A 114,181-nucleotide genomic window follows, 5' to 3' on the forward strand; every position below is an offset into this window, starting at 1 on the left:
TGTATTTTCAGTGTAATTCTAAGCAGATGAGTACAATTTAGCTTCTCAGTATTCAGTCTGTCTGTGACAGGACAGACAGTGGAGGATCTACAGTCTGTACAAACAATTAATTAGGGGGAAACGATTAACAAAATGAAAATAATAATACCATCTAATAATACAGTATGCTCTCGGTAGACCTAGGTTCCGGAACACTTACGGTCACCTGACACGCAGGTGCACACTCTGGTTCTGATTTTGAAACTTCCAAACCTCAGGGACAGAGCTATCTGAACATGAGAGAGGAAGAAAGGACCAGCAGGTAGGCTATGACAGTCTGATGAGCAAAAGATCCTATCTTACACCTGCACGCAAACACGAGATGTTGCAAACATTATATAAAGCAACACTGCGGTGAGACTGTAAGGCAAGACATTTGTTTTACTTTACTCATGGCCCTGTCAAATGTGTCCACGGAGATAAGACAACACATCCTTTCTTATTTCTTCATGCTTCATATTTCCCCCATTAATTTTAAATTGATCATTAAAAGCAAAAGCAAAAAAGTTTGGTATAAAGAGCTGCTATTCAATAAAATTAATTGCTTAAAAAAAGTGATCTAAATGGCCATTTAGGGTGAAATTTTACTGTTAATGAAAAATTATACATTCTATTGCATTTTGTACACCCCATTAAAGCATAAAAAAGCTCAGTGTGCTAAACCGTTGAACTGGAGAAATAAATCTTCAAGACACTGTCAGTCCAGTTCCGCATCAGACAGTGAGACAAATATGACAATTAAAAGCAAACTCTGTCGCAACAGATGACTTGCTCTAGCCAAAGATATGAAGTCTTCTCTATCCACTTTCATCAGTTATTTCATCATAATGATATGGCTTTAAAACTCTGCTGCCACACCACACAAGTTATGTAAGGTTCTACTGTCCTTTTGCAACTTTACAGATGACTCAGTCCTACATATTCATTTTGATTGTCATCCCATTAAGTTTCTCTCAGACAAGGAAGATTGCATCATTTACATCAATTATTACTGATACCTTATTTATCCAAGTACTGTGTCCAAAATATTGTTATAGAGAATTATTTAGCATTTAATTCCCTGTGATTCGTTCATCACAGTCTGCGTCAGGGATATAACGTGTGTGTGATCTAAAGAAATTAGATCCTCCGTTTCCTAAAGACGACAAAATGACAAAAGTAGAGACCAGCTCTTTTAAATGCACTGGGAACATCACTTCAGAAAAGTTATATACAGTATATATATATATATATATATATATATATATATATATATACAGTTTTATTTCAGTAATATCAGTTTTTCCTGCACTGCTTGTTACTGCGACACGAATACATGGCAGTGGCTGCTGAATATACAGTAGAGCCATATTATAAAAGATGTTACACTTCAGACCAACTTGCTATAGAAGTTGAACGTGATGAAATAAGAAGAGTGTGTTTCACAAATAATGGCTTTTGAGTTTTTCTTTTGTGTTTTCAGAACGCTGTGGTTTGGGTCAAATGGTCAAATGACCTAGAACGTATTCCATCACACAATAAGGCACCCCCTACCCTTATGGTGCTTGGGGTCGAGATGCAAATCCTGCTCCAGGAGACGAGTACAAGTGCTGGCTGTTGGTGCTGACAAGTAGTAGCGTATATGGCCACTATGTCCGCCAGTACAACACCTTGAGTACTCTTTTATTAGGTTTAGGACCAACAGATACATACATATCAAGTTCCAATCCCACAACAAACACAATTCAGGGGCCAAACGTGGTCATGTACGCCAATGCGCTCTACTATAACTGTTACAACACATACTCTGTCTGTAAGTTCAACATGACGACTCGTGCTGTCAGTACTGTGGCTTTACCAAGTGATACAGGTTACAACAACAAGTTTCCTTTTGCAAATCATGATGAATCTGCCATCTGTTATTCATCTGACTACAAGCTACTCCGGAAATGTGATTATCAGTAAAGTCGAGACTAGTAACCCACCAGTTTTCAACCAAACATGGTTCACTTCCTGTCTTACAGTAATTTCAAAGGTACTTTCCCGTCACTAGTGATGCTTTGTGGAGGAAAGGCATGTGTTTTTATGTAAAGCACAATTTGGTTAATCAAATCCGAATTAAATTAAATGTAAGTGCTGGAAAACAGACTCAAACACATAATGGCTGATTTAAAAATACATATGCAGATTTCAAATATTAAATGCACACACAAACATGGGTTACTGTATGTAATATTTAAAAAAAACTTTTCATATATTAGCCTTATTTTATTGCAGTTCACAAATATGTGAAAACATATTTTCATTGTATTGTAGATCATATTGGGTCCTGACGGTGCACCCATGTTGTTTGTATGCAGTGCTGTCATTTTGGTTCAAAGTTGTCTAGGCTACATGTGTAGGTCGTCAAATAATGCAGAGTGAAATTTCCCAAGCAACACGTAGCCACTTGAAATTAGCTTTTCAATGCTCAGTCAGTTGCATGACTGCAATTACTATGTAAAATGCAGGATGTTACCATTATGCATAATGTTTCTTAATGTCCAGTATTTTATAACATTATTTTTTGTGTTTAATATTATCACTTTAAAATGATCTTTTAATTACCATATGCAATAAATAATAGCATGGAGCTCTGAACTTTTCTTCTTTTCTGCACACTCTGTTGGGTTCACTTCCCAACGTTTTTTATGCACAAATCAAAACTCTACAGGTCGTTAGTTTGTAATAAAACTATTACCTCATAAATAGGAAACCAAAATAATCAGTGATATGTAAAGGATAATAACTTTTGAGTGCTGTATAGTGTTATGACGTTGCATTTTGGCTCTTAAGTATCTGTTATTGTTAATCTGATAACTGTAATGTTACAGTACTGAAAGAAATTGTGGAGTTTGCAGTACAGTAATTAGTAAAGTTGTAGAAAAGGGAAGAGTTTAAAAGAAGAGACTGAGAGAAATGCAGAATAAGCACATTTATTGTAATGGCAAAAGTAGACAAATTGGTTCATTTGACTTTGAGCACTTCAAACGTCTCACAATCACATGATGATATAGCGTAAAGCTTTAGTTTAACCATGCATGCTGTGAAATTTGGACTTCTGGGTTACATTTTTTGTATTAGCTGCGTATGAAAGACCCTCAGTTGAAGGTGTTATATGCTAAAAGATAGCCATCATTATACATGTAAAGCCTCCTGTCTACAGGATTGTAGTTCAGATTGGCTATTCCAGCAGCAACCTTCTCAAAAGGCAAAGAAAGAGTGTTTATCTCTTGACCAGTGAGTGTATCAAAAGCATAAAACACCTCTTCTCGGTAAGTATTAACAAAGCGTGTAGCATACAGGACCCCGCACACCATAAACGTGTTGGTGACGGACCTCTTGAAGAGACGCGTCTTCCAGGTATGAGTGGTATTGAGTGACAGCGGATCTAAGCGTCTCACAACAATGTTTCCGTGGTTCTCCTCGGTGGCGTATATCACCCACACGGCGTCCTGATCAGCCTCCAGGTCGAAGTCTGTCCAATCACGGCAGCTGTAGTAGCAGAAGGGGAACTTGTTGATTTCAGCACCGTCCAGTTTCATACGCTTGGTTGCTTTTGTGGTAATGTTGAAGCTGCAGATCTCAATGCTGTTGTAGCATTGGTAAAATACAGTGTTGTCGTAAAATATTGTCCCAGAGCCCTGAACAGCATTTTTGTCACCGTATGATGGTGCTATCGTTTCGTCCTTGTAGTTCTTGCTGGCTATGAAATCTTCGTAAGAGTTGTAGATCCTGATTGTGATGCCAAGCTGGTTTCCGCTCATCAGACAGTGTTCAAAGTAGCGTTCCTTGTTGTCCTGCTTCGCATCGCGACCCCAAGCACCTGAGATATAGGACTTGCTCATGGAATTGAGTTTGGTAACGACTGGAGAACTTATGCTGGACATGATACGCTGATGACAAGTGCCTGCAAGTGGAATCGTATGGATTGGTCATACATTAAGGTAAGCATTTTACTGCCTATTTCATGAAAATCCATCACACCAGTCTTCACAAGGCTGCTGAAGAGCACCAATGAGACCACAACGTAAATGTCAAAATGTTTCTCCACTCACTGGAAGTCCTGTACTTACTGCTGAAGTCTTCAGGTATAGTTTTACAGGTCTGCACTCGGTTGTTGAGGTCAAGTAGCTTCGATTTCATTGTCTCTAGATTGAAGAAATTATCTTTGTACATGTCCTGGGCTTCCTTCTTTGCATTAGTCAACTGAGAGGAACACATATGATATAATGGTCAACATATATTTAAATACATTTTTGCTTTTCTTTTTTTTTTGGGGGGGGGGGGGGGTTTGTTTGTTGTCATCTTCAGTTCATCTTCATATGTACATATAACTTAAATGATGAGTAAACCATAATCAAAAATATATTTTCTGTCACTTGAATTTTTTTATATGAATTCAAAACAGCACACTGTAAAAAAAAAGTCCTGTAAAAAAAAAAAAAAGTTACAGCTGCCAAACAGAAACCATAAAATTAAAGTAAAATCTTATAATTAAAAAAAGGCAAAATCTGTTAAATCATGGGAATGGTGTTTCCAGTCATTTACCTCAAGGTTTTTTTTGTTGTTGTTTTTTTTTACAGTGCAATTATACTGAATAATGACTTAAATTTCAGTGTTTCTTACACTGAAAACAAAACTTTCATTTTATGGCTTTTCAGAAGACTTGTTATTGTTAACTCAAACTACTAAAATAGTTTTCATTTATTGAAATGAAGCGCAATAAAAAAAATAAATATAACATGAAAAACTTTAAACAAGAAATGAACTGAGATAAATAAATAATAAAAATTATAAATAAAAAACCTAAATAGAAATATTTTTTAAAAATATTGTAAGACAAAACATGTAACAAAATTACAAAATTAAAACAAAAACCCAAAACATAAAAATAAAAGCTAATTCAAAATAAATGCTATTATATAAATAATACCAATATTTTTTCAAGAAGGTTTTTGTTTTTTGATGAAGGATTATGAGAAAGATTTACCTCCTTGAGAAGGCCTTCTATCTCTTTGCTGGAGGTTTTCTTATGAATATCACTGGCAGTAGAATACATTTGGTCAAGTTCCTGTACCAGCTGTTGCAGGTGAAGAGCGTTGTACAGGCCGTTTGTGTCCAGATACTCGAACGGTTTCAGCCGGGTTTTGATGTTCTTAAGACTGAGCTCTAACTTAGGCATTTGTACATTACTGGCCTGTATCTGAAAGTCCCACAGCAAATGAGGTCATTACCATTCATTTCTTTTAGAAATGAATCTAACACCAGTTTGAAGAATCTCACCTTCTTACGAAACTCAATAAGGTTTTCCTCACAGGTCTGGAGTTTGTTTTGAGCTGCCTCAAACTTCGCCGTAGGAAAACCCCAGATAGAGCTGCTTAATTTACACACGCAGGAATCATCCTTCTGTTCCCCTTTAATTATCTGAGCATCCACAGTCACCTGATTTACACACACAAACACATTTACTACACCTAATTACAGTGGACACAATTCTGCCATTTACTGAATAACTGTTTTTAATTACATTGAAACAATAGTATGATGACTTGTAATGCACGAGTTACATTTTTAATACATTATTACTACCTCATTGTATCATAGTAGATAAATTATATCGATGACTGTTACCTTTATTTATGCTTTCGGGAGAAAAAAAAAGTGATCTATTATATGACCACAGCAATATCTACAATCATTACATTCAATTAAACATAATAAACATATAGAAATGTAATTGAACAATAACAATTCTGCATATATATTGTAGAAAAATAATGTAAATAACTATAAATGCAAAGTAATTTAATTCCAATTAAAAAACTAAATTTAAGACATTAAAGAAATCCAGAATAGGTCAAAGATGGGACTAACTAGGACTGCGAGGACCAGCAGGTACGACAGCATGATGAGCAAATGACCCAAAAGCCTAAATGTTCTGCTTTAGCAAACACTATATAAAGTATAACAAAAGAAAAAACTAATAATAATTGTGGTCAGACAGTGAGGCAAAACTAATGTCGAAAACGCAGCTAATAAGCAATACAATTTTCCATTGCTCATGGACCATCCAAAGGTGTCTACAGAGATAAGGCGAAGATTGCAAAGAGTCACCCAAAAGAAATTAAGAAATCTGTCTCGGTTTTTATCAGATATTTCACCATAATGATTTAGCTTTAAAACTCGGTTTCTGTCGCACAAAGTAGTTTGTTCTGAGGATACAGGCACCCCTCTCTGCCTTCAGACATGAGTCGGTCTAATATATTCATTTTGATGGCCACCATCCCTCTCGTTTTCTTTCAGGTAGGAAAAATTAAATCCTTTTACAATGAATAATTAGTGACACTTTATTTCTGTCCGGGCACAGGCTGTATACAATTTAATTTCCCATGATTTGTTCTTCACAGTCAGTGAGAGGGAAAGACTGTGTGTGCGATCTAAAAAATTCAGATCCTGCTTTCCCAGAGGCCAAACTAACAAAAGTAGAGACCACTTCTGCCCAATGCATTGAGACCATCACTTCAGAAAAGGTTTATTTATTTTTTTCTTCTAATTTAAATTTCATTTTTTTTTAAATTACATTATTTACATTTGAAATCAAATTAGATTAATAATGTTAATGTAAATATCTGTAGATTACAGAATTAGACAGACTTCTGTTGGGTCTACAACAACGTATCAAGCAACTAGAGGAGACCGTGGTCTTGCTGGAAAAGGAGGATGACAAGAATCTGTATGCGGCTGTGTCTTTTCGCATCATTGAGTTAGAGTTTGCCGAAATTCAGGACCTCCTCAACAAACTTAACAAGTCCACCGGTGATTACCATCAACTAGGTGCACAGACTGCAGTTCAGGTGAGTTGCTGTACAAAACAGAACTTACAGTATTATTGTAATTAGTAAATATATTTAATATGATAAGTATAAGTGTTCATGTGGCTTAAGTGGTAGGGCATTGCATTGGCGGGGAAGGTTGTGGGTTCGATTCCCATTGAACTCGTTAGGTAATAATTTTTATCCTGAATGTACTGTAAGTCGCTTTGGATAAGAGTGTCTGCTAAATGCATAAAGGAAAAATTTAAGTGATATTTGTATTAAAGCTGGACGATATGAAGAACACAATGGTGGAGCTGGAGAAGTTTGACAGCATGCAGGTGATAAAGAAAGATCGGGAGAACAAGCGCGTTAAGAGGGACCTGGAACAGTGCAAAAATGAACTCAAGGCTACACCACAACCTCCTACAGTTCCCCCAAGTAAGCTAAAGACCTCAACAGTCGTTTAACTCAAGCTAACTGGGCATTTTCATTATTTATCAGAATAAATACTTTTCTTCTGTATTTTCAGAACGCTGTGGTCTGGGTCAAATAGCAAATGTGGTGGGACCTAGAACGTATTCCCTCACAGTACACAGCACGTCTTACACTTATGGTGCTTGGGGTCGAGATGCAAATCCTGCTCCAGGAGACGAGAACAAATACTGGCTGGTGGTGCTAACAAGTAGTAACGTATATGGCAACTATGTCAAACAGTTCGGCACCTTGAGTACTCTTTTATTAGGTATAGGAGCAACAGATACATTAATATCAAACTCCAATCCCACAACAAACACAATTCAGGGGCCAAACATGGTCATGTACGCCAATGCGCTCTACTATAACTGTTACAACACATACTCTGTCTGTAAGTTCAACATGACGACTCGTGCTGTCAGTACTGTGGCTTTACCAAGTGATACAGGTTACAACAACAAGAATCCATTCGGATACTTCAGCACAGCATACATCTATACTGATATGGATTTTGCCACAGATGAATCTGGTGTTTATGTTATATATGCAACTACAAGCAACTACGGAAATGTGGTTATCAGTAAAATCGAGACCAGTAATCCACCAGTTGTGGGCCAAACTTGGAAAACCACTTTGTACAAATTGAGTGCTTCAAACACCTTCATGGTGTGCGGCGTGCTTTATGCTACTCGTTACGTGGATAAAGAAACAGAACAGATCTTTTACTCCTATGACACCCAAACAAAAGAAGAGCGCTATGATTTGAAAATAAATATCAAGAAGATGCAGACTAATTTTCAGTCTGTTAACTATGACCCCAGAGATAATTTGCTGTATGTCTTCAGTGACGCCTATATTTTAAGTTATGAGCTCAACTTTCAGTAAGTCTTAATTCGATACATGAAAATATGGCTGCTTCCTCTTTCACATACTGTCTGTACTGTATAGTATGCAAGATTAGAATTATTTGTCTTATGGCAAAAAAATAAATAAAATAAAACCCAGACAGTAACAGTAGATAGCATTTAAGTGTGTATTCTACTAGTTGCTAATGTATTGTTGTTGTTTATAAAATTTACAAGACACAATTTTATAAAATGTTTATAGAAGTATGTGAATTGAAATGCAGCCTTTTCATTTTTCTCACTTTGGATACGTCTTTAAATGCTTAGCTTTGTTATGTGAGGTGAAGAAATTCACAAATCTATCGCAAACTTCATTTCTTGAAATAAATTACAGCAAGTTTGAAAAATGAGTGGGCTGGATTACTACTATACATATTGTTTTACTTTCATTTATGCATTTAACAGGTAAAAAAAAAAAAAATTATTCTAATTTTAACTTTTTTCCCTCATGGCTTAAACAATTTTGACTTTTATCTCAATTTCAGTTTTATTCTTTCATAATTATGTTTTGTCATAATTTATGACTATGCTTTGACATGATTTATAACCTAACTATGATAACCTCAATTTGAGCTTTTTATCTCATAATGATTTTTTATATCATATGACTATGTCAAAAATGTGGTCATAGTTATGATTTACCAAAGCATTATTTTTATTCTTATGTGGCAAAAAGGGGCTCCATAAAAACAACTTTCAATTATACATTATATATATATATATATATATATATATATATATATATATATATATATATATATATATATATATTATGTTTTCAGTGGGTGTTGATGCCAATTAATCTGCAAGAAAACAAAACAAAGGTCCTTTATGTTTTGTATATCCATTTTTATTTGTTGCACATTCAGTTTTTTTAGTACACAGACTGTGACAGCTTGTAAATAGATAGTACATATTCATAAACACATTTGTTCTAATAGTTTTCTTATGGTAAAGCAGGTTAAGAGTGACTCTTACTGTATCTTTAGACAGATTTGGAACAACCAGCCCCCATCCAAAAAAATAAACACGAAACAACTTATTGCTTAATATAAAACAATGGCTAATCGTAACAATTGTAATCATATTCAGAATAACAATACTCATTGAATCCTCACAAGAATAGATGCAACACATGGTTAAATAAGAACTACAGTATTATAAAAAGAGGAACTCATGGGAAATCCAAAGTATAACAGTTCCACATAACAAGGCTAGTGGTACGGACCTATTTTTAGATTTATGCCCTAAAAACAGCAAATATCTACAGCAGAGAACATAGACTGAGAAGGGAAAGGGTGCAAGGAAAGGCAGGTGTGGCAGGTCAAACTGGTGTGAGCCCTGATTTAAGAAAAGGTGATATGGGGCCACATTGACAATACTCTACAGCACTTCCAAAGGACATAATACATTCAGGGCCCCCAGGCAGAAATCAGGGATCAGGTGGACAAGGGTGGGCATGCTCTTGATCTTTTAATAAGAGCTGACGACTGCATACTTCCGACAGGAAATCAAGGAAAACGACACAAACACAAAGTTGCATTATCAAAACTCATGCAAATCAAAACTGGGGAAGAACGTGTCTTTGTCCATTCAGTCTTTAGAAGGAAACCCATTGATATTTTGCATTTGACTTTCACCCACCCGCTTTAAACACCCACCACGTGTCCTTTTGTTCCTCCTCTCCCTCTCTTCTCTTTCACATTCACCGTTTATTCCGTATCACACATTCTTCTTTCTCTTTTTACAGTATCTACAGTACTGCGCCCAGCTTTGCACGGAGTGAGGTTGATCACGATGCGTTGCCTGGGTCGATAGCCCTTTAGGGGCGACTGGAAGTGTCTGTGAGGGGAGGGGCACCTTGTGTTTTGGGGGTTGGGTTTGTTTGGGGGTGGGATTTGCCCTACATTCCGAGCTTGGAACATCATGCTCCAGAAAGCCCCGCCCCTTACAGACAAACACAAAGGAAACACCCCCGAGATGCCGTAATTATGCACTTCCTGTTCTAGGAAGCAGCAGAAAAACGGACATTCAGTAAGACAGAAAAACGTGAGTGTGGAATTGAAAGCCAACGGTAGCTCCGCCCTCGTAAGTTCCATGTTTGCTGCGTCGGCCAATCAGATCTCAGCTCATCTCACTTGATTCAAATCATTTGTGCATTCGTTCATTAATTTGCTCAGTCGTTTGTTTTTTTTTGCTCATTTGTTCATTCACTACTTTCATGTGTGCAATTGTTTAGGTTGGGGTTTTCTCCAATAATTTTGGGCAGTTTGTGCACATAAATCAACAATAATTAACATTGCAAATCTAGCAATTTTTTTCATAACACTACACTTTTTGTTATATTACCGTGGCTGCTGCTATGCATTTCTAATAAAACGGAAAGTGAATGTGAGAACAAAAATATACGTTTGTTGTATTTGTCATTTAGCACTTCAGAAATTGACCAAACGATGGAGAAAATGTGGAAATTTGACATGAGTCCATTAAAAAAAAATAATAACTAAATGCGAATCCACAGATCTACATTAAATTATCAAATAAGCATGCACTGAATATGATTCTAATGCATATTACTCTTTCAGTATCATTTTTTATGCAAGTTGCATGTGAGTACATGAATTGTGTGTGTGTGTGTGTGTGTGTGTGTGTGTGTGTGTGTGTGTGTGTACATACAAAAGCTCTGTTACCTTGCAGAGCCCAGCCCTCATTGGGAAATGTAATGTGTGCATTTTTTTAATCAGTAGCTTTGGTATATTCTTGGTGCGGGGCTGGGTGCTGTAAGGGAAGTGAGGCCTTGAGGGCAAACTCTATCACACAGGCTCCGCCTCAGTCTACGGTTCCGCTTTGGTTTGGGTCAGATGCTGATTGTCTATAAAATGGAGACCGTACAGAACCGATCCCAGACAAAGCCACTTTCATATGACAGCGAGAGCACACTAAAAGGGTCCTAGGCATGTAGTATTTAATGAAACAAGACTTGATTTGAAAGTGTGGTCGATCATATTAGTGCTTAATATGAAAAGACTGGCAAAATTAAGCATTCTAACATGACAAAATACTATTTAAGGCAAGTCAGCGGTCCAACTCTAATGGAGGAAAACATTTTTTTAATGTTTTTCGTGCTTTAAATGACATTTAAAATTAGAAAACCAATAATGGTATCAAATAATAATAACAAAAAAAACGTTAAAAAAAATAAATTAAAAAGTGATTTATTTATTTTTTACAGTTTGTGGCGAAAAATACACTTCAAGTGACTAAATGAGCTGAGATGATTAGCCGAGAGCGACTGTTTACTGGAGATTTCTGCCCTTTTCGACTATACAGTGGCTTTGTAAATTGAGAGGGAGAGCTATAAATGTTACTTATAACTTGCTCTCTGGTTTCAGAATTCTTTCTTTTGCTTTGTTTCATGCTGTTTCTCAAGACCAATCCCTTTTACCTGCGACCCAATCCATCAGTTTCTCCTCAAAGACTGTCACAGGACAGGAATGAGTGAGAGCAGGGGCCTATGGGACGTGTAGTTTTGTCTTAGGAGGTGAAGGCCAGAGACAGCAAGCAAAGGGTGCAGGAATACTGACATGTAGAGCGATAAGTAACCATGTTACAAAGTTGTGGGGAAACCAAACACTGTCTTGAAGGGTGAAAAGGACAGCAAGTCTTCATTTTAATGGTTAAAGGAATAGTTCAGCTCAAAAATGAAACCTCAAACTGAGGTTATTCTCAACCTGTATGGCTTTATTTCTTCTGTGGACCACAAAAGCATATGTTCAGCAGAAGGTTCAAGCTGCTCTCTTCCATACAGTGGAAGTGAATGGGCTTCTGAAGCCAGTACACAGAAAAAAAGGTTGTTATGCAATGAAATTTAGTTGTGGTCACCATTCACTTTCATTATATGGAAAATAGCTCCTTGGACTATCTCATTTTGTGTTCTGCAAAAGAAATTAAGTCATACAGGTTTCTAAAGACATCTAGACGAGATAGTTATGTTTTTATTTTAAAAAAATAATTTTTGAGTCAACTGTTCCTTTAAGATGGCTAACACTGAAAAAAAGGAGAGAAAAGGACATAGAAAATGGCTAAGAAAGAAAGAATGAAAGCAGTATGAGACCTCCATTCTTCTCACGCCCTCCTTTCATGCCACGTCTCTCTAAATGTTTGCATGTGAGACAGTGCACATGGGTTCAGCAGGACACTTCCATGGTGTGGCTGACCTGCCCGACGCCCTCAGTGCTATCTGAGTGCGTGCACGCGCGGCTGCGAGAACCATCCACGGAGCCGCCGCTGGTCAGAGAGGCCGTTCGCGAGCGAGCAAGACGAGTCATACTAGCCGAGGGCACTGAGGAAAAAAGGGAGAAAGAGAGACGGAGATGAATAGTCGTTCCACGTCCACAGGGAAATTCGTCCGGGCTGCATGATGTGTTGCAGAGGAGGCAGGGATGACATGCTTGAACGTTTTGTCGAAAAAAAAAAAAATTCGGCCTGAAGCTGATAACGTTCCACTTCAAATACAGAATTCTCTCAATCAGTATTTTCTTGTTTCATAGTATAAAAAAAAATCTAAACATACTTAAATACGAAAGATGTAAGTAAAATTAAGTTTAAGTATGTAGAAATAAGAATTATTTTCCCTTACTCCATTAGATTTTTTCCTCTTGTTAAGCACAAAAAAGTTAAAAAAAGAAAAAAGAAAAACATCGTACTTACAGTACACAAATAAAAAATACTGTCATTGAATTGACAATTGTTCTAATGATACTTAGTTTTTTTTAAAACAACAAAATATCGTATGAAAATATATAACTATTATAGATATTTAAATAAGTAAAATATATAAATATTTATTTAAAAACCAATATTTCAAATAAAAAAGACCTTCCAGCCTACAAGTGCTGTCTTAAATGTGAAGCTTCTGAAAAAAGTGCATAAAACCGCAAGTTTTAAAATAATTCTAAGCTAGAAAGAAAAATAAAATTGCATTTCATGCCATGTTTTTTAATGGTTCAACTTCGAATGACTGCCATGCAGAGAACACGAGAGCACATTCAAAGCACATTTTTCCTTCAGAGGTAAATAATGAATGGATGGGAATATCAGTCTGGGAAGGATCAATACAGAAATTAAACAAGGCCGAAAAAGGGATTAGAAAACTAAATGTAGAATTTAAATGAGGAAGAGGGCAGGCGTGAACAGGAAGCAGGAAGTACCTGGCCCCCCACTCATTCTCCGATCCTTCATATAAGCAACTGAGAAGGGGCAGGAAAATACACATAGAGTACAGATTATACCAAATACATCACCTCCACACACACACTTATTTGCTTGCAAACACTCACAACTATCTCATCATGGGAAACAGACACGCATGGGAGAAAGGACAGACTGATCATACTCGATCAGTTTACAATGGCAGAGAAAGAATCTTCCATTTAACTGATCTGGGGTTCTGTTTTACCCAGAAACATTTCTAATTGTTAATAAATACACTGATGTTCAAAATAATATGAAATAAATTAGACTTACTGTAACCCATCCCCTGCAGGAAGTATTTGAAAGCCTCGGAGAGTTTTCCAGGCTGCAGGATTCAAAACATTTAGCATAGTTTAATTGAGAGAAAAAAAAGAAAGAGAAAGAAATGATGATCAAGACTTTTTAAATCAAATTGTTTTTAGTATTTACAAATCAAACACTGAAACAAGCGTTTGACAAGCTTTAACTTCAGTTCTTGGATATTACTAATTATTAATTATTTTTATTAGTAGTAGTAGAGTTCAGGTGGTAGAGCATTGCATTAGCAGCGCAAGGTTGTGGGTTTGATTCCCAGGGAACACATGTTAGGTAAAAAATGTTAGCCTGAATGCACTGTAAGTTGCTTTGGATAAAAGAGTCTGCTAAATGCATAAATGTATCCATTCACAAATTAAAATATTTTATTATAAGGACATTTGGATCTAATTTGTACAATATGCAATTTTGGTATTGTGTATCCGAACACAATACCAAAATTGCATTTTGTACAAATGAGATCCAAATGTCCTTAAAATCAAATATTTTAATTTTATTTACCACTGTAATACTATCACAGACTGATTTGAGATCAGACACGTCAAGCACTCTCACCTGTGTAATTTGAGGCATTCCACCTGAATCAGCCATCTGAAACAAATCAAATATGAGTTTTTCTGAAATTTTATGTGCCAAAATGGTCTAGGTTTGGCCTGTATTTCTTCAGTATGTCTGTTCACTTGCCTTTAGGAATGTGGTGTTGGTTGGATCCAGTTTGGAGTTGCACTCAACCTAGGAGTAGAAAACATTTATGCTGTATTTGACACATTTACATATCTGTCAGGGCATTTACAGAGCAGAACAATGGAGAAAATGGAGAAGATTAAACAAGTTCTTCAGTAGGGATTGAATGAAGGGCGGTAAGATGGGTGGTGTGATGGAGGGAGGAGAGTGTGTGTGTGTCTGTGTGTGCGTGTGTTTGAGGTCTGACCCAGTTACTGCAGTACTGCAGAGATGAGTCATATTCCAGTGCTAAAGAAAGACAGCTGCACAGACGCATTCGCCTGCAGGCTCTGTTTGGACTACCACAGACACTTTCAGAATGGGACAGGTTCCCTCTTTCTAACATGTTCACAATTCTAATGAAAACTCTCACTACAAGTGTCTGCATTAGTCAATGGATGTGATGCTGATGCTGAGAACACATATTTCCCCATATATACTGTGTATATATATATATATGTTCAGTATTGAAGGAAAGCAGTCAAATAATGTTACTTTTGTTAATATTATTCTAAAAAGGGGAATATATTGTAATAATCTAGAATTAGTAGGTTTCACTAGAGTCATATTTTCTAATTTCTAATCTCTCCTTCTGTTCAAAATCACTTAATTTTCCATGATTTTGCTTCATTTATTTTTATTTTTCACACTAATCTCTACCTCATCCTTCTGTTATTTCCTCTGCTCCCCCCTTTTTCATCTTCCTCCTCTTGCCCTAAATTACTCAAATCCATCTCTTGCTCTTTTCTATCTCTTACTCTCCTTCGTCATGTCAATCTTTCTCCTCATCTCTCGCCCTGTGTGTCTGATTAGATGTGATGGGGCACTGACCCAGCTTTCATATGTTAGATTAAAGGGCCGTGATCAACCCCAGGGCCAGTGCCATCTGCTCCCGTGAGACAACCCGGAGGAAGGAAGAAAAAGAACAAAATTCAGAGCAGACAGACCTGTCTCTGAATGACAAAAAACATTCAAGTGTGGGATATATTAGATAGAAAGATAAGTTTATGACAGAAAGAAGAGAAAAGTTTGGTAAGAGGAATAAAAAATGAGAAGGGTAGGGAAAAACATGATCAAATAAGTCTCTTATTAAAAACTCACCACGCCTTCCTCGGCCGGAGCATTGTCTCCAACGACCAGCATGACCGGGCACCTGCAAGATTGAGCTTTTAGAATTCAGTATTATTTCACAGGCATATGTGAATGAATCTAATTAACTTAGTTCTCACCTCAGGGTCTTAGCATTTAGCACAGATCCACTGCGGTTCATTTCCAAATCCCTGCGGCTGTAGAAAAAAATGTTAATCCTTATTATTTTATTTTTTTTACAGAATATTCTACTCATACATTATGCACGACTCTTTATATATTAATGAGGTAGTGGGTGGTTACCTGTTATACATGTTCCAGAAGAGCTGTAGGTTGAACTGGTTGATGGTGTTGTTGATCTGTTGACGGTAAGTCTGAACCACTTCTGTGTTGCTCATAAGCTCTTCCTATAATGCAGCGAATGTTATATTAGCTAAATATTTTGCTTGAGAATTCAATTTCAATTGAAATCACTTTTTTATTATTATTTTTAAAAGAAAAAAGTAGCTACCGTATTTTTCGGACTATAAGTCGCACCTGAGTATAAGTCGCATCAGTCCAAAAATACGTCATGACGAGGAAAAAAACATATATAAGTCGCACTGGACTATAAGTCGCATTTATTTAGAACCGAGAGAAAACATTACCGTCTACAGCCACGAGAGGGAGCTCTATGATTTCTGTGTAGACTACGGAAGCACTGAGCAGCATAGAGCGCCCTCTCGCGGCGGTAGAAGGTAATGTTTTCTCTTGGTTCATTTCTCTCTGTTCATTTCTCTTGGTTCATGTCAAATTAATTGTGATAAATAAGTCGCACCTGACTATAAGTCGCAGGACCAGCCAAACTATGAAAAAAAAGTGTGACTTATAGTTCGGAAAATACGGTAAATAAATATTTTTTACATTAAACAACATTTTAAGCCTTGAAATATATGTTTAAAGGGGGCTGTATACTGTATCCGCAGTGAAACATTAGAAATGTAGATTAATATTGCACCTGGCTGAAGAGATGGGCCAGGACAGTGTCTGGTAAAGTACTGGTGAGTCCTGACAATTTTGTTGTGGCCCAGTCGATCCATCCCTTCCCATTGGGATCAATGTTGAGTAGAACCAGACCCTCCACAAGATCAGGGAAAATCAGCTACAAGTGGAGAGCACAACTGAATTGTATTGAATGCAACCTAAAAAAAACATGACCAAGATACAGTAAAAAGCTGAGTTTTACTAACCGCAAATTTGGCGAGGATGTAGGCACCAGCCCCGACTCCAATTCCAACAATGCTCTTGAAGCTAGGAAAGGAATGGATTATCATCTCATTACATTATTATTAGAGCTCATAATTTTTATTATAATCTGACCACACTCACCCAAAGTGTTGCACCACACTCGGAAGCATCCCAGCTAGCTGGTCCATGGTTGGATACTGATATCTAGGAACAACAAGATCAGAAAATATTATAAATTTAAATGTATAAATAAGTTTTTACATGGCTCTCTGCAATACTTTATTCGGATTGGTCAATCACGGCGTTCAACGTTTAAATATTCGCCATCTAGTAGTTATTACACAGAAATGTTTATATCAGTCCGCTCTTCTGTAACTGAAACCGGTGCTACTTTCATCAGACCCACGCGCATTTGTTTAATCCAAACACATCTAGCGGCTTCTAGTGTTTCAGTAATCGGCTGTAGTAAAAATCCACTCAGAGGACTTCATTATTAATTTTACTGTAATATGCAGCGCTCGTTTGTACATTGAAATGTACTATTTCTTCTTAGCGGAAGCTTTAAGATGATATACAGGGAAGATTACAAAATAATCCCAATATTTTATATATAGCAACGTAATAATTTATTTGGTGAATAGCCATAAGTGCATAAGTGCAGTACATTATTATGCTACATCACAATACAGTTGTAGCTATAAAATTGTGCTATAATGATCGACTGACTCTACATACATACCCTGCTGAAAAAACAAACATATCATGGAAAATGGCAAATACTCATGTGTGCATTAATCATACCCTTGAGGCATCTGGGGGGCACCAATGTGCTGGCCCGGGGCATCCACGTGGCACACCACAAAATGTTTAGTGATCTCCTGCATGTCTTCATTGTGGAAGAACGTGTTGAAGCACAGCTTGTCTGCTCAGAGAAAGAGCGCAAGACATTGTAAAAATGAAAACATATTGTGCTATTCCATTGGTAAAATGATATCATATAGTAAAGGATGATGTTTTATACTGTGTAAAGGATGATGTTTTATACTGTGTTAGTGGTATTTACATGGTGCTTTTCTAACAACCATATATAATACATTGTTATCCCAGATTCTACTGGATCACATTTCGTAATATCATGCATTATATAACCTTTCTGATTATAAAAGAATACTTCAAATATGGGCCACTTCTGTAAATCGTGTTCTCTGTCCTCTCATCTCTCATTCCCGAATCATTGGCCTACTTAGAGCATGAAATGAAGAAGCAAAACAACTTCAGTGTTCTAGCTAACTACCCAAGCGGCACTAATAACTCGTTTTAGATCGTGCCATCTCCATAATCAGCATCAAATGGTGTTTTGGCAGGTCTTCAAGTTATTTAAAGAAAAAGATCGCCCCAAAACGCCGACTCGTCCTTATGCCGCTCCAAACCCATATGCTGTTACCTATTCTGTGGAGCAGAAAAGTAGAAATTTTGGAAGTCGCCCATATAACTTGTGCGCTGTATTATAAGTCTGCAGAAAATCAAATCAAATAAAAAATGACTTTTCTCATGGCCTTGTACCAAAAAGACTTGTAGTTTTAAAGGTGCTGCATTTTTGCATGAATCATATCCAAGCTTCTTTACCATAATGACCCAATTTTTTCACATTTCCCCTCGGCTGTATTGCTCACTTTAAATTTTTTATATAGGCCAGTGTTTCCTATGTCACTCTCTCTCTCTCTCTCTCTCACTGAGTCATGTTTTGTGATAGAGGATGGCCATGCATACTAATAGATTTATCCGCAGCGGAGAGAAGAGTTAGAGTTACTCTATGCCGCAGTGCTGACCTTGCTCGCTCCCCTCCCCATTACTGCATGATGGGTATGTTTTTGTGACCTATATTTCTCTCTCATGCATGAGCATGCACTGCATAGGAATAAGAACAGATAGACAATAATACACCACAGGACTAGATAACAAATAATGGATAGAGAGAGGGATGAGGAGAGACTGGAGAAAAGAGGAGCAGGAAAAGCATGCTGTGAGTGATGAGAAGAATATATGCAGTTTATTTAAATATATATATATATATAAATAATGAGATTAAGCTCAAGATCAAACTAGTATGTACTACTACTCACCATGTTTGTAAATAAAGTATTATAAATCTATATAATATAAATACATACATACATACATATTACTGTAAAATACAAAAATGTAAGCTAGTTTGTACTACTAATCTCCAAGCCATAATTGTGTTTCTCTTTTATGATAACTAGTATTTTTGTATACTTTAAAAAAACAGGTGCTTAAGCTTTCCCACATATGTGGCGCTGAGATCACCTGCCACCTGAGATCAGCTTGGTCTCACACTGCATGTAATCTGTTATCAGAACTGATGAACCGCAGTCAGCTGGCATCCAAATTACAGCTCTGATCGCAGCCCACGCTCATCCCTTCCAGAGGGCATTTGAACATGCACACATGCAAAAGTACACGCACTTACACACAACCATTTCTTGTTGGTGGTGAAGATGGGGAAATTAACTCCAGGTCATTGCTTGGAGACAGATGGTCTATCAAGATTGAAATCGTGCGATTTGGGTTGCTTAGGGTATTGGAGAGCAGCGTGGGTGTAGTTCACCTTGGTACACAAACACACATAGACACACACACACACACAACTCTGTTTACTTACGGTTGAGCCCAACATCATGGTAGGTCAGGATAGCTGGCTTGTTGCCCTTGGGAGCCCCACGGATCACTACGTGCAGCATCCCATAAGGGGTTTCAATGTCATGTTCCTACAAAAAAAAAAAAAGGAAAAAAAAAGAGGTTTCAGATAAGTCTCTAAAGATCCAAGCTGGTCTAGTCCTAATAACGACTGACCTGAAATATATATATATATATATATACTTTCATATTACCATTTTATTTGTTCTTATTTTCATCCATTACTAGGATGCATTCAAGTAAACTGGGCTACTTTTTGTCAGTGGGATAAGACTGCCCACTTCACCAGAACCTGTATGTTTTATCTAAACACAAGCTAAAACTATACCTAATAGTAATATAACATATTAAGGTACTAATTAGCTATAAGGTACCTAATACATAACACATGTGAGAATAAATTTTAAATTTTTACATGATCTTTTACATTTAATTACACCTTAATTAATTATTGATTTAGAATAAACGACTGCTTTCACTGGGTTAAGAAAAAATCTATTTAATCAAGAGCGGCAAGAGTTAAAAACCAGTCATGTAACACTCTTTTAATTGCCAGTTCCAAAGGCATCTTAATCTGACCTGACCCACATTTAGTCTCAGACTTTATTCCAAGCGGAGAAGCGATGGATGTATGTGTGCACGTTGTTTGTCTTGTCCTGAGGATTATTTCAGCATCTCTAGCTTTCCAGCGTTATGCACAAATCGTAGCAAACACCTCGCAGGCAGCCCACTTCAGAGCTGAAGGCAGATCCACAGAGAGACGGGAAATAAGTCTTCTTTAAGCCCCTGTCAGTTGGTGTTTTTGATGCTGGAAAAATCGTGCAGGGTCAGAGCAGATTTGACGGTTTTTGTGTGTTTGTGTGTGAGTTTAGGACAATTGTTTGTGTCTCTCTGTGTTTTGATAGAGATAAAATCTTATGGCAGCTGACACTGTTTTATAGGGAGATAATATGCCACACACACTGACAGGATAAACAGGAAATTTGACCTAGATTCCAATATTATATAACAATATATAACAATATTATACAAATATGGGGCAGAAAATAGTAAAGCTGTTCACCATAATCTGTCAAAAAAATTCTCTTCTGCTCATTTTTAATTCTCAATGTCACACAACTGACCTTGAATGCCGATATTTATTATTAGATTGCAGACATAAGCCTCGCCATCAGCACCACATGAGCAAACAGACATTTCTGAACACACTGCAGGTTACTGCAGAGATACATCAGACGTGTCAGTGTGTTAGTGTGTCACCTCACACATGACTGGACACTTCTGCACAACACACAATTCTAGCACCACAAGCACACTTGTAAAATATATGAAATATTTATTATTTATTTATTTTGGTAGAAATACATTTTTATTTTTTACTTGTTATATTGTTAATATTTTTTTTTTTTTTTTACTTAAGTTTTTTGTTTTTGACATTTTAGTACAACAATTAGCCATTGTAAATGCAAATAATCATAGATTAACATAAAATATTTATAAAATGTGCAATGTAATTAGTCCACAATTACCAGATCAGTAGGTCACGCTCATTAGCTCTGTAGAATTTTGTTTTATGAAATTATTTTTTATTAATTACATATTTATTAAATATTATGACCATTTTATACATTTACAGAGGATGCTGTTTTATTTCTGATGTTTTCAGTATAATAATTAGCCATTAATAAATAAATAAAAATGTTATTATTATAGAACGATTAGCCATAAGGAACAAATAATGTAAATGAGCAATGGAAGTGTTCCACATGTACCAGTTCAAGTCTAGTCAATTCTGACCACAAGACAAATCAATAGCAATTTATTTAACCAGCCAAAACAATTAAGAATTATAATATAGCATACATATTGTTATAAAACACCCTTTTAGCTGTTTATTTGTAGCAGAACAAAAGCACTGTCTCTCGCACTCGCTATTTGCATTCTGTAAATCACAGATATCCCACTCACCCCGTCCCAGCACTCCGGCATGGCTGCTTGCAGATTGTGTACGCTTACTTAAAGGTGTATACGAGCAGGGAGAAGACACTAAGCTAGACTCAGATGCAGGCAACAGGAGAGATGCTGCGGTTGCTACGGCGTCTCTTTGTCTCTTCTCGTTCTGGTCAGGGGAGTTCTGCAGTGCTGCTGCCCCTCCCCCGGAACCTCTCATAACCCACCCCTGTCCCCTCATTGGCTGACTGCAAAAAAGGCTCCCTGTTATTGGCTGGGCTTTATGTCACTCTTTATGTTCTGTCTGTTTTTGTCCCATATTTGCTATCTTTATCTTCCGCATGTTCATGAAGTTCTTTAATATAGATCATCTATAATTCTGCTGCAATTTAGCAGTGATACAGTACTCAATTTGCTATGAATAATTGTGTAATTATTTACAATTTAATTACTTTTAAATTCTTCTGCACATGCAATTATTTATCCAAATATTATTATTAGACAAACACACAACACCGATGGAAATTGGGCCATGTCAAAGGTCAGAGGAGATTTCATAGTTCTACCATCACAGTCAACATGGCATGAGTTTGTGACAGTGTCTGTGTACGTGCGCACCGACATGAGCACATGATGGAGTGCTGAGACATGGACACAAGGCACATGGCCCACTTTTGAGATGAGGATGTATTTGCATGTGCTGTATTCTGTAGTAAACTACCTCTATTTGAACATTTTCTGTCTAACAGGACCATGCTGACTCAAATGCATCCTTTAAGTTTTTGATTTTTTCTTTGAGGACGTGGAAGACTAATCCCTTTGTGGCTGACTTGACTTTTGCTGTCTCGCTTAACAAGCACAACCTCGATCTCCCTCTCGCAATTGCATGGGTGTAAATGTAGTTGCATTGTTATTTTCATAAAAGGATGGACACCACCCACTACATCATACCATTAAATTATAATTATAAACGTATATAATAGTATTTTAATTGTAATCTTTAAGAAAAAGTTACAAAAATGTGTTTTAGACATATTTACAAGATTTTTGTTCAGCCTTGAGTGCTGCATTACTACTATAAAATAGTTACGGCCCATCTCAACACAAATAAACAGTACTCACATATTATTATATATTATTTTATTTAAAATGTATTTAGTGAATTTATAAGTTGCATGTTGAAAAGAATCAGAATATGTTTGGCTTATTAACTTTAACTATCATCTTTATAGTGTAAAAAATTTGCCTTTGAATGAATGAAGCTGAATTTTTTACGATGCCATTACAGCGATTTATTCCTAGAACAACATATTTCGGGTTCTGCAAAAATATATATATTTTTTAATATGGCACAAGCAGAAAACCTATTTAATTATCTGTTCTCCATCACAATTAAAAGCTTTCACTCGATGAGCGTGTGGCTTTCATCTTCAGCCCCCTTCGCTATTTGGATTTCTCACTTTTTTTATTCAAAATCGTCTCTCTGTGATTTAGTCCTTTTTCTGTCAGAGGTGTAAGAGAGGATGCAAACCGTGAGACAGCAACACAACTGAGGTGATAAAGTTCTTTTACCTCAACTTTTATCTCAGTAGTTTGACTTCAATTGCAATTTGATCTCTGAAATACAATGTAACTCTTATTGCACACTAAAAGCATTATATTATATTATATTGGTGTACTTTAAGATTAAAAACATGTATTACAAATGTAAATAGGGTCGATTTTAATGCCATGTTGACTTTAAAGAGATTTATGTGAATAGATATTTAAAATTCACAGGTGTAATAAAAGAAATGTCTTATAACTAGCTCCAAACCGTTAAACTACCATTTCCAACAAACAGGCTGGTACTACATATTGCTGTTAGTGCTCTGAAAGGGATATTGATTGTTTTTCGTTCTCTCTTTCGTGCTCTTTAATCATCAAACGCCAAAAAATTAAGGTCACACTTTATTTTAGGGTCCAATTCTCACTATTAACTAACCATTAACTATGACTTTTGCCTCAATTAACTCCTTATTTGCTGCTTATTAATAGTTTATAAGGTAGTTGTTAAGTTTAGGGTATTGGGTAGGATTATGGATGTCATGCATTATATGTATTTTATATGCACTAATAAACAGCCAATATGTTAATAATATACATGCTAATAAGCAACTAGTTACTAGTGTGAATTGGACCCTATACTAAAGTGTTACCAAAATTAATAATGAGGCTTTGTCAGACATGACATTTTAAATCTGACAGGACTTGATAGTTCTTCAAGGACTGGCTGTTTAATTGTAAATATTAAGTCAGTATCAAAAATGCACAAGGAAGAATCACCGTACCTTCCAATCTCCCTCAGCCACAAAGGTCTCACAGTTTTCCTGCAGGAACACAAAAGGTCAAATTCATCAAAGACAAAACACATTTGTTTTAATATGCTATCAGAATAAAATAAGCAGTGATTGGAGAAACGCTCTGCAAGGTTCGGCCAGCGAGGAAAGAGTTTCTGTGATGGAAACATTTACTTGAGCTGTTGTTTCTAGAACATTGTGAGTTAAGCTAAAGTACAGATACTCTGCCAACATTATACTCAAACGTCTAAATTTCCAGCCAAAACCATTTTTAGAGTGAAAGCAAACCATTTCCTAAATGTAATTGTTCAATTCAGAAGCAACATTTGAAATTAAATCTGAAATTGACTGGATTTTCAAGAAGAAAACTGTGATGTGGAATCTAGATTTACATAATCATGAGCTGATATATTCTGTAAAGGTCTGAATAGAATTTTAAGCAGTTCAAAAGAAAAGGTGCGGCTATTCATTTTAAACTGAATAAAGCAAACATGCCCCAAAATAATTCCAAATACACTAATAAAGTAGAATTATTCAAGTACTTTACACCCTGTTTGTCGTTCACTAGGCACGGTTGGTTAGTATGTGGGTGGCTTAGCTGGCTTCAAATCAGTAGCTATTTGTGGAAATAAAAAACGTGAGCTTGCTTCAGTGCTGATATGAGGCCTGTTTAACTCCATTATGTACTTAAGTATAATGGTTAGCATTTTGATGGCCTGAGCTGGTCCAACCGCAGTATTAATGAGGAAAGACACTGTTAAGAACACACTGTGCTATGGAGAAAAGGTGAAATGAGTACAAAACACAGTTGTTAAAGAACAGCTTGAGAACAGGACAACATCTCCTTGCCAAATAATTGTATCATAATACAATCACCACAGGAACAACATAAAAATCCATCTTACTCTTCTGAAAAGGCAAGGAAACATGAGTTAGCACAATCTAAATAAGATAAAAACAAAACCTCCATTCTGGCAAAGCAACTATCACTTATAATGTGATTCTTGTGCAGACTGAGAGAAGCAGGAATACACCGATGAAGAAAGAGGTTAGTGCATGCAGTTTAAGCTGTTGGCAGCAGAAAAGCAAAAGCAGTTTTAATGTCGGACCAGCAGGTGTCACTCCTTACTCTTTTTCAGGGTTAAAATGATAATGCAGTACCTCAGAAGTGCAAAAGGGGGCAGTCTTACGAGTAAACAACAATGTCTTGTTTTCTTCTCCATTGTAGTATATAAAGCTTTGTTCACATAGCACATAAAGCTGATTTTTTTTTTTCAAATCCTATCTTAAGCAAAGGCATTTTGCAAGTGATACATATTCAGAATCCAGCATATCGACATAGGTTCCCATTGAAATGATAAAGGTGTTAGCACAATGCTCCAGAGAACTGAATTTTGTCTGTGCTCATTTCCATCATGATATCTTGCTATCACAACAACATATTCAAAGCCATTACTGTACTATTTACACATCTAAGCATGTTTTGTCCAAAATCGCTCTCTCGTTCTTGATCACGCATTCACTTTACAGCGAATTGCATATGTTAGACATAAATGATTGAATTCAGACACAGCTATTGACATTTTTTAAAGCATTACATCTGACGTTACAGTCATGTTACAATAAATATGCAACAAAAGCCTTAATGAATCAGTGAAGATCCGTTGAATTAATCTGTAAAAATCAGATTTCGTGTGGTGTTGTGCAGTCCTGATTACTAAGTACACTGATCTGTCTTTCATTGATTAGACTCGTTGCTTTTTGTTTTTATATACTATTATCATGTACAAAGAAATTAGCCCAGGCACTTAATAATACTATTAATATGCAAATAATATAAAATTAAAAACAGACACAGGTTAAAATGGTGTTAATGTTAATTAGCAGTGTGTTTAAAAATAAACATTGTGCCAAAAAGAACATTTTTATGCTGCACACATCACAATTTCAAATCTGTAACTTTCCCCGAATTAGACTGTAGGTGAATATGTGGAACTGAATAAGATTTTAGGAAGAGACTTGGGAAGAGAGCAAATATTCGACATTGTCTGACATTGTCTTTTCTTATAGAGCTAAGGTTACAAAGGAATTGAGAAAAATGACTATCTTTTAGTTGGAGGCGTGGACATGCTCTGTGCGGTAATCAGCCTACCGGGAAGTACCCGCTGGTCCGACGGCGCGTCAGGCCGAGCCAGTGTCGGGCGATGGCATGCCAGCGTTTTGGGGGACGAGCCGTAGGGGGGGAGGGCGTAGCACAGGGCAGCGCGTGCACACACTGTCCTTTAGCCTGCCACGTTACACAAAGACACAAACACTATTACAGCAAACTACAGCAGACAGTGTCCTCTACAGGACTGGAGGACAATACTTTGGTGGTGGAAGTGAGAAGCTGAAGAAAGAAATTATGATATGCATGAATGGTCCTGTGTGATATGTAGGAAAATGAGCAGCGGACACAATATCCACACAACAAGCTTTGATGACTTCCAAAAATTAGTTAGTGCAAATTTTTATTTTATTTTTCTATAGAGATTACACTGCAGTTTGACAAAAAGACAAAATGTTCTAGAATTGTGCATGAATAGAAAAATATTAATTTGTTATAGAAATTCCTAGATTTTTTTTTTCAGGGGTTTCGTATGCTGTAAAAATACACATTTGAATTTCTAGTTCATGACACCTTATCAGCTAATGTGAGCATATATAACTTTATTGTTACATGTTACTAAGAGTTAAAAAAAATCCTGGCCTGGAAAAAAAAAAAATCACAATTTTAGCACTTAAAAACTTACAACCCAGTGCATTTGATTGATTCTCTACATTGATTTAATCAAATGAGGGATAGGAATTACAGCAGACTGCATCATTAAGCAATGGATTTCAGATATACTAGTATCACTCAAATGCAATTTTTAATTGTGCTCTTATTAATTATTTTAAATTCTAAAGAAAAGCATAAAAGTAGTACATCACTTATTTTTTTTACGGGATGTTTTTTCTTTCAATTCACATTAGCTTAATACAGATGTGTGGATTAAGATGAAATGTGGTGTTTGGTGATCATAGATAAATCCTTTATCATACACATACACACACACATACCTAAAAACAGGGGTCCATTTTTAACTGGTCTACTATATTTAGCAATTCACACACACACAAACATACTCGCTTACACGCACACACACTCACACACATACTCACCATCTCCGTTTCCTGTCCCCCAGATTCTGGCAGTAGGGGTTTCTCTTCAGTGAACTGCTGATCCTTTATGCCCGCCATCCTGGAGAGCAACCTGCAATCACCATGGCAACATACACACCTGAGATTAACAAGGCTATTCGAGAGCAAACCAAAATCTAATCAAATTCGTCTGGTGCTCCAAAATTGTAATATTACCTACACCACTCAAACCTTGTACACAGTCCCTGCTGAAAAAAATAAATACATAAATAAACCGGATCATACCAGCTTATAGACCCCATCATGATATCGAAATGGTAGTTCGTCATGAAATCAAAATTGTAGTTTTGTAGCTTTTAGCTCATGTCTTCTAACTTTGAGATCATCTAATATTGTAGAGTACTCCTAAAAGTTGACTAAATTAATTTTAATCAGATGTACACATTTCAAATGGACAGAATTTCTCTTTCTGAAAAACAAATGTTTTCGACTAATCCTGCACTACATATTTGTGTCTAATAATATGTTCTCTAGAATCCAAATGTCCCCTTATACCACCTGTAACCAATTCACAAATGCATAGGTTTACGGCTGAGATGTAACCTCTTCAGTATGCCTTGACTTCCAAACTTGTTTGACGTCATATTTCAATAGGAAATATGTACAGCACTTGTTAAACAATTTCCAAGGGGTCTTTAAAATGATAAAGCTGGTCAAGCTGTGTTTTGGAATATTTAGTAGCTAAGCTGTTGGGGACAAGGTTGATCTCAGCCCCACTGCATACCTGTCAAGTTTTGAATTTGAAAATAAGGGAAATTTTCCGGCGCCCACCGCAAGCAGTCCCACCACCCCAACAAAGCTCCAGTATCCCTTACATTTTAAGACAGGTGTTATAGCCCAAATGAAAACACAAAAGGGTATATATGAAGAGCATTTTTTTAAAGGCTTATTTGCATATTTTCTGTTAATTTAACATTGCTTGTCTTTACATTTACATTTTATTTTCATTCCACACATTCTTTTCATTTCATATTGCTTTTCTTTTACAGTTTTTCTTTTTATTTCACATAACTTTTCTTTTACTCTTTTAGTGAGTTGTTGTACAAATTTGTTGCAGACTTTGCATTCTTTAAAAAAGTAAATTCGCTGTCCCATTTATCCTGGTATTTACACATGGGTTTTGGTTCTTTGGCAGGTGTGCCTTCACTCTCTATCGTAGCATCCATCATCCGTCTCGGTTTTTTCTTTTGTTGTTGTTGTTTTTCCCGCGTTATAACTCATGTCACCTGACCTCACACACCCCTCGCCTCGCGACAGGCTACTACAGGTGGCAGTTATCGCGAGACTAGTGACAGAGCTCAGATTGGGAATGTTTTTATTATTATTATTTTATTAATAACGCAGGTTAAAATAAAAAAAATAAATACTTGAGATTTACGGGAAAATACTAATACGGGAGGACGGCGGGAAAGAAGGGTAAAATACGTGACTTTCCCGGCCAAAACGGGATACTTGACAGGTATGCCCCACTGGGTGGCAGGACAACTAAACAGTTAAACAGATTAATGTGAGACACACTCCATGTAAAACAAGCTAGCATCATGCTAATCTGACTGGATCCAAACCATTTAAAACTACATGTGGTTATGGACATTTGTGGACTTAAATGAAGTGGCACTGTGAACATGGCTTGAATGTCGTTTGGTGGTTAGATTCACGATGACACAAAAAGACACAGACTTGTCAATCTCCAGGAACACATGGCCAATTGTGACATTAGCACACAGGTTTTCTGTTGATGGAAGAGACATTGTGCCTTCCATTTTATACATGTTAAAATCCGGCTGTCCAGCTGAAGGTAGTGAGCTCATGGGAGCTCGTCATTGTCAACTGATATATCCATAACACAATGCTAAGCTAACAAATACCTCCACAGCATCATGCTAACTTTATTGGTCTCTAATAGTTCTGCAAACATATGCATATGTAGATGAGGATTATGAAGCATGCCTCTTTTTTTTATTTTTTTTACAACATTAATGGAAGTATTGCTAGCATAATCATTTAGGCTAAGAGATAGCCGTTAGCATCTCTTAGGAGCATTTCTGAACCTCTAACATTTCTTAAAATTAGCAAACAAAAACATGAATGAAAAATAAAAAAGGGAAGAAAAAAAACTCTCCTAAGAAACTAACAAATATTAGTGCAGATATATGCCACCTTTTCTCGAGAGATGACAGAACACTTTGATATTTCTTGGAAGAGTTGCATAATAACTGGGTTTAATTCAAAACAATTCAAGTCAACAGAAAAGTCATTCCACTCTTATTTCCTGTCAGTGCCAAGAACTGCATGAATCTGGGCTCATGAGCAGTGCAAATCGAACCCCTCGGATGTGAACGGATAGAATGATTCAGAGCCCTGCAGGAAATGATTATTTTGGTTGCATAACACCTCCTATGAGGTGATTATAACAAGGTCTAGACATTACCACAATACTCTCAATTGCCTCAGTTTCTCCCACCCTTTCTCTCTGTCACAAGCTCTCCGTTAATCTCTCGCCTTCCCGCCTCCACCACATGTACAGACCTTTCTCTGATCATTATTATAATCATTACTGCTCTGTTTTGCTATACCATAGAGCAACATTTTTACTCTTTCTAAACAGAATGTGAGTGATACTTGCCAGCGCCTCCATGCAACCACCATTGCTATTTGGTTTCTAAGGTGTTTTGGGTGTTTTTTAGCTTGTTGCATGTGGTTGGTGACTAGCCTAAGTCAACAGAGTCCAGCCCGAGTCACTAGATAAGTCCAATAGCTTTTGAAAGAAACACCACATCTCTCCACAACAAGCTTGACAATTTAAAGCACCAAATGAGGAGTTACATGTAAAAGTTAATACTGAGGATTACTAAACCCAAGTATGAGCAATAGTAATAGCAACCATGGTATGCAACAATAACTAAACTCTGAATAGTTTTTCGTTTGTGTTGCTAAAGATATCATATTGGGATCTTTTTTTTTTTTTTTTAAGTCAGTTTACCTGTGGGTTAAATATTGCACTTGATGTTTAACTAATTCCTGATCAACTATATTAATATCATCCTATACTAAATTACAGTATAAAGGAACATAACTACATTCATTACAAAATCAATTTGTTTGCAGAGATTTATTTTATTGTTGGTTCTGTAGCCCATCAGTGTTGCCATGGTAACCTCTAATTCCAGTACATTCCCCTGCAATCTTCAGGGAGTTGGATAACCTTTATCTTTCCCTCTTTGTCCCTTTTTGACGGCATCACTGCTAGTCTTAACTGCAGCACTAGAAAAGTTTGGAGTTTGGAGTCACCAAGATAATGTGGTCACTCTCAGACATGTTTAGAGCATACTTGATTTAGATAGAGAGTTCTTGTATTGAGAGACGTTCAACAGATGACATTAGCCAGAGCTGCCATATGACTCTGTTCAGAGACAAAAAGAAGTGTGCATAAGAGAATATGAGAATAGAAAGACCATTGGAAGAGTATTCTGTCAGACACCAAATCAATAAATACACTCAAAGGGGTCAGACCTTATATACAAAATCCCAATCAGTACTTGGAAACTGGGTTAGGACAATGTGTGTTTATGCTGTGCACAAAAAAAAAAAAAAAAAAAAAACTATTACGACTAAATCTATGTCAGACAGATATTTAAAATCTGTAGCAGAGCAGTACAGTCTCCTTGGCATTGCTACTAGGATACAAGTGACCGAAGTTTTAATGAACCATTTGGATGCTAACATAATCAAGGTAAATTGAAAAAAACATGGCTGTATAACCAAGGTGCAGAGAGTGCTAAATACCACCCTCATGCTGGCTGAATCAAATATACCAGGAAATAAATAAATTATTATTTATTTATTGTGGAAGTGTGAAAAAAAAAAATCAGTGGAAGAAGTGAGATTTTGCCGTTTTTAAAAAGCAATTGTTGCTGCCTGGAAAAATTCAAACATCAAGGCAACATCTTTCTTTTACAGCCACTAAAAACTGGCTTCATTGGTGAGTTCATTTTCACTGTGTTTTTATAGAGTTAATCATCTTCTTGTTCTTCTAATGTGTATATATCACTCATGCCTAAGATACTTATAAGGATCCACTTTATAAGGTCAAATGTTTAGGGTGATGGAAGACAAAACATAACTACCACAACTAAAAACCTAACTCACTTACATAAACCTCACACCAAATAGACTTTTCCAGGATCTTCACTGTCATTTATTAATGCACACCCCATTAGACTTGTGTTTCTCACCTACAATCCAGAGGACCCACCTACTAGAAAGTTTTACTTGATTCAACTCATCAGATTCTTAGTGTATTAGATATGAAGGCATCCAAAACATTCTAGGAGGTTACTTAGGACTGGACTGGAGGACTGGAGTTGACACACATTCTTGACACAGAATATATTTTAAAATAAAACTGAGTTCAAAAAGCAGCTGTGGAACTCACAAAAACTAGTTGCAACCTCGACCCCTCAGATAGCCTACGTCACACCTCCATTGGAATTCTGGGTAACATCTGAAGGACCTATTATGGCTATCTGGCTGTTAAAGACACTCTGATAGTGTTTTACCACCAGAATCAACCATGTTTCCAACCCTTCACGCTGCCTCTTGTCAAGAGCCGCCTAGTGCTGTAAGCCAGGCATACAGAAGGTGAGCTGGTATGTGGTCCTCAATAACGCCATTTTATCCTTGCCAAAAGTACAGTAACCTGGCCAATACTTTCCTTAAAAAAAACGTTTCTACTGTATGGATCAGTAGGAAACCAATCCAAGGATGTTAGGTGTGGTTTTCTCCAAATATTACTGGTTCCATTTTGATAAATAGCCTGTTTCTAAAAGCTTTCATGAAGGGATCTTTCACCCCAGTTTGAGCATTTATCACAGCTGCACACCTATTTGGGTCAGAACAGAATACAATTAAGGCCATATTAGCCTCCTCACTTATGTACACTCAAACTATTCATGGAGATTTTTCATTTATTGTTGTTCATTAACATGAAATTGGTCTCACGTGGCTCAGTTGATTATAAGCTAGACTGTGGGCACTGGAGGTCAAGAACTGCAGAAGGCAGTTCAAGTTTTGAAACAGAAAAGCATCCAAAGCACAAAAGCCACAATACAGAACAATGGACACCAAGATTGATATGCATCTTTGCATATGAACATTTTCATTATCAAATAACACGTAGCTCAGGCCACAAATGATTGAAAGACATTCAAGACTACATCATTCAGATACCTATATAGTGGACATGAGATTTACAATAAAGTATCAAATAATCTTTTTACATGAATTCAGCTTGAACACATAAACCTACATTAATGGATTGGTCAGCGACTGAAGGCTGGAACAATCAACAGCTATTGGGCAATGAATTATGAAAAATGATCTACGGTAGAGTAATAATGGTTACTAACACTTGATCTTGTTTGGCCACTGCCCAGTGATTGGTCAACAATCAAGGTGTGATCATTATGTGGTCAGACACAGCAACGGTCCATGGAATTCACAAGCAAAGAGACAAACAAAAAATGAAGGAATGGATGCTACAAAACGGAAAAGAAAGGCTACAACCTTGGTTACAGGCAGAACTACGTACATTGTCTGCAGCAGGCTCTGTGGAACCGTGCAGCTAGTCTTGGATGGGAAGATCCAGAACAATCCAGGCCCCATCTATCAGTACAAAACAAGATCCATTTGTAATTCAGCTATACACAATATTCTTTATTCAGAGAACTCTCACAGTAAGTATGTTAACCTGGGCAAGATATTGAGGAAGCCCCCTCCGAATTTAGCTTCTGTATACTAAAAAGCTAAAAAACTTGTCCCAGGGCATGAGATATTTTATGAAAAGGTTCCAGGCAATTTACAAAATCCTTTATAAATGACTATTTTTATATATATCTCAAGCCAGGAGAGTTTCTATTAAAGTAAAGCCAAGATGCAGTTTATTGAAGAATACTTTCCCATGCTCAGTGAAGAGTTCTAACAGGGAAGACTTCCAGGAGGTAAGGGTTTTCAATGTGTGAGACAGAAAAGTTTCCAAGGCGTCTGTTGCATTGTTATATAATGCAGAATTGGGAGATTTAGCCAGAAAAAAAAAAAAAACGTTATTAATCACAGCCTTCTTTTTTACAAGGATGAATGTATCTGAAATAAATCCATTGTTTTCTTATGTTCAAAACCATGCCACATATTATCATCTTTACCACTGTAATCATCCCACGCATTAGTAATTGAAGTAGATGCTTGAACTTCCACCAACATTTCAGTTACATAAACAAAATGTATTTTAACTGCATGCTTTGTTGTCAACCAAGTGTGACAAAGGTATGGCAGTTGTCATTAGCTGTAGCATGAAACAGTTTTATTTTAAACTCAACAAATGTTCTCATCTTAAGGCACATGCTAACAACATCATCCATCACCCCCGTTAAAACTGAATGTGTCAAGCCTTACGATAAGTCACAGTCTATCCACCCTGAAAAGTTCCACGGCCCTCCTGGCCTCCTATGCAAGCTGGCCCCCAGCCAGAAACACTGGCGTCAGATATTCTGTGAAGAGTTATTGAGATTAGGAAAACAAAAGCTCTGCTTATCTGTTATTACACAGACATGAATACTTCTCAGCACCACAGCAGATAGCATTACTCCAGTGAACAGGAAAGGACACCTGTTAGTAGACTTACCCTGAATTTAAGGGGTGGTCTGGACAGACTGTGACTGGCTTGCTGTTTTTGGCAAAGCTTCCCTGTCTGACGCAGTTTTTTTGCGGGGTTAATAAATTTAACCTGTCGACCACCCATTTATGCCAATGCAGAGGCTGGAATTATGAAGCTTAGCTTATGACACAAGCACTGTAATACTCGCAGCAGGGACTCTAATGCTTCTCTTGAGATGGAGTCCCTCAAGGGCCTGTGTTGAAGCACTTTTTGTTCTGATGTGTCTATATAATCATACAGTACACCTTGCACCAAAACAAGCAAGTATTCAACATGACCTATCAACAGATGTCTTAGAGTTCTCTTGAATGATCATTCCAATTTGTGCCTCTTTACAGCAATGACCATAGTAAGTAAAGAGATATTTCTTACCTCTGCTGAAGGACTTGTGTTCTGTTGTCTTCGTGAAAGGATTCTGATGTGTTTAGCCTCTTTTTTGTTTGCTCGTGAGTGCGTTTCGGAAGGATGCTGTCTACCCAGTGATGGCTATGCTGTGTGAATCTCTCTACCCCTTTTCCACCCTCCCTTATTCGCTCACTCTTCCCCTCCCTTCTTTTGCTCTGTAATAAACAGAGAACACGTGTCCTCTTGGATGATGCAGCCTGAGCTATACCGACAGATGAGAGTGAGATAGCGGGAGGGAGAGAGAAAGAGCAATCACCGAGAGGGACAGAAAAGAGGGACACAAAAGGAGAGAGACAGAGAGATAAGACATTGGATACAGGAGAGGAATGAAAGCGAAGGGCAGACAGGAAGGAAGAAACCAAGGAGACGGAGAGGAGAAAGAATTGTGAGACAGGGATACTGAGTAAAGCCTGGAGGCTTAGAATGAAAGGCTTTCCAATTAGACCACAAGTGGCAGCTCTGTACAAACGATTCTTACACTTCAGGGAGAAATGCACACATTTGGCAGCATGAGCTTTTATCAAGTCTGTTTTTACTACAAACGGTTCTCCCAAGATTATAAGTACATACTCATATACACAACCAAACACTGCTATAACAAACCCGCAAATTTATTTATCACAGCGTGATTTGAAGATACTGACACATATAACCAAGCAAATGTTTGTATTCTTTTATAGCAATCTGCACTTTTCCCTGAAGACTTCTTCTTATGTTAGCCAAGGAATCTTGTAATAAACAGTTGTAATAATAAGTATATTTTCACCCTCTCCCTAACTCCTGGAATTAGTCAGTTTTTCCTAGTAGACCTTCCTACAGGTAACTTGGCTTGCCTCAATGCACTGAGCCGTATAAGGGTTCAAGGCTGGTTAACGTGGTCCAATTAGCCAGTCATGTTGCTAGATACTGTAAATACACCAATACATTTTTCAGTTAAAGTCTATCTAAAGGCAATTCAGAGAATTGTTTTCTAAACACTGAAACAAAAAACACGTTACAAAGACTGTGAACTATGTAGTACTGAATTGTGGAGTTAGACCGTTTTTGTGTTCAGGATTTTTTTGGGCGGGCCTGAAATCATGTCTCAATTATGTATTGGAGCCACTCAGCATGGCCCCTTCCCTAATGAATGAATAATCATGAGGGGTCTCTCCTCAACCACCATTAATGTGCAGCATCTAGATAATGAGACAGCAGCCACAGTACTGTACATCGGTGCCAGTACGCTCACCACACACCAGCTATAGTTGGAGAGGAGAGAAATATTTCTTCAAGTTTTGATAACTTTTTAATATTTAAATTTTGCTGGGTGGTTAACTCATTTTCTGGGGGGTGACAAACTCAGAACACATATTTAATATTGCTTTACACAAACTTTAATGGTCATTCAAAAATAGCTGCATGCTCGACTTTTTTTTTCAGTGTTTTGTTGCAAATTAAAGGCTCACAATCTTGCAAGCTAATTGACCCCTATTTGTCCCTGTGTTAGCTCTGCGATAAGAAGAAATCAGGTCAGTCACCTTTTTGGGAGAGGTCTAGAACAGAAGATGGACTCTATCCAGGTTTTAAGTGGTGAATAAGAAAAAACCTGGCAGCGGAGTGGACCACAGTTGACAGGCTAAGCATGTTTTGATTCCTTGTTTATCTGAGGTTTGGTTGTCTGTACATGTGCCAATGTGACAACCTTAAACTGCTCACTGGTAAGCAAGACATACCCAAGACAAGTGCTATCACAGAGACAACACAGCTGACTCACTGCAATTTGGGGAGTGTCAATATTATACATCTTTGTCCAGAATACTGATGGTCAGAAAAAGGAGTGTCAGAGCAAAATAAATGGAAATAAATTGAAATTATAATCCTGGTGTGGATTTCAGTATTACATTTAGGTCTAAAATTGTTAATCCAAATTTACAGCTTGTTCTTTGCATTGAAGTTGGAGAATCGACATTGCTTCGAGTGTGATTTGAGTTGCTTTTATAGCACTGATACTTCCTGTGCCTTCAATAACCACCTTGTTGTTGAATCCCATGCAGACTGAAGTTACCCCATACATGCTTCAATGCAGAACAGGATCACAAAAATGCTCATTTTATTTAACATACTACATGATTGGCAAAAAAAAAAAAACTTTAAGAAATGCACTTACAGGTTAGGCCTTGCTCAAGGACAAAATGACAGCTCATGGCTGGCCACCATGCCACACTACCCCAAAAAAAGAAGTAGACTGTAATTTTTTTTAAGACAATGTGTGGCAATGTGTTGGCACAAACTGCAGGTTGTTTTCTATTCGGTTACTAAGATGTATCAGCACATAAGTTGTCTCAGCAAATGCTTGAGTACAAATTGGATTCTGTCTGAAGCACTTCTTATATGTGGTGATGTGCCACTCGAATGAAAAGGAACACGAGAGATGGACAGCTGAGCTATGACTCATCTCTCCATTATAGCAGGAACGAAGGACAACAGGTCACTCGGCTGTGATATTTATGGATGTTTTTTTTCCTCATCAGCATGAAAGCATTTGTCCGTCAAACTGGCATCAACTGACATTGATAGAGAGAATGGAAAACAAGGTGAGGAGAGAGGTGGTGAGACAAAGAGACATACAAAAGCACAAGAAAAGCCACCATTTAGGCACATAAAACACGCACCGTATTTATAAAGGTCACTGAAATACTGCAAACAAAACAGATGAATGAGGTATTTTAAGTGCACCTCAGAAAGAAGAGAGCAATGTCTTCCAACACCCTATCCTTTCCGACATATCCAACATCAGCAGAGTTTCCACAAGGGTTGTTTTTTCCAAAAAGGCAGCGAAGGCATTGCCTAGTCAAAAAAAAAACTAAACGTATATGCCATATTTTAATGACCACTCACTCAATAAATTAGAATGTCATGGAAAAGTTCATTTATTTCAGTTATTCAACTCAAATTGTGAAACTTGTTGTATTAAATAAATTCAGTGAATACAGACTGAAGTAGTTTAAGTCTTTGGTTCTTTTACTTGTGATGATTTTGGCTCACATTTAACAAAAACCCACCAATTAACTATCTCAACAATTTGGAATATGGTGACATGCCAATCAGCTAAACAACTCAAAACCCTGCAAAGGTTTCATGAGGCTTCAAAATGGTCTCTTAGTTTGGTTCCCTAGGATACACAATCATGGGGAAGACTGCTGATCTGACACTTGTCCAGAAGACAATCATTGACACCAAAAGGGTAAGCCACAAACATTCATTGCCAAAGAAGTTGGTTGTTCACAGAGTGCTGTATCCAAGCATGTTAAAAGAAAGTTGAGTAGAAGGAAAAAGTGTGGAAGAAAAAGTTGAACAACCAACTAAGAGAACTGCAGTCTTATGAGGATTGTCAAGCAAATTAGATTCAAGAATTTGAGTGAACTTCACAAGGAATGGACAGAGGCTGGGGTCAAGACATTAAGGGCCACCACACACAGATGTGTCAAGGAATTTGCTGAACCACAGACAACATCAGAGGCATCTTACCTGGGCTAAGGAATAGAAGAACTGGACTGTTGATCAGTGGTCCAAAGTCCTCTTTTCAGATGAGAGCAAGTTTTGTATTTCATTTGGAAACCAAGGTCCTAGAGTTTGGAGGAAGGCTGGAGAAGCTCATAGCTCAAGTTGCTTGAAGTCCAATGTTAAGTTTCCACAGTCTGTGATGATTTGGGGTGCAATGTCATCTGCTAGTGTTGGTCCATTGTGTTTTTTGAAAATCAAAGTCACTGCACCCGTTTACCAAGAAATTTTGGAGCACTTCATGCTTCCTTCTGCTGACCAGCTTATTGAAGATGCTGATTTTATTTTCCAGCAGGATTTGGCACCTGCCCACACTGCCAAAAGCACCAAAAGTTGGTTAAATGACCACGGTGTTGGTGTGCTTGACTGGCCAGCAAACTCACCAGACTTGAACCCCATAGAGAATATACAGGGTATTGTCAAGAGGAAGATGAGAAACAAGAGACCAAAAAATGCAGATGAGCTGAAGGCCACTGTCAAAGAAACCTGGGCTTCCATACCACCTCAGCAGTGCCACAAACTGTTCACCTCCATGCCACGCCGAATTGAAACAATGGAGACCCTACCAAGTATTGAGTACATGTACGGTAAATGACCATACTTTCCAGAAGGCCAACAATTCACTAAAAAAAATTGTTTAATTGGTCTTCTGAAGTGAATTGGTTAGTTTTTGTTGAATCTGAACCAAACTCATCACAATTAAAATAACCAAAGACTTCAATTACTTCAGTCTGTGTGCAAAAAGTTTCCTAATTTGAGTAGAATTACAGAAATTTAATTTTCTACGACATTCTAATTCATTGATATCCACCTTGTTGTGTTTACAAAAGATCTGATGACTAATAGTTTGAAAATAAGGTAATTATTAATAATAATCTAGCAAAACCAAGTGGTACGAATATAAAAATTTCTTTAAGCCATTAACTTAGATACATTTCTGGAAAACAAAAGAAAAGAAAAAACATAGGGGGGACTTCGCATCCTCATTTTAGAAGTCCACCACAGGTTCCACCATCAGAAATAATTAAAAAGTATGTGCGTGTATGTGGGTGGGGGGGTTAAAACACTGTTCTCAACCTCCCACCTGCTATAGTGCACAGGCTTGTTTGAACCAGTGTTCAGACCAAATGCAAACCCAGTTGGGGAGAGATTAGCCACATCTGAAGAGTGGCGCGGGGGCGTTAGCTTAGATACAGCTAATCCTGACACCTCTTTTTCTCTCTCCATCTCTCACTCTTTTGCCTCTAATGCCTCCAAGTCCTGTCTGTTCTTTTCAAATGGGAAAGTCTGAAAATCAGCTCACAAAAGAACCTCGAATATAGACAAGGGAACAGTCCTGGATACTTTTCCTCCGGCTCTTTAAAAAGAGATGCAACACAGTCAGCTGAGGACAGATGGGATCTCAAAATTGTTTGCAGGATTCTCACAGTCAAAAACATGAATAATTCTACAATGAATTAGAGGTCTAGTGAGAGAAAGGGATCGTGGAAAGACGTCAGTGCTTTTTTTTTTTTACATATTTTAACTTTTTGAGTTAACATCAGACTATTTTCTGTGTGTTATTCAAATGAAATGCAATCTTAAAGAACAATGAAATGTTCTAGCATAGTCTACACAAAATATGCAGCCTTGCTTTGTGCTTGCATACAATTTTTGTGATAGCCTTGGTTTGGTAATGAACCGTCACTGCACATTAAAAGCCACAGTCACAAATTCTTTAAGAGAAACAGACTATTAACAGGGTTGTTTGGCAGTAGTTGGCTTAGCTCCATGTTCATGACTCTTAAGAGGAGTAGTATGTCTCCAGCTCATGCCAGAAAAGCCACAATGTGAATCCAGGTCAGGAGTGATTCAGTGAGCAACAACAAGAAATGTTGTTAAAAAGTAATGTTCTAGGAGACCCAGCATGGGTGATGGTAAAACACTTGACACCATTCAATAAGAAGTTAAGGAACGCCAACCTAAATAAAATGAAGGGGGGGAAAAAACAATGACATTTAACTTATATAGGTAGTGTTGCCATGTGGTTTCTAAGATGATCGAATAATGTTTTTGTGCTATGCGGTTTTTTAGTATGTTGGGTGGTTGCTGGGAAGCCAGAGAAAAAAATAAGTCTTGTGCAACTATCAAAGTACCTTGATCAACGGCACAATTCATGCCCTTCACCTTGTGGAATTGAATCAACCTTCTGGTTACTGTAGCCCTCAACCACTGTGCAAAACTATCCTAAAAACAGAGAGAGAGAGAGAGAGAGAGAGAGAGAGAGAGAGAGAGAGAGAGAGAGACTCTTTGCAAACATTAGCACTTTTATTTTCCTGTCTGAATATGTATGCTTATTCAGATAAATCATTGCCTCGTTTGTAATCAAGCCACCAAATGATGTAACTTCAAGGTAACTGTAGGGCAATGAGTTATTTTTCTTTAGTTTAGACCTTTCAGAAAGTCAATAAATCCCTCCTGCCCTACCCAAGCCAACTCAACTGAGGCTGCAGAGAAATAACAAGGTCGATATGACCATCCCAGAGGGACATATCAATAACTTCCATTCCGAAATCATGGATGAGCCTGTCCACATCAGCTGACCCACATTTTACACTTGAACAAGCAGCTAGGATTCTGTATTCATAAAGATGCTCATTAAAACGAAGAAGCCTAAGACATTTGAAATCTAATCCTGCAGAAAAGAGATATCCGATTCAAATATACATAAGATCTGAAGGATAAGTCTTTGTTTTTAGAGGTGAGAGGAGAGAGATAGGGGAAATGAATTGTGGGGACATGCAGTGATTTGATTTGTTCTTGTGTTGACTGATGCAAATAAGTCTCGCTCGCACACACATAGTCACAAGCAACCTGATGACGCATACAAATGTCACCTCCAGTATTCTAAATATAAGAGCACATGGATTATCAGAAACCGGGAGTTTTTAAATTAAAATTACCTCATGGTTTACTCACTCTCATGCCATCTTAAGTGTATATGACTTTCTCCTTCAGGCGAATCAGAGTTATATAAAAAAAAAAAAAATGCAGTGAATGGGTGTTATTTTTCATTAGGCCAGCGTAAGTACTGTACAATAAACTATGCCAATCCATCTAATAAAAAAAAGTGCTCCACACTACTCTGGGGGTTAATCGATGCATTTATGTAAGAAAAAATATCCATATAAATATCCATAAATGGTCATCTCTATCTTCCAACAACTGTTACGTAGCATAAGCTCCGGCGAGAAGAACGCAGAGGAGAGAGCAAAACATAACAACGATCATGAATTAGACGTACAAAATGAGGATTTATAAAGAAAACATTTGGAGGATTTGTATATAAACCAAGAGGAGACTGGTTTTCCTTTTCTAAGCAAAACATGGTATTCCCACTGGTGCCTACGCCATCCGCTGGAGCGCCACTTTCTCATGTACGTGCATACCAGTTAGTAGAAGCGAGATTACTGTTTATTAAGTTTTACATATTAATATTTTTCTTATAAAAACACATCAGTTCACTTCAGGGATACTTTTTATGATGGATGGACGCAGTTTATTGGACTTCTATTGGACTATTGAATATCACCCATTCACTGCCATTGATAGTTTTCAGTCACATGACTGGTTCGAAGACCCAGCAGGAAAAACATCCATAGAACTGCAGCACAAGCCTGATGATTTTCTATCTGTTCCAATCTACACAAAAAAAAATAGATAATCTCTCAAAAGAATAAAAGAAAAAGTGTGAACAAAAAACAAGTTCTGGCCATTATAAATCCATATAAATCACCCACCACAATATTTTAACAACTAAAAACAGAGGGGCATTCTAAAATATTTAATGTGAAAACACTTCAAATGCTTTTAAAACAGTTACATTAAAATATCAAATTCAGTACACACCTTATTGATGATGCGTGCTTTATACAGGCAAACAGATGAGCTCGGAATATGAGTGCAATGTGATAAATGGTTAAGCGTCTTCTTTATAATGGTTTTCTACGGGAAAACAAACTTTAAAAATGTAACTTTGCACATTGTGTTTATATTCTTGGTTCATCTGCTTGCCTGTACAAAGTATGCATCATCGGTAAGGTGTGTACTGAATTTGGCCTTTAAATATCACTGTCTTACTACATTACTACTTAATGCAAACCTCATAAAAACAACTGGTGCTCAGTGGAGGAAAGCCTTGTTTTAATCTCCATCTGGGCTTTCCTGTAAGGGTCATGTGAAAACTATTAATTATAAAGCTCGGAAGAGCCAGGACATGTTTTAATAGAACTCAGTTGTATTCATCTGAAAGTAAGTCATATACATCTAGGATGGCTTAAGGGTGAGTAAATTATGGGGCAATTTTCATTTTTGGGTGAACGATCCCTTTAATGTTAATTAATGTATTTACGTTCCAGTCTGAACACCAGAAATACTCTTTGTTAAAATGTTTTAGTTATTGACATATATGATGTGCAAATTCATAACTCCACAGGCTTTAAGAAAAAAACAAAAAAACAGATGAAACATGTTCAACCCTCTTTAGGATGATTAAATGGAAGAATCTGAAACTGCTTTATAAAAGCATCCCTGGGAAAAAATACATAATTATAAAGATAAAAAGAACTAATGACCTTTATGAACTTTCAAGGAAGAAACAAAGAGTGAAAACAACGGATCAAATTGGTTTTTGCCCATACCAAATTGAAATATTGTTTATACTCAAAACGTAAACAAGTCTCTCAATAACACAAACATACTCATGTGTGTGACCCACTTTAAACCACTCACAAGAAACTCTTCTTAGTCCTTCTTTGTAATCTTTTGGTCTTTCAGGCCTGCAGGTCTGCAATTTTCCTTTTTCTGTAGTTGATAACTAGACTAAAGGTTGTGAGGTGAGAAGACCGGCTCTTTTCCCACAGCTGGAAACTGTTTAGTGCACTCTGCCCTGCTTTAAACAAACTCCTCTCTAAGCAGTCTAAGCGCCCCACCAGCGCTGATGTGTCTTCCTTGTAGGCATTTTGGGACGAATCCATGGTCCGACGGAAATGACCATAGAAAGTGTGATAAAGTCTGTTTAGCTGAAAAATATATCTCATAAATTTGAACTAAAACAAAAAGACAAAAAAAAAACATTTTGTATTTGCAATTTTATTGAAATAATAGAAGAATTTAGTCATGTTCTTACTCAAAGTTCTGTTTGTTGTTTTGTAGTAATCAATATGCAGTGCCAGCCATAATAACTCGGCAGCAGACATTTAAAGCCCTGAATATTCCCCAAACTTCACATGGAGCTTTAATTGTGTTCACTGATTTAACGCTACAGAACTGTACGTCCTGTTCAACCTGGCATATCAACAGCCCAGCAACTGGTCAGTACTAGTAAAGATTTTAAACATACTGCTCCCTCTACTGGTTGAGATAAGAAATAACAGATGGATTACAGGACATAAGATCCCAGTCTCATGAAAACACGTAAATAGTATGCCAAATAAAAACTAAAACTTGTGGTATTGATACGCAAAAATGGACTTTGGCATGCATATTATATGCAGTTTTTGCATCCATATGATACAAAATTTGTTGGCCGTTTGCATAATGATACACAGGTTTCGCATACAAATATGATAGACATCTACCCCACAACCCTAAACCTACCCATCGCATAGCATATGAACGCCAAAGTCCATTTTTGCTTATCAATACCACAAGTTTTCGTTTTTATTTGGCGTACTATTTATAAGTAATTTCATGAGATCGGGGTTAGAAATAAACAGACATGATTTCAGCTTGTGAACCTTAAGGCCAAGCTTTCTTCTAACCACCCATTACTAACAGGTTAAGGTAATGTCTTGTATGGTCATTATTTACATATGATTCAGCATGATTTTTACAGACATTATTGTGAATTGACTATCTATCTAGAGATGCTCACCTGTAATGTCTGGGCTTTCAGGGCTGTCAAAAAGTAGCATCTGGGAGCTTAAACCATAGTAATACGTCCCTATCTTTTTGTGCAAGTCAACAACAATGGGATCCTCTCCAAACACTGTTCTCCAGCTGTCACGATACACCTTTGGCAGCTCTACAGACAGCACTCGTCTCTTTTGTTCATACAGGCCCTTGGCAAGACATAGTGGCATCTCCATCTTTGTACCCTGAAACATAAAAAAACACAAGTATAAATCAATCACGTACTCATGTTTGTGAAAGGACAGAACCTCTTTCTCATATGAAGTTAACATTAAACCGGAAAACAAAAATGTCATGGTCAGAGACTTTTATTTAATGAATATGCAAACAACTGTCTATTCATGCAACACAGTCCAACATCAAACCAAATTAGCCAACTTTGCCAGTGCTGATTTTCATGTTAACAATATAATTTCTGTCATGAATATTTCCAGTGCCACTTGTAATTGTAACATTCTGTGGTGAAAATTACAGTCATGGAAATTAAAATTTGTCTAATGAAACAACTTTTGTCTTGTTAAGGCTAAGTTCATAGTTAGCATTTTATGCATATTAAACAGAAGTAATATTTTCACAATTTGAGACATTTATATGCACAATTAATTAAAAAAAAATATACAGAAGAGATATTAATCATTCAATTCTCTTCACTTACACAGCGGTCTCACTTGTAACGGAGTACAATAATAAAAGTCTTGGTGATAAAATTGTTGATTGTCTGGAAAATTATTCTAAAATTTTTGAAAAATCTATTCATTTGTTAAAAAAGGAAATTGTAAACAAAAAATAGTTTAGTATATTTCAACAGTCAGATTTTTTTAAATGGTTTTCATAGGACTTTAGATCTGGGGCAAGACCTGAAACATTTGAATAGCCGCTTCAATGTTACCTTTATACAGCAAACTTAGTTTCAACCTGTTGTACACAAAAGTGCTTGAAATGTGATTAAATACCCTTTAATTTTGCATTAAATTTGCAATGAAGATCTATTTACAGAAATGCAATATATATATTAATTAATCTTTATGTTTTTATTACCTTAGATCGAGCTATTTCTATCTACATTCACTGCGTGGGTCCCCTTACACGGAAGTCGCCATCACGTTTCTACAGTAGCCCTGAACGGACAAACTGCTATACAGCGTGCATTTCGTCACTTCGTTTATGCAAATAAAACACAAACACAATGATGAACAAGTAAATTAACATTCGCGATAACACTGATTTATTGAATAAAGTAAATATAATTGCTTGATTTACCTTTGTACAGAAATATCACCCAGAGAAAAGAAATTCTCCTCCATTCCGATTTTTAAGATACGTGATTTCTAAATAAGCAAACTATAATCAAGAGACAGTAAAAAATAAAGACAAACATATCAAAACAACAGCACTGTGATAGCAGCATTTGGCGCGCAACTTCAAATGAGAAGAAGTTATAGAGCATCGATCAAAGGGAGCATCGAACAGGCGAGACCAATCGATAACAGACTGATGAGGACAGAGAGCATCTCAAATCCTCAAAATGTATAGAAAACTTACTGAAAAAAACAGGGCACGGTTCCCCGATAACACTCACTCTTAGCGCGCTAAGAAGACTCGAAAGACATATCCAAAGTTGTTTATGTTCCTAAGTGTGTTCCCCGAAGTGTCCCTTAGGAAGTTTCTTAGCACGCTGCCTCTTACGTCCGACGTTACAAGAGCGCTGTCCAAAGTCAGGGTGCTGAATTAGTTGGCATCGATTGCTCAGGAATCGATTTTCCACTTCACGCGAAGGTGCATTACAGCGTTCAGAAAGACAACACGTTCTATGCAAATGAAACATTCCTCAAATTATTACAGTAACATTTATTTTAACATAGTTTAAGTTATCAGTAAAATATAGACTGTAAAGTAAATTATCAAATGTTCAGTAATATGTTCACACGATATGCTATGACGGTTAGACGAACCGGGGATCCCTCGCTAATCACCCACCTTCCTTATCCCGTTGTGCCACTTGTGCCGCTTCTTGACATGCTACTCAACTTCAACAAATGCATGGGACAACTGTATGTGTAACGGCTCAAGCTAATTCTGTGTTTAATAGATTTTCTAAAAGCTTAATTGTGTTTTGAGACTGTTTTATTCCCCACCATGCAACTAAGTGATTTGAAAACAGCAATGTTGAATAGGGGTTGAATATTTATGACATAGCAGTATTATTTTAGGAATAGGTTAAGAACTACTTAGCGAAAATAACGTTTTGGGGAACCGGGCCCAGATCAGAAAAAAAGGGTGAAAAAAATAGTTTGGTTGGCTACTCCTACTTATTTTATTACAACAAGTTAAAATCGTTTTAATCAGCAACGCTATTTTTAGAAAAAAGAAAACAATATAAATATAAGGATCAAAAAAGTAAAGTAACATTTAATCAATACTATCTTCATTATGTTTTTGTGTGGATAAAACGATGATTGATAAATCTGTCATGTGCATTTATCACTTTGGCCATCAGATGTCACTATAGCTTTAATTTACTCACGAAACAGCGTGTAATTGCAGTGATTATCACTGTCTGTCAGTTACAACTGGATAGCATTCCACGAATAGTCTCATCTAAACATAACAATAGTTTACCAGTTGCCTGAAATTAAAGATAATTATAATATTAAAATCTTATTATTAGTATATTGTAAATTCAAAAGTTGTTTACAACACAGTTTAAGTGAACTCTTAATGAAACTAAGTTTTCGTATTGTAACTGCAAGCCAGTTCTATTCTTAATTAGTCTGTCCCTGTTTTTTAAGGTCCCAGTTAATATAGGCTATTATCTCTATCTGGACTGCCACATGCTTTTGTGCTCTTCATCTTCAAATAAATGACATTATACGTATAGGCCTACTCAAATCCACTTTGATTTACAGCAGAAATATGTGAAAAATAAGCTCACGATTAGGCAATACCTGGACACTGTCTTCTTTTAAAGAGAAAAGACAGAATAGTAGAATAGCAGTCTAAAGTACACTGCCAAATTTACAGAACAGACTCAGTACTGTTTTATTTCATCTTTCTATGGACATAAATTGTGGTTTTATTTATTGTGCACATTAAAAATGGTCCATGGTGTGACATTGCTCAATGCCCTTAACGTATTTTGTATACTACTTTAACTAAAATGTTTTTGTATTGTAAGATAGGCAGGCGGTAGGAAGTAATATATTAATCATATTATGCTAATTTTAAATAGCCCCAAGGGAACCAAATGTAATCATTACATCAGTGTCTGTGGTTGTTATGGTCCTGTTTACAAGATCATGTCTTCTTAAAAGATTAATGCAATGCACACTATGATATTAGTGATGTGGCCCATACATAATTTATGAATGCAGAAATATTAATACCCATTATATATAGATTTACTGCAAGCGATGAGTATAATACAGGATAGATGCTTTGTCTTACTGAAAGTTTATTTGACTGTATTGCATATTATTTGACTGTACTGCAATCTATCAGCATAGCTTATATATAGCATATATATATATATATATATATATATATATATATATATATATGTGTGTGTGTGTGTGTGTGTGTGTGTGTGTGTGTGTGTGTGTGTGTGTGTGTGTGTGTGATAATTGTTTTTAACTTTTGTACTATTTTACTTTTTCCTGATAATTGTTATGAATGTGTGTGTGTATTTAATGAGTTGCCAACATACTAAACCATGCCAATAAAGTACTTTGATAGTGAAAACTGACAGAAAATGATGCACATATCTGTTTGTGATCTTTGCAATAAACCATGGGTTTCCTTCTGTCAGTAAATGCCCTGAGATTTCATTACTGCTGAACTACACTCGCATTTTTTGGGCCCATTATGGAGATGAAAATCTATCACTTTCCTCTAGATAGCAGCTGAAGTATTTATTAGGCCTCTGACTGAAGTGTTGCAAATGAAAACATGAGGAAAACCTAAATTAAATCATGTCTGAGTGCTGCCTCTGTGTTAACTTCGTTAGAGCACCGTTACTGGGTCACATCTCTGTCCTCCTTAAACACCATTCATTCAGATCACCAATCGGCTGTTGGAGGTGAGACGTTGTCTGTGTAAAAAAAAAAAAAAAGACAGGTATCTTCTTAATAATTGATTGATTGGGCTAGATATTGTAAATCCATGCTCGCGTTTACAGCACATCTCGCCACTGTTTAATCCGCGTATGCGCAGTAACCATCTCCATTGTCTCCCGGCAGCAGCAGCAGCAGCAGCGCACGGACGGATCTGCGCGTGCAGGGGAGCGGCACACGCTGACCCGAATCTCCAGGCAGACAGAGGAAGGACGAGCGGACCTGGACGCGTGCTCTGGACGGGTATCATGGCTGGTGTATTTTGAGTCAGTCCTCTCTGAATAAGAGAGAGCTTTCTGCATTCAGAGAACTGCGGATGTGTTGTTGCGCGTGGTGATTCTGGGCTGTCCTGTCAGTTGCTTATAAGCGGAGAACGTGTTGCGTTTTTGCTCTCGCGAACGCCTTTATTATCACCCCCTTGTTCTCTAAGGTGATTATTAAGACTTTAAGTCCATGATTCGACCAGGAAAATGGGCTGTTGCGTCTGCGAGACACAGCTGTTTTAGTCAGACTTGACAGCCGCGGATTTTAGCGCTTGTTTGTGTCGCTTGTTTGAAGGAGGTTCGAGAAGCGCCGCAGGGAGATCCGTGACACCCTTTCCGCGACACCCCCACCCATATTTAGCGGATACTTTTGGATGGGGGGTAAACAGAGTACGGCGGGGCGGCCCAGGGGAGCTTTTCCCGGTGTCTCGACTGATGACAGTGCGGTGCCACCCTCGGCCCACTTCGGGCACTACCGGCCAGGTGGCACGATGGGACTGCGCAGCCGCTCGGTGAGCTCCGTGGCGGGGATGGGCATAGATCACAGCGCCACGGTGCCCTTCGGGTTTTACACCCCCAGGGGAACAGACTCGGACAGAGCCGGAGGGGGGTCTGGCTCAGATCCCGCTCATAGCGGGAATGGATACCAAGAAACGGGCGGCGGGCACCACACGGACGGTATGCTTTACCTGGGGCCCCGGGCGTCGCTGGCAGACACGTTGCCCCTGCACATCGCGCCCCGGTGGTTTAGCGCTCGTAGCGGTAAGTGGTAACTTATAAACGGCGCAGTGGCAAGCTCCATCGATGCCACCACATGTAGTACGAAATATCACTTGAGGGGCACGCTGCTGCTCCAATTTTCGCGCTGGCGGGAGGGGCAATGCGCACGAGACCTGTCTGACCAACGACTGTATAAACCAGGTTGCCAAATCTTACTGGGACAATTAGCCTGGGATTACAAAATGAGGGGGACTCGATGGGTATCATCCGCTTAGCTCGAACCACAATGTGTCTCTGCGACTGTGGTAGGGATTTTAATTAATAACAATGATTTTAATTAATAAAAATCACTTCACTCAACATATTTGGTTTGTTTAGCTATGATAAGCGATGTCAGTAAGGTGGCGACCATCAAGTTTATTTTTGTTGTTGCGAGTCACTGAATCAATAATTGCCTCACTTTTATGTCAGCTTCAAAACATAACATAATTTGAGTTTCAGTAGCTACATCATTTTAACCACAGTTGGTTATAAGTCAACATATTCATTGTCTGCACATTTTTCTTCATATTGAGATCATGATTAACTCACTTGACAAATAAGTGAATAATAGTCAGTTGGTCAGCATTAATAAACATAGATGCCAATTCAATCTTTCAGGACTCATTGAGTTTGTTCTCAATAAAATGTTTCATTCTTTGTTGCTCTGAATCTTGTTCAGACTTGTTCAGTGATTCGTACAATAGTAGTTTTACCAGTAAAATGCTCTTCACAAGCACTCGAAAGCTACATATTCATGCTATATCAGTTCTTTAGGACGGTCACTTGCATCTAAAGAAGACAGAAATATGAGTCAGCACTTGAAAGTGTAAAGAACGATTAATTACTGACTGGAACACCACTGCTGGACTTGTCAAGGCCTGAGCCGCAGCGCTCTAATGCCTTCCAGCTCCTCAGTGCTCATTAAGCAAGCCCCAGATGTGGCCTCCAGAGGAAACCTGCCAGATGTAAACAATTCAACTGCGTTTTCCCTTAAAGGTTGTTTCTCTGACATCAAATGAGGTTTCCCTCATTTTCAGGGAACGCCGCTCATGTGAACAGTTGAGGCGTTCAGCCTTGAATGTCATGGTGTGTGATCTGGCTTCTAAACAGTGATCAGCCACAGGTTGCTACTGTGAGTTAATGAATGTCACAGTGAACACAAGAGAGGTCAGGTGCCTTTCTGAAGGGTGGGGCTCAGGGATCATGAGGGGACACCTGTTCTAGGAAAAGTACTGCCTGTTCTCCTGTGTTTGAAAGTAAGACTTAGTAAATAGGTATATTCTCATGTCAAACACTTAATGAAATGGGAAAGACTCATCTGAAACGCTGAATTAAACATACCCACTCATATCAGCTCAGTTTATCTATAATTTAAAGCTGCATAAATGTGAATACATTAACTCTCTGCAATTTCATTGCAGAGTAAATGTATTTTAAAGAGTCCGTAATCTTTTTTTTCACTCCCATGTAGTTCGAAACCTTGATGAATTTATTTTCATCAAGACAAAAGCAGATATTTAGATAATTATTGAGGTTTTCTGCCCATTACAGTGTTAAAAACATTGTTCAAAATAACTTATTTTTTGTTCCACAGTAGTAAATAAGTCATACTGTAAGTCATACTGCATCCTAACTAGCAACAGAAACATTGGCTCAACCAATGGTGTGAGTTCACGGTGGGACTATCTTTTTCGCTGGCCAATGGCAGATGGAGGGAGTGGTCAGGAAACCTGTATGACACTCTCTTTTTTTTGCAATTCGATTCAGCCAGTGCCACAGAAACCTCACCTTTAGTTAACAGCTGCACATTTATGGATTGCAGGTATGTTGTTAGATTAGAACTGTATATATTTAAGTAAACGGTCAGCTAATAATATCTGTAGAGCTCAACCCCTACCGGCTCCACAAGGCGTGAATGAGCCTGGATTCCATCAGTGTCTTACAAGTAAATTCTGTTTATTCTCACTAGGCAAACATAAGTTTTGTTTACACGAGTGGCTGGGCCACTTGCAACACTTTGTAGAGAACTTTAAGACCTGCTTTATTCATTTATCTCCTGTGACAAACTGTGTCAAACTTCATCCATGTTATTTACAGTAACTGTATTACCATTGAACATATTTGGTGAGGTAGAGTCTTTCTTTCTTTCTATTCATTAAACTTTCATTTATCATTCAGTTCTTACATGTTGTTATGTACATCAGAGTGAATGGTTTACAGAAGGGACTTGGTTCAGTCCACTGGTTGTTAATTGGATGGAGGTAGATCTGAATGCAAGCATGCAGTCGATTGTAAGAAAGGGGTGATATTTATGCAGACTAAATAATTACAGTAGTCCAGCATTTGTTACCAGAGACAAGTCTGTAATTTCACTGGAAGATCCAGTTAATACATTCTGATTAAAAAGTATGAAGTAAAAAAATGTGCATGAATTAATTGTTCACAATAAGATAATTTAAGTGCCCTATTATGCCTTTTGAATATTACTTTCATGTGTCATGTAGCTGTATGTGAACTTAAAACTATTTCAGTGTGGTTAACATTATGTTGAGAAGATTCTGTATCCTATGCTGTGATAATAAATTAGTTTTATCACATCTTAATTACCACAAACTTGTTAACACTTGACAGTTACCACTAAGAAACATCCTGCTCCAGTCGTGCTTGTGAATCAGTCTCTTGTCGATCAGCCAGTTCAATCGTTTCATCATCAGACTCCGGCTTGAATTGTTAAGGTACAATCGATACCATCTTTTCTATGTATTTGCAAATCTACATGCGCTGTACGTGGTAGACCAATCCACCAAAGAACTGCGACATCTGACCAATCACAGCAATGAGGGGTCATGGAAAGGAGGGGTTTAGAGAGATTGATTCTTTGAACTGTACGAGTCGTTTACAAATAATTTAGAAATTAGGTAAAATTAAATACATTTTTGGAGAAAACTAATGTTTTAATGAACGCATAATTTTTTTACCTTGCATGCACGTAAACCTGTTTTAGGAGACTCATAAAACAATATTAGCAACCTTAAAAATGGCATAATAGGGGCACTTTTTTTCTTAGAAATAAATAAGGTGAATTTAATTCTTAAAATGGTTCAGATCAGTGAAACACAAACATTATGTACCTGAAAAAGAAAGTTGTGCTAACTGTGGAAAACTTACTGCCACACTATAATAGTTGTGTGTGATTTTCTGAATGGTTTCTGAATATAAAAATTACATAATATTATGAGATATAAGTGGATATTTTGTCACATAGTATTTAATATTTGAAAACTGGCAATTTCTTGTGTATTGTTAAATATATTGGAATTCATTATATTTTCGTTATACAGTAAGTAATTTAATATATTGATTGAATATATTTTTATATAGGGTGTTGCTAGGATGTTCTAAATGGTTGCTGGTGAATTCTGGGTGGCTGGGGTGTAGCACGAAACTTCTTATGTCCTCAAGTTTTTTGATATTCCGATCCTATAATAACTTTTATTGCCTGCCAGGAGAAAATGATTGCTTAGAAAAGTAGCTCACCTCTCCTCAACAATCCACACAACTTGTGATGTCATTCATGTTCATAGCACAAACTTGTGGGATGAGTTATGGGCTGGAAATTAAGTATGAGCAATAGTAGTAATGTTTTTCTTAGCAAGCACTACTAATCATCAATAATTGCTTTTATTTAAAGAGTAAGCATGCTGGTGATTTAAAGTTGACTCATTGATAGTTGTTTATTGAGAGGAAGTTTTTCAGATTAATTGTAGGCTCACTGAGTAAGTAACTGTGCTTAATTTCCAATTAAAAGTGGTATTTCTTGCTAATCTTTTTGTTTAAATAATGAATTACATTCTGTGATGTCATGTCAGTCTTTACATAATGTAACAGCTTGCTTATTTCAAAGCTGGTTCATTCATGTTAGAGATGTATCGTCTGTGTTGAAGGCTGGTCAGCTCATTGTGGCTTTCACTCACCTGTTTGCTGCATGCAAGCTGATTACAGGCAACAGTAATCGCTCTGCTAAAAGTGCTCTGTTTAATCATTATTGCTCACCCCTTAGAAAACTGAGTAATCATTCACTGGCCTCCACTGCTGCATGTTTCCTGCTTTTAAAGCAGCCCTCATATCACAACAGAAGTCTTTAAGATTACATTTTAAGTCAACATCAACATTTTGCATTGATTGCAATTGTTTTGGTGGCAAGTCTTTTAGAAATGTTGGGATTGTGGAACATCTGTGCTGATCTGTCTGGCAGCAGGATTCAAGAAATATAGGTCACTCTCTCAAATTGTTTCTGCTGTTTCTTTGCCTCACTGGTCTCTCTCTCTCTCTCTCTCTCTCTCTCTCTTAGCTCAGGATTTAATACATTTATGCAAAGACACAGATGCACATACACTTACGCTGCATCTTACTGACACAAAAGCAACACACAGTCTCAAAAACAAAATCAGACACGCACGCATGCACAGATATACAGGTTGTGTTCCACTCACCCAGTGGTATCCTCTGAAGTGCATTTCACTGGATTTTTGGCCATCTAAAGTGAAAAAAGTCAAATATGATAATGTAAATAAACTATACATGGCATTCATTTTTATGTAATTAAAACAATATAATTAAATACAAAATGAATAGTCAATTTTATATAATTTTACACTGAGAAATATATTGAATACTGAATAAACTATATTTAAAAAATGTATAATAAATTTGAGGGTCTTAATTTAGGGGTTTGGGGTATTTATGGGTATTGTTTTAAGTATTATATATTTTGATATAATATAAAAGAACATATAATACAAAATAATATATCAGATGTTATATTCAATATTCATATATTCATTAAATATAAATGTTTAATATTATATACATATCTGTTATCATACTCAACCCCTGTTTTGCTGAACTCAAGTTTGAGGATGTTGCCTTTGAACTTCTACACATATCCCCTTCTCAGTGCGTATAGGGAGCAGTGTACACTATGTGGCGCCCCTGTGAATCGGAACGCAGCTACACACACCACAGAGTTAAAGGAGGTTGGCTGTTGCTGTGACAACCCTGTCGCTTGCCACCGCTGTTTTCAAGCTGCAGTCTTACACGCGGCCTCAACAAGCCTGCCACCCCCACAACACTCAGACACTCATTTCACTCAGACCCAGAGGGAGGGAGAGTGACAGCAATGAAGAGAGAGACATTTCCCCTGCCCCGTCACTCACACTTCCCTCATGTAGCAGCTCCTGTGAATGACAGCTGCCAGAGCTCCTTCACTGAAGGAGGAGCTGCTAGTGCAAGCGACTGGCTAATTAGCAGGGCCTAGAGGAGGCCATGACAACAGTTCCCATGGAGCGGTGACCAAACCTTGCCATTATACAGTGGAGACCAGCTAAAGATAAACCTGTGACAACCACAAGGTTGGCTTGTGTCGCCCCAGGGACTTCTGCGATGTAGTTTTACAATGTTTTTTTGCTATTGTGTGCTCACTTCCTTGTCTATTGAGACCTTACACATTGCTATGCGATTGTCTGCATGCTATCAAAGAGAAAAATATAGCCCCGTCTTTTCTCTCAAGGGCCAAAACAACAAGCTTACAGAGGAAAACAGTATGTCTGCACCTATAACCACACACACACACACACACATATATATATATATATAAACACACTCAAAGACACTCTTCTCCCTCTCCATGTCATTACCTCCCTCTCTTCTGCTGTTGCCATGGAAACAGCTGTTCTTTTCCCACTGAAGGTAATAAGTTGAAACTAGTTGAGGAGAGTTCGTTCTCATGTCATGTGAACACCGTTGCACCGTTGCACCCATGTTTGGGCATCCTGGTTGTTCCATTCAGGAGCGTCGGAGGCTGTGATTCAGATGGCCCTCCACCGCCGCCGCTGGTGTCAAGACACAGTAAGCCTCCTTGCAGACAGTGTTCTTTGAGAGATGATAAGCGGTGAAAACAACATGCAATATTGATTTATTCTGTTTTTTTTACTGCTTTCATTTTCTTATGTGCTGTATCTCTGTGTGCTTCACATTTAAATGCATTTGTGTCTATTAAAGGTGCCATAGAATGCAAAAATCACTTTTATAAGGTGTTTGAACACAGTTGTGTGGCTGCAGTGTGAAAAAAAATATATACAAATCCACCCACTAATTGTTTTATAATCCCAATAAATTATAAACAGTCTCTCCACATGAGCAGTTCCAGATTTCTCACTACTATGATGTCATTTTTAGGGAAAGTCCCGCCCATTTGTGTAGCTTCCTGTCCTAATAGCATATACAAAGCCCTGAGTGAGAAGCAGCGGTCCACCATTACTGTTTTCTTGCTGTAGCTGCTGGAGGTACATTGTCAGCGCAAAAGAGGCATTAAAAGTGTTGTGTGTTTGGATGCACCAACGAATATAGACCGCTGATGACAAGGTGGTTAAATGTAATTTTCGAAGGAAATGTCCCGGAAGAAAACAGAAAAGTCCTATACGTTTGTGCTAACATTTTACATGTGCTAACATTTTACAATGCTTCGTACGCAATATTTATATTTATTTATATTTATTTATATATATTTTATTTTTTTTCGAAAGAGCTTCTTGGCTCTCTGTAAGGCTAATGTTACTAAAACTGTCATTGTCTCTGCCTGTTTTCACTAATGCTGCCTTCACACGTTATCAGAATGATCGTAAATCGGAACGTGGTAGTTAAAAATTGCATTTGGAAGCAATTTGAGGTCAGTAATACTGGTATGCCCGCGAGCATGAGCTCTTAATACTTCGCACTCTTCTGAAAAGGGAGGCGGGAGCACCAGCTCATTTTCATTTAAAGGGGACTAACACAAAAAAACAGTGCATTTTGGCTCATACTGCAACAATTTCAACAAGCTATTTATTTTGAGATAAAACTTCACACACTGGGGACATCAGAGAATAATTTAAAAAATTGTATAAATGCATTCTATGGCACCTTTAACCTTCTTTTTAAATATTTTATGTAGTGACAGACTGATAAATTTCTGATTGTTGTAATTGGTGGATAACAACTGTCTGGTTGACTGACTGACTGACTGAATGAATGAAGGGAAAGTTCTGTCATTTCCAAAATCTATGATTATTTTCCATATGTTATATTTTGGATGTTGGTGTGCTGGCATCCCTGACCCAGTTTCTTGAATAGCTTAACTAGCAACATTTATTTGGTAAATTTCTGGCAATTATTGTGGTGAACATCAAGTATCAGCTAAACTATCCTAAATAAAATAATCTATTTGTGTATAATATTTTATTAAAAACACCTGAGGTGGAGCTGACATAAATGAGACGAGATGCTCCTGAGCTTCCTCTGGGATTGTAAGGCATAAACACTTAAAATTTAGATTTTTGTGTAACCTACAAAGGGATATGGAGGCACTTGCACACACACACACACACACACACTTTTTAAATAATACTAATACCACACTGAATAAGCTGATACACTACAACTTCGCAATTAATGACAGGGAATGCCCTTGACTCATCTGCTCTCGAATCCGAGGCTTCAAACGGCAAAGCCGCTTGTTGAGCGGCGGCATGCAGCTGCACTAATACTGTCCTGATGGGCAGTACTTTAAAAGAAGCTGTCATGCTGTCTTCTCGCTTGCTCGCTCGCTTTCTTCCCTCCTTCGACAGTGCTGTGTCACCATGTTTACATCCCTGTCTCACTCTTCTCCAGCACTCCACCCCTTTTCCCTCTGAAATTTCCTTTCAGAGTGTTGAACTAATAATTCAAGTATACATGAGAGTGCTATGTAAACCAACCAGCCAATTACAAAATCCCATGTGCTTTTCTCATATTTGGAGAATCGATTAACTGTGCATAAATTAACAATATTCTTCATGGATTTTTGTGAATAATTAACCCATTTGGCAAAGAACAGTTTTCAAATATTTTTGAGTGATTGTTTTTTTTTTTTTACAAATGTTGGGTGAAATTAAATGTTGAATCATGTAATCATGTGTGTAGAGAAAAATTATATTTCTAATAAAAAAAATATTTATTTATTTATTCATATGTATATATTTAATGTCTTTAATACATATAGGCCTATACATCATGCTTATTAATTTATGATGATATATTGTTATATGTAGGCTATATTCCAAATGTATTTATATCTAGCTTAATAGCTATGTTTTCTCGTACTTGCAAAATCAGTTAACTGCATAAATTAACAATATTCCTCACGTAGCTCAGTTTTACATTTTTAGTACATTTTTACAAAATATTGTGTAACTACATATTTTGATATGTAGTTGAAAAGAGATTTATATATATAATATCACACATATTGATTTATTATGATGACTTAGGCTTGTAAATCCCATGTTAAAAATGATATAATAAAAGCTATGTCTGAATACAGATTCTGTTGTTTGTCTACTTATTTGTTCCATTATAATATCATCCATTGCTTACTGAACACAGTTTGAACAGATGGATATTTATTCTTTGGTTGGAAACAAATGTATTGTTGCTGGACATTCTCTGTCACAGACCTGTATCTTTTTAAATGGCCTCTCTTCCTTCTGTTTGCTGTCAGAGTCATTGTATGATGGACAATATACAGAAACCTCACCTAAGAAGAGCATACAATGAAGGACTGAATCAGTGCAGATGTGCATCCTGTGTTGTCCTTTTATAAACCTGAATGAAGGTCAGACTGGGAGAAATTAATTTAACTTTAATGGCAGTGAGACATTAAACACCAAGCTCTCTGACTTCAGTGTTAGAGATGGTTCAATATCTCCCCGTAGTAGTTATATATTTTACAGATCAATATTTTGTAAGGAAAGAAGCTGGCGACTGGAACCGAGCTTTAAGGTTCTGCTTGCATTGATGGATGTGTGTTCCGTGCTGAGCTGTAGTGTGTTATGACAAATGAATGGTCACAGGAAGTCATCACTGTCTGGCCAGATGCGGTTTCTAGGCAGTCCTGAAGCGCTTAACACCTTTTAAGGATTTGACCTGGTTTTGTATGTGGTTTTCTGCTGAGTCATGCTGTGGTTTCCTGCTTGTACACAGGCCTGTTTGTCTTTACCACTGACCATGGTTCATTTCATAGCTTTTGTTTGAAACATCATGATATATTCCTATGTATCAGTGTATTCTTAATGTTCAAGCTGTTTAGAAACCAAACTGGAGGTGCAGTTCACTTGGTGGATTTATTAAGACATCTCAAATGGTTTGTCAGCCGTGCTTCGAGTCCTTCCTAATGCAGTTCTGTGATGTAATCATTGAGTCTTTCACAGACTCATGCTGCCGCTGATTGATTAAGCATCTCTACTGTCTGTAAATGTCCTCATTGTAATCAACCCATTTGTTTGAATACTGTTCAGGAAACACACTGATCTTTTCAAGCCACGGTGTGAAGAGACACAGATCAATCGTTTGATTGAGTGTTGACTAGGGTTATAAACGCATAGGAAAACAAAGGTTTTTGTTAATATAAGTATACAAAACTACACAGAGTTATAGCAAAAATTATATATATTATTAATAATATTGATAGTTTTATTTTGTTCAATTGTTTTATGTTTCAAACTTTTTATTATTTTAATTTTAAAATTGTATTCCTATATTTGTATTATTTCTTTAGATAAATTAAATGTGACTGCTATCAGTGACTGTTTATCACTGATAGCAAATTTTTATTATTGCATATTGCAATCTGTTTTATATATTTAAAACAGCACAAAAAAGTATTACTATTGCCTTTGTTTTTAATTGCTTTAGTAAATGTGTACATTTGCATGCTTTTCTTTGACTTGACACACTGAATAAGGTCCCATGTTTTCAATTTTGAAGAAAAAAATGGTATTTTGTACAGTGCAACACTGTCGGTGAGTCTTGGGAATTTTGTTTAGCAGGAGCATAAAGCATCTATCTAAGTTGTTTGACTTCTTCATCTTCGGCCGTGGGGAACAGAGCAAAAACTATATGCGGAAGTATCATCAAAAATGCATGGATATCAGACGGAGCAGTCAGCTCTGCTTTAAGAATGCGTCAGCTCAAAGGACAAGAGCCAGGGGACACTTTAACAGGTGCATCAAACAGCACGACGAGATGCTCTCTGAGTCTCGAGCCTGGATTGTTTTATGGACGTTGATTCATGCTACAAATGAAGGACAAATAGTGAACAACTTTTATATAAAACTACTATAACTATACAAGACCTCCCAAACTGAAAGAAATTACGTTTCTGATTGAAATCGAGGCTGAATTCAAATTGAAGTGTCTTTTTGACTATTAACTGTCCCCATTTACCACTAAAACAAAAAACAGTGGCAATTAACCAACAGTTACACACAAAGTTCCAAACGCTCAGTCTCCCATTAATGTCCTGACTTGAGCCAGAGCTCATTAAAGACCAATAGAGTGTCTAATTGAGCCACGCACTGTGAGAGCAAGCAGCTGCTCTTCCCAGCAGCCTTTAGGATTCCACTGACTGAGGGGCCCATGGCTCTTTTCTGGCCTTTTTACACAGACTCTTCCCCTCATCAGAGCCCCAACTCTGTTTATAAAGGTTCAAGCCATGCTGCCTGGCATCTGAATTCATATTCAAGTGACAGTTCACTCAAAAATGAAAACTAAGCTATTATTTATTCACACTTATTCATCAAATTTTGCACAAATTACTGTTTTCCATTCAATTACAATGAATATAGTTCTGTTTTGTTTTGTTTTTGTTGCACTTTATCTTACAGTACTTGGACTTACAGTGTACTAACCTAAAAGAGTACTGGTAATATAAGGTAACTACATGGGTTAAGGTGAAATTTAGGGTTACATTTATATTTATTCATTTGCGTTGAGTAGAATTATGGTTAGTAGTTATTATTACCCAGTTATTGTAATTACTATAACAAGTACATAGTATGTACATGCGGAACAGGACTGTAACAGAAAGTGCTTCCATTTTTATTTTTTAGCTGTGTAAAGAAGGTAAAATACTATAAACGTAGTCCATATAATTTGTGTGCTATGTTTTAAGTCTTCTGAAGTCATAGCAAACTGAAATTTGTCACTAAAAATCTCATCAACAGGGTTTTTAATAAAAGTAACATCCAAAATGTTCTTATTAATTTGTTCTTATTAATATTGATTGTTTCTTCCCTTCTCTTTAATCAGTTTTATTCTTATATATATATATATATATATATATATATATATATATATATATATATATATATAAAACTAACTTCTTATCTACATATTTTTGTTAGTAAAGTTGCATTATTATAATTTTTTTGTTTGCTTGTTTAGTTTTGTCTTTTACATTTTTTTCACATTTTCTTCATTTTTCTACATTGTGCAGCAACTGCTGTTGCTTTAAATGTGCTATAAACTCGAAATATTTTTTCAACTGACTTCTGATTGAGTTTGAATGATCTGTTCACTATTTGGACTCACTCAGTTCTTGAGTTCAATTCACTGACTCAATGAATCTCAATAATAGACTCAATGAGTCTCGGTGAGTTAACAGCTTACTTCAAAAAGATAATCAATGAGAACTGACTTGAATTTTGGTCAGTTTCTTAAACAAAGCAATCGTTTTGCTTCAGAAAGTCTAAGTTATAGTGTACAAGTCCTATGGACCACGTCTGTGATATTTTTTCATCCCTTTCAAAGCTTGGAAGCTTCAGTCTCGATTCATTGTTATTACGTGAAAAGCAGCAATCAAGACAAAGATCAAAGAAAGTCATACTGTTTCAGACCGACATGAAGATGAGATTATAAGGGTTTTGAAAAACTCTTGGAGAGCAACAATCCAATTGGATGGGGTCAGTTGAGGTAATTTACAGATAAGTTCACTAAGTCTAATGACTTGATCTCATAAGCTCATTGTCATTATGGCTGGTTGGGCATGAAAGACGTCTGTTCTGTATGTTTCTGTGGTGTGCTGCTGTTGATGTTTTCAGTGCCATGTGATACTTGCGTTTGTGGAGACAGTTGGCCTCTCTCATGTGCGACTCGAGATCTGTGTGTTGACAGATGGAACCACATCACCCCCTTTAGTAGCATTGTTTCAGTGACTCACACCTCTTAGGAGACGGGACATCCCTGTCAGAGATTTCCACACCTCCGTTTTCCACTTCAGTCTTCTTTCCATCTCTCTTTCTCTCTCTCCCTATCCATCTGTCCCCAAGGAACGCCTGAAAATAGCAGCCTAGGGAAAACTGGGTCAGTCATCATCATGGGTTCCTGGGGTGGGATTTGGAGGTTTTGGTGTGCTCTAAGTGAAGAGTCGCGGGGCGGAGAGTATCGAACCTGGGTTATATTGACAGATGGAGCTGTCTTCATCCCTACATTTTTTGTGTCGTGTTTTACTGACTTTGCATTTTGGCTCTGTTTCTAATTCTGTCTCACTCGTTTTTCTGGCATTTCTACTTTTGTTCTTTAGACTGTCTGCACCTGCTTTCTTTCACTGAAGTTCACACAAGCATGAACATTTTTTATGGCATTCCAAACTAATTTGGCAGATTTTTCTTGTTGTTTAACTCAACAGTAGACACTTTTGAAGACAGTTTTCTGGTTGGGATAGTAATTCATATTTTTGTGTGGCCTGCCAAAATTAGCCCTTTTCACACATACAGTTTACATACAGGTAATTACTATTAAGAGATAATGTGTGAACTGGACCTTTTCAGAAATACTGGTAATTTACCAGTATGAATGCAGTAAATTACCAGTAATGTGCTCTGAATGAAGCAGAATGAGATTACCTTTATGAGGACATACTAGTTCAGAACGTGCTGACGTAACACGTTTAATCTACAATCAGGAGCCGTGTATGTTCCTGTGTATGTTTTCAATGCAGCTAACCTTGCTTCGAGAACATGTGCACTGGAAGTTAAACAGCTATGATGTAACTCAATATTTTCATAAACACTAGCAGGAAAATTATGGCATATAATGTGAAGAATTATTGATTGATTTGTACTTTCCTACTGATGACTGTGTGACAATATTATAATTATTTATGACTTGCCTTACATCCTTGATTAATTAAAGTCAGAATTTTTGTAGTTGGATGAACAATTTAATGCTATTACTTCTTTCTACCTCATTTAAATAAAAAGATATAAACAAAATTCTACAGTTAACTAGAGATCTTATACAGCTTATGTTTCAGGCTGCTCCTATAAGGAAAAGACCTTGTCTTCACCCTAAATAATTATCAGCGTAAGCACTGAAATAGAGTAAAACTGCTGTTAATTAGATTTTCCCCTCGAACCAAGGTTCCACATCATGAACACAGAGAGCTTCTCTCGGAAAAAATCCAATCAGGTTTTTCTCTTATGTTTACAATTTCTAAAAATCCACCCTCCAGGCAATTGTGAAATGGCTTGCTAGTCAGTGCTTATTTCTAAACTTTACTGAGAGCAACTTGTAGTATCCCAGTTCTGTAAGTTGTACAGAACTGAAATTTGCCTGCTTTTGAGTCTTTTCGGCAAGGTTTGTACAGTACAAACCTTCTCCAATGGAAGTCCCCAAACTCGTTTTATAAAGCTGTGCTGATGTGACAAGTTTTCATATAGTTTATGAATGTGAATACATTTATCAAAGTCTGCTAAGGAACAACACTTTAGCTTGCTCTACAGTTCATTGCATTGGGATACACTGACATGAATCATGCGAAAAGGCCTGCAGGCTTTGCTGTCTGTCTAAAAACAAGGCCTGTGGGCTAAACGGTGGGATGTAAGGTGCCAAACAGAGTCTCAATGACCTGTCGCTGCGTCTGTGTTTATGAAGGAAACAGCCCAGCTCAGTGGTACTCAGTGTGTGAATGGCTCTCTCTTTCTATCTTCCCCTACAGGCCTTTAGTTGATGTCAGAGGACAGGGTGTTAGCTGAAGCTCTCTTTGGTTGCTGCTTTGATGCTAGTGTTGTGGTTTATTGCATAATCGATTGGTTAGACAAACTGTTACAGTTAAGTAAGACGCCATATTGAATTTAATGCAGATGAAAACGATGCTGAACTGCACTGTATAAAGGTTCAAGCCATGCTGCCTGGCATCTGAATTCATATTCAAGTGACAGTTCACTCAAAAATGAAAACTAAGCCATTATTTATTCACATTTATTCATCATTTTACAAACTCACAACTATCAAAACTATGTTATGAAGGTTTTGTCTACTGATTAGTATTAATGTGTGTATATATATATATATATATATATATATATATATATATATATATATATATAAATAAAATAATTTTTAAGAAATTTTGTCAGCTAAGCAGTCTACTGAGCACTCTGTACTTCTATACCTCATTTCATTCCTGTCAAAAAATAAATATGGCACTTCAGATAATCACGAAATAGTTACATTGGGATGTACAGTAAATTCACTTGATTTACATTTTTTTGTGTTTTATTTTTTATTTGAACTATTGCTTAAATGTTTGGGGTCAGTTATGTTTTTTTTATACTTTTATTCAGCATGGGCGCATTAAATTAATCAAAAGATTTATGATATAACAAAATGTTCTAATTCAAATTTATTCAGTTTTTTCTTTATATAAAAGAATCCTGAAAAATATCACAGTTTCCACAACATTATTAATCAACAAAACTGGTTGAAAAGTTTCTTGAGCACCGAATATAAGAAAACAACAAACACACTGCATTATTATACTGTGTAACATGATGGCAATGCTCTCATCTGTTTGTTTGCTGATACCGGCCTAACATGAGCCTCATGTAGCTGCCGATGACATTGATGTATGTGTTTATAAAATGTAAGTTTAAGTTAAAAAGCTTTGTGTCAACGAAGTAACTAAAAGCCAAGCTAATGCATTTGCAGCAGGGCGATAGAGACATAACGTGTTGTGCGGGATTATGGTATTGGCTGTTATCAAACTGCTGCATCACTGTCACAGCTCATTCCACTGCCTTTGCCGGCTTCTTGCTGCTTCAAGAGTTCTTACAATGCTCTTTCCTTATTCCTCTCCAGGATTCAAGTGTCCTGTCTGCTCCAAATCAGTGGCATCCAATGAGATGGAGGTTCACTTCATCATGTGTCTGAGCAAGCCCCGCCTCTCCTACAATGGTAAGACACACCCCCACTCTCTCCGCCCACTCGTGTTCCCGAAAACTTCAGCAGTATCATCTCAATATCTACCCTCTGCAGTATTTTCTTTTCCACTGTATCAATTTATCCTTTTATTCTCCATTTCATTCTGGTCTGTGACTCCATTCGGGGCATGAAAAGAGTCTGTGAACTGTGGATGACCCCTAAATCTAGGTCTCTCTCTCTCTCTTTCTGTTTTGCTGTGGGAAACCACGTTTATCACCCTTTTTGTTTTTGCTCAGTTTTTTACCCTCTTCCATCATTCTCTTATTTGCTGTTTCATGGCATCTGTAAGCTATCTTATTACAAGATTTTTACTCCAGCCATGTTTGATATTACTGTTCATAGTATCTTAAAGATATTACTGAATTTACATTGCATTCAAATTCCAAATTATGATGGATATCCGAGTAAAATGTAATGTTCAGTGGGAAATAAATTAGGCAATATCAGACTTTTTTTTTCACTGGGTTTTCATTGGATCCTTTTATCAGTCATGCCAAAGTTAAATATAAGGCTATAGTAAATATAAAATATTCCTAGATTGACAAGCAACACTACAGTAGCTCACTATCTGTTCTGTGAGCTTTTGGATCAGTAAGTCAAGTGCAGCTTTGCAGGAAGGTGGTAAACATGTCATAGCTGTAGTGACCCGAAGACATGTGTAGTCTCTGCTTGTAACAGCTGTGTTGGGTTGGATGGATGTCTGACAGCTACCTGACTGAGGGACAGCTGTCCGAGCCAGCTTGAGCTAAAGGTGACCTGAAGCGATGCATCTGATCTTTACTGGTGTCACATGATCTGTGTTCCGAAAACATTCATTTAATGCCCTTTGGTTTACTTGTCAATAATTATTGACCTAAAACAAGGCTTTTAAATGTACAGGCACCTTTAAAAGTAAGTTAATACAGGTTATGCATGTTAATACTAGTTTTAAATAGCAAGAAAACTTGCTTTCCTTACCTTTTTATCTGTTTTGCATCTATTCAATCCCTTGTTTTATCATTTTAGCACTTACTGACCCCACCATGTTGAAGTTAGTGGCATTATCAGACCAGAACATTCTGCAGCGAATCTTATTTCCCACAATGCACTCTGTCCCATTGTCAACTGCAGCCAGTGACAGTCACACATCAGCAGATCTGGCTCACTGTAAAACCCACTGTCTGTGAATGCAGTATGTACACTCTGCTTGCCTTTTTACACTATATGGCTTGTGCCCTCTAGCCCTCCATGTCTCTGTGAACTCTAATCCACCCGTTTGTATTGATCCAGGCAGGGAAATAACCCTGGACTAATGCTAGATGTAACATTGGACTAACCCTGAGCTAATAAATGTTTCACCCCAGAGGAGATGGTAATAAAGGTTGAGGGGATTTCATTCTAACAATATTCAGCAGATAGCAAAACATGAGTGTGAATTTCAACATTTTTCGTAACTGACAGTCACAAAATAATGAATGGATATTTTATTGAGTTTTTTTCTCTAAAATACAGCTCTTTTTTTTTGTGATGTTCAAAGTGTTCTGAATATCAATAGATAGATAGATAGATAGACAGACAGACAGACAGACATAGAGAGATAGAGAGATAGATAGATAGATAGATAGATAGACAGACAGACAGACAGACAGACATAGATAGATAGATAGATAGATAGATAGATAGATAGATAGATAGATAGATAGATAGATAGATAGATAGATAGATAGATAGATAGATAGACAGACAGACAGACAGACAGACAGACAGACAGACAGACAGACAGAGAGAGATAGATAGATAGATAGATAGATAGATAGATAGATAGATAGATAGATAGATAGACAGACAGACAGACAGACAGACAGACAGAGATAGATAGACAGACAGACAGACAGACAGACAGACAGACAGACAGACAGAGATAGATAGATAGATAGACAGACAGACAGACAGACAGACAGACAGACAGAGATAGGTAGACAGACAGACAGAGATAGATAGACAGACAGACAGACAGACAGAGATAGATAGATAGATAGATAGACAGACAGACAGACAGACAGACATAGATAGATAGATAGATAGATAGATAGATAGATAGATAGACAGACAGACAGACAGACAGACAGACAGACAGACAGATAGATGAGACCATGCAGAAAACATTGTGCAGCAGAAATGTTTTTCTGCCCTCTGAAAAACTCTGTCTCATCCCCCTCCCCATGTGAGAGCTAAATTTAACAGCAGGTATTAAAATATCATCATGCTTAGTCCTGGATTGGAAAAGACACACTGGTCAGCTCACATGGGCCCTTCTGAGGGTGATACACACACTTATACACACACAACACTGCTGTCAAAGGAATAGCGTTAACATTTCAGGGGCTGAATCTAAAAGCCCAGACACAAATTGACAGCTATAGCAAAGAATGAGGATCATGATAACCAACAACTGAACGGCCTAACCAGTGACTGATCTCTCTCACACACACACACACCAGTCCATTCCTGTAAACTAGTGCAGCTCGTCTCAGCTGCTGAAGTCATCGGCCCTAAGAGGATAACAAGCTCAAGTGCAGGAGGTTGTCGTCCAGGGATGTGTGGGGGAAAGGGCAGCATGTTTGGCTTGCCGGGACTGGTGTCTGGAAAATTGCAACAGCATTCGAGAATTTTTTTTCAGAAATTCCTTCATAACTCACAAACAACTACACATCTGTCTAATATATATTTAAAAGAAGACATTTAAATGGCAAAATGTAACTGCACTATAAATACTTAAGAATTAGAGTGAGAAATATAATAATAATAAAAGAGTGTTGCAGTTGTCACAGTAATGAGGTTAAAGGGAATTGTAACACTTGAAAATATTTGCCATTTTGATTTTAAATAAGACTCGACATTAATCATTACTGTATAGTTTTGTCCTTTGTGTGTTATAAATTTGAATATGTTTATTTTCATACATTTGAGTGGGACATTTAATTATTATTTCAAATACATTACAATTATTTGATTTTTAAACAATATATAAAAAATAATTATAACTATAATATACAGAATACACTGTAGTAAGATCGGTAAGTAAGATTTGTTAAGTTAATACTTTTATTCAGTCAATATGCATCATATCGATCAAAAGTGACGGCAATGACATTTATAGTGTTACAAAATATTTCCATTTCATGCTGTTCATTGAAATGTTCTGTTCATCAGAGCATTCTGAAAATAAAAATAAAATCACTTCCATGAAAATTTGAATCACCAAAACTATTTTCAACATTGATAATAATAAATAATTAATGTTTCTTGAGCAGCAAATCAATATATTAGGATTTCTGTAGGATCATGTGACTCTGAAGACTCTGAAAACTCAGCTTTGCATCACAGGAATAAATGATATCTTAAAATATATTCAATTTAAAACAATTATTTTAAATTGTAATAAAATGTCATAATATTACTGTTTTACTGTATTTTTTATCTAGGTCTCGGTGAGCAAAGAATATTTTTTTAAAATTCAAATATTTACGTACTTAATGGTTAAGTTTAATTCCAGCCTAACTTTGAAGAAATGTAGCATGTTACAATTGCCCCTGGTCTCCTGTACTGCGTCGCCTCACTAAGCTGATTTGTGTTTGGAGCATATGTCTGCCGTCTGTTCTCTATTCATTCCTGCCATCATCTCCTGTTTTTCCCAGCTCACCTCTTCTTGCTTCCCAACCCGTGTTGTTCTCTCTCCCTCCATCGCATCCTCTCTAAACTGCTATCTATCTCTTTTCCTGTCTGCTTGCTCCCTGCACACAAAACAATGGAGCTTCATCTCCCCATCTTCACCTCAGGTGCCCTAACTTCACTTTTCCAGCAATGCAGATAGCTGGCCGAAAAATGTATTTTGTTACTGTTCATTAAAACTAAACTGAAATAGAAAACCTGAATAAAAAACTAAATGTACCGATAAACCATTATAGAAAAAACATCACAAACACCTTTGTGTGGAATTGCACCTCTGTAGCGTGAGACTGATCCTAAAGCATTCTGGGAAAGCTGGGTTAACTCTTAATTAATATCCTTCGTTTGTACGAACTCCATTATCCTGTGATGATTCTTACTAAAAGCATTCAGAAATTACCACCCTCCTCACCTTAACACTCACAGAAACAGACACTCACACACAGGTGTTTCCACGGAAAACTGTGAACGTTAGACACGAAGTGCTCTGTTTCGTTTTCTGGCACATTTCCTGTGAAGAAGACTTTTACTGGAAACTAAAACAGGCTGAGAACGGTGTATTTGTGTATGCGTGTGTGTCTGAGTCATTGTGCTGGTATGGGCATGCAAGTCAAATCGTGTTGGTTATTGCCCTTAGGCTATTAGCAGAAAATGAGTATACACCTGGTCATCATCTCTCTTCACATCACCCCAAACATACACACAGCAATGAAGCATGCGTAACTGTCTTTAACTACTAGTTATGCTAACTGCCAACCCACCTCTCCGTTGACGTAGCGTCAGGGCATGCAGGTTATATGCAGGTGCATATGGGCCCAGGCAGTTTGGGGGTCCGCCAAACTGGGGGGATCTTTTATTTTAAATGAATAGAGCCCTGAATAGGCCCGGCCCATGTCCAAAAGCTTATCCGATTTCTCGGCCCAAGTCCGACTGGATACCATGTCTTTTTTCTCTGTCTTCCCCATTACACAGCTATTAAAATAGTTCAGTTTTGGATTTTATGAGCAAAGTGGTCATATTTGTTTTTGTTTTTTTATTAAGTTACCTAAAAAAAAAAACATGATTTTTTTTCACCATGCATTCAAATATTCATGTTTATTTCATGCTGCAAAATGTTAAAGAGGAAAATATCATTGATTCATATGCATCTTGATATGAGGCTAATTATCTCACACATTAAAAAGCGTAAAAACACATCTTTGGTCTGATGTTTAAAGACTGAGAATTTGTTGTAGCAATGCACAAAGCTGCGATGGTTGAGTGTCTTGCGTGCTATAAATAATGAATGGACCTGAAAACGTAAACATAAGTTCCAAGCATTGGCCTAAATAGTTATGATTCACTTCAGAAAAATCATCAATAGGACCAAATTTAAGTTAACTGAGTTGGAGCCCATAACATTTGGGGGGATGGCACTGCATCACTTAACCAGAGCTGTCACTGTGAGTGAGAAGGCAGAGGAACACAGTAAACCGCATTTCATGCGTCTTTACTCACCACTTCCCCCTGCTGGCAAACAAGCCATTTTGAATATTTTTTTTATTTTTTATTTATTTTTAATAACAGTGAATGGTGGTCAGATGAGATGTTGTCAGGCCATATGTCAGTAAAATTGCTAAACAGATTTTCCAGTCCTGTTAGCCCTTATACTGTGCTCGTAACACAGTGCTCTTCAATTGCATGCACAAAAGCAGTGGTGCATGCTGTATATAATTCCTTAAAAGCGTTAAATGAAACTACGAGCATGCAGTGTCATAGTTATGTCTTCAGTTAAGTCGTGAAGTTACCAAAAAGGTGATTAAAGTTGCCTTAAAACACCAACTGTGCATGCACGTATTTGTTTTATATGAGTCAAACTTAAGAACATGTCTCTGAAATGCAGTGTATCGTGTAACTGTCCTGGTATGGAGCAGTCCAACACTCTTCCTGATCTAACAAACCCGATTCAACTCCTCAGCTCATTATTTTAGACTTTAAGAGCTCAGGTGGGTCAGAAAAGGTAAAGAGTTGTGACAAAACGCGATGTGTGTCAGATCCACGTCATGTTCGGCAGTGGCAGCTCTTAAAGCAGCTAAAATAACCTAATTATTAGGTATAATATTAGGTATAATAACCAGCTGCTTTGAAGAACAAAAGAAAAAAATAGGAAATCAATAACTTTTTTGTAGCTTTAAGGATTCATTTATATTTAATTAAGACTTTTGTGTTATGTTATCTTAAAAACAGGTTTCAGGTTTCTTTGCTGTATAGAAAGTTCAAAAGAACAGCATTTTTTTAAATAGAAATCTTTCGTAGCATTATACATTTTCTTTATTGATCAGTTGAATGCATCCTTGCTGTATAAAAAGCAAACTTTTTGAACGGTGGTGTTTATATATCAGTCTTTTAGGTTTGCATTATGTGCTCACTGTGAGTGTCTGTGTATGTGTTATAGATGACGTGTTGTCAAGAGACGCAGGAGAATGTGTAATATGTCTGGAGGAGCTACAGCAGGGAGACACCATCGCTAGACTGCCGTGCCTCTGTATCTATCACAAAAGGTGAGATGGACCGCAACAACACGTCAGAAATTTACCACAAGCTCAGTCCACCAACCGATAAATCCTATCACTTCCAAGTTAATCGTAATATTTTTGGCCTAACCAGCTGCAACCGGCAAGACATTTGTTACACTTGCTTACATGGTTTCTATATCCAGTCAAGAATCCTGATCTACAAAGCTTTATATTATGTTGGCTGTAATTTAGTCATTTCCTGCACAAAATTATATAAAGCTGGAACTCATTGTGACACAGGACACTGTGACAATCTTAATAACCATTAGAATCATTTAAAGCATTATGATAATCGAAAGGTTGTATTTCTGATGTAAATGACATGATTAAAGTTAAACTGACATTGTTAGCATCTCTTTCATTAGCTGTATAGACTCCTGGTTTGAGATCAACCGCTCCTGCCCTGAACATCCTTCAGACTGACCTCCATCATCTACTTCTGATACCACTGAGAAAGGTGAGCACCATCACACAAATATTCTCAGTATATCTCAATAATCAGATATTCCAAGATATTTTTTTTGTTTATCAGACTGTAATTAGCAGCATTATCTCATTACTTCAGTGCACCACTTTTAAATAGGTTATTGAAAGTTTCTTCCAAAATAGCAAAAATAAATTTAATCATAAAAGCTTGTCAGGAGGATTTTTAGACATTTAGTAAACGTGGAAGTATCACCGAAATGTTTTAACTCTTGAGGCCTCTATATATAAAATTGTGTTCACGAAGTTCTAGAACCTAGACCACTTGTTATGATTATTATTATTATTATTGTTTTGCAAATTAAACACTTTTTTTAGCACTTAAGTTCTCTAAAAGAATCCATGTTTACAAAGGTCTAAAACTCAGACCACTTCAATAGTATATTATTATTTTAAATTATTAATAATCTTAAAATATCACAAATAACAGTAATAATATACAAATGCAAGTTTTTACACTTGTGTTCTCAAAATAAATTAGGCTTTCACAAACATCTAGAACTTAGACAACTCTCCTATTATTAATATTATCAACATTAATAATGTAGTATTATTTAAGAAAAATGCTAAGTTAACAAATTTGTTTATCTGAAAAATATTGCTACAGTCAGTTATTCTCCTTTGAAAATTTGCGTTCCGGGCCGGAATGTCAGTCTTTTTTTTGGTTTGCAAAACCCGCCCACTGCCAGTTTACCCAATTGTATTTCAGGACCCAGTTTGCCAGTTGGTAGAAAACACAGCATATTTCATTTCACTCCTCATCCAGTGCGCTTGTTCTTGTTGGTGTCATCAGTCTGGCAACCTGTGTGTGCATCAAGTCTGAGGAGGAGGGGCCGAGTGAAAAAATATTTTGAATTTGGACTGCAATACCTAGTTCAACCACTCGGTGTCAATCCTACATAAAGCACCTTTAAACATGCTTGTGTTTCTATGTATAGATGCACTATATGTCTCCCACACAGCTGACTTACAGTACACCACGCTTAGATCACCTCCCAAGACCCCTGTCACAAACACCCCTGGGCTCAGTATGACTCTCATATTCCATCTTTTTTCTCTTATTTTAGGGCACTTTATGGACCTAAACCTGGATATCCTGACACAAAAATAACCAAATAAATCAATCTACCAACCAATTCGATCAAAGCCTGTGGAAACGGAAATGTGTCATCGCAAAACTGAACCAATCAAAAGCGTTCATCCAGCCAACGCCGTCATTACCACTTGCAGAATCCCAGAATCTCCTGCCTGCTGTGCTAGAGACTGCTAAACTGCTAACCGGGCCCCTTCACGGCAAAACCACCAACACTGGATCTCTGGCTTTGGAAAACGTCTCGCTTTCTTGCCCCCTCGACATACTCTGTGAACGTATCGACTTGTGTGTTCAGTCTGTATTCTGACCAGTGCCTCTCTCCTTGTGTATGTTATCAGATGGAAGGAGATGGGGAAGAGGGGGCGGGGCAACACATGGGGTGGGGAGACAAAATGGGCAGGGCATATGCAGAAAACAAATAGTAAGTAGACCACACTTTGCAAATCGATCCAGTGGCCACACCTGTCCTGTCAATCAAACGAAGCTGATTAGAGGGGTGTGGCAGGGGCGCGGTTTCATACCTGGTTGGTGGGAGGAGTTTTGTGTGTGCGATTCACTCGTTAGTGATGTGTTGGACAGCCGGTGGACGTATATTTAGTTATTCTGTGTGTGCATGTCTGTGATCATGTGTCCACAGGCGGGGAAATGTGTAAATTGTGTTTCCTGTTAGTGCCAGAGGAAGTCCAAGACATCAGCATGTGCATTGTGATGGGGTTTACGGTCATAAATGGAGAGAAAATACACTCTCGGTCTGTCTTCAAATGTTTACAATTCACATTAGATGTCTTTCCCCTAAGGATTCAGAAATGAAAAGAAGCTCAAAGTAATTTTCCTAGTTCCATCTGCAATTTTTTGGGCAGTTATTAAGAAGCGCTGACCATAATATTCAGACAGTTTCCCTGTGTGTGTGTGTGTGTGTGTGATTTCAGCTTCTGTCCATCCTCCCATGTTTTCTCTATGTGACCGACCAGCTTGCGTCTGGTAAGCTAATGTTGCTTCACTACTGTATGTAAAGCCCAGATATACTGGTGTGGATCTATTACAAGATCATTTCTATGATCTGCATTAACTTTTTATTTTTGAAAAATCTGTGAGAAACCTCACGAGAGATCTATTTAACCTTCAGGATGCCTCCGTCTACTGTATAAACAGCAAGCACTGTTAGAAAATAATGTTGCTGTAATTGTAAAAAAAAAAAACATTTAAAACAAATGAAAAGGGGAAAGGAGTAAAATGAAAAAAGGTAGAAAAAATAACCGCAAGAAAATATATGACAACCTATTACTTTTTGTGTTGGATTTTTTTTTTTCTGCTTTGTGCCTGTAAATGAGGGCATACAAACACCATCCATCAAAACAATGGATAACAATTTCTCCTCACCTTTTAAAACAAATCAAACAATAAAAACAGAGTCAGGTAGCGTAGTACTATCTTGTTCAGCGTGGGCTGCGGAAAGCGACTCGGCACTCTCGAAAAACCCAGCCTTTTCTTATTTTTGCGTTCAAGTCATTTTGTATGTTTTCCTTGTCTTTTCTTTTTTTTCCAGGGACATGAACGGATGCCTGTTTCTAGGAGTGTACAAACTAAGTGTCTGATGATTTCGATGTGCAATCTGTGGGACAAGTAATAATGATAATGATCATACATATAATTAAAACAAGATGAAATAAGACCAGATGTTGCTTTCTTTTATCGACAAGTCCACTCCAAACACACAAAAAGGGACATAAATTCAAAAACAGTCATTTAAGAAAGAACAAGAAACAAAATAATTTGGTGTATTCAATTTATTTTCAGTTATTAAAATGCATTTTCTGTATCACATTTATCTTATCAGTCCTCGTTTTGAGTTCTGCTTCACAGATTCTGTTTTTAGAAGCAAATCTATCCATATAAATAAATACATTCACAGAAATCTAGAAGGGCAAATGGCCCAAATAAGCACAAGTTTGCCAAGGCAAAATGATTTCACTCTAATTCATATTTAAGTGGTTCTTTTGCCCAATGCAAAAGAAAAGGATGGAATAATTATTTTCAAGGTTCTTAGAAAATATAGCCCTGTACATTAATACTTTCTATTAACAATAATACTACATTAAAATGTATTTCAATCAAATGCACTTTAACAAAACTTTTATTTTGCATGTGCAGATTTTAAAATCACTCTAGTCTAAATAATTATCATTGTTAAATCTAACACAAACCTCATTTTCCTGACCTCTAGTGGTCAAAGCCTAGTACAGAATATCTTCTTCAGTTTTCTGTGTTGGTTTGCGATGAATTATAACACCTTTCCAGGATTCATGAGGTTTTTGGGGTCCATACTGGCTTTGATGCCCAGCATGACCTCCATGGCCAATGACCCGACCTCTTCTCTGAGCAAAGCCCGCTTTCCTAGACCAATCCCGTGTTCACCAGTACAAGTTCCATCCATCGCCAGTGCCCTCCTGCATAGGGAAAGACAACGAGAAAATAAAATCATCCACTGTAATTGTTACTAGCAATAAATAGGTTGAAATCAGTAACACAACTGGTCATCTTGATCAGTTAAGATGTGTGGAATCACCAGATCTGACACTGTTCCCCCAAAAGACCTCAGTGTGGCTGGCAGACTGGAAAAACATGTTTAACAGTCTGAGTCTGCAACCAACGAAAGACCAATGTTTCATTTAGGAAGTAGAATCTCTGTAACTGCGCTGTCTGTCTAGTCCAATTCATATTTCCCAGGTGTTTCCACCTCCACATTCTCCAATTAAATGATGAAGACTGGTCCCAGGGGCTCCCTGGCGCAGCTGAAATCCAACACATACTCATCCTGTTCATGCAGGTTCTCACCGTTCAACATGACAAGGTACACCTTGTATTATATACTTTAGCCACAATCTGTAATGCAATAGGACAAGTCCGAATGATTTTGTGAAGTAAGTGAAATTATGGACCAAATGCTACCGAATGAGCTTTATATATTAATTTCTGCCCAGATTTGCAGTCTGGAGGAACTGCCACTAGTTGGCAAAAGTCAGAGGCAGTCTGCGGACGCTGGGCAGCTGGAGTTAATAGATTTGAGAGGAAACTATAGTTTCTGATCAGTGATGGGTGAAGTTACTTTTTAAAATAATACTTTATAATACTATTACCCCATAAAAATTTAACTGTGTAACTCCTATTTAGTCGTAAAATTGAAAGTTATGTGTTACTTTACTAGTTACTTGGAAAAAGTCATCTGAATACATAACTCATGTTCCTTCACCAACAATGTTAATGAAAGGCACAGATTTAGATTTAGAAAATTCCATCCATTCTGAGGAAATAAAACATGATTAATATTTTGATAGAATTTTAGAAGACATAGTTTTCCTTTGTCGTGTGTCTCTTAGCAACGAGGAGTAAGTTTCCGCATTCGGAACAATTTGAAAGTCCAAAGTCGTTTGGTATACGATGCCCAGTTGCCTTTAATTGAACCCAGCACATTCCTTTAACAGACAGAAGGTTTATTTCAATTCCGTCACATCGTTCTGCTTAAAGCTGCTGTCGGTAACTTTTGACCCTCTAGCGGTTAATAAACAGAACTGCTTGCGTCTGGCGGAAGAACATTGTAGCCGGAACTACTTCTCTCTGTTTATGTCTATGAAGAATCACAAAGGTCCTGGGTTACTCCGCTGCGGTATCCCCGAAAAAATCTAAAATAGTCAGAATATAAACACTTATTATAGGTGCACCCTAGTGATTCAGGACAAGCTAAAAACACTGTTTGGAAAATGGATTCATGGTGTACTCGCTTATTATATACATTTTTCTATATTTTGAACACAAACAAAGTTACGGACCGCAGCTCTGATTGGTTGTTTCTTAACGGGAGCGATGTATTTTCTGCAAATGGCAATAGGACCACTGGGAGGAGCCAGAGGAGCTTGATTTTTTCACAGATTATCTGTCTCATATTCTACTGTTAGGACATAATGACAGGTTTAACAAATATGTAAAAAATATATTTTTACAAATGTTATCTACTGCAGCTTTAAGTTTCCACACAAATTCAGCTCAATAACATGCAAACACTCCTTTGGGAGTTAATATGGCTATAGCTTTTACAAACTTGTGCTTTAACAGTAAATTCATGTCTGTCGTTCAGATAAAGGGCAAGTCTAACTCCATTTGCTTCTTTCAGGAAGAACTTTTGAGTATCAAGCCAGTCAGGTTTAATGAAGCAAATGAGAACTCAGTTTTTATCTTCTCTTTGGCTGCTGGTTGGCGCCAATCACTCGTCCATTGTATCAGACAGAGACTGCACTTTACCCATAATGACTTACGGCAGGTAAGGCCTTTATTATTTGAGCTTGTTTCCAAAGCCAGACACTAGACCCTATATGTCTGTCATTGTCAATAGACACTCTTCAAATGGCAGAAGACACTGGAGAAATAATCCTGATATTGATTGCTACACAAAACAAAACTGACAATGTACACAAAAGCTGCAGCAAAGACCCTCTCGGCTACCTCAGATCATCTGCTGAAAGGAATAACATAGAAATACCTGGCTAGTCTCTCAGTGAAGGAGTGAACCCTTTGCACCTCGTCTGGGTCATTGGGATCCAGTACTATTAAACAATGGAAGTTTCCATCGCCCACATGACCTGCAATAGGACCTGCAGTAGGAAAAATGTAAATATATTATATCAGCAGTTAAAAACAGTTCTCAACATTAAATGAGAAAATCAAACTTGGTAAACTACCGGTAATATTGTTTCTGATTAGATCTTCCTTTGTCTCCACTATAATCTGAGGCAGTCGTGATATTGGCACACAGACATCCGTAGAATATGCCTGTAAGAAAATGAGTACATTTTTTGTAAAGTGTTGAGTACTGAATATGTAATCCTTTTCTTACTTGATATTTATAAAACGCCATTTAATGGCTGTGTGGTGCTTTCATAACATTGCTCTGATTGCTTGAGTATTCTAACTAGCCCAAAATAGCAACTGGTTCAGCCAATGGTGTGAGTTTGGGGCGGGGCTATTGGTATTGCTGACTTATGGCAGAATGTTTGTGAAACCTGTTTGCAAATATTATATATATATATATATATATATATATATATATATATATATATATATATATATATATATATATATATATATATATACTGTTATGAACAGGCTGACTGGCATAAGAAATAATCATATGATTTAAATTATTGTTTTAGTACATTCTAATATAGTTATTATATTACTTTTAGTAAGTTTTAATTAATACGTTTTTATTTTTGTCTTCACTGTAAAGTGAGGAAGTTGAGAGAGCACTCATAAATATGTAGAATATGTCTGGAAAAGGTGTGTAATATTTTTTATGTTTATTTTAATGTTACTTTGTCCTAATACAACTTTAAATTTATTAAATTCTAATAAAAGGGTTAATTTTCCATTTAAAATGTGTCTCTGTGGTGCTAATAAAACACAGCTGTTTGTTTGAGTGTTCCGACCAGCCCAGCAGAGCAACAGTGGTTCAACCAATGATGTGAGGGGCTATCTGTTCGGTTGACCAATGGGAGTGTTTGGGAAACCTCTTTGATAACAGTCATTTTTACAATGCACTATGCAAAATTGCAAAATAAAATAAGAACAAAAGCATGATAATTATGCAATAATAAAAAGTCCATTAGTCAGTATTAAATGTATATTCTGAGTTACAAGTAAATAAACAGCACTTGTCTGAATCAAAATCTTCTTGCAGTGAATGTTCTCACCTTACATCCAGGCCTCAGGGCCAGGGCAGCGTACCATGCATCATGACGGGCTTTCCACAGCCGGCCACGGGTCTCCTCATCTTCTGCCCAGGCAAAGTCTGAGCCTCCGTTGTCCCGCGTGATCTCCTCTGAACCCACAGAACAGGATTCTGTCTTGATGTCACATTCTTTCACGTGTATTATCTGAATATTCAGCTCATTTCAGGAATGAAATAACTATACGAAGCATTTCAAAATGCAGTTTATATTGGTTTTGTACAGCATACAACATTTATAGTTCATGCTAGATTTGTAGTGCACTTAAAATACTGTGGCTGTGTCCATATTGCTGTAATTTAATAATATGTACTGAATTCAATGAAGAACTCGACTGCTGATTAAGAATGGTAGATATAATAGGTAGATGTGTCATATACGAAGAACATGTATACTGCCGAAATGCATAGGGAAGAAGTCTCTAAAAAAAGAACCTAAACAATTAATATGCAAACACTGGCCTCAAGAGCACTGTTAAAATACGGTTAATAAAAACTACTGTTTCTGCAGAGATTAGATGTATGTTTTATCCACATATACCTGTGATGGACACCTGCTCCTGCATGCTTTGGGAGCTCCCGTGGAACTCCAGAAAGAGGGTGGGAGTGACCGCATAGGACAGGTTGTTGAAGCGATTGCATGCATTTATCATCACGTCGTCCAAAAACTCTGCAAACGGAATTTATCAGCACAGATTAAGCCTTGTGAAGCCTTTGTGGGTAGAAAGTCAAAGCTTTAAAATCAATGCCTCAGTGCAGCCTCGATTTAAAAAAATCTAAGAGAGCGGTCATGCCTGATTACTCATAAATTGGATGGAGCTACTGGCGGAATATTTTTCCCTGAGTGGACTGCAAAAGAAGAAACACATTGTGGTTCTGAGAACCAAGCAATTCATTAAAACCCTTGACTGCGCTCTGTGTTGACTATGAATAAGGAATGGTGTTTCCTTCTGAATTAATGTTTATGTTATTGCAAGAGACTTCAGTGAATAGATCAGAATGAAATGAATATAGTTCTGCACTAAATCGGACAGCTTGGCATGATTGTAGTTTTGAGCGCCACAGTCTGTGATTTTACAAGTTCACAACACAGGAGACTAAGTGTTCTTTTGTTACGTTAATGTCAACAGAGGCAGCAAACGAAGCACATTGTGAACAGTGTTCCTGTGGTAGAGCATTGTGTTAGCAGCGCAAAAGGTTGTGGGTTCGATTCCCAGGGAACACATGTTAGGTAAAAACATTTTTTAGCCTGAGTAAGTCACAAGCATCTGCTAAATGCATAATTTAATTTAATTAAAGTGCTTCAAACATCGCTCACCAATGCGGGCGATGGGCACTCCAGCTTGCAGGATCTGAACTGTGCTGTCCACCGCTGATTGGACGGATGGAAAGGAGCAGACAGCTGACACCATACTTTCAGGAATACCATACAACCGAAGCGTGGCTTTGGTGATAATGCCCAAAGTTCCCTCTGAGCCCACAAAAAGGTTTGTCAGGTTGTAACCGGCAGATGTTTTTCTGAAAGGGTGTTGCATCAAAAGTGGGAAATGCAATGCAGACAACAAAAGATGCTTTGATTGTAATTTTGCAGTCATACCTTGGACGACGCCCCTTCCCTGCTGTGTGGAGGACTGTTCCATCTGCTAGAACCACCTCCAGGTTCAGGACGTTCTCGCGCATAGTGCCATAACGGACTGCATTGGTGCCCGAAGCGCTAGTTGCAGCCATTCCACAGAGAGATGCGTCGGCACCTGGATCTGTGGAAATATTTTTCTTAACCATTAATCATTTCCAATAATATAACACATACAGTATAGCAGATAAGGCCAAGTTAAATATTGAATTATTCTGTGTATTTAAACATCCAATCAGTGTTATTTTGGTATGACTGACATGCTTTTGAATTAGATTTTATTTTATTTTAATTTATGCTTTAGTAATTTAGTTGATTTAGTTGTTTTTAATAGTTAAAAAAAACTGCTATATAGTTTTATTGTTTTTTTATTTATTGTGTTTAGTTTAATTTTAGTACTTATAACATTTATTTCAACAAGTTTTTTTTATGGTATGCATCCAATCAATTTGATATATGTGATCTATTATGTACCCATAATGCACAGAGATTAGACTAACCGACAGGAAACCAGAGGCCAGTATCACGCAGGTATGAGTTCAGGCCTTTGCGCGTCACACCTGGCTCCACCGTCACGTCAAAATCCTCTTGGTGAAGATCAAGGACCTGTTCCATCTTCCTCAGACTGAAACACACTCCACCCTAAAAAATACACACAGTTACGTCAAATCGTGTCATAGAAATTGGCATGCAAAATTTTAGTAAATGCAATTTTTATATACATTATTGGACGTTTAGAAAAGAAAACGCATCAAAATATATAAAAAAAATAAGGTCAAAATTAAGGTTAGGCTTCAACTCGAACACTCTTTTTTTTATACTGGACAAACCTTCAGAGCACCAACACCTCCCTCCAGGCCTGTCCCTGTGCCAAATGGGATTATGGGTAGTTGGTGGTGGTGACAAATTTTGGCAAGAGCACTGACCTCCTCAACAGACCGAGGAAACACCACCACATCTGGTGGTCTGCATCTGACATGGCAAGACAAAATACCATGAACATATAAAAAAAACTATATGCAAATCAAATTTAAATGTGAAATAAAATCATGAAGAAATGGAAGTCTTATCTCAGATCTTATTGAGGCGTCCATCTGAGTGTAATGGATTAATATATATAAAATATAAGGTTGGGACTTGGTATTATCCATCAGTTCTTGATTGGATTTTGAGCTGTGAGCATATCACTCAGAAATGGAGGCAGATAAACTAAAGCTTGCTGGGGCAGGGAATAAACAGAATAAATGATTGGAGAAGTCCTGCATAAGTTATTACGTGTCTGTCGTATTCATTGCATGATTATTTGTGTCTGGTAGAAAAAAGAAGAGTTGAAAAAGTTTGTTGTGCATGCCGAATGGACCTACTAGATAGTCAATTTCTTATATTACTTAGGTCTACTGCTTTTAATGATTGACTCAGACGCTGCAGACTGCAGTTGGTTTATGTATAACTGTGGGAGGAGCTACTGCTGCACTGTTTGTTTGCATAGGATTAAGAAGCAGGTGACCCTCAGGTATGGCAGTGAAATCTCACCTGTGCACAGACTCATCCCTGCCATGCTGTTCTCTGACCGCTGAGGCCACAGACACGCCTTCATCTCCACTAACACAGCGAAAAGCTGAAACGACCTGCTCCAGAGCTCCAGCCTAGAATGAACAATGTGAGAAATGTACAGAATGTTTACCTAAATGTAAATATATATCGTATATTTACACTTTATTTTTATTTAACTTTATTTTTAATTTTATTATATGTCTTTTTTTTTACGTTCCCTTATTGTATAGTTGTATCTACATTTTATATTTGATCTAGATTTTTAGGCTTTAATGTTAATGTTATCTGTATGCACCGGGGTCTGAGAGTAACGCAATTTCGATTCTCTGTATGTACAGTACATGTGGAAATTGACAATAAAGCAGACTTGACTTGAGATGTATATATATATATATATATATATATATATATACATTTTTTTCATTTCAATATTTATGGATTTATGTATATTTATGGATTTATTTTAACAGTTTTTAATTTCTCGTGCTTTGTTATCCGGTTAAACCGACTGCTGACCTTAGTGACCACGTCTTTTATTATTTCTTAGAATTACGTAACAATGAACAGGACTGATCCCAGGCTTACTTGAGCTGAATATGTCCTGCACCTCCCGCAAATAAACGGCAGCCGTGAAGTGGAGCGTAGGGCTTGTCTGAACAAGGTCATTTTCCACTTCTTACCAAATCCGTTTTAAAACAACCAACCTTTTGTACATATCGTCAGTTGTTAAGAGCTTGTAAAAAAAATTCTTCCGGATCAACCCTCAAGCCCCGCCCCTAGATGAGGAATTCTGTTTGGAGAACGCTTAGCTTATGAATATTAATTGATTAACGTGACGTCCCCACAGTAGGTTAATCTGATTTGCCGAAAGACCGAATGTGTATGAATATCAGAATATAGACTTGGTGCTTCACAGAGCCGAATGTTTCTAGCCTGGTGTAATTAATATTCGTGAGCTAAAATGTATCATAGTTCCTTAGATAATAGGTTTATTTTTAGTCTCAGGAATGTTATATTATAACTTCAGACATGATAAAGTAGGCCTACTGTACATTCGACAAAACTATATAAAACCGTTAATTTTTTGCATTGTAGTTTATAGTTATTACAGAATAAACCACAAGGTGGCAGTACTACTTTACACAGACACAGACAGCCCTCTTGCTCTGTTTTGACAAGTAGACATCACCATCATGCACCCTTACTGTCTATGCATGCACCCAGTATTTTTTGGAAAAAAAATTAAATAATCCAAATAAAACTTAAATATAGTTTTGAAATTAGACTTAGTTTTGAACTTGTAAAGATTTGTCTTTTTTGCTTATGCAATACAATAAACAAAAATATGCCATAACGGATGTTGTCATTTTGACAATATAAATCCATAATCATATCCGCATGATGAAATTGTGCACGTGTCACCTGATATCTCAATGTAGAAATGCCCCCAGGTACTGTGAGGTTGTACTAAATCAGCTCAGTCGACCTTTATTAATTTGTCAGTGTACTTTTGAATTTACATATTAATGCACCCTCGTATGCAAGTCTAAATGAAGATCCGGTGGGCTTTGTAACCTGCGTAGATCGAGCTGACAAGTTACGCCATTGGTTCCCATAGTAACCAGTGTGTTCTCCACCATGTACGAACATCATTGGTTCCCCATGGGGAGAGTCTGTCTTTCTCTCCCTTTTATAGTTACATTGTGCCAGTGTTGACTAACACAGATGAAAGCGTATTCACTCATTGCAAAGAACTTCCAACTTGATCATCGTCAAAACTTTTTCTAGTAAAACCTCCATGGATGTGCTTTGACCAATGATGTGGTAAATATGAAGAGATGAACACAAGTATTCTTATTGACAGAAGGCCTTGTACAATGTATTATAAGTATATAATTTTCTGATTGTTTAAATGAGATTCAGACAGAACCTTTGTGACAAAGGCAACTCACACTTGGTCTTTGGATGATAGCTCGGTCTTCTTGACTCTAGTGTTCTGAGGATGTCAGTCAGTCAGTTCCAGCTCAGAAAGGAAGTGAGTGAATGGAATCTTGATCAATTGCTAGTCTTCTGGAATCTTAAGAATGTCCTCTGTTCTGGCTTGTGCAATTGCCATTATTAACTCTCACGGCCTGTTGAGACCGATTTGAGAGTCCCAGACACAGCAGTGATGTAAAAAAATAATAGTAGTAATTCCCAAATTAACCTCTTATTTACCCTTTAAAATCTTATAATATACTACTCTGACCTCATAAAATCCCATTCACCTGCTGTTATTGAAGCTTTAAACTTTGTTGTGTCAAAAAAGTTGGCGTGTACTTCTGTACCACAAGGCAAACCTGACACAATGAGTTTTCCATAAACCAATTTGCACTGTAAAAATACTAATTTTAACAAACAAGAATGCAAAAGTACCAGTTAACTGTAAGTAACCTTACACAAGTATGGGGGAGGGGGTTATGTTGTTGTATCTTATTCTTACCAAGCCTGCATTTATTTGTTCAAATATACAGTAAAAACAGTAATTTTAAAAATGACCTTTTTTCTATTTTAATACATTCAAAAATAATGTATAACATATTTATAATTATAATTTATTCCTGTGATGGCAAAACTGAATGTTCAGCCTCCATAACTCCAATCTCATCACATGATCCATTAGAAATAATTCCATGACATTAGTGCTCAATAAGCATTTATTACTATTTTCAGTGAAAATAATTGTTTTGCTGTCTACATATTTTTTGTGGAAATGGTAATATGCTACATTTTTGTGATGCATTCACTGGTGAATACAAAAAACAGCGTTTATTTGAAATAGAAACCGTTTGTGACATTTTATAGTTTAGTGACAAACTTTCAACAGCAATATTTCCACTGTAAATTTAACAAAGACTATTTTAAGTATATCTCATTAGTCAGTTGCTCTCTCCATTCTTTGTATGCTTATTACAGACCTTGTAAGAATGTTCAGATTGCCACAAGTGAGTCATCTTATTTGCATATACATTCTGACATTAAAGTGATCCATTCAGACCTCACATAAATGAGCGGAATATCAGTCCAAGTGCTGTTTTTCCACACGGTCCCTTCACCTAATTATAGCCAGTTGCATAATAGTGTTCTTGAGACTTCAGAAACATTTCATGTGGCCCTGCCTCAACTCTCTCTCTCTCTCTCCTTCACTCGCTCAAGTCCGGGTAAGCTGGAATGCATTGACGTCAGAAGAGGGAGAGCGCTCGAGCGCTAGAGAAGAAGTGAGCGCGCGAGCACTGCGGAGCGACGCGCGCACCACTGCCTCGTCCAGGTCGGACAGCGGGCATCATTTATTGATAAAAACAACAGTGAGCGGATGTTTGAAGCCGTAAAGAAGCGATTTTCTTGTGTGTAGCCTCCAGCAGAATACTCGAGGGAAGCTGAGAATATTTCCAACGAATCTTCGTTTACACATAGACGTCTGAAACGCTGCGTACCACTTTAAATGGTAAGTTATTATAGAATACAAATGCGTTTGGCGTGTTTAACTATTTGTTGAATTGAATACTGAAGTCGTCCTTAGTGATTTATATGTAGGATATCATAAAATAAGGGTTTAATACCATTGAGGTCGTTGAAAGCGTGCCAGAGTGTAATAGTTTGATGTTATTGTTTGTGTTATGGTTCATAATGGTGATTTTAATTATTATGTATGTATGTAGTTATTGTTTTATATGTGTCATTTCATATAGCTAGCAGGTATTTTGCTATTAAAGAGAATGAATTATTAAAGGTGAGTTGGAAGATGTGGTTGGCAGACAAACATTGTGTCAGAGGCTTTGCATTGTGCTGGCCTGCATTTCTGTTCTCTCTCTCCTTCACACACACACACACACACACACACACACACAGCATGGAAGTCACCCTATCCTCCTCTCTGTGTATTCCTAGCCCTGGAGACATCCAGGGGCATCTGACAGCATGGCACACAGCAGGTAAGAGAAAGAAAACAAGACAAAGAGACAGAGACAAGGATAGAGAATGAGAAGGGGTCAGGTTTTTATTTTTATCTTTCTTAATTTATGTACAGTCTGTTTTAGTTTTGCAAAGTTTTATTGGATGCAGAGAAATTGCAAATGCTTTGGCAATACGAATGTACAAAGATTTGTCATGCCAATAAAACACATAAAAAAAATAGAAAACTGTTCCTGTGGTCATGGAAAGTTAAGAAAAATGTCCATGATTTTTCACTCGCAAAGAGCATTTCCTAGCTCATGAAATATTATATTTATTGTATATTTACAATTCACTGTATATTTGTATTTATGTGTGTGTGTGTGTTTGCTGTAATACTGTACATACAATTATAGATTTCTAGTTCATGAAATATTTAAATATAAGAAAACTTTGATTTGCTTTTTTTTGCATTCATGATCTAAATTGCATGAAAATTTAATGAGCTAGTAAAATATTGAATATATATATATATTATTATTATAAAAAATGTAATGAGTTAGAATTTTTTTAATTAGTGTGAGAATCCTGTAGCAATGAAAACTAAAATAAGAGAGATGCATTGTAAGATGTTTTCTGGAATTTGGAAATGGAATACTAGAAATACTAGGAGAGATTCTCAGTAATACGATCCAAAGGATGCTGGATAAAGTCATTAGACTGTTATGTATACGGTCTTCTATGTTCTGCATTACAGTAGATACTTGAGTGTGTATATATAGCATGCAGCCAAAGTCCTAGACTCAGCAGTGTGTTTGTTTGTGTGCACATGCATGTGTGTGAGCATATGTGCTAGAACATGGTGTATGCTCCTTCTGGCAAGCTACCAAGTTTGTGGGTTACACAGTGATTCTTTTGTGCCTCGGATTAAAAAGGATAAGACGAGTGCGTGTGTATGTCACAGTAATGTCCTAAGACACTTCAGCTCCATCACAAGGCAGGCCTGAGGAAATTGGGACAAGAGGGGAACGCAGGTCACCCAGATCAAGTTTCACCTACAATTTAGGGACCAAATGTCTTCCAACTGGCTGTTGTTTTGTCATGCTGCGAAGCAGATTTGTGTTTACAGACAAACTGCATGTCATTGGAAACTTGGGTTATGGGTTAAGTTTAAGGATTTAGTTTTAAAATTTAAAACCAAGTGGAAAGAGATAGACAAGAAATAAAAAGAGTGCATAATAAATTCTCCACATGAACTTTGTATCAAAATGAAGCCAGCTACCTCACTGTATACATTCTAAGATAACATTTTATTAGTCATGAAACCTCATAAGGGATACATTTGCAACAGTCTACATCAGCAACAAATAGCACACTATGAGCTTAACTTGCCTTTTTTTCAATGGAGTTCGGCATTAGCAAAGCTAAACACTATATTCTAAGCACTGTCCACAAATATTAGGTAAAATATATTTTTTTTACAAATAATTTTCATCATAATTATATTGTAAATAGGATCATTATAAATAATTGGAAAAAACAAAAGATTAACTTTTAATTATAGCAGCTCATGGAAAGCCCAGCTCAGCGGTCAAATGTGACCATTTAGTCATGTTTTCATAGAAAAGTAGAACAGTGGAATGCAAAAATGTGTTTTGTGTGAAAGGCCATTGAGTATATTTGGAATTAAATGTACTCAAAATATATGTCCTCTATCTTGAAGCTACTGGTAATAGCAATGTATTCTGGGATAACATTCTCCCAGATTGCACACTTCCTTTGAATTTGGACTAAATTTGGTAATTTGGGAAGCATCTTTTTAGAACAGTCAGGACAGGAGTTTGCCCTTAAGTTTCCCTCAGTAGGCAGCTTACTAGGATTTGCAACACTGGATCTCATTCGGCCCAATTCACAACACCTATGAATGCACAAGAATTTGTTCTTAACCTCGTTATTCTAAATGAGCGACCACATGACCAGAGGTTAGTCATTTGCATAAAACCCACCCAAACCATTTCCATGTAAGAGCTTTCTGAAGAACCTTTCATTTACTACTTTTAGTGACTATTAGCAAACTGTCACTCTCTAAAGATCTAAATATCTTTATATAAAATTTAATCTTAATGTACCATAATTGTAAAGCCACCCAGAATATGTTTTTTTTCCATATGTGTGGTGTAAATTTTTTCTTAATTTGCAATATATTTTTAAAATTAAACAATAATTATTTTAAAAAAAATAATTTGAAATCATGTTTATTTTTCGTGAAAATGTTTGCATCTTTCTGCAAGTACTATATAAATTTTACCAAAAGTTTTTCCGTTTTTGTGAGTGCACACGTTAATGCACTTCAAATAGCAGACACGCAAGCTCCCACTATGCCATGCTGACCTCATCACCTTCAATGTTGCATGATGGGAAAATGGAGCGATGAGATCATATCTAAAGGCAACCCCATTATATTCTCCCCAACTCTGCATCTCTTTCACATCTCTTTACTCTGCTCGTCCATCAGCCCTCACTCCTCCGAAAGGGAGAGCGGGATGACTCATTCTTTCACACCTCTCCCCTGGTGCCTCCTGTCAGACCGCGAGCCTCTTGACAGCCCCGCGTACGGGTTTGTGTTTTTCGTATCGGCGCACAAATGAGTCGGGTCTGTTTTCTTGCCTTTGACACTCATGCAGAGGGTGACAAAGGACCCCAGCATCTCAGGCAGCGGACATTTTCTCACAGAAACGCTGAGCCTACTTGATTCCCAACGCCTCGACGTGCGAGTTCCTCGCTTGCAGGAAGGCAAGGAAATGCAGGAAGTGCCATGTCTGTGTATGTTAGCATGTATGCGTCTTGTGTAACTGAGAGTTATCTTTAACTGCGGATGCTGGGTTTCTGCCTAACAGCTATCAGGAGGAAGCACCATGTCTGCTCCCCTCTCCCTTTAGGAAATACTGCCCTGTTTTATAAATGCTAGAGCTGAATGTGGAAAGGGTGGACAGCCCTATCCTTCCTCAATATGGAGGCCAACTGGTCTTTGTTACATCCTTGTACTGTTTTTGCTCTTTCATTCTTCTTTCATCTGGCTCTGTTTTACTTTCGGTCTTAACCACTAAATAAATACATCTCACACAAGGCAACAAAACCTCAAAGTTTTTGCTCACCAGTGTGTTAGAGGCAGGAAGCTCTGACTTAGAAACAAACTGAAACAGATTGAATTCTCTTCTGTCAATGGAATAATTCAGTCATTGAAATCACCCTCATGGCATTTGAGAAAGCAAAAGGAAATGTTATGAAGAATATTCACTCAGTGAATGTCCACACAATGAAAGTTCTAATTTTTCAGTGAACTGTTCTTTTGAAAACACAACATATCATTCATAAATGCAGCTTTTGGTGAGATGTTGGTGAGTAATAAAAACTTTTCATGTGTAATTTTGTTCCGATCCACCACAAAACACTTGGTCCGTCAGACAAAGGGCAGCTTAATATTAGCAGCATTGATTTCAACAGACAAGAAAAGCTCTCGAGTATACTTCATTTTTTAAGCATGTTCTTGCGTGTGAGCATGCATCATTGTAGTATTGTTTATGTACTATTATAATATCTATTAATAATCTGAATTGTTATTTTAGTTTTAGTAATTTTATATACTTTTTTTTAAATATACTTGCATTTAGCTTTTCTGTTTTTGTCATAGTCCTTATTTGTTTCATTTTAATTTTATTTTCAGTTAGTTGCCAAGGCAGCATTTCACCTAATATTTATATAGATTTTATTTCAGTTGTATCTCAGTGAACAAAAACTTTTTTTTAAATTGGTTTTGGTTCTAGTTAACAATAACATTGGCATTTTAGACAGGCATCATACCATTAGTGTCTTGTTCAGCCTCTATCACAGGTCATTAACTATTCAGCTACTTTCATCAAACCACACCCAAACAAACACACACACACACACACACACACACACACACACTAATAATGATATAGCATTACAGGTATTGATCTACACCATTTGTTCTATGCCTCTGTCACCCGACTCCTCTGACACTAGATCCAAAAATGCACTCTCCTCCTCTCACTCCTCTCTTTTTCCACTCTTCTGTTTGTATCCAGTACATTAGAGCATATTTATATATAAGTTTTATTAGGTTCCATCAATTATCTCTCTTTGAGAATATTTCATTTAATTAGATTTTAAAAAAATTTTTGGTGCTGTTTTGTTTGTTTACTTTTGTTTGTTTGTTTTTTTTGTGCTGTGGTGCTTTTTGGTGTTTTGTTTGAGTCTGGTTTTGTTTAATTTAGTTTAGCTTGGGTTTTAACTCATTTATGATGTTTAAAGTCCCTTAAATTCTTACATTTGCATGTACACCAAATGTTAAAACTGAATAAAAATAGTCTTACTCACAAATGTTCATCAGTTGAATGAAACAACGTAATTGCAAACGATTTGTGTAATACAATATAGATGACCTGAAAATGAATGTCACTGTCTGCAATCGCAGTATTGAATGGGTTTTGTCTTAGCACGCATTAAGACGTCACCTCCAGGTTCGGCTGAAATTGTAGTATACAGCCACACTCGTGCTTGGGCATGAAGTTATTGTCACTCCCTATAAGTCTGATAGTACAGGAGTTCACTGTTAAGTAATAGGGTGGATTTATTTGAATTTCTTAGTAATAGTATTAGTAACTACTCTTGCTAAGTAACTGCTGTACAGTGAAGTAAGCCTGGTGTGGCTATAATAATCATTTGTTTCTGAGACAATTGTTTAATTGTTTTTTTGAAAGATTTTCAGTGTCTGGCATTCTTATAGGCAAATACCAACAGTACTTGACTTCTCTTGAGCAAATGCATAGGATCAGTATAAAAACCTGTTAGACAGCTTGCATTGTACTCCCTCCAAACACTCATCTTCCTCTCTTCAATAACACTGTGAATCTGAAAGCAAGTGCAGTTCACATCTATATGTAACACTGTCTGTTTCAACACAAAGAGCACTACATCCCCTCCACTTAAACGTGCCTAAAAGGGTTTTCCAGCCTGATGCCATATGAAAACCTTTTAAAGTTCTATTAAGCTGTACCACAAGTGAAAGTGCTGGTTTATGGTTGTTAGCAAATTCCTATACAGTTGCTAGGTTGTTAGGGTGTTATGGGATATCTCCAGGCTATTATTGGCTATGTTGTTGCTAAGGTATCCCATATAGTTAGATGTCGGTTAGAATGGTATTTTTACTGGTAGTTGACACCTTGCTATGGCGTTGCTATAAAGGATGTTTACCAGGCCAATGCTATACTATAGATAAGGTTTTGATTGGTTAACATGTTGCTGTGGGGTTTCAAGGATATTATAAATGGTTTCCAGGATGTTGCTATGTGATTGTTAATGCTGCTGTGCGGTTGCTAGGGTCACTAAAGCTATGGATGGTTGGAGTGGCATTGCCAGGTTTTCTGAGTGGTAGACTGTATGTTGCAGTGAGTTTTCAAGTATTTCGCATCACCAATTAGATCAGTTTTCCCCATACATGACATAAAATATCATTATCAATTAATATGTTTATGGTCGCTGTTTACATGTGTCATTATTTCTTTTTTTTGTTTTTCCACAGGTGATGTCTCAGTAGAGCTCCAGTTTCCTTCTGCTCCCTCTGGTAAGAGAGCCTAGTCCTCCAACTGTACCTCCTCTACTTGATCCAAAATGGCTGCCACCAAAAGCGGTTACGAGGGCAAGATAGCCGGCCTATATGACCTAGACCGCACCTTAGGCAAAGGCCATTTTGCTGTGGTCAAACTAGCCCGTCATGTATTCACAGGCCAGTTAGTAGCAGTCAAAGTCATCGACAAGACAAAGCTTGATGACTTGGCGACTGGCCACTTGCTTCAAGAAGTCCGCTGCATGAAACTCGTCCAACACCCCAATGTAGTGCGACTGTATGAGGTCATCGATACGCAGACCAAGCTGTACCTCATCCTAGAGCTGGGCGACGGAGGTGACATGTACGATTACATCTTACGTCATGAAGGAGGGGTGGCCGAAGACACGGCGAAAGTGCACTTTGCGCAGATCATACGAGCAATAGCCTACTGCCATCGTCTGCACGTTGTCCACAGAGATTTAAAGCCGGAGAATGTGGTGTTCTTCAGACAGCAGGGGACGGTGAAGCTGACAGATTTCGGCTTCAGTAACCACTTTCAGCCAGGGACCATGTTGATGACCAGCTGTGGTTCACTGGCATACTCTGCCCCAGAAATACTGTTGGGTGAAGAGTATGATGCTCCAGCAGTGGGTAAGTGATAAAACTCTCTTTTTTTCTGCATTTAGAATACCTGAAGATCACATTTGATTTCTCATTCAAATTCCCATTCAGAATCATCCAAAAGATTGCAAGATTCATAGATTCTGAAGGTTCATAGTTCTAAAGACTCATAGATTCATTTTTTTATCTTTAGAAGATTCATATATTGTAAGATTTCAAATATTGAAAGATTCGTGAATTTAAGATTCTAATAATTGAAAAAAAAAACATTTGAAACATTCATAGATTCAAAAGAGATTCTAAAGATTCATAGTTTCAAAGATTCGTAGGTTTTACGATTTCAAAGATTGAAAGTTTCTCTTCTATCTGTATGTCATTTTATTCAGTCAATCATTCTTCAGTAGATGCTAAATTCTGTCCTTTCAGACTCTTAATTTGCATGCGCAGTCAAACTAATCCACCAAGGGATTAAATTGTGAAGGGCGCAGGAACACCGGGATGGTTTGCTTTTCTCTCGTCGTTGATCCTCCCCTCTCCCCACGTGTCTGTTCTGAGTTTAATCGCTGTTTTGCCGAGCAGAAATCTTCTACTGAATGAACAGCACATCTGTGCTCTAGCAGGGGTCAAGCTAGGAGATTTGTGTCAGGTCAGAATGCATTCAGAATCCCTGCAGTAAACTGGCAAAATTAAGGGTAGTGAAATGGATTCCAAACACTGTTTACTTTTGACATTGACAAAAGACCATTAAAATCCATATCATCTAGCCACAGTGATGTATAGAATGTTTTTGCTGTCTGTTGTATATTTTTCTGTTGTGTCAGGAAGTGCTTTGATCTGGGACTATCTTGTGCAGTATGTGCTATAATGTTGCGTCTTTGAAAATTGTTTGGAGGATGAATGTGGCTAGCCGTGAACTCACGTTCCTTCTATCCATCATCCATTCCATTGTTCAAACCCAGTCTCCTTATTAAGCTCTAGAGACTCATTGTATTGCAAAGAGAGGAGGAGAAATGAAAAGAAAGCAGATTTAGAGAGAGAGAGAGAGAGAGAGAGAGATGTGTTTGGAGAGAGAGAGACAGATTCACTGAGAGCGAGACTGAGGCAAGAAGAGAGACAGAATTTAGAGGACAGTAACATTGACTCAGACAGGAGGATGAAGTGTAACAGGACCAACAACAAATAGTTCTGTCTCTCTTTCTCTTTCCTGTTACTTGTCTTGATCCAGTTCAACAGAGCTTTCTAGAGCACAGATGTAAGATGAGCACAGACTTTAAACTACAGTGTGTACTTTTCCATTTCACTGCTCTGAGATTCTAAGATTCAAACAGTTCTAAAGATTATTAGGTTCTGAAGATCCTAGAATGCCAGTGATTCCAAATATTCCAAAGAATCTTTAGAATTCCAAGATTGTAAATATTTGAAGATTACAAAATTATGAAAATTCAGTTTCAAAGAATGAATTATGTATAGATTCACAGATCTTGAAGATTCAAATGATTTAAAAGACTTGAATTATCTGAAAATTCACTGTTTAAAAATAGATTTAAAAATTCTGAAGATTACAAAAATGTAGTTTCAAAAAGCTTCATAAGTTTGGAATAAATTTTATAAGGATTCATAGTTTTAAAGATTTACAGATTTAAAAATTCTAAAGATTTATAGATTCTAAATAGATTGAAAGTTCATAGAGATGTGTAGTTGTAAATTTTCATAGATTATGAGATTCCAATAGGTTTAAAAATGTATAGTTTTAAATGGATTCAAGTATTCTGTAGATTCATAGTTTCAAATAGTAGACGTGTAAAAACTACATATTTAAAAAATATTCTAGTCATTAGGTTGCCCAAATGACTACTGACTATTCCGTCTTCATTATCTTGATCTGATGTGTTTCTTAGGGTGCATTCATACAAATCAAGTTATTGTATTCAAAAATAGTTGTAGTGCAACAGAATAGAACAGAACATAGGGATCTAGGGATGTGTTTCGGAAGTTGGACTATTTTTAGCTTGACACACTGTCTTAAAAACGCAACACTCACGACAAACGCTGAAAAAATGTCATGAAGCTGAAGACTTAGTGTATGACAAGTGAAGAGCCAGAGAGACAGACAGACTTTAGAGGACACTTAAGTTTCACGTTGTGACACAAACAGGAGGATGAAGACTAACAGGACTGACACTGAACCTGTCTGTCTCTCTTGCTGTCTTCCTCTCGTTCCAGTTCACTAGGGATTTCTAAAGCACAGATGTGTGCTGAGCTGCCATGTGTACCCTTCCGCTCCTCTGCTCTAACATTATTAATATCATATTTGTATGATATTTTCTGCCAGAGTGTCATGTGACGGAGGGACAGTAATTCTAACTGTGGCTGCATGTGCCAGGATTAGATCTGCACAAACTGGGTCAGTCTCTGCCGAGACCCAGCAAAGCGTGCAAAGGAGGCTATACTCACACATACATGCTAGGATGCTAAAAGCGTGTGAACCTGATGGCTTGTCTCACCTCTCTCCAAGCAAAATCTATCCATGGTAGAACTAGAACAGGTAGATAAGGGCTGAGTAGTCATGATTTATAAATGTTTAACTTACTGGGCCAGTCAGAATGAACAGTAAACACGCATATAAACACAATGGTGAAGCTTTCCTATAGCTGTAGTTTGACAGTTAGCATATTAACCCGAATACATTGAGCAATTCGGATGACACAGGCTCATCTCACTCTTAGTGGTTCCTAATTCATGGTTTTTGAAGTTGAGAGCATGTCTCAGAACCTGCCCATGTTAGCATCTGGCTAATTTAGCTAGCTTCTACCAAGTTCACAGGTGCATTTACGGTAAAATACTGTAGAATTGGACTCATAACCTTTGTAGGGCTAAACAATTAATCAAAATAAATCATAGCACTAACTAAGCTAAAGCTATAGCATAATTTTGCTTTCGAGTGCTATAATTATATGCACAGCATGTTTCAGAGTGAAGAATGGCAACTCGTGATGTCCAGTTTATAGTTTCTTGGTTCACAGTAAATGCTGCTTCACACAAACTTTAGATGCATCTGCTTTAAATACCTTATAGTGTGTGTATTTGGGAGCACAACATGTGGCAACCATCTTCCTAAAATTCCTGAATCAACTGAGAAATGCTTATAAACTGGCATTGGCTGTTGTCAGCAAAAAAGAAGCTTCAAGGTCTTCCTGTGGTTTTTCAGTCAAAATAAAAGCATTTTTGAAAATGAAGAAATTTATAAGAAAGCGGTAAATAATAGTATTGTATTGTATTTATATGTTGCAGTGTAAAATAAACCTATTATTAATATTACACACATATTAATAATAATAGGTCTATGTCTTTGACATCCATGACTACAGATATGAAAAGCTTTTTATCCTCCCTTTTGATACTTTATTTTCTATTATAAAATGCAATGAGCTAACAATATAAATGTGCACTTCATAGTATTCTTTATTTTCATTTTAAAGAATTTTTGTACTTGAAGTGCTTATTTACATTTTATTAGCACCAAAAATAGAAATCTGATAAACATAAGAGATCTGGATGTGTTGAGCAGTGGTTTGTATTTCATGTACTAGTCTGTTCAATCCATCATCAGGACGGCAGTGCCCATCGGATGACCCTGTGGCCCACTGCCTGGTTGATTAATCGGCTACTGAAGTTTGCTGGGCACAGGTTGGCATCTGAAACCTCATCTGGAAAGCTTTCTTCTCTAGCAGTTCTAGGTCAAGCTGATGCCATTAACACCAGTAGCAGGAGAGAGAGATGGGAAGAGTAGAACTCCTTTCTGGGAAGCAGATCTATAGTTTGAACTTGTGAACAGAAAATGGTCTGTTTTCACTGTATGTTCATGTGCAATATTTTATTTCATATTTTTTTGAGCCGGTCTATGTTTGTGCATGGCTGAATATTCATTAGCTCAGTGAGAGGTTTTATCCATAGTCAGTAATCAGCTGCTCGGCTCTAATCCACTCACAAGAGTTCAGTCACTCAGTGCCAGCTCTCTCTGTGTAAGCTGTAATGGCCACTCAATGCAACAAACAACATTTGAATGCATACAGGTTTTGTAGGTATCAAATGTTGCATTTCATGAGGAAAATGGCTCGTTATATATATTAATTAAAATAATGTACTGTATGCATGAAGGTTTCGGGTTAGGGCTAGAAAATATATCTATTTCTAAAACAATAGAAATCAACGGAAAATCAACACTATGACTTAAACCCCCCCCCCCCCCCCCCATCATCTATCTCTCTATCTGTGTGTGTGTGTGAAGCAGCTCAGTGTCATCAGTATTCAGGTTGCTGATCAGAGATGTTCTGAGATAGATAAGCTGGGAGAGACTGACTCAGTAACAACTCACAAACTCACACACACACTCAGGGCCCTATCATACACCCAGCGCAATGCGACGCAAGGCACAGCGCAAGTGTGTTTGCTAGTTTCAGTCCGGCGTCGTTCACATTTCCCAATCCAGCGCCACGTCGTTTAATTAGCAAATGCATTTACGCCCATTTGTGCGCTCATGGTGCAAGTAGAGGTCTATGCAGGATAGTAATGGGAGTTACGAGATCAAGGTGTTTTTACACCATGATACCTGATTAGTTGATGTAATAGTGACGTTAGGTTTAGGGGTGGGGTTAGGTAAGGGGGATCATTAAGATTGCATGATTCAGAAACACCCAGCAGTTTCAAAACACCCATATGGTGTTAAACGCCCACTTTTGCTCTGCAGAGACCTAAGTCTCCCATGGTGTGCTCTTAACAAAAGAGGTGTGTTCAGGTGCAATGCTGGCGCAATGCTAAAGGAGCTGAAAAAAGACTGCGCCGTAGACCACCTCAATCCTGGTATTAAGTCTAAAGTCAATGGCGCAATATTTTTTTGTTATTTAAAGGGCGCGTTCTTCGCTTTGAGAAGCGTTCAGCTTTTCCGCCAACAAATTCTGCCATGTAAATAGCGATCCGCCATGGCGCGAGCGGCGCATCTCGCTCTTAAAAGGGATTGGGTGATTCCAGATTCCAGATTTTCAGTGATTTTTAAACATTCTAAAGATTAGATTCAAGACAGTGATTCAAAACAGTGCATATCTACTATAGATTTTATATAGACATAATTAGAATCTGTTCAAGACCTCAAGTCCAGAGACATTCTGTTTCACACACAGTTGTCACATTATGTAATCTCAATGCAGATCAACACACACAGCAGTTCCTTGGTAGCCTTCATTGTGTGTAATGTGTACTGTGTAAACTACAGTCACATGGCACTAACACACAAGAGGTGTGCTACACTTAAAACTGTACTGATCCTCGCTCTGGGCCTCTAAGAGTCTTTCTGTGACTAATTGTACTTTAACAAGATACAACAAGATAAGAAAAACTTACAATAACTCATTATTTCTGCCACCTCCACACATAACATTATTTGTCAAGGCAGATGTTTCCTTATTAAGAACAAACCTAAGAAACAACTGCATATCTTATATGTGTGATGAATTAATGCTAAAGATTAAAGTTTAATTGAGAGAACAAGTTGAATACTAAAATTATAGGATATAGGATATAAAGGATGTCATGATTTTTATGCAGTTTAAAGTCGACAGCCCTTTGGTGTCATGTTTCTATGTCTGGCCATATTTATATTAAGAGCATTTGAGTGTGCTCAAAAAAAAATCTAATTTGTGCCTTTCAATATAGACATTAAATCACGTGCTGTATGTATGCGTGTGCCAGTGCGAGACATAGCGCTCATGTTTGTCTGTCTGTATCTGTGGAGGAACATGCAGAAGAGAGGGCTTATTGTTAGAACAGTTAAAGACACTGTTTGGACAATGCTGTTTCTCTGGACTGTCTCTCAGGCTGATCCTTTGCTCTGATTCATGCTCTTTCACACAAAATTTGTACTCTCTCGCTTGCACACACACACACACACACACACTGAAACCAGTATGCCAGATTTTAAGCTGTTGATTAAATGGAATAACACACAGATGGATTTACTTTAAAGGCTTTTTTGGGTGAATTACTTTTTTTTAATACTAGGTGGGTCAAAGTGGGTAATATGGGATCTAAGATAAGGTTATTTTCCTTAAATAAAATTAAACCTTTAAAAAATAATAATAAACTAAGTGAAAATTATTAAAGTTTTTTTTATATATTTTATTTTAGATTGAAGCACTAAAATAAATCAACCCAAAAAAAACTAACTTCAGTGGGATGTAATGTTTGCATTCATCCTCTGGCCTTTTCTGAATTTCTATAAACGCCGTAATGGAGCTCCAAGAATACCACAGCCATATTTAACTGCCGGTCAGGTCAGTGCTACTAGACCAAAATTATGAATGAGCACATTCTCAGTACTCTTTCACTTTGTAATCAAAGGTTAAATGAAATGTTATGAATATGAAATAAGTGATCTATCTGAGAAAATCTAAACTGATCCTACTAAATCATTTCACTTAAAAGAGGAAAACCTAGACCTCTCACCCATATTTATACGTTTTTTTTTTTCACATGCTCTGTGCATGTCATACAGCTGAAAAAAATTAAAAGAGGAAGCTTGTTTTCTTGGATAGCCACTGTGGAAAAGTACGCCACTAAAGCAAACACATCCCTTGTGGGACTAACACTCCCCCTCTCTTACTTTTTTCTCTTTTTCTTGGATTCATGATGTTCTGTAAGACTTCCTGGGATCCTTGATTGACACACAGTTGGATGGAGAAACAGTTTCAGGGACAATTCAGTCAGAAACACGTCTATAGGGCCCCAGCGATTGACGATTAATGATTGGTTAAAAGTTAATTATTGTCTGAGGACATACATTGACTCTGAAAAGGTTAAGGCTGGTTTTATTTGCGTTTCAGCTTAAGCTCTCTTTATGTATTGGTTGGTTTTGATAGTGTGAGCGTGTGTCACATGAGGACTTCTGTGTTGTTCTGTGCCCTCTTTTCTGAAAATATTTGTGTAAATATTTACTCTGACAACAATTTGATTTGGTTATGATTGCATCTTCAAATCATAGTGATGGATATTTTTTTTCTAAAGTATGCTGACAAAACTTTAATTTGATGGACATTTTTATATAAAGGCCTAATTAAAATCTTTGCAATATTTTACACAAACTAATGTTGTGAATAACTAAGAAATATTTTAGATGTAGTTTGAGATGTTATTGTGTGTCTTTCAGATATCTGGTCACTGGGTGTGATCCTCTATATGCTAGTGTGTGGACACCCACCCTTTCAAGAGACCAATGACAGCGAGACCCTCATCATGATCATGGACTGTCGCTACAATGTGCCAAACCACATCTCTCCAGAATGCAAAGAGTACGTATGTCATCTGAGCTTAGATTTTTCTCAGACACACAACCAACTAAGAAACAGATTTCTTAGATTTAATCCAGAAGGCTGGAGGTTATTATGTATTTATTTATGCACTGCAAAAATAAGTAAATAAAAAGCCCTCTTTATCCGTATTTTTGTACTTTTTACCTGAAGCAAAATTGCATTACATATAAAGATTGTTTTTCCTACAACATGCGCTTTATTAGTTCATTTTTCTTACGCCACTGGCATTTGTTATTTTCTTCTTTAAAGCATAAACCTCATTACATTTATGCATAAAACAAGAAAAAATATTTGGGGTATGAATATAATTTAAGATTTGTATTCTTTGAAAACAAATTATAATTTTTTGATTAGCAAGCAATTTTGATTAGAAGCAATTTTGCTTCTGATATAAATTAAACTTGTTTTAATGTTTTCACTGGAAAATATGTTTTTGCATTGTGTTGAAATCTCAGTCATCTTCTTTTCGCCGTGATAGTAGTTAGCCATTATGTAACAAGTTTTATTAAATCTGATTTAATTCCAACAAATTTAATTCCCTGTTTTCTTCAGGGTCAGCAGATGTCATATATCAATAGTCTTTTGTTTCCATGCTGGTGCTGTCGAGTTCACTATTTCTGGAAAGCAGTATTACTAAGGATATGACCCTGGTAAAACCCTTTCCACTAAGATCTTGCATGCTGATCTGATGCATGCCCACAAAAACATGCTTGAGTACTTGAAGACTAGTTTTTAAGATGTCCTTGACAGCTGTGTGCCATTGTTGTTGTTTCTCTCTGAGAACTGGCAGGATGTAGTCTCTCAAGGTCTCTCAAACACCACACCCTTGCACTACAGTCTGTATCACTAGCACGCCAAACTTCATAACTATGTGTAGACCGGAGTTCATCTGAACATACTGTACTTTATCGGTTTACACCTACTTGTACCAGCCAATCACAGGTTGTGGCTCTCTAAATCATGCTTAAGCAAGCCAACTAGGCTTCTTTTTGAATGAGCAAAGAAAAGACACACAGAATTTCCATCCTTGGACCAGGTGATGGATATTGAAACAAACAGGTCAAGGCAACTCCCTATTTTTATATATATATATATATATATATATATATATATATATATATATATATATATATATATATATATATATAAAAGAACTTTAACTAGATTTTCCAGCTCATTAAGATGCACTTCAATTCTTAACTAAGCTTTAGCATATTATTTGAATCATAACATTGTAATGCTCTTATGAAGGGTTGGGGATGATTGAAATTAAGTCACACAAATGTTTGCTACAATACATAATTACTTAATTAAATGTTGACTAATTACGACTATTAATTTTCTTATATAGAAAACTTTTGTGCTCGGATGACGAGATTTATTTCTCTAAAATTTGTTCAGTATTTTATAATAGATTTTACATTTAAGAACCACAAAATTGATAACATATTAAATATCTAAATGGTGCACAAGTCTGATTTTAATTGGGTTCACTGTAGCTCGATAGTGGCCAGATTTTTACACAAGGCTGCCTTTTGTCAGAGTGAAGTTATTTTTAAGTGGGTTTATTCCAGGCTATTTGTAGTCAGAACATCCCCAGAGCAACAGCTCTCAGGCTTGAGTTTAGGTATGAATCAGTCAATTGTGCATGAGTGTGTGTACAAGTGTGTGTTAGACATCTCGGCTTGGCTGCACAGCCAAACATAGTGACTGGGTCCCATGACCTTAACCACAATCAAAAGCTTCCTTTAATGGGAAGGGTTTTCTTAGAGGAGAACACTTGTGTCTTCAGGCATACTTTCATCTTGCTGTTCATCTGTAGTTCGCTTTTTTCCCCCCAACCTTCATCCTCACGGCTATTTAAGGTCTTGAGGTTAAACACACCAAGAGACTCTGCTGATGCTCAAGGGCAATGGAGCATGTGGGATTATAAACACAAACACCCAGAGACCTAGAAAAATAACACACTTTGAAAGGGAAAACATCTTCCCCTGCTGGTCATCTATGTGAGATGCACGTTTCATAAATGTGTAGCAGTGCCGCAGTGAAATAAACACTCAAATGCCTTGAATAAACAAGCTGGGTGCAGTGCATTCATACATACACATGCAAGCTTGGATCGTAAGAGTACCAACCAAATTCGTATTCTTTCCATTTGCCTCACTGAAGCAACCATTCTCTACAGGTGCTCATGAATATTAATCAACAGAAAGATAAGCATTCCGTCTCCTCTGACGGCAAGATGCGCCTGTGCAATCATCGCCTGTCAGCTAGGCAGAGAATATTTATTAAGATTGCTAGAAAAGGAAAGTATTGAAATTGCAAGTAGAGTGAGACTGAAATTAAGTGAGATGGAGGCAAGAGTGATGAAGGGTGACAAAATCAAGTCTGTTTGAGAAGATGGGATTTTTTTTTCTTTTCCCCCTGACAGAAGGTCATGTCTGATGTTCTCATTCTGCTTTGGTAAAAAAGCAATAACAATCTTTCATAATTCTCTCCTTCTTATTTTCCTTTTTTCCTCAGTTTGATTTCACATATGCTGCAGAGAGATCCTGCTAAACGGGCATCTCTCACAGAGATAGAGGGTCACCCTTGGTTGCAGGGTGTTGACCCTTCGCCTGCTGGGTACACAGCTGCCCCGCTTACCTCCCACCGCAGCTTGTTACCTGAGGAGCATGAGTTCATACTGCAGGCCATGATCAGTGGCAGCATTGCTGACCGAGATGCCATCCAGGAGTGGGTATCTCTTAATTCTTTTTAGATAATTTATTTTGGTCTCAGAATAGCCTAGCCTCTTCAGAGTAGCATTATGTAAGTTAATAATACAAATTTGTATTTTATGATAGAGCACTGGAGGCTGACAAATACAACCACATCACAGCTACGTATTACTTGCTGGGAGAACGACTCCTTCGAGAAAAGCAAGAGCAGCCAAGTCTCTCTCCTGAACAAAGACATACACAGTAAGTTACTGTAATCTTAAACATATATATAATTTAGGATCTGAAGGTATTTTATCATTTTATGTTGTAGAACTTACAGTATCTTACCACATAACCCTTGGTGCATACATTTTCCTAATACATTGTACTTAATATTGTTATTGGCTATGTTACAGGAGACCCATGTCAGAACCACTGGACTTGGTAAGCCAAGTGCCCCAGACTGATACACTAAAAGGAACACCTCTAGGTCCCTTAGCGCCTCTCAGTTCTGTGTCTTCCAGCTATGTACGACGTGGTGTGAGTGAGTCTGGGGACTTGCTTGCTCCCAAACCCAACCGTCATGACAACTCCTTCAGTGACTTTTGCAGCATGGCTCCATGCTCGAGCCTCAATCTGCGCCCTCCGGACCAACCTACTGTCAAGAGCCTTGGAGCCTTACAGCAGATCTGTGAGGAAGAAGAGGATGAGGATGATGAAAATGAGCAAAACAGGGATGAAGTGAAGCTTGAGGTGGCACCAGGTAAATTGGATCCTCTTCCTTCAACAGATCTCCTCTTAAAACCTTCTAGAACATCTTCGCAATCAGAGATTCAGAAGAGAACAGGGAAGCCGTCTTGTAAAGTGCTGAGAAACTGTGAAACTCTGGCTGAGGAGGAGGAACTTGAGGAAGGGTCAGGAATCACAGAAGAGCAGAAGAAGCCTTTGGATTCAGTGTCTAACGTCACTTCTGGCACCATGGAACATCAAGTACAGATGCCCACAAACACTGAAGCCCATGTGGAAGAGTTAAACCGCACAGAGCAACCAAGTAGAGGAAAGGACAAGAGTGTTTTCCCACACCCTAGCTTGTCTTTAGTTGAGCAAGAAGGAGAACAGATTCAAGGTCCAAAAATAGATGAACTTTCACCACCTCCCAGAATGGATGTTGTACAGTGCTGCTGGGCACAGCGTGAACCTTCAAAGGACACTCTAGAAAACAACAATAACACCTTAGCCAAATCTCGACTGCTTGAAGTTGGGGTTGTGTCAACTGCTTGTGATTCCCCAAGGTCCCTGCCAAGGAACCACTGTGTGGACCTGGGTCCTGATGGGGTGGAGATGCGTAAGAGTGCAGGTGAAGTTGAAAAACCTGAGGAGGTACAACCTAAACCTCAGAAAGTCCTCCAGGGAACCAGGGACACAAATATTGACCCTGCTGTCCGGGCTGATCCCAGCAAGGTTAAGAACGTAAACTTGCGAGAATGTCTGCTGCAGTTCCCACTCTGTGAGAAAGCCTTGTCCTTCAACATTCAGCCCACCTCTAAAGAGAAGCTTCTCCCATTTGCACAGTACAACTGCTGCCATGTGTTGTAGAGGTTGTAATCCGAGATCAAGGAACAAACTGATGTCAACAGAAACCATCCGACCTCTACAACCCTGCAACTCTCTGGAGTTGTTCAGACAAAAAAACCTGTGTTCTCACCTCATACTGTAACCTCAGAGGTGCTTTTCCACACAATCTACTTATTCTATATCTTTATTTTCTTTCCCTACCGGCATTCCTTGCTGCTTTCTTGTATAACAGTTATCCTCTTGGCAATGCTGTGTGTATGAACACCTGTATCTACTGACACTGCTCACTATATTCTGTGCTATCTCAGAGACTTTTATTAGAAATAGCATATGTCTTGCTAGCGTAGGAGCTTTAATTCAATAACTTATAATTTTGCACTGTAATATCTTTACCACAATAAGAGTCCCACCGAGTTTAGTCGTATCGCTAAGCGAGTTGATGAAGACCATGCTTCAGAACAACACATAAGAAGCCAACACATAAACATATGATAAACAATCACAACAGTGGATGTTTAGATTCAAGAACTAGCCGTTGATTTAGTAGTCCTGACAAGTTTTTTCACTTGGTTTGTTTTTGCAGGCAACTGCGAGGCAGTGGTCTTGCTCTGAACTTTTAAGAAGTTGCATGCTGTGGCATTGTTTACGTTGTTCCCACACCACTGTCTCATGCTAGCATGTTTGCTAGCATCTGTACCCTCAGGCAGTGGGGCAGGAAGCAGAACTCATCGCCACATTGAGACACTGACAGTTTGGGAGCATGGTTATGAGAGCATGCTTAATCAGAACAGCTTAGCATAGCATTAGTATTTTGTGAGCAGGGGACTGCAAAAGGAAAGATGCTAAATATATCTGTGATATATTATTTTCAAAAAAAAAAAAAAAACAAGAAGAGGGATCAAACAGAGATTATTCTGAGAGGTTATGACAAGAGACTTTTTTGTGAAATGGACACAAAACAGAAGACTGGTCTTCCTGGAGCTATATTTTAGGGTTTGTTTTAAAACTGCTAATTCTTTTAATATGGATTAATATTACGAAGCTTTTCTCAAGTATTAGAGAGTTATCAAGGTTTTTTTTGAAGAGATGGTGACATACATTTTTTCCTTTTCTTTCTTTTTTTTTTTTACATAAGATAATAGAAGGAGAATTATTATATAACATTCTGGGGTTTTTTTTATTGTCTGCCTCTGGGTGCATCTTTAACATACATTGTAAGGTTATAAGCTGTTTGAAACATCCAGTCATGTACAGTGTATATAATCTTTTGGACATATTGGTATGATGTTGTATTTTGACCCTTGCACCATATACATACCAAGCATTTCAACCCTTTATTTTAGATCTTATTCAGTGAACGTAGCAGTTTGATGACAATAGTTGACTGACAAAAAGGTCATATAGTTTCTTGTGTCATAGTTGTAAATACATTTGAAAAGTTGTGCAAACTTAACGCTAAATAGCGTAGCTGAGTATCTTAAAATGTACATTGAAAATCCAGCCTTCATATGATACAATGGTATGAGTGAAGCTAGCGGTTACTGTTGTTTTCACTTCCTAAACAGCCTAAACACATCTTAAAAATGTAGATAGCAAATGTGACTGTGGTTACTGTTACTTTGGTACTCAAAGCAATTCAGTCACTTCACATGTTCATAAGTTTCTGCGCACCTGTCACGGTGAATTACATTTTTTGGTCACATGTAGATAATGAAAGTGCAAATGTCAAATACACTTATTTTTGTTGCAATATCATGGACCACAAATAAGCTTGACCAAATGCACAAGAATGCACAAGAATGTTAGCGGTGCTTTGGGGAGAGATAGCAAGAAATATAGACAAATTACATCTCAGTAAGTTCTGAAATTTGAATTTTCATTCCCTCACTATGTTTAATCAAGAAACAGCCATCCTGACCTGGGATGATTTGTAAGTACAACCTTCTGGACCAATCAGAGGGCAGAATGATGTAAAGCTAGACATGCACTATATTTTCATAATCAGCATTTTATTTTCTACTTATTTTGAAGTTTCTCATTTGACATGGGTCTCAATCCATCAAACATCTGTAATCGCTTTACAGCGAAAGTTGGATTTGGGTTTGTCTATAGTCCCATTGACCCTTACTAAACTATGACTCAATGAGATTAATTTATTTTTATATTTATTTATTAAAACTGATTAAACTGCCTCTTGTGTTGTGGTTTTTTATTTTATTTTATTTTTTTTATAATAAGAGCACAACTCCCTAGTGAACTTCATGTATGGTTATTTATTGTATGTGGTTTTCTCAGTTTCGTCAAGCCCACTTACATCACTAAACTTTCACATAACATATTCAGTGAAGCAAGCATTGGGTATAGTAATTTATACCAGCAAACTCAGCCATAATAATAGTCACTTTTGATGAAATGTAAAAATACAAAGGTTAAAATCATCACAATATATTAACAAAAAAATCAAGTAAAAGCAAATAAACAAAACAATCAAGAAAAAATATAAATGAGCTATTCTATAGTGATTGTGGTGAACCTTTTTTTTTTAAATCATTAATACAGCACGATATGTCTCCGAGTTTACCCACTATCATATCATCTTCCTTGACCTTAATAATCTCTTTTCAGTAGTTTTCAGAAAGATAACATGAATGCAAACAATTAATAACTCTTAAAAGGCTTAAAAACCCTGTAAACTGAAGAAGCTATCTTTGGTACACTGAGCCATATGGTACATTGGCAAGCTAAATATTGGCAAGCTTTATAGCCAAGTCCCTCCCTTCTTGTGGTTGTCTCTATGGAAATAGTCTTTGGTCACTTTTCCATTTAGGCCTTTGAAGGGAGTTTATCATCCACACAAGAGAGCATGATCCTCTGTGAGACAGAAATTTCCGGTTATGTAAACAGTCAATAACGTACATGAGATTTTAAATAATTGGTTGGTTAATCACATGAGGACTTCAGTCTTTGATAAGCCAAGAGAAAAGGGATTAAATTTCATAATAAAGTATTAAAAAACAGATTACATTCTACCAGCATTATTATCAAAGTTGGAAAATAGTTAAAAATGACAGGCCAGTTCTTTATGGCTAACTATATGCTAACAGCTAAATCTAGCATAATGACTGCAACACTTTTTTTCCTCACCTTTGTATATAAATAAACAAAACACTAGCATGCTAAAATGCTAACAGTTAACATTAGTAGATCAATTTACCTGTTTCTTAAGTGCTTGCATGGAGTGATACTCAATTTGTTCTCTCTTGATTCGGACCCAGTCCGGTTCATCAGGTATCATGAAGGCCAAAATCATCTTCACCATGATCAGGACATGCTAGAGGACCCAACCAGCATTAAAAAAAAGTAACTTTTTCAGAACAGCTTCGCTTTAGTATTTTGTGAGCATGGGGAGCATACTTTTAATTACAACTTTGTGATGGCGTCCATGTGTGTTCACACAGTAAACAATCTTTCCAACACTACTTGAATGCACCATTAGTCACACTGAATTAAAGAGACAGTTTACCAAAAATGAAAATCTTTTTTTTTCATTTTGTTCCTACGGAGCCCGCACATGACCTGCAGGAAAAAATAGTAGGCTAAAACGTGCACACGATTACTATTGCATTCCCTCAATTTACTATTTTGTTCATTCGATTTATAAATTGTGCACACGGTTTACTAATTCATTCCCTCGATTTGCTAAATTGTGTGCACGATTAAGCAAATCGAAGGACCACAGTAGTAATCGTGTGCACTTTTAGTACATTGAGGGAACAAATCGTGCACACAATTTATTTATTTTTTCTTGCATGGCATCTGCGGGGCTCCGTATGTTCCAAATCTCTACGCTGATATTATCTGTTTCACAAAAGGCAAATCTTGACATTTTTGTCTCAAATTAAGCATGTGGTCACTTTTTTCATCTGCTTTTCCCAGGCTATACCAAAATCTTCTCTAACCTCCACAATGACGGCAATGACGAGAACTTTGCTGCTGCTGAGACCGGCTTCCTCTGTGAGTTCCTTCACATGTGGGGACAGAAGCAGGAGCCAACAGTTAGACATGACCGAGATGAAACTCAGAACCTCAAATGCCGGCTATAAAAGAAGACAAAGACACACATTAGGACTCACAGTATCATAAAGCATTTAAAACATCCATATATATATATACAGTTCAAATTTCAGTGTGACCTGCCAAACGCCCATGTTGGCCACAGGGGCAGAAAATGGCTTGTTGAAGAGCTTGCAGAGCTTGTAGGCATCTGTGCGGATCTCTGTGAGGTTGTTGAGCAGTAACAGAGGCGCAGTGAGAGGATAGACGCAAGAGAAAAGACTCAAGTAGCCAAACTGAACCAGAAGCTCGATGTATTCAGCAAACAGGCCCTGAAGAGAACAAGATTGAGAATTTTAGGAAAATACAATTCCTGTGTTCTTGATATTTGAGCTCATTTGATTGCTCCTCACTGGGAAAGCTGGCAGACTGCCCTGAGCCTGGAGGTGGTCCACCTCGGGATCATCTTTCTTTAGGTTCCTGTCTGCAGATGTGAGGAAACGGTCCACCAGGAAAGGGACCACCACCTCAGTGAACTGATTCACCACTTGGGTCACGATCAAAAGAGAGGAAAGTCTCTGTGGAGGAAATCACTGATACTGTGTGAATGGAAATTTTAGGATTATATGCGAGAACGGTTTCTGAGAAAATTCCCACCTTGCGCAGAAGAGGCAAGTCCTCCTTGAAGAAGGCAATGTGGAACAGCACAGCAAAGTTATTGAAAAAGGTGAACTGAATGAGAAAAAGAGATAGATATGGAAAATTAGACATTTTAATTTAGTATTATAAAAGAGCCATGCAGAACATTCAGGTCTAGACATATACAGCTATCAGGATTTAAAATACACTTGAGATCTCTGAGGTAAAAAACCTGCTATGAAGCACACACTAACAGGTCATTGAGAAAATGAGGTAAAAAAACAAAAAAAAAAAAAAACCATATGGATATGAAGGGAATTATAAAACTCACCACAAGGACTTTGGTGGTATGATGATAGTCAAAAGATGATTCCTCCCTATGATTTTCTGAAAGACGAGAGAGTTGGTTATTTTTAACATAGTATAACTTTTATATGTGTGTGTTTTCTGATTTATAAATCTGTTATTTAATTATTATTAGAAATAATTATTATTAGAAACATTTAAAACATGTTATATATTTGTAATAAAATAACTGATTTAGTAAAATTGTTATTGCATATTCCAATTATTATTGCGATAACATTATAATTTATATATTTTTTCTATTTTATTAAAAAATATATATTTTATTTTTATTATTTTATTTCTTTATTTTTATTATTAACAGAATAATTTGCAAAATATGAAAAGCAATATCATCAATATATCATATTTATATTATAATTACGTATAATAATGTGTTATATTATTATATATAATCACAGTAAAAATTATAATAATAAGCCATTTGAAATTAAAATTCACAATTTAATTTTGTAAAATAAGTAAAAAAATACACTTTGGTATTTGGTATTTTTGCCTGATCTTTTTCTTACCTGCTTCTGTTAGCTTCAAGGCCACATTGCGATATATATTCCCAAGCACATTGGTGTAGAGAATATGGGCTATAGAAGGAAGATACAGCAGGACTACTGTGAAGTGTGAACCAGATGCTTTGTGCCAGCCTGAGACCAGGCGTTCAAAGAAGTAGAAACCTGCCATCCCCATGACCACTAGACCCAAAAACACCCCAACCACGGGCACTGACACCAGACCTATCCTAACCCTCCTCTTCCATTCAGGAAACAGTGGCTCCAGTCTGCCCGTGACCGGATTGGTGCTGAGTTCTCCATGGAAACCCGGTCGTGGCTCTTGAAATTGTTCAGCTAATTTGAAAGTGCCCCAGTGATAGGATAAAGCCGCGCTCCTCCTCTTCCACAGCTCCATGAACACTGTGGACCACAGCATGCTGAAGACTGCCTGAACCATGTAGGAGCTGACTGAAGGCTGGCCATCGTGCTGCTTCAGCAGTGTTGGCTTGCTCTCAGTTTTATTTCCATTGGAGAAGTTTGCACTAGGGAGGAAAAAGGTGATGAAGAGGCCTAGGATGGCTGGAGGAAATAATGACAAAGTGTAGAAATCCAGGAAGCTGAAATAATAGGCTATAGTGCCACCAAAATAAGCGTGGATAGAGTCTGTAGAGAGAAATAATGATTTATTAGTGTAATAACAATTAAATAATTTAATATAATATTTAATTCAGTTATTATATTTTTATTTTATGTCTTTTTTTATATTTTATTATTTATATATATATATATAATATGAAAGTAAGAAAATGTTTCATATTGTCAGGGATTTTTGTTAAAAAAATTAAATATAACAATACAATATTAAGTTTACACCCATTGCTACTTAACGGCTTTGCATATACTAAAGTTATTTATAAATAAATATATGTATAGCCAATAATCGGTATTAGACGATAAAAGCAATTATTTGCATTATGAATCGCCGATTGTTTCTTGAGTCAAATTTCTCGCTGTCCAAGTTAAAGTGATAACGCCGTTAAATGCTGGTTCTGTTTGACCCTATGAATCACCCGTAGTTCCAGTTCAAACTGCAGCGCGGATCGCGATTCCTTTCAGTACTGTACAATTTATTGCGCAAAAAAGAACATAAAGGAAAATCAAAAGGTATGTTGTAAGATATTACCGAAATGTCTCTGCTAATCACTCAATTTCAATTGTCAAATGAAACAGCTTGTAAACAATGTCACTGAACGATGCATTTACCTCAGAAAAGTTATCTAGTGTTCACAGCTGGTTAACAGTCAAGTTAGCTATAAAAACACTAGAGGAAAATAATTTACTGTTATGCATGTTTAAATAAATCTGTCATGAAGATTTGAGTGTGATTTATTATATTTTGAAAATATATTTGAATATAATATTTTTGTGGTAAGCTAACGTTAGGTTACCAAATGAAAGAGTGAACGTAAGTTAGTTTACAGCATTAGTTGGGATATATGGATATAACGTTATGTATATGTATATAAAGTTAGGACTAAAAAGAATGAAGATCCCCAGCTGTACAGAATACATTGTAGCTTCACAGTGTGGCATATGAGACTGTGAAATGAATTATAATTATATAATACATTATGAGTTTTAGTCAAATTACTTCAGAAAGTTTTATTAGTGCCTCCATGATGGCCATTAAAATGAATTAAATGGTCCTGAACAAAAGATAATTGTGCATAATTTAAAATCTGATGGGGAGCCATACTAGAGTCACTTAATGTCTGTGTAAGTTAGTTGAGTGATGAGAGTGTGTTTGTGTGTGTGTTTGTACCTAAAGGCTGTCCCCACAGACTCTTGTGAGAGTACCACTGCTTCCCCAGAGCCGACAGCAGCTTCTGGTCATGAAGAGGAGTGATGTTACGGATCACGCCTGCTTTCTCCAGCTTCTGCACTGCAGCACAGAGAGAGAAACAGATAGATAGATAGATAGATAGATAGATAGATAGATAGATAGATAGATAGATAGATAGATAGATAGATAGATAGATAGATAGAGGGACAGGACATTACCATATTAGGTTTTACTTTGGCAATACCGTTGGGAGTCGGTATTCCCAAAGCAGTTCAGAGAGAGAGAGGAGAGTGGAGCCTAGTGGCTACTCAAGGAACTGCATGATCTAAATAGTGTACTGGAAAACTGTTTACTGCATAGTGTGTATAATGCACTGTATAATGCCTGCTATTTTATAAAAGCACAATTTTAAAAACTATGTGTAACTTTAAAAGTTCAAAAAAACATTTCCAATGCATAAGCTGCAAAATAGTATGGGTAGTATGATATGCTAATTTGAACATAGCCATAAATATAATTATCTTTAAATTTGATCATATTTAATGCAAAATTTTCAAATTGTGTCAGTCCAGTCAAATAAGTAGGTGTTAAAAATGCTACATACAGATACTCACAGATGCTCTCTCTGGCTTTTAACTTCCCTTTGGGTGCTGGGATTCCTGGGATACGCTGGTCCTCCATGGCTCTCATGGAATCCAATTCATGTTTAACGATGTACTGCCTCTCGGCCAGCGTCAGGAACTGCTGCATGTTGTCTGCAGAAACAGTGAAATAACAATGAATTTTAAGCTAATAACATTAACCGGATGTTGAAGTTTACATGCTAACATGAACACTCTGTAAAATGTTTCAAAACATAGTTTTTGATTTGTTGTTATGTCACGATACTGGTGTATTGTCTTACCACATAGTCACCAGTGAAGTACATAGTTTTAGTGCCTAGTAGAAATATGCTAATTTAGATGCAGGCACAATCTATTATTTCATTTATCAAAAATTCACCAATGTTGCAAAAGTTGTGCCGGTCCTCGAAGGAGAAGGCCATCATGTTTCCGTCCTGGTAGGTTTTGCAGAGGCCCAGGTCTTCAGTCACCCTGAGAAGGGTACAGCGAGGGGCCGCCACAACTATCATGTCCCCTTTCATGTCCTCACCAGGGTGAACCAACAATTGAGCCCCTAAACACAGCAGAGAAGAAGGATACTGAGATTTAAAAGTATATTTAATATTATTACTACTAATAGTTAGATTATTCATATTACTATTCTTACCTCCAGCCTTCACAGGTGCAGATATCATGGACATGATCCACTGTTTGGTGATGGGCTGGACATTCTCAGCCAGCTGGATCAGAACCAGAGGTTCTATACGGCTGGAGACACAGCAGGGGCAACTGACCCGGGACCAGGAGCTGGGTCCTGTCACCTTGGTCAGGGTTGAAAGTCCCTCCTGAGGTTCCCCCTGGGACGTCATGGTGTCCCTGTGAACCTGTAACCCATGAGAGAGTATGTATATGCTTTTTATTTTTTTAGGAGCATCTCAGTGTGTTCCTAATTTTACTGTTCATTTCATAATAGTCAACACTTTCCAAGAGTCAAGTACTTAATAGAGCTTGAAATGATTTTAATTATTATTTTATTTATTGTTTAATTGTTTATTATTAAATGTCTTAATAAATAATATTAATTATTATTCTAAAATACTATTATATATATATATATATATATATATATATTTTTTTTTTTTTTTTTTTTTTTTTTTTTTCATTGATAGATTTCTACGGAGCCCCGCACATGATCAGATTGTCAAAAAATATTTAAAAATATTTAATAATAACATGTTAATTATATATATATATATATATATATATGTGTGTGTAATTATAATTGTACTACTTTTCACGCCATGTTAATTGTGTGTTAAAAATAGTGAACTATTTCGGTTTATTAATACAGTAATAGTTTTCATAAAAAAATGTGTGCCTCTGCAATTCTGCTTGATAAAAAGTGTCTATAAAAATTAACCTGCAAGATTAAAGTCAAAACTGTATAAAATAGGCAAATAAAGAGGCGAATGGAAACAAATTAGACATCAACAGTTCATTCAAATCACCTCCGGTAAATGCAAACATGTGAGTGAGTTTGAAAAAAACAGACAAGCTCATACCAAACAAAAGATGCTTTTACAAGTGTGCACACAAACATCAAGTACTGAACTACATAATTCAAGCTAATGCAGAGAGCTTCAGGCTCTTGAGAGAAAAATAGCATGCATAAAGTGCTGTTAAATAAGGCCGAACCCTCTAGTAACAGCCTTTGTTTAAATTCTCCAAATGACATAAGTTTACTTTAAACTCAAATGAGAGTGAAACTAAAACCTAAACAGGAAGTGAGCGAGTTACAGAACGAGAGAGAAATAGATGGAAAGTAGATGGAAAGGAAACGGTTCTGCAGGCTACCTGTCAAAGCCAGGGACCTTGTTCTGTCAGAGCGCTTGAGTTTTGATGATGTTCCCACCCCCTCCAGTGTGCTGTTGTAAACAAATTGAAAACTCACAGTCAGCATGTACGACACACTTCTGGGATGGGTTGCTTACCACACTCACTTGTTCAGAGCCAATCCAGTCGCTGGTTTACTTTGACAGAAGAGGAATGCAGCTGAAAGTCTCTCCTCCCAGTCTTTAGGGTGTGGGAGGACTTTTAATTTGTTTTTGCTGATGGTGGATGCTCTTCTGCAGTTTGAGCACATCAGGGTCCTATTGCCTGCAATGTTTGTTTTTGAAAATAGCATAAGGCTATGTAAGATACTTTACAATTAGGATAAGGCATATACAACAGTATATGCCATATATGACATGCAATATAACCATATTATATATGCCATATAACAGAGTATTATGAGTGAGCATTTGCAATGGACTAAAAGGAGTAAATTTGTTTCTATTTATAACACTTCACTCTATGCCTATTAGCTTTAGTTAAGCTTTAGCTTTATTTTTCTACATTTAGTTTTTTTAACTGCAAAAAAAAAAATACTTTTAACTAATTTAAATGTTTTAATGATAAATAATATGCAAACTTTTGTTATATAATTTTAAAATGTAATGTATTAATGTATTAAAAGATAATTATACATTATAAATATGTCTTATAAAATATTAAACAAAACTAAAATTAATTTGTGGTAATTAATTTTTCTTTATTTACTGCTAGAATATTTACTGTAACATCCACATTAATTCACTTTCTTTTTAAAGAAACCGAATGACACACTACACTAGCTACATATTTACATTTTTATTCTACAAATGATTATACTTCTCATATCTTGTAAATGTGCATATCTGAGCTAACTTGTCAATTATTAGGCAGTTTCCATTCCATTATTATTATTTTGCTATTAAAACCACTGAGAGGGTGGAGACATTAAGGTGGATGAACAGGATTGTTGGCGTTGTAAATACGTTCATGCACATGACCAGAAGAGCTTGTGTTCCACTAAAGAAACCCATAGGCATGCCTTTATGTACATAAACTGTGTGTGCTGCTCATATCAATAATAATTATTGTTAAAAAGTTTGGGGTCAGTACAATTTAATTTGAAATAAATTGATGTTTTTAGTTGAGCAAAGGCAAAAATGACAGTAAAAACATTTTATTTATATATTTATTTAAAAAAAATGAATAAATGCCGTTATTTTGTTCTGTTCATTTTATATATATATATATATATATATATATATATATATATATATATATATTTAAATATTATGTAGCACAGCTGTTTTCATCATTGTTAAGTAAAGCTTCTTGAGCAGCAAGTCAGCATATTAAAATGATTTCTGAAGGATCATATGTGACACTAAAGACTATAGTAATGACTGCTGAAAATTCAGCTTTGCATCAGGAATAAATTATATTTTAAAATATATTTAAATAAAGAAGTCATTTTAATTTGTAATATACAATATTAATTTTTTTGATTTTATTTTAGATCAAATGCCCCATTGGTGAGCATAAGAGACTTCTTTCAAAAATACACAAACTTCATACTTTTGAATGATACAGTCTTTAACACTTTTTTGTTGTTTACTTGCTTTTGTATTTTTCTTAAATAATAAATTAAAAAACACAACAAGATTTCCTCAGAAATATACAGTTTATTTACAAATACAATTGCATTTGCATAGAAATTT

General features: G+C 37.0%; 7 protein-coding genes across 17 annotated transcripts; 3 read left to right on the plus strand and 4 right to left on the minus strand.

Annotated features, from left to right (window-relative positions):
• Nucleotides 1–2,977: 2,977 nt before the first annotated feature.
• On the minus strand, nucleotides 2,978–6,107 carry LOC113066791 (olfactomedin-4-like). Its single transcript, XM_026238816.1, has 5 exons — nucleotides 5,935–6,107; nucleotides 5,344–5,502; nucleotides 5,051–5,263; nucleotides 4,134–4,266; nucleotides 2,978–3,967 (listed from the first exon to the last, which is right to left on the minus strand). The coding sequence occupies exons 1-5, from the start codon at nucleotides 5,965–5,967 to the stop codon at nucleotides 3,159–3,161; spliced, it is 1,347 nt and encodes a 448-aa protein (XP_026094601.1). The 5' UTR covers nucleotides 5,968–6,107; the 3' UTR covers nucleotides 2,978–3,158.
• A 72-nt stretch (nucleotides 6,108–6,179) lies between these two features.
• LOC113066790 (olfactomedin-4-like) lies at nucleotides 6,180–8,612 on the plus strand. The gene is made up of 5 exons (XM_026238815.1): nucleotides 6,180–6,363; nucleotides 6,468–6,590; nucleotides 6,696–6,914; nucleotides 7,160–7,313; nucleotides 7,405–8,612. Exons 1-5 carry the CDS (start codon nucleotides 6,307–6,309, stop codon nucleotides 8,232–8,234), a joined length of 1,383 nt encoding a protein of 460 aa, XP_026094600.1. The 5' UTR covers nucleotides 6,180–6,306; the 3' UTR covers nucleotides 8,235–8,612.
• Nucleotides 8,613–9,086: 474 nt separating this feature from the next.
• LOC113066793 (protein NDRG4-like) lies at nucleotides 9,087–44,860 on the minus strand. 8 transcript variants are annotated; one of them, XM_026238822.1, is made up of 18 exons: nucleotides 44,762–44,860; nucleotides 43,686–43,908; nucleotides 27,073–27,163; nucleotides 26,021–26,155; nucleotides 23,860–23,898; nucleotides 19,545–19,650; nucleotides 17,663–17,783; nucleotides 17,003–17,065; nucleotides 16,864–16,924; nucleotides 16,632–16,775; nucleotides 15,938–16,041; nucleotides 15,775–15,831; nucleotides 15,647–15,698; nucleotides 14,507–14,554; nucleotides 14,378–14,413; nucleotides 13,781–13,832; nucleotides 13,465–13,503; nucleotides 9,087–12,596 (listed from the first exon to the last, which is right to left on the minus strand). In XM_026238822.1, the coding sequence occupies exons 3-18, from the start codon at nucleotides 27,148–27,150 to the stop codon at nucleotides 12,442–12,444; spliced, it is 1,290 nt and encodes a 429-aa protein (XP_026094607.1). In that variant the 5' UTR covers nucleotides 27,151–27,163; nucleotides 43,686–43,908; nucleotides 44,762–44,860; the 3' UTR covers nucleotides 9,087–12,441. The 8 variants fall into 8 exon arrangements, with proteins under 8 accessions (XP_026094607.1, XP_026094603.1, XP_026094605.1 ...); XM_026238818.1 differs by lacking the exons at nucleotides 43,686–43,908; nucleotides 44,762–44,860 and adding exons at nucleotides 32,702–32,775; nucleotides 34,196–34,304; XM_026238820.1 differs by lacking the exons at nucleotides 43,686–43,908; nucleotides 44,762–44,860 and adding an exon at nucleotides 34,196–34,388.
• Nucleotides 44,861–47,946: 3,086 nt separating this feature from the next.
• LOC113066794 (E3 ubiquitin-protein ligase znrf1) lies at nucleotides 47,947–73,214 on the plus strand. The gene is made up of 5 exons (XM_026238827.1): nucleotides 47,947–48,857; nucleotides 63,852–63,947; nucleotides 70,117–70,222; nucleotides 70,603–70,694; nucleotides 71,788–73,214. The coding sequence occupies exons 1-4, from the start codon at nucleotides 48,470–48,472 to the stop codon at nucleotides 70,658–70,660; spliced, it is 648 nt and encodes a 215-aa protein (XP_026094612.1). The 5' UTR covers nucleotides 47,947–48,469; the 3' UTR covers nucleotides 70,661–70,694; nucleotides 71,788–73,214.
• A 371-nt stretch (nucleotides 73,215–73,585) lies between these two features.
• Nucleotides 73,586–81,552, minus strand: LOC113066792 (probable D-lactate dehydrogenase, mitochondrial). Its single transcript, XM_026238817.1, has 11 exons — nucleotides 81,365–81,552; nucleotides 80,759–80,871; nucleotides 80,056–80,197; nucleotides 79,726–79,867; nucleotides 79,190–79,349; nucleotides 78,911–79,110; nucleotides 78,134–78,262; nucleotides 77,558–77,685; nucleotides 76,547–76,637; nucleotides 76,348–76,459; nucleotides 73,586–74,260 (listed from the first exon to the last, which is right to left on the minus strand). The coding sequence occupies exons 1-11, from the start codon at nucleotides 81,443–81,445 to the stop codon at nucleotides 74,095–74,097; spliced, it is 1,464 nt and encodes a 487-aa protein (XP_026094602.1). The 5' UTR covers nucleotides 81,446–81,552; the 3' UTR covers nucleotides 73,586–74,094.
• Nucleotides 81,553–83,986: 2,434 nt separating this feature from the next.
• On the plus strand, nucleotides 83,987–104,791 carry LOC113066796 (SNF-related serine/threonine-protein kinase-like). Of its 2 annotated transcripts, none has more exons than XM_026238832.1 (6): nucleotides 83,987–84,263; nucleotides 90,315–90,992; nucleotides 98,161–98,302; nucleotides 100,847–101,059; nucleotides 101,170–101,286; nucleotides 101,442–104,791. In XM_026238832.1, the coding sequence occupies exons 2-6, from the start codon at nucleotides 90,404–90,406 to the stop codon at nucleotides 102,619–102,621; spliced, it is 2,241 nt and encodes a 746-aa protein (XP_026094617.1). In that variant the 5' UTR covers nucleotides 83,987–84,263; nucleotides 90,315–90,403; the 3' UTR covers nucleotides 102,622–104,791. The 2 variants fall into 2 exon arrangements, with proteins under 2 accessions (XP_026094617.1, XP_026094618.1); XM_026238833.1 differs by lacking the exon at nucleotides 83,987–84,263 and adding an exon at nucleotides 84,304–84,750.
• A 62-nt stretch (nucleotides 104,792–104,853) lies between these two features.
• LOC113066795 (anoctamin-10-like) lies at nucleotides 104,854–112,766 on the minus strand. Of its 3 annotated transcripts, none has more exons than XM_026238828.1 (14): nucleotides 112,592–112,766; nucleotides 112,446–112,516; nucleotides 111,259–111,483; nucleotides 110,992–111,165; nucleotides 110,604–110,744; nucleotides 109,969–110,088; nucleotides 108,171–108,809; nucleotides 107,624–107,679; nucleotides 107,311–107,385; nucleotides 107,067–107,231; nucleotides 106,794–106,985; nucleotides 106,560–106,697; nucleotides 105,815–105,931; nucleotides 104,854–105,471 (listed from the first exon to the last, which is right to left on the minus strand). In XM_026238828.1, exons 1-14 carry the CDS (start codon nucleotides 112,732–112,734, stop codon nucleotides 105,424–105,426), a joined length of 2,304 nt encoding a protein of 767 aa, XP_026094613.1. In that variant the 5' UTR covers nucleotides 112,735–112,766; the 3' UTR covers nucleotides 104,854–105,423. The 3 variants fall into 3 exon arrangements, with proteins under 3 accessions (XP_026094613.1, XP_026094614.1, XP_026094615.1); XM_026238829.1 differs by having other exon boundaries at nucleotides 111,259–111,475; nucleotides 112,592–112,762; XM_026238830.1 differs by lacking the exon at nucleotides 112,592–112,766 and having other exon boundaries at nucleotides 111,259–111,475; nucleotides 112,446–112,582.
• Between the last annotated feature and the right edge of the window lie 1,415 nt (nucleotides 112,767–114,181).

This window comes from Carassius auratus, chromosome 50 (assembly GCF_003368295.1).
Source record: "Carassius auratus strain Wakin chromosome 50, ASM336829v1, whole genome shotgun sequence".
Lineage (NCBI taxonomy): Eukaryota > Metazoa > Chordata > Actinopteri > Cypriniformes > Cyprinidae > Carassius > Carassius auratus.

What these genes read in the sequence shown, in the direction of transcription:
- LOC113066796 (XM_026238832.1), top strand. Translation starts at nt 90,404, where the DNA reads ATGGCTGCCACCAAAAGCGGTTACGAGGGCAAGATAGCCGGCCTATAT. An exon ending in GTATGATGCTCCAGCAGTGG is followed by an intron (nt 90,993 to 98,160) that starts GTAAGTGATAAA and finishes TGTGTCTTTCAG; the next exon opens with ATATCTGGTCACTGGGTGTG. An exon ending in GACCGAGATGCCATCCAGGA is followed by an intron (nt 101,060 to 101,169) that starts GTGGGTATCTCT and finishes ATTTTATGATAG; the next exon opens with AGCACTGGAGGCTGACAAAT.
- LOC113066793 (XM_026238818.1), bottom strand. Translation starts at nt 32,775, where the DNA reads ATGGGGCCTGGATTGTTCTGGATCTTCCCATCCAAGACTAGCTGCACG. An exon ending in CCAACACCACATTCCTAAAG is followed by an intron (nt 14,414 to 14,506) that starts GCAAGTGAACAG and finishes GATTTGTTTCAG; the next exon opens with ATGGCTGATTCAGGTGGAAT. An exon ending in CCTGCAGGGGATGGGTTACA is followed by an intron (nt 13,504 to 13,780) that starts GTAAGTCTAATT and finishes GCCCCTTCTCAG; the next exon opens with TTGCTTATATGAAGGATCGG.
- LOC113066790 (XM_026238815.1), top strand. Translation starts at nt 6,307, where the DNA reads ATGAGTCGGTCTAATATATTCATTTTGATGGCCACCATCCCTCTCGTT. An exon ending in AGACCATCACTTCAGAAAAG is followed by an intron (nt 6,591 to 6,695) that starts GTTTATTTATTT and finishes AAATATCTGTAG; the next exon opens with ATTACAGAATTAGACAGACT. An exon ending in ACCTCCTACAGTTCCCCCAA is followed by an intron (nt 7,314 to 7,404) that starts GTAAGCTAAAGA and finishes CTGTATTTTCAG; the next exon opens with AACGCTGTGGTCTGGGTCAA.
- LOC113066795 (XM_026238828.1), bottom strand. Translation starts at nt 112,734, where the DNA reads ATGTGCTCAAACTGCAGAAGAGCATCCACCATCAGCAAAAACAAATTA. An exon ending in GCACAACTTTTGCAACATTG is followed by an intron (nt 110,745 to 110,991) that starts GTGAATTTTTGA and finishes CTGTTTCTGCAG; the next exon opens with ACAACATGCAGCAGTTCCTG. An exon ending in TCTGTGGGGACAGCCTTTAG is followed by an intron (nt 108,810 to 109,968) that starts GTACAAACACAC and finishes TTCTCTCTACAG; the next exon opens with ACTCTATCCACGCTTATTTT.
- LOC113066791 (XM_026238816.1), bottom strand. Translation starts at nt 5,967, where the DNA reads ATGCTGTCGTACCTGCTGGTCCTCGCAGTCCTA. An exon ending in TTATTGAGTTTCGTAAGAAG is followed by an intron (nt 5,264 to 5,343) that starts GTGAGATTCTTC and finishes TGGGACTTTCAG; the next exon opens with ATACAGGCCAGTAATGTACA. An exon ending in TAGAAGGCCTTCTCAAGGAG is followed by an intron (nt 4,267 to 5,050) that starts GTAAATCTTTCT and finishes TGTTCCTCTCAG; the next exon opens with TTGACTAATGCAAAGAAGGA.
- LOC113066792 (XM_026238817.1), bottom strand. Translation starts at nt 81,445, where the DNA reads ATGACCTTGTTCAGACAAGCCCTACGCTCCACTTCACGGCTGCCGTTT. An exon ending in GAGGTGTTGGTGCTCTGAAG is followed by an intron (nt 79,868 to 80,055) that starts GTTTGTCCAGTA and finishes TGTATTTTTTAG; the next exon opens with GGTGGAGTGTGTTTCAGTCT. An exon ending in AATCAGAAACAATATTACCG is followed by an intron (nt 76,460 to 76,546) that starts GTAGTTTACCAA and finishes TTCCTACTGCAG; the next exon opens with GTCCTATTGCAGGTCATGTG.
- LOC113066794 (XM_026238827.1), top strand. Translation starts at nt 48,470, where the DNA reads ATGGGGGGTAAACAGAGTACGGCGGGGCGGCCCAGGGGAGCTTTTCCC. An exon ending in GTGGTTTAGCGCTCGTAGCG is followed by an intron (nt 48,858 to 63,851) that starts GTAAGTGGTAAC and finishes ATTCCTCTCCAG; the next exon opens with GATTCAAGTGTCCTGTCTGC. An exon ending in CTCTGTATCTATCACAAAAG is followed by an intron (nt 70,223 to 70,602) that starts GTGAGATGGACC and finishes CTCTTTCATTAG; the next exon opens with CTGTATAGACTCCTGGTTTG.